The sequence below is a fragment of the Xiphophorus couchianus genome, chromosome 24 (genome assembly GCF_001444195.1).
Source record: "Xiphophorus couchianus chromosome 24, X_couchianus-1.0, whole genome shotgun sequence".
NCBI lineage: Eukaryota > Metazoa > Chordata > Actinopteri > Cyprinodontiformes > Poeciliidae > Xiphophorus > Xiphophorus couchianus.
Window position 1 is genome coordinate 5,020,111 of NC_040251.1, and position 102,724 is coordinate 5,122,834.

The 102,724-nt window shown below is 41.3% G+C and overlaps 9 protein-coding genes, 1 long non-coding RNA gene, 5 other non-coding genes and 1 pseudogene across 16 annotated transcripts; 7 read left to right on the plus strand and 9 right to left on the minus strand.

Annotated features, from left to right (window-relative positions):
• Positions 1 to 568: 568 nt before the first annotated feature.
• On the minus strand, positions 569 to 640 carry trnad-guc (transfer RNA aspartic acid (anticodon GUC)). Its single transcript has one exon. It is a non-coding gene; the product is annotated as a tRNA-Asp (tRNA).
• A 2,214-nt stretch (positions 641 to 2,854) lies between these two features.
• trnad-guc (transfer RNA aspartic acid (anticodon GUC)) lies at positions 2,855 to 2,926 on the minus strand. The gene has a single exon. It is a non-coding gene; the product is annotated as a tRNA-Asp (tRNA).
• A 2,204-nt stretch (positions 2,927 to 5,130) lies between these two features.
• On the minus strand, positions 5,131 to 5,202 carry trnad-guc (transfer RNA aspartic acid (anticodon GUC)). Its single transcript has one exon. It is a non-coding gene; the product is annotated as a tRNA-Asp (tRNA).
• Positions 5,203 to 5,317: 115 nt separating this feature from the next.
• trnad-guc (transfer RNA aspartic acid (anticodon GUC)) lies at positions 5,318 to 5,389 on the minus strand. The gene has a single exon. It is a non-coding gene; the product is annotated as a tRNA-Asp (tRNA).
• A 1,476-nt stretch (positions 5,390 to 6,865) lies between these two features.
• Positions 6,866 to 6,937, minus strand: trnad-guc (transfer RNA aspartic acid (anticodon GUC)). Its single transcript has one exon. It is a non-coding gene; the product is annotated as a tRNA-Asp (tRNA).
• A 1,953-nt stretch (positions 6,938 to 8,890) lies between these two features.
• On the plus strand, positions 8,891 to 22,257 carry LOC114141024 (NLR family CARD domain-containing protein 3-like; annotated as a pseudogene).
• A 1,721-nt stretch (positions 22,258 to 23,978) lies between these two features.
• On the minus strand, positions 23,979 to 25,729 carry LOC114141025 (putative claudin-24). The gene has a single exon (XM_028011431.1). The coding sequence runs from the start codon at positions 25,600 to 25,602 to the stop codon at positions 24,934 to 24,936; it is 669 nt and encodes a 222-aa protein (XP_027867232.1). The 5' UTR covers positions 25,603 to 25,729; the 3' UTR covers positions 23,979 to 24,933.
• Positions 25,730 to 26,074: 345 nt separating this feature from the next.
• hesx1 (HESX homeobox 1) lies at positions 26,075 to 29,718 on the plus strand. Its single transcript, XM_028011301.1, has 4 exons — positions 26,075 to 27,726; positions 28,648 to 28,793; positions 28,880 to 28,981; positions 29,220 to 29,718. The coding sequence occupies exons 1-4, from the start codon at positions 27,570 to 27,572 to the stop codon at positions 29,385 to 29,387; spliced, it is 573 nt and encodes a 190-aa protein (XP_027867102.1). The 5' UTR covers positions 26,075 to 27,569; the 3' UTR covers positions 29,388 to 29,718.
• Positions 29,719 to 30,979: 1,261 nt separating this feature from the next.
• On the minus strand, positions 30,980 to 41,419 carry LOC114141180 (anosmin-1-like). Its single transcript, XM_028011661.1, has 14 exons — positions 41,024 to 41,419; positions 38,856 to 38,903; positions 37,804 to 37,869; positions 37,029 to 37,251; positions 35,914 to 36,098; positions 35,618 to 35,747; positions 35,311 to 35,507; positions 34,832 to 34,975; positions 34,513 to 34,699; positions 34,028 to 34,116; positions 33,563 to 33,734; positions 32,999 to 33,225; positions 32,599 to 32,740; positions 30,980 to 32,412 (listed from the first exon to the last, which is right to left on the minus strand). Exons 1-14 carry the CDS (start codon positions 41,219 to 41,221, stop codon positions 32,378 to 32,380), a joined length of 2,043 nt encoding a protein of 680 aa, XP_027867462.1. The 5' UTR covers positions 41,222 to 41,419; the 3' UTR covers positions 30,980 to 32,377.
• Positions 41,420 to 46,404: 4,985 nt separating this feature from the next.
• Positions 46,405 to 48,422, plus strand: ddrgk1 (DDRGK domain containing 1). The gene is made up of 8 exons (XM_028011388.1): positions 46,405 to 46,614; positions 46,974 to 47,120; positions 47,236 to 47,354; positions 47,437 to 47,538; positions 47,609 to 47,731; positions 47,809 to 47,847; positions 47,913 to 48,018; positions 48,132 to 48,422. The coding sequence occupies exons 1-8, from the start codon at positions 46,527 to 46,529 to the stop codon at positions 48,290 to 48,292; spliced, it is 885 nt and encodes a 294-aa protein (XP_027867189.1). The 5' UTR covers positions 46,405 to 46,526; the 3' UTR covers positions 48,293 to 48,422.
• Positions 48,400 to 56,034, minus strand: cars2 (cysteinyl-tRNA synthetase 2, mitochondrial). The gene is made up of 15 exons (XM_028011386.1): positions 55,617 to 56,034; positions 55,489 to 55,539; positions 55,303 to 55,420; positions 55,158 to 55,229; positions 54,956 to 55,061; positions 54,797 to 54,877; positions 54,261 to 54,390; positions 53,367 to 53,500; positions 52,023 to 52,090; positions 51,394 to 51,460; positions 50,511 to 50,649; positions 50,309 to 50,432; positions 50,131 to 50,229; positions 49,848 to 50,051; positions 48,400 to 48,967 (listed from the first exon to the last, which is right to left on the minus strand). Exons 1-15 carry the CDS (start codon positions 55,799 to 55,801, stop codon positions 48,887 to 48,889), a joined length of 1,659 nt encoding a protein of 552 aa, XP_027867187.1. The 5' UTR covers positions 55,802 to 56,034; the 3' UTR covers positions 48,400 to 48,886.
• Positions 56,035 to 56,918: 884 nt separating this feature from the next.
• atg3 (autophagy related 3) lies at positions 56,919 to 62,397 on the plus strand. Of its 2 annotated transcripts, none has more exons than XM_028010413.1 (12): positions 56,919 to 57,130; positions 57,321 to 57,362; positions 57,444 to 57,493; positions 58,413 to 58,483; positions 58,949 to 59,056; positions 59,220 to 59,275; positions 60,380 to 60,464; positions 60,541 to 60,575; positions 60,651 to 60,803; positions 61,463 to 61,590; positions 61,745 to 61,813; positions 61,959 to 62,397. In XM_028010413.1, exons 1-12 carry the CDS (start codon positions 57,059 to 57,061, stop codon positions 62,038 to 62,040), a joined length of 951 nt encoding a protein of 316 aa, XP_027866214.1. In that variant the 5' UTR covers positions 56,919 to 57,058; the 3' UTR covers positions 62,041 to 62,397. The 2 variants fall into 2 exon arrangements, with proteins under 2 accessions (XP_027866214.1, XP_027866215.1); XM_028010414.1 differs by having other exon boundaries at positions 56,920 to 57,130; positions 59,223 to 59,275.
• A 1,512-nt stretch (positions 62,398 to 63,909) lies between these two features.
• slc19a2 (solute carrier family 19 member 2) lies at positions 63,910 to 73,618 on the plus strand. The gene is made up of 6 exons (XM_028010412.1): positions 63,910 to 64,095; positions 67,572 to 68,102; positions 68,179 to 68,425; positions 69,290 to 69,482; positions 69,764 to 69,905; positions 69,996 to 73,618. The coding sequence occupies exons 1-6, from the start codon at positions 63,973 to 63,975 to the stop codon at positions 70,137 to 70,139; spliced, it is 1,380 nt and encodes a 459-aa protein (XP_027866213.1). The 5' UTR covers positions 63,910 to 63,972; the 3' UTR covers positions 70,140 to 73,618.
• Positions 73,619 to 74,467: 849 nt separating this feature from the next.
• Positions 74,468 to 76,588, minus strand: arl6ip6 (ADP-ribosylation factor-like 6 interacting protein 6). Its single transcript, XM_028010415.1, has 4 exons — positions 76,254 to 76,588; positions 76,114 to 76,167; positions 74,885 to 75,017; positions 74,468 to 74,809 (listed from the first exon to the last, which is right to left on the minus strand). The coding sequence occupies exons 1-4, from the start codon at positions 76,399 to 76,401 to the stop codon at positions 74,716 to 74,718; spliced, it is 429 nt and encodes a 142-aa protein (XP_027866216.1). The 5' UTR covers positions 76,402 to 76,588; the 3' UTR covers positions 74,468 to 74,715.
• Positions 76,589 to 77,823: 1,235 nt separating this feature from the next.
• arhgap1 (Rho GTPase activating protein 1) lies at positions 77,824 to 89,808 on the plus strand. Its single transcript, XM_028010837.1, has 13 exons — positions 77,824 to 77,954; positions 82,623 to 82,793; positions 82,875 to 82,973; positions 83,063 to 83,150; positions 83,519 to 83,650; positions 84,124 to 84,210; positions 84,609 to 84,707; positions 84,799 to 84,906; positions 85,002 to 85,078; positions 85,220 to 85,297; positions 85,761 to 85,889; positions 86,174 to 86,277; positions 86,351 to 89,808. Exons 2-13 carry the CDS (start codon positions 82,670 to 82,672, stop codon positions 86,516 to 86,518), a joined length of 1,293 nt encoding a protein of 430 aa, XP_027866638.1. The 5' UTR covers positions 77,824 to 77,954; positions 82,623 to 82,669; the 3' UTR covers positions 86,519 to 89,808.
• Positions 89,809 to 89,893: 85 nt separating this feature from the next.
• Positions 89,894 to 100,348, plus strand: LOC114140316 (uncharacterized). Its single transcript, XR_003594553.1, has 4 exons — positions 89,894 to 90,082; positions 90,181 to 90,502; positions 100,002 to 100,117; positions 100,232 to 100,348. It is a non-coding gene; the product is annotated as an uncharacterized LOC114140316 (long non-coding RNA).
• Positions 100,349 to 102,724: the final 2,376 nt, after the last annotated feature.

Sequence of the window (102,724 nt, forward strand, 5' to 3'; positions counted from 1 at the left end):
TCGAACCATGGTCTCCCGCGTGACAAGCAGGGATACTTACCATTATACTAACGAGGACTTGTTGTTGCTCTTCCTAAACCTATTTTTGTCTTTTCATCAATTTCCACAGAAGGTACGTTTAAAATGCATTACGATTATGACTGGATTGTGGTAGAAAACATTGGCCAAGATCAAACAACATCCCGGTAGGGGAATCAAACCCCTGTCTCCTGCGTGACAAACGTTGATACTTACCACTATACTAACGAGGACTTGTTGTCTTTTGGCCCCACCTATTTTTGGCTTTTCATCAATTTCCACAACAGCTACATTTAAAACATCATACAATTATTACAGTACCGCAGTGGAAAACGTCATCCGAGAAACAAAGCAAGGTCCCCGTCGGGGAATCGAACCCTGGTCTCCTACGTGACAAGCGGGGATACTTACCACTATACTAACGAGGACTTGTTGTTGCTCTGCCTAAACCTATTTTTGACATTTCATCAATTTCCAGCGAAGTTACTTTTAAACTGTGATAGGATAATGACTGGACTGTGGTAGAAAACATTGGCCAAGATCAAACAACCTCCCCGTCGGGGAATCGAACCCCGGTCTCCCGCGTGACAAGCGGGGATACTTACCACTATACTAACGAGGACTTGTTGTCTTTTGGCCCCACCTATTTTTGGCTTTTCATCAATTTCCACAAAAGCTACATTTAAACCATCATACAGTTATTACAGTACCACAGTGGAAAACATCATCCAAGAAACAAAGCAACCTCCCCGTCAGGAAATCGAACCCTGGTCTCCCGCGTGACAAGCAGGGATACTTCCCACTATACTAACGAGGACTTGTTGACTGTTGGCCCCACCTATTTTTGACATTTTGTCAATTTCACAGAAGTTACGTTTAAATGACTGGACTGTGGTAGAAAACATTGGCCAAGATCAAACAACCTCCCCGTCGGGGAATCGAACCCCTCTCTCCCGCGTGACAAGCGGGGATACTTACCACTATACTAACGAGGACTTGTTGTCTTTTGGCCCCACCTATTTTTGGCTATTCATCAATTTATACAAAGTTTACATTTAAACCATGATATAATTATTACAGTACCACAGTAGAAAACGTCATCCAAGAAACAAAGCAAGCTCCCCGTCGTGGAATCGAACCCCGGTCTCCCGCGTGACAAGCGGGGATACTTACCACTATACTAACGAGGACTTGTTGTTGCTCTGCCTAAAGCTATTTTTGGCTTTTCATCAATTTCCACAGTAGCTACATTTAAAATGTATTACGATTATGACTCGATTGTGGTAGAAAACACTGGCCAAGATCAAACAACCTCCCCGTCAGGGAATCGAACCCTGGTCTCCTGCGTGACAAGCGGGGATACTTACCACTATACTAACGAGGACTTGTTGTTGCTCTGCCTAAACCTATTTTTGACATTTCATCAATTTCCACAGAAGTTACTTTTAAACTGTGAAAGGATAATGACTGGACTGTGGTAGAAAACATTGGCCAAGATCAAACAACCTCCCCATCGGGGAATCAAACCCCGGTCTTCCGCGTGACAAGCGGGGATACTTACCACTATACTAACGAGGACTTGTTGACTGCTGGCCCCACCTATTTTTGACATTTCATCAATTTCCACAGAAGTTACATTTAAATGACTGGACTGTGGTAGAAAACATTGGCCAAGATCAAACAACCTCCCCGTCAGGGAATCGAACCATGGTCTCCCGCGTGACAAGCAGGGATACTTACCATTATACTAACGAGGACTTGTTGTTGCTCTTCCTAAACCTATTTTTGTCTTTTCATCAATTTCCACAGAAGGTACGTTTAAAAGGCATTATGATTATGACTGGATTGTGGTAGAAAACATTGGCCAAGATCAAACAACATCCCGGTAGGGGAATCGAACCCCGCTCTCCCGCGTGACAAGCGGGGATACTTACCACTATACTAACGAGGACTTGTTGTCTTTTGGCCCCACCTATTTTTGGCTATTCATCAATTTATACAAAGTTTACATTTAAAACATCATACAATTATTACAGTACCGCAGTGGAAAACGTCATCCGAGAAACAAAGCAAGCTCCCCGTCGGGGAATCGAACCCTGGTCTCCTACGTGACAAGCGAGGGTACTTACCACTATACTAACGAGGACTTGTTGACTGCTGGCCCCACCTATTTTTGACATTTCGTCAATTTCACAGAAGTTACGTTTAAATGACTGGACTGTGGTAGAAAACATTGGCCAAGATCAAACAACCTCCCCGTCGGGGAATCGAACCCCGCTCTCCCGCGTGACAAGCGGGGATACTTACCACTATACTAACGAGGACTTGTTGTCTTTTGGCCCCACCTATTTTTGGCTATTCATCAATTTATACAAAGTTTACATTTAAACCATGATATAATTATTACAGTACCACAGTGGAAAACGTCATCCAAGAAACAAAGCAAGCTCCCCGTCGTGGAATCGAACCCCGGTCTCCCGCGTGACAAGCGGGGATACTTACCACTATACTAACGAGGACTTGTTGTTGCTCTGCCTAAAGCTATTTTTGGGTTTTCATCAATTTCCACAGAAGTTACCTTTAAACCATGATACAATTATTACAGTACCACAGTGGAAAACATCATCCAAGAAACAAAGCAAGCTCCCCGTCGGGGAATCGAAACCTGGTCTCCCGCGTGACAAGCAAGGGTACTTACCACTATACTAACGAGGACTTTTTGTCTTTTGGCCCCACCTATTTTTGACATTTCATCAATTTCCAGCGAAGTTACTTTTAAACTGTGATAGGATAATGACTGGACTGTGGTAGAAAACATTGGCCAAGATCAAAAAACCTCCCCGTCGGGGAATCGAACCCCGGTCTCCCGCGTGACAAGCGGGGATACTTACCACTATACTAACGAGGACTTGTTGTCTTTTGGCCCCACCTATTTTTGGCTTTTCATCAATTTCCACAAAAGCTACATTTAAACTATCATGCAGTTATTACAGTACCACAGTGGAAAACATCATCCAAGAAACAAAGCAACCTCCCCGTCAGGGAATCGAACCCTGGTCTCCCGCGTGACAAGCGGGGATACTTCCCACTATACTAACGAGGACTTGTTGTTGCTCTGCCTAAACCTATTTTTGGCTTTTCATCAATTCCCACAGTAGCTACATTTAAAATGTATTACGATTACGACTGGATTGTGGTAGAAAACTCTGGCCAAGATCAAACAACCTCCCCGTCAGGGAATCGAACCCTGGTCTCCTGCGTGACAAGCGGGGATACTTACCACTATACTAACGAGGACTTGTTGTTGCTCTGCCTAAACCTATTTTTGACATTTCATCAATTTCCACAGAAGTTACTTTTAAACTGTGATAGGATAATGACTGGACTGTGGTAGAAAACATTGGCCAAGATCAAACAACCTCCCCGTCGGGGAATCGAACCCCGGTCTTCCGCGTGACAAGCGGGGATACTTACCACTATACTAACGAGGACTTGTTGACTGCTGTCCCCACCTATTTTTGACATTTCATCAATTTCCACAGAAGTTACATTTAAATGACTGGACTGTGGTAGAAAACATTGGCCAAGATCAAACAACCTCCCCGTCAGGGAATCGAACCATGGTCTCCCGCGTGACAAGCAGGGATACTTACCATTATACTAACGAGGACTTGTTGTTGCTCTTCCTAAACCTATTTTTGTCTTTTCATCAATTTCCACAGAAGGTACGTTTAAAATGCATTACGATTATGACTGGATTGTGGTAGAAAACATTGGCCAAGATCAAACAACATCCCGGTAGGGGAATCGAACCCCTGTCTCCTGCGTGACAAACGGTGATACTTACCACTATACTAACGAGGACTTGTTGTCTTTTGGCCCCACCTATTTTTGGCTTTTCATCAATTTCCACAACAGCTACATTTAAAACATCATACAATTATTACAGTACCGCAGTGGAAAACGTCATCCGAGAAACAAAGCAAGCTCCCCGTCGGGGAATCGAACCCTGGTCTCCTACGTGACAAGCGAGGGTACTTACCACTATACTAACGAGGACTTGTTGACTGCTGTCCCCACCTATTTTTGACATTTCGTCAATTTCACAGAAGTTACGTTTAAATGACTGGACTGTGGTAGAAAACATTGGCCAAGATCAAACAACCTCCCCGTCGGGGAATCGAACCCCGCTCTCCCGCGTGACAAGCGGGGATACTTACCACTATACTAACGAGGACTTGTTGTCTTTTGGCCCCACCTATTTTTGGCTATTCATCAATTTATACAAAGTTTACATTTAAACCATGATATAATTATTACAGTACCACAGTGGAAAACGTCATCCAAGAAACAAAGCAAGCTCCCCGTCGGGGAATCGAACCCCAGTCTCCCGCGTGACAAGCGGGGATACTTACCACTATACTAATGAGGACTTGTTGTCTTTTGGCCCCACCTATTTTTGGCTTTTCATCAATTTCCACAACAGCTACATTTAAAACATCATACAATTATTACAGTACCGCAGTGGAAAACGTCATCCAAGAAACAAAGCAAGCTCCCCGTCGGGGAAACGAACCCTGGTCTCCTACGTGACAAGCGAGGATACTTACCACTATAATAACGAGGACTTGTTGACTGCTGGCCCCACCTATTTTTGACATTTCATCAATTTCACAGAAGTTACTTTTAAACTGTGATAGGATAATGACTGGACTGTGGTAGAAAACATTAGCCAAGATCAAACAACCTCCCCGTCGGGGAATCGAACCCCGGTCTCCAGCGTGACAAGCGGGGATACTTACCACTATACTAACGAGGACTTGTTGTCTTTTGGCCCCACCTATTTTTGGCTTTTCATCAATTTCCACAAAAGCTACATTTAAACCATCATACAGTTATTACAGTGGAAAACGTCATCCAAGAAACAAAGCAAGCTCCCCGTCGGGGAATCGAACCCTGGTCTCCTACGTGACAAGCGAGGGTACTTACCACTATACTAACGAGGACTTGTTGACTGCTGGCCCCACCTATTTTTGACATTTCGTCAATTTCACAGAAGTTACGTTTAAATGACTGGACTGTGGTAGAAAACATTGGCCAAGATCAAACAACCTCCCCGTCGGGGAATCGAACCCCGGTCTCCCGCGTGACAAGCGGGGATACTTACCACTATACTAACGAGGACTTGTTGTCTTTTGGCCCCACCTATTTTTGGCTTTTCATCAATTTCCACAAAAGCTACATTTAAACCATCATACAGTTATTACAGTGGAAAACGTCATCCAAGAAACAAAGCAAGCTCCCCGTCGGGGAATCGAACCCCGGTCTCCCGCGTGACAAGCGGGGATACTTACCACTATACTAACGAGGACTTGTTGACTGCTGGTTCACCTATTTTTGACATTTCATCAATTTCCACAGAAGTTACGTTAAAACCGTGATAGGATAATGACTGGACTGTGGTAGAAAACATTGGCCAAGATCAAACAACCTCCCCGTCAGGGAATCCAACCCCGGTCTCCCGCGTGACAAGCGGGGATACTTACCACTATACTAACGAGGACTTGTTGTCTTTTGGCCACACCTATTTTTGGCTTTTCATCAATTTCCACAAAAGCTACGTTTAAACCATCATACAGTTATTACAGTACCACAGTGGAAAACGTCATCCAAGAAACAAAGCAAGCTCCCCGTCGGGGAATCGAACCCTGGTCTCCCGCGTGACAAGCGGGGATACTTACCACCATACTAATGAGGACTTGTTGTCTTTTGGCCCCACCTATTTTTGACATTTCATCAATTTCCACAGAAGTAACTTTTAAACTGTGATAGGATAATGACTGGACTGTGGTAGAAAACATTGGCCAAGATCAAACAACCTCCCCGTCGGGGAATCGAACACCGGTCTCCCGCGTGACAAGCGGGGATACTTACCATTATACTAACGAGGACTTGTTGTCTTTTGGCCCCACCTATTTTTGGCTTTTCATCAATTTCCACAAAAGCTACGTTTAAACCATCATACAGTTATTACAGTACCACAGTGGAAAACGTCATCCAAGAAACAAAGCAAGCTCCCCGTCTGGGAATCGAACCCTGGTCTCCCGCGTGACAAGCGGGGATACTTACCACCATACTAACGAGGACTTGTTGTCTTTTGGCCCCACCTATTTTTGACATTTCATCAATTTCCACAGAAGTTACTTTTAAACTGTGATAGGATAATGACTGGACTGTGGTAGAAAACATTGGCCAAGATCAAACAACCTCCCCGTCGGGGAATCGAACACCGGTCTCCCGCGTGACAAGCGGGGATACTTACCACTATATTAACGAGGACTTGTTGTCTTTTGGCCCCACCTATTTTTGACATTTCATCAATTTCCACAGAAGTTACTTTTAAACTGTGATAGGATAATGACTGGACTGTGGTAGAAAACATTGGCCAAGATCAAACAACCTCCCCGTCGGGGAATCGAACACCGGTCTCCCGCGTGACAAGCGGAGATACTTACCACTATACTAACGAGGACTTGTTGTTGCTCTGCCTAAACCTATTTTTGGCTTTTCATCAATTTCCACAGAAGTTACCTTTAAACTGTATTGTGATTATTACTGGATTGTGGTAGAAAACATTGGTCAAGATGAAACAACCTCCCCGTCAGGGAATCAAACCCTGGTCTCCCACGTGACAAGCGGGGATACTTACCACTATACTAACGAGGACTTGTTGACTTTTGGCCCCACCTATTTTTGGCTTTTCATCAATTTCCACAGTAGCTACATTTAAACTGTATTACGATTATGACTGGATTGTGGTAGAAAACATTGGTCAAGATGAAACAACCTCCCCGTCAGGGAATCGAACCCTGGTCTCCCGCGTGACAAGCGGGGATACTTACCACTATACTAACGAGGACTTGTTGACTGCTGGTTCACCTATTTTTGACATTTCATCAATTTCCACAGAAGTTACGTTAAAATCGTGATAGGATAATGACTGGACTGTGGTAGAAAACATTGGCCAAGATCATACAACCTCCCCGTCGGGGAATCCAACCCCGGTCTCCCGCGTGACAAGCGGGGATACTTACCACTATATTAACGAGGACTTGTTGTCTTTTGGCCCCACCTATTTTTGGCTTTTCATCAATTTCCACAAAAGCTACATTTAAACCATCATACAGTTATTACAGTGGAAAACGTCATCCAAGAAACAAAGCAAGCTCCCCATTGGGGAATCGAACCCCGGTCTCCCGCGTGACAAGCGGAGATACTTACCACTATACTAACGAGGACTTGTTGACTGCTGGTTCACCTATTTTTGACATTTCATCAATTTCCACAGAAGTTACCTTTAAACTGTATTGTGATTATTACTGGATTGTGGTAGAAAACATTGGTGAAGATGAAACAACCTCCCCGTCAGGGAATCAAACCCTGGTCTCCCACGTGACAAGCGGGGATACTTACCACTATACTAACGAGGACTTGTTGACTTTTGACCCCACCTATTTTTGGCTTTTCATCAATTTCCACAAAGCTACATTTAAACCATCATACAATTATTACAGTACCGCAGTGGAAATTGTCATCCAAGAAACAAAGCAAGCTCCCCGTCGGGGAATCGAATCGAGCTATCTTCCATGTTCTTTCAGCAAACAGTTATCTCTTAAAAGATTGTCTGTTAGTTTGTAGCTCATGTGACCAAACCAGCTGAGGAGATGAAAAGTTTAAACTTGAGTTAAAATGTTGTTTTAACTTGAGTTGAGTTAAAATTCAAGTTAGAATGTCAAGTTTTAACATTTTAACTCAACAACCTATACCTAACTAGAGGTTGTACACAACCTCAATTTGGGTAAACCCAAGATCACTGGGTCATCTTAAAAGGTAGAGTCTCTCAGAACAGTTCTTAAAGATATCCATCCATCCATCCATTTTCTGTTCACCCTTGTCCCTAATGGGGTCGGGAGGGTTGCTGGTGCCCATCTCCAGCTACGTTCCAGGCGGGAGGCGGGGTACACCCTGGACAGGTCGCCAGTCTGTCACAGGGCAACACAGAGACATACAGGACAAACAACCATTCACACACACAACACACACCCCTAGGGAGAATTTAGATAGACCAATTAACCTAACAGTCATGTTTTTGGACTGTGGGAGGAAGCCGGAGTACCCGGAGAGAACCCACGCATGCACAGGGAGAACATGCAAACTCCATGCAGAAAGACCCCGGCCGGGAATCGAACCCAGGACCTTCTTGCTGCAAGGCAACAGTGCTACCAACTGCGCCACTGTGCAGCCAGTTCTTAAAGATATAGCCAGTGTTTTCAGCAAAGTTGAGCTGACTGTCCAGGAATGACACACGGAATTTAAAATTTGCCACAGTTTCAACAGGTTGGCCATCAAGTGAAACTAGAATCACTTTCAGATCTTGTTTATGCCATTTAATTAGCTTTACTTCCTTAAGAAAATGTAAAGGTATGTTCTTTTGTGAGGGAATTTATCGTTTCCTGTCCCAGTAACGCCAGAATTAAATTAATAATAAATAATAAAGACTTTGTGGTATTCTGATTTAATAATGAAAATAGTTGAGTTGTGTCACCACCCTCACGCCACTAGAGGCAGTAGCAGGGCCGAAAAGATGCGACCAAGATGCAGATTTAGAAGTACACAGAAAGCTACAGAATTTGTTAAAAACTGTGAGCTGCGCTGAAGTAAATAAGAGAGAGAAGTTCAAAAACATACCGAGAGTGAAAATCCTTCCTAAAGGTGAAGATATATGACAGACTTTAAAAGAAAATAAAAACGGGAGACCGCGAATAATATAGGAAATAGCGCCCTCTTCACTTCCGGAGAGCAATTGTCCCATTTCCAAATAAGGTATGAGACTGACAGTGGTCCGTCCCCGCCCCTTTATGTTTGCTACAGCGAGGGATACTTGCATCAATACTTTGCTTGCCAACCCCCATAAAAGACGAAGAAATACCCAGCAGAGTCGAGGTAAGTGTTACCGCTCCGTTGTCCTCCGTGTCTCTAATGACTATCTTAGTTTCTTCTAAAAGGTGACAAACATGGACGACCACCTCGGCCTGAAATGCCCTTCTCTGATAGGGTGGGCTGGGAGTCCCGCTGCCGTGGCCTGTTTTATTTTTAAGGGGCTGATCAGCAAAGTTCTTAATCGTACGTAAAATTAAATGGTTAATCGGAAATTTAAGACTTTATTGTGAAACGTTGCTGCTTATAGAGGGCTGTAAAATGAGGCTGTTTTATTGATCTATCTTTAGTAACGAGAAAAAATATTGAATAAAGTGCCAGAAGCACACGACTTCCTTACTTTACATCTTGTGTGATCAACCATGACTGCTGCAAGTCAGCTGCAAGTGATCTGTTTGTGTGGCGTGTGCAATAACGAACTGTTATAATATAGAATAAGAATTTAATTTAACTTTTAAAGCTCTGCAGGATTTGATTTTACCTCAAGAGGAACAAACAGCTGTAAACAAGTTTACCTGATTATTGAAATAAGAAGAAAGTGCAAGACTTCTCTCAGACATTGGGAGTTAATCAGAAACTGTTGTGGGATGGTCAGAATGAGGCTGGTCATTTCATTACTCTCGTGTTTCTTTATACCTTATTTAAAGGAAGGATATTATTGCAGAAGAAATGGTAAATCTCCACCTTCACTTAGCTTTAACAAAGTTGTTTTGGGACCCCCACTCTTTGCTCTTCTGCTTGAGGTCGGTGAAAATAAAGTTGCAAATTTCATAATTCATAGTTGTTTTGGCTCCACTAAATAGTGTCACTTAATCAAATGATGAACCACATTCTTCTTTATTGAGAGCATTTTAAATCCACTAGGAATTGCAAAGTTGTATGTCGTCATGTATAATGCTCTACAAGTCGTCCTGTGTCTGAGTGACTGCAAATTAGATCCAAAAGCTGAAGTCTGAATCAAACATCTGTTCATATATTATCAACACTGTACTGTATATGGTCCCTGTCAAAGTGAGTGAAGGAGTGAACAATTCAAAGCCGGACGTTGACTGGTATTGGTTTCTCTTACAGACTGACTGACGTCCTGAAGATGGAGGATTGGGATCCAAAGGACAGAGCAGAACCTCCAGGATCCAGCTGTCAGTCTGCGAGGAGTGACCGGTCCAGAGACAGTCCTCCACTATTCAGTAATGAGCCTGTGCCCTCAGGCACAAAGTAAGAAAACCAGTTTCTAACTGATTCCTGTCATTCCACATAGATATATCTAGTATTAACTGGTCTGTTTATCTAGTCAGCATCAACCAGATGACATCTTCAGTGTCATGTTCTCTACTTCCAGCTTGATAAATCCAGCAGTTCAAATGTGAAACTAGATGGAGAGTTAGTGTATCGTGACTCGTCAGAATGGTTCCTTTCATCAGGTTGAACTGGGCTGTAGAAACAGCCGTCACTACAGCTTGTCTTTTTGAATACATTGATGCTGCAGGTTCAGTCACTACAGCGCTTTACCATGTTGCTCTCAAACCAAAACCCATGCAATACCTGCTCAGTCTGCTGCTCAGTGGTGTCTCTTCTTTTACTATCCATGAACTCAGATTTACTTCCAACTTAAAATAGACCTAAATGTCACCTTGCCTCTGATTTTTTGTTTTTTTTTCCCCCTGTGAAGTTGGACATTTTCATCCTTTTCTGATAAACTATTCCTCTGCAAATGATTGAGATTGACTAATTTGGGTCAACTTTGTGGTCATCTGTCTTCTGAACATCAGCTTTACTTTGACGTCTTGCTCTGATGCAAAACTACATTTTAACTCAGATCGGATGTCATCAATGTGACTATAGCTGTGATTCCAATAACCATAAAATTGCACAAACTGAAATTCTGAAAATAAATCAGCCTGACAGGAACAAGATAATTTTGAAAAAAAGAAGTTTCTGCACTAGGACGAGGTGGTTTTTGAGCTGCACTGAAATACGTTTTTCAAAGACTTGTGACATGAACAAGCTTATTCGTTCGTTATTTAATTTTCTTATTTAATGGAAACACAGCACATTCTGGGCTTTTTAGTATTTGTAGTGGATACTACAGAAGTGCTTCGTAGATTATTTCAAAGAAATATGATCTCAGCAGCTGTATTACCTGCGTATCTTCCGCTTCTCTGTCCACCCTCATATTGTGGGTCAAATTGCTGTAAAATCTCAGCCATTAATGCTAAGAATGCCTTTAAATGTTTTAAATAACAGTGCAACACCTGAATAAAATGTTATTTATAGTTTTATTTATAAAATGATTGAGATTGGCTCATTTGGGTCAACTTTGTGGTCATCGGTACCAATTCTAAACTCAAATCTCTTCTGTAAATTCATCAATAAAGAAGACAAACATCAATAATAACAGACTGTTAGAGTAGTTATTGAAATAGTCCAAACTGTTGGATTTTTAATGCGATGAGGTAGAGAAAAGCCGACTTTTAACATAATTTTTTGCTTGTATGCAGACAAACCAGATGGGCTGAATAGAACTTGATGTCGGTAACACAGGAACCCAGAAAGAGGCGAGACGAGCAGAACCAGATCGAAATTAGAACCAAGTCCGTGAAATGAACCAGACCGCTTTTTTAAAAAAAAGCAGACACTGGGCACAATAAAGACGGACTGCAACTGAAGACTCCAACTGCAAATGATATATAAAGACAGTGTAGTTAGTTAAAAACCACAAAATGAAAACAGAACCAAAGTCCAAAAGATCATTATGAAATGAGATTCAGTCGATCCAACTTTAAACAACAAATAAGATGTGAACTTTAAAGAAGTTGTTACTGCTACTAACATGTTCAAATAATCGCTTCATAAAGTGCTTGGATAAATGCAAACTGTGGCTAAGTCCTGTTGATTTGCGTTCCGCCATTAAAGAAGGATCAAGCTTTCGACACTGGAATTAGATTTGAATCAGTCTCTTTAAGCCTTTGATGGGAGCAGTCTTCTGCTCTGATTCAGACAGAGAAAGGATTATTGTCCCAGAAGAGATTTCAGATGGAAAAAGACGCCAAAAAGATCAATCATGACACCAAAGATAATACAATGAAATGCTTTCAAACCAGACATCATCAAAGTTGTGAGGTTCTGCTTTGACCCAGATTCTGGTCCTTTGTTTGTGGTGAACCTTTATGAACATCTTCAGCTTCAGTAGGACAGTTCCACCATGTTGTTGGTGAACTATTTCACAGATGAAAAAATGTCTTCACAGAAGGAGGAAGAGGAGCAGCACTGCTGTGGAGGAGCAGCCGTCCTGCTGTGCTTTGTGTCGAAAGGTTCCGATGGATCCAGTCTCCATCAGCTGCGGACACTGGTTCTGCAGACAGTGCATTGGGCCTGCTCCATCAGGACCCTCCTCCTGCCCCCAGTGTTGGAAACAACCCAAAGTAGGAGCTGGACCCCTGATAGCCAATCAGAGCATCTGTGCACCAGGTGAGACTAAACATCCGTTATCAGAGCTTCCTTCTGTCGTGTCTGTTGAACCAGTCGGGGATATAATCCTGCAGCCATGTCTCAGGAAAACATTATCATGCAGTGCATGGGAGGCACTTCTCCAGGGCATGAACAATAGATGTGTTCATTTCATATGGAAACATTTTACTCAAGAATGCAGGACCGACGTTTGTCAGCTATCCATGTTTTTCATCCTTTCAAACTGCCTCAAACTGGTTCCTGCACCGCACATAGCTCTCCTGACCTCCTCCTAACCCAGTGCATCAAACAGCAGGTTCTGATTATAAAAATTAGTGGACGTTTCATATAATATCTGCAAACATTTATAAAGCAAACATGGTCAATTTAAATTCTAAAACAACTATTACACTCAATATTTTCTGATTAGTTTTCTACTTCTTTGGCTGTAATGAACTAAGAGATTGTTCAGAGGAATATATGACTTACACACTCTTAAGAATGTGATCTACTATAAAAGCTACACTACATGGGCTAATTTTAATCAAATTGTGATCATTATATCTAAATAACATTTTCTACTGCTTAAAGTTGTGTATTGATTAAATCATGAATCTATCCTAAATTGAGGCCTACTCAAAGCAACCATGATCCGTCTAATGTTTTAATATTCTCTACAGTCGAACATCATTAAAGCGAGCATAATTAAACTAATATTTCCAACAAAACCCAGACATTATCATCAATCAATGAAATGCCTCCGAACTGAACTTGAAAAATGGACGTTATGCTGGTGTCACTTGCCTTTCATCAACAACTCATAGGAGGAAGTAAGAGCGTTGTGAAACTGTCGTGGAAAAAAAATACTATTTCCAAGTCAGTCACTCAAATCAGGTTTATTCATATCTTGTGCACAATACAGAGAAGCTTGTAGGACAATCAGTAATGAAGCGGGTCTGGATGAAAAGCTCTGCCAGGCAGAGACAACACATGAGTTTTATACAAAGGGATGGAGGATCCTAAGCATGGGAAACAGACCGGTTCCCATGCAGCTTTGAAAAACAACGTCCAACCTTGAACATGTAACCAAAATAGTTTAACTTGGTGGGAGTATACTGGAACTTAGAATTAACTTATAGCAATACAACTAGCAGGTGTGACCTTACTTTAATTTTTCCACTACAGAAGCATAATCACCTGGCCGGAACACGGTGTGCTAAAACATAGTTTAACGAAGCCTCAAGGTAGGTAATTTTTTGGGGGGAATTTTAATAATCAAGGTACTCAAATTATTCAAGGAATCATTACAGCCCTGGATGGAAGAGATGGTTTCTCTCTCTTCTTTGCTCCTGCTCTGCAACCATGAGCTCCTTTTCAACTTCTCTTACATTTGTGGCTTCAGTTGTGATATTATTGCAGCTTTTGCAATTTTGACCAGCTGCTCCCTGTTGTAAGCCAGTTTGTTGCTGTGGTTATGAATGATAAAAATAAAAAAAAAAAGTTAAGGGATGAATGTTTTAAAAAAGAAAAATCTGAATGAAGTAACATAACTACTCCAACAGTGGCTCAAATCTAGAATACGGCAACAGAAAATGATAACATCCCCTAATGTTCAAAGTGGATTTGTTCCAACTTAATCATACAAAATCATGTTTGTTTTTTTTTTGTCTGCTTTTTTTTTCTTTTTCTTTTTTTTTACATCAGTTGCCTTTTCTTTTTTGTTTCAGCAAATGTTGGTTTGCAGGTTTTAAACAAACATAAGATGAGTCTGAGGAAGAGATGTGAATATGTGACTGACGGAAGTGATGAAATGGGAAGTAAAACCCCCTCAACAGTATCTACATTGAAGTCTATATCACAGAGGGGCAGAGTGAAGAGGTTAATACCCAACATGAGGTGATGCAGCTGGAGGCAGTTTCCAAGAGCCAGAAGCGCCATGATGTTCCAATCAAGTGCCATGACATCTTTAAAGCTTTACCTGGCCAACATGGAGCCATCAGAGTGGTTCTGACCATCGGTGTCGCTGGGGTTGGAAAAACTTTCTCAGTGCAGAAGTTCACTCTGGACTGGGTAGAGGGCTTGGAGAACCAAGATGTCAATATGGTGGTTCTGCTTTCATTCAGGGAGCTGAACCTGATCAAAGATGTGCAGCACAGTCTTCTCACGCTGCTCCACGTTTTCCATCCAAAACTCCAGAAGCTCCCAGCAGAAAAGTTGGCCAGCTGGAAAACTCTCTTCATCTTTGATGGCCTGGACGAAAGCAGACTTTCGCTGGACTTCAACGACAGTCAGTTGGTTTCTGACGTCACACAGAAGTCACCAGTCAATGTTCTGCTGATAAACCTCATCAAGGGAAACCTGCTTCCCTCGGCTCTCATCTGGATAACTTCCAGGCCTGTAGTGGCAAATCACATCCCTCCTTCATGCGTTTCCAGGGTAACAGAAGTACGAGGCTTCACCGATGCCCAGAAGGAGGAGTACTTCAGGAAGAGGTTCAGCGATGAACAGCTGTCCAGCAGAATCATCTCCCATATAAAGACCTCCAAGAGCCTCTACATTATGTGTGTAATCCCAGTGTTCTGCTGGATCACTGCTACGGTTCTGGAGGACATGTTGAGCACAGAACAGAGAGGAGAGCTGCCCAAGACCATGACTGACATGTACTCACACTTCCTGCTGGTCCAGACAAAGAGGAAGAACAAGTACCATGGAGGACATGACCCAAGTCCACATGAGCTGATGGAGGCTGAAAAGGAAGTTCTTTTGAAGCTGGGGAGGCTGGCATTTGAACAGCTAGAGAAAGGAAACATCATGTTCTATGAAGAAGACCTGGAGCAATGTGGTCTGGATGTCACAGAGGCCTTGGTGTACTCAGGAGTTTGTACAGAGATCTTCAAAAAAGAGAGTGTGATCCTCCAGAAATCAGTCTACTGCTTTGTTCATCTGAGCATTCAGGAGTTTCTGGCTGCAGTCTACATGCTCCACTGTTTCACCAGCAGGAACATAGAAGTGATGGAGATATTCCTGGGACAGAAATACAGTGAAACGTCTCTGGATGAGTTCATGAAAAAAGTCGTAATGAAATCCCTCGGCAGTAAAAATGGTCACTTGGACCTGTTTGTCCGCTTCCTTCATGGCCTCTCTGTGGAGTCCAACCAGAGACTCTTAGAAGATCTGCTGGGTCAGACAGAGAGCAGTCCAGAAACCATCCAGATAGTCATCAAGAACCTGAAGGAGATGAACACCGATGATATATCCCCTGACAGAAGCATCAACATCTTCCACTGTCTGATGGAGATGAATGACCTCTCATTTTATCTGGAGATTCAACAGCTCCTGAATTCAGGGAAGGAGCTCTCAGTGGTCCAATGCTCTGCTCTATCCTACATGCTGCAAATGTCAGATGAAGTTCTGGATGAGTTGAACCTAGAAAAGTACAACACATCAGAGAAGGGACGACTGAGACTGGTTCCAGCTGTGAGGAATTGCAGAAAGGCTCGGTGAGTCCAGATGTCTTCATTGTGTGAATGCTGATTCAGCATTGTTGTTCTCCAGTTTTTTCTTCATTCTTCAAGTTGCTTCTGGGCGTTTTTTTTTAACTTTTAGCCACTTTAGTCATGCTTTGGTCCATTTCAGTCATTGAAACATCTGAATGTTATGCTTAGTTAGGACAACACTACTGCAGCTTTTGGTATTTAGAAAGCTTGATCTCTGTTTTCTATGAAAGCTCCAATCAATCATAGACACATTTTGAACATCTCTTCACTCATTGGGGCTCAACTCCATTATTCACCTTTTACATTTTTTTAAATTGTTTTTATGAAATCACTCTGTAGAGGAATTATCAGTCAACATCACACTACATAATCAAACACTGTATTGGGCATGTTGCCTGCAGAAAGAAAGAAGAATATATTATTCTAACTATTTACAGTTAGGCTAATAAAATCAAAGCTTTGCAGCTTATTGAGTGCAGAGTACTTATCCTGATGTCTTAATTTACCACCTGTCTTGATGGCTGAATAGGTTTTCGCCTCTGGTTTTCAAATGTGGATTTTTTTTTGTAATGTGACCAAACACTGCTGAGGAGACTCTTTGAAAACTAGCTCCTATTTTTATCTTGAGCAGTTTCTTCTTCGTGCTATCGTCACTAGTAGCTTCTTTCAATCGGCCCAGTCATTCTCTTCACCGGGTGCTCCAGATATTTTGAGGCTCGGATTGCTGCAGCTCCATCAGATGCCGCAGAGAAAGCTGAAACCGTTCCGTCACAGACTGATAGAAAATCTTCAACATCTGACTGAGGGTCCTGATTGCCTTAGGAAGGAGAGGTTGCTGACTGCTAAGTGTCAGGAGCTTATATGGATGTTGGAGGGGTTAATCCAGATGGAGATGCATTCACCAGATCCTAACATGGACATCTAAATGTATTATTGTTAGTGTGAGATTATTTTAATTTGCAAATAAAAACATTTATTGCACAGATTAATTGTCCCGGTTTCCAGAGTCACCCATTGGCTATTGGAGTCTTGATCCTAAAGATGCTGAAGTTTATGTAGAAAATGGAGGAATAGAAAATATGTTTTGCTCCTTGGTTGGTTTTTGATAATCAACCATCACGCCAACCTGTTGTGACCTTTGGAATATTAGCTTCATTGATTTAATCTGTTCCTCCATCTTTTAAAGTCATCTTAAAGAAGACCGCCTGTGTAGGCAGAGCTCAGCATGAAGAAACTGGGAGTTTCGTAGGAAAGAGGACTTCTGCTAAAACATTCGGTGTTCTGAGAACATGAAGCATAAGCTGTTTTAACCTGAACCAGGATTAGAACCCGAAGCATAACCAGGACTAAAAGCATGACCCAAACCTTCAGTGTTGTTCTTAGAGCATAAAGCCTGAGCTGTGGTTAAATGTTAAATGGATCTTTGTGCAGAATCTGTAGATTCTCTACTGTAGAATCGGGAGCAGAACAATAACTTTAATCATGAATTGCAGAGATACTCAGTGAATTGATGCGAAGATCAAATGTTTATCAGATGTTGTCATCACTGTTATATCTTTGTTAGTCTGATTTAATTAGAAGTAATTTCATTTTTTTTCTCTAATCACAGACTTGTTGCCTGCAGTCTCTCAGAGACGGAGTGCGAAGTTGTGGTCTCGGCTCTGAATTCCAATCCCTCCCACCTGACTGAACTAGAGATACGTGAGATTGACGGACTTTTAGACGCTGGAATGCGGCATCTGTGTGAGATCCTGGAGAGTTCAGTCAGTAAAGTGGAGATTCTTAGGTTTGTTTTCTCTGTTCATTAAAATGATTTAATGATTCTTTAAAGCCTATTTTGATTTTATTTTGTGTTCTTTAAAAGCAACATTTTCTCCCAAATGTCAGAATATAATTTCTGAAGGCTTTTGCACTGTAACTTTTGATTGTCTGTTTAATACTGAGATAATTAAATTATTTTTTTTATTCATTGAACTTGAATCTTTCATAACTAAATTGATAGCAATAAATGGTTTCTTTGTTATAATGTTACCTTATAATGTTTCTGGTGTGTCTTGCATTTCATTTAGCTCTTACAATTTAGCTTGGTGAAAGCCTGAATAAATACTTATATCAGATTACAGTTCGAACTGTAATCAGATTACATAACAGGTCTAATGTAACACTTTGGTTATTAAAGTTAACTTTACTTTCAGCACAAAACCATTTCAGCCCAGACTGAAATATTCAAACACATCATAATAATGTGTTCTTGGTCAAACTCTTATGTTTGAACAGTTTTATTGGACAAAATATTAGATTCCAGTTTATTATTTTTTTTCAAATTTTACATTGAGTCAAATTCATTTTGTACAATTTTATTTGTTTACATTTCAGTTTGAACCTGCACCACGTTTTATTTATTTTTTATTCAGATTGAGCAACTGCAGCTTGACGGAGCTCAGCTGGGCTTCTCTGGCCTCGGCTCTGAAGTCCAACCCCTCCCACCTGACAGAACTGGCTCTGAGCAACAACATCCTGAAAGATGCTGGCGTAAAGGACCTCTGCGATTTTCTGCAGAGCACCTGCTGCAAAGTACAAAAGCTGATGTAAGAAACTATGCTACTATTTCTGATGTGACACTTGTATCGCCTCCCTCTAAAAGGGATAGAGGGAAAATAGACAATTAGGACGCCATCCATAGCCACACTGCTGTGGTAGAACAATTCTGTTAACTAAATGAAAGACTCGTTGCCATAGTGTCTGACAACAACGCCACCGTATGTTTCAGTATTCAACACCAAAAAACACCCAAACATTTCTCACCCAAAGAACAGAACGTTCAGTCCGTTGTTTCCGATTATTACGTAATTGCTGTGGTAGATTAGCTACCGCTGCTATTAGCTAATCTAAATTATCTAGTTTACAGACTTGCTCTACTGATGATCTGTCAGAGTGGTGTGTGTGGGTCCCTTTTTTTACATTTTGAAGTGAACCAAAACACACAACACATCTACATGTTAAGGTTGTCAAAGTCAAGCAAGAATAACTGAACTACTTCCCTCTGCCTCACTATTTTTTTCTTAATTAAAACTTTTTCCTAACCTAGTTGTCATAGTGTTGACACTTAGGAGCAAAGCACTGCATCCCTTTTTCTTTGACATATTATTTGAGATTTAATGTGTTATATTGATGACTTGACATCTAAAATCAATGGTGGTCCTTGCAGCTTTTTGCCCTGCAGAAGGGCGATGGGGGTGGGATCTTGTCGTCACGCTGCTAGGGGTCCAAACTCCAGTTTTTAGTTTATGTTTTCATCTTTAGTCAATTTAATAGGCGAACTCTCACTTTGCCCAGCCATTCATTAGTTTTTGTGTCCATGTGCACAACCAGACATTGCACCTTCGTCATACATACATACACATATGACAGCTATGCTGCCACGATGAGCTCCACCAGACATTTGTTGCGACTTAAAACCTTTATCTTGAAACTTAAAAATAGTAAATGGTGGTTCTTTACAAATGACAACAGACATTACCTTATATTGGTATTTCTCAGAAATGATCAGCTGTACTTTTTCCAAAAGGTCATGGAAGATCTGGGGCTCCAAACAAGCTTTATTTGGCTTCACTTGAGGAACAAATTGTAAGGATTGCAGACTTCTGCTATAGAAGAATGTCAACACCAAATTGTTGAAGGTCCATCTTTCATGATCCCACCAAAACTGTAATGATATTTCTGGTTGGTCAGGCTTTGTGCCACTTTAAATGATGCCTCTGTTGATTTTATTTTATTTTTTATCTTTGTTGAAGTTGCTTCCTGCTGGAAAATTCTGGGAAAGGTCACTGTTACTTTTGTTGAACCGCTGCTCCATGTGCAGACAGCAAGGCTTTTGCCACAGATTACACACACTTGATATTCACATTTGTGGGAAACAGTCAATTTTGCGCTCCACCTTGCGGGGCAAATCAGATATTAATGTTTTATATCGTGCTATTTATTTGTTCATACTTCAACTTTAAACTGCATCCTTTTGGCTGTAGCTCACATGTTTTATTCTTTATTCAGATTGGAGGAGTGTAGTTCGTCAGAGATCAGTTGTGCTTCTCTGGCCTTGGCTTTGAAGGCCAACCCTTTCCATCTGACAGAACTGGACCTGAGTGGAAACGACCTGGAAGTTGCCGGAACGAAGGAGATCTGTAGTTTTCTACGAACCCCTTCCTGCAAAATAAAGAGATTGGGGTACAAGATTAGTTGCTTCATATCTTTTTTGTAAACAGTTTGACATAATTTGGCAGAAAAATTCACCACAGTTTAGAAAAAGTGCTTTTCAGCTCCTGGAGTCTGTCTGACAGGAACAAATATATAAATCGCTGATTGATGCTTCAGCGCTTTTTTAAGAATCTGGAATGATTTCACCGATTAAAGTACTAAAAAACAATGTACAAGATTTAATATAAAACGTGTGCATGTTTCTGCTCTTAACAATAGTTTTACATTACTCGTATCTCTACAAAAATTATGTAAAAGTTCAATATTTCTTGCCAGTCATCTCAGAAAGTGAGCCATTTTAAAGAAATCCATCACACATAGTAAAATACATGTGGAATAATTCTATATATTATAAGTACTTTCACATTCAGAGATAACTGGCAAGAAATATTGCATTGAAAATTAATTTTTTTCTGCATTACACTGCATTTGTCCATATTTCCTCCAAAATTCCTCGTTTTCTTGGAATCTTGAATAACGTAGGCGCAAAGTCGTAGTTTGTATGGATGGAACTGATAGAGAAGAAGTCAGCAGGTCTTTATTGAAGCAGCAGCATGTTGTCAATATTAAGCAGATGTCTTTATCTGGTTCAGTTGTACTGGTTTAATCTGAATCCTGTTGGCTTCAGCTCACACGTTTCATTCTTCATTCAGATTGACCGACTGCAGCTTGACAGAAAGCAGCTGTGCTTGTCTGGCCTCGGCGCTGGAGTCCAACCCCTCCCATCTGACAAAACTGGGACTGAGCAGCAACAAAGACCTGAAAGACGCTGGAGTAAAGGAGATGTGTGGTTTTCTTCAGACCACTGACTGCAAAATACAGAGTCTGAGGTACAAGCTTAGTTCTGTTCATATTTCCTCCAAAATACCTCCTGACCTGTTTGATTTCTGTGAAACTGAAATAATTTAGCAGCAGAAGCTGAGCTTGTGTTGATGGAGCTGACAGAGTTTAAGAGCTGAAGTCAGCTGGTCTTTATTGAAGCGGCTGCATGTTGTCCTTTATATCAGTGAGAGTTCTTTAACTGGTTCTGTTGGACCGTTTTAATATGCATCCCGTTGGCTCCAGCTCACATCTTTTATTCTTTATTTAGCTTGGTGTGGTGCGGTTTGTCAGAGACCAGCGTTGATTATCTGGTCGCAGCTCTGAAGTCCAACCCTTCTCGTCTGATTTACCTGGACCTACGAGGAAACGGCCTGAAGGACTCGGCTATTCAGCAGCTGAAGGCTCTTGTAAGGACGGTGAGGTGAGTAGATTCTGGAAGTGAGTCCAGCTGCTATCAGCAGTGCTGAATTATACCCTGTGAGAAGCAGGGGGAAGTTCCAGTGTTATCAGTAAAGCTGCAGCTTCTCAGTGGGAGGAGAACGGTCTTGGCTAGATTACCAAGTGATCCAGAAGCTTGTTGTGTTTCCTGTGTTTGTGTTGAGGGGGGAAATGACTGTTGATCAGGAAACAAAGCTGCCAGCCGTCCAACATGTCTAGAAACAAACTGTGGGCGCATCAGAGCTGATGTCAGAGGAAGCAGACCTCTAAAAGTGTGTGTAGATGTGTGAGCTTGGGGTTCAGTACGTTCGCTCCGACACTTTAACATGAGAGCTGAAAGCTGCTCTGAACAGAACTGAAATCCTTGCTGCTCTTTTTACAGGATGTGATGCGTTACCGACTCCTGGAAGAGTCGGTAACGCAGCGAGAGAAGCTGGAAACACTCACTGATCTTCACCCTTCTCCTTTCTGCAGGGCGAGATCTTAGAGAAGGAGAGGAGCTGAGCTGTGTCCTGATGATCCTGAGTGGCTGAAGCTGCAGCAGTTTGAGTTTAAAGAAACATTGTCATGATAAAGAACTTTGAGTTGAAAGATTTTGACTTTTTGTCTGATATATATATTTTTCTCTACAGATAAATGAAGATTAAAGCTAACCTCAACTCCATTTTGGCTTCGTGGAGTTTTTTTGATCTGAACTTGAGTCGACCGGAAAGTCAGCCTTGTTCTCACTGATGGTGCTTTCACCCTGTAACAGAAATATGAAGTAAAGCTCAATTCAACATTTTTCAGGCTGCATGTTTGCCTCATTCTGATGCCATCTTAGATGTTTTCTGGAGATGTTTGGGTGGTTCTGGTCTTTCTATCTTCTGCTGCAAACAACTCAATAAGTATGATGGTTTCTACAATTCGAATATGATTTTTTATTAATTTTTTTTTTTGTGATTTCAGCTCAGATGGTTTTATTTCCCTCTATGGAACATGGGAAAATTTGTTTCTTTTGCGTTACCTCACAATATGCTTACTGCAACATTTGCTGAGCTGTTTTGTATACAGTCACAAATATCAATTTCAAATTTCAAATGTATGCACATTTAAATAGCCTCAGTGTTTAGTCTTCACTCCTTGGTACAACTTACTGAAAATCGATTTATTCACTATAAGTTTATGTCTGTTTGTGTAAGGCTGAGACGAAACTGCACATGAAAGCATCCCTTTAAGCCATTCAGAGTACCAACACTAAAGAGACACAATCAAAACTATCAGGTGACTTATTACCTCGCGATAATAACTCAGAAAAAGTCCAAATAGTTTGGATGTATTTTTAATTCTTTCCTGCTTATGGAAAGTTTCTGTTTATTTCATAGGTTTGTGGTTCCTTTCTATCGTAAAGGAAAAAAAACTTCAAATATTTCATAACGAGATATTAACACGTGGAAAACCCTTATGAAGACCTTATATAATATCAGAAAGTACATTGGCTGCCATAAGAAAGGCTTACAGTGTTCAATTATATGCCACATGAACTAATCAGTAAATTATTGCAAGGGGACGCAAAAGAAAACAAAACTCCGCATGTCCCCTAGAAGGCTCTGTAATTTCCTTCTTCCTGATTGTAAGACCTAAAATTTAATCGACACAAAATTTCATCCGCTCCAGTATCTCCTTTGGTGAGCACTGGAAACACTTTCTGAAGCAGCTCTGAGACTGGTAGGTCGTGTTTGGAGGGTTTTCCTCTGTTCTTCCTGCAGAACAGCTCTGGTTCTGTTGGATTTCCAGTTGCTGAAAACGGCTCATCGTGCAGCCTGGTTCTAAGTTTAGAACATAAATCGTCCTGCAGCTTCTCATGAAGTTCACTAAGGATGTTGGCAAAAGAAAAAAAAGATTTTCTACGAACATGTTTGAACACATAAAACAAAGAAATACAGTTCCGTCAGCTCATATTGCATATTCCCCTGATCGAAATCGATATTTGTAAATGTACACGTCACTTTGGATTCCCTTTCTGGAGCCAGGTTCGCCATGTGGAGCAGCTTTCCCAACATTCTGCGTGAAATACATCAAGAACGTCATTAGCACTACTCTGCCGTATTTGGAAGCAAATAATTCTTTCATGATTTTGTGTTTTTCCAAGCGTGGCTATAATTGCATCATCTAAACAAGTTTAAGTGTACTTTTCAATAGAGTCAAAAAAGTCTGATTTGTCTCCAGCTCCTGATTATTTTTGCATCTTGCAGCTTGTTTTACAATCTGATTGCTATCCGCCAGCAGGATTCGCTAATTACTCAGTTCCTGTGTCTTAAGATTTTGTTCAGGGTTGTTTCCTTTTTGAGCTGGAAAAAAAAAACACCAAACAAAATTCTCTGAAATGCATTATTCCTCTTACGCTAATCCGCATATGTCAAACTCAAGGTCCGCAGGTCAATCTGGCCCATCATCTCAATGTCTGTGACCACAGAAATAATACTTCAAGATAATAATTGTTTACTGAAATATGATTTTTGTCAGCGAAATCAAATAAACTTTTATTTGCGAAGTTCCAAAAAAGAAAAAGATAAAGCAACATTGCAGTTTGCAAAGATCTTCAGCTTTGGAGACAAGCCCTGAAACTAAAGTGGAACCATCTGGCAACACTCTCACCTGTGAAGTATGGGTGTGTGTTTTTTTTTAAAATGATTTTTCAGTTTGGAGACATGCGGCAATGGGATTGCAATAACAACCTCTAAAGAATCAGAGTGAAACAGTCTGACTGAAAAAGCACAAAATTTGTTCAAATAAAATTTTCCTGAACTCTTGAAGTTGAAGGTGAGACTGAAAACAGTTCCAGAAACATTTCAGGCCGGTTTGTGATCTTTAATCTAGCGACAGTTAAACATTTAACTTTGACTTCAGTACAGAATATAAATAAACAAACACAAATAAACCTATTATAAGCAAAATTATTAGTTAGGCTGTAAGGTAAGTAAGATTATATGTAACTATGAAGGAACTGGACTCTATTGATGGTGACTTATAGCCCTCTGGTGGTGTAACAATTACATTACACTGTACATACAATAATGGGTTATATGTATATATAGGTGCTAAGTAGTAATGCCTGCTGTTAACCATGCTGATCTATACAGTGATTTTTCACCTTTATGAATTTATTCTTTTCAGTCAAACCTCCCAGCACTGATCAGCAGTCACTAATGTTTTCCAAGATCAAAATGAAGCTGAAAGCTTCCCTGTGTCTTGATTAAATTGACAACCGTGTCTACAGATAGAGATAGAATGCTGGAGGTTGTTAAACGAGAGGAAACAGGGAATAGCAGCTTTTTGTTTCTTTGGCTCCAACAAACTACAGACATCTTGGTACGCACGGAAAGAATCTTGGGGATTTTCCACAAATAACGTTTCAAATCGTCACATCAAGTCAGATTTCCAACAATGTGCAAGCAGACGCTTTCTCCTGATTGGTGCTCTAGATGTACTCAGCACTGATTCTGACCGACCGATGTCTCTGCGACACCGGGACCAGTGGGATGTGGACAGGTAGATTCCAGTTCTGCTCCTGCAGATACAAAGAAGAAATCAGCAGCAGCGTTCCCGCCACCAGGTGCAGAACTCCAGCTGTCCAGCCGCAGAACAGAGAATCGCCGAACTCCCAGCGAGGAACCACATCCGGCACCGACTCGTCAAAGAATCGCACCACAGTCAGGTGAGCTATGTAGGAGACTGGAACCAGGACCAGGATTCCAGCTGCCAGGCTCAACGTCCCACCTGCCGTCTTCAGGACCTTCTTGAAGCGTCGGTCGTCCATCTTGCGACAGCAGCTGTTGATCAGGTTCAGGCCCAGGACGGCCAGCACCGAGCCCATGAGGCCAAAACCCAGAGCAGCACACATCAGAATCCGGGCCAGCTTGATGTCTGGCGGCAGACCCAGCAGGCTGTTGTACGGTCGACATTCCTGCAGGCCCAAGTCCTGGATAGCGCAGGTCTTCCACAGTCCCACCTCCAAACTCTCAGTGGGGAGCAGGTCTGTGGAGAGTGTCAGCCAGAACGGCATCATAGTTGTGCACAGAGAGCAAAGCCAGCCCACTGCTGAGAGCAGAACCCCCAGCAGCTCCACCGTCCCGACACTCCAGTCCATGACGGCCTCAGCTGCCAGGTGTCAGGAAGACATCAGTCCCTCTGGAAAAGGAACGCCGCCGTCCAGAGTGACAGAAAGTGTGAGCTGCTCCCCAAACCAGTCAGAGAGGACACAGTGATTAGTTGAATGCAAACAACAGTGTGGCTGTGAGGTGGCCTGCAGGCAGCAGACCGGATGGTACATCTCTGACTGAAAGGCATTTGAAGTGCCCCCTCCACCCGCTTCAACCCGCTGCAGCGTCACCAGGCACGCCGCTCGTTTTCCACAGTGTCTGTTGGCTCTTTGTTCTCGGAGAAAACAGGAAACAAGGACAGACAACAGGCAGCTTGACGGAGCGCAGACATTCAGGGTCACCAGAGTTTCACTGGTTGCAGGAGTTTCAGCTTCAAATCATTGGAGGGACCTTTGAGAAACAAGATGGCGTCTTTCAGAACAGAATGACTGAACCCCATTGCAGTGTCAGAGAAAGAGTTGCTCTGCAGCAACTCTAACCCTAATTATAGAGTTAACATCAGAAACTGATGGCACAATAGGTCAAACTGGTTCAGGAAGTACCCTGAAGCGGCGATTGCAATGTGACAGAGGGGAACAGAAAGAGCAGAAAGGTCTGGGTTGTCTGTTCTAGCCCTCCAGAACTACTGTCCTGCAACACAACTCAACAAAATGGCAGAATATCCCCACATTTTATTTGTGTTTTAGATGGGGCCCACACAAACGTTTCAGGATGGCAACTCCTATAACTAGAGCATGTATCACAGTGAGAGTATCAAAAATCAGGGTGAAAACAGAAACAAAAACAAAAAGAACCCTGAAATAATCAATGATAATGTTATTACTATTGCTATGTGGCGTCGCATAGTTTGTGGCACTGTTGCGCTGCAGCCAGAAAGTTGTGAGTTTGAATCCCAGTCGGTTAAAAATAAAAGTAGGCCAGGCGGAACACCAGTAAATTGCTGATTGTTAAAGTAGAAACGCAGCGCTCCTTTAGCAGATATGAACTGAAACAAAATATACCATTTTATTTCCAAAAACGACAAAAGGTACAAAATGGGACTAAAATGATCAACACCCGCCATCCATCGTCTGTTACATTCTAAGAGAGTCAACAGACTCAAATGGCGATGAAAGCAAAAATAAGTAGAAATAAGGAGCAACGACATGCCTACTGTTCAACCAATGTACCTAAACAGTGTGTTGATGGCTATAAATCGAAAGTAGGAAAGGAGAAAACGGCATCGTGTGAGGATGTAATGGGAGTACAAATTGACCCAGAGGCCGCCGCCTCCCGCTGAAGGATAAATAAATAAGTGTGCTGTTGGTTAAAAGCCGCTGTAGGCCTTTAGTGGGAGCTAATCCAGTTCTGAAAGGGTTTTTCCTCCCGGCTGCTTCAGACTGCATTCACACTGAACGAGCTTCATCTGCATCACAACACATTCAGATCAGGCTAATAGCATTACCGGGTCTCGCCGGGTTGTTATTCCTGCCACCATCATTGTCATTATTATGAGCTTCAACTTTGCCTCAGTCCTACAACGGCGGCTCAACGCTAAACTCATTTTCTACTTTGGTAATTTAGAAGAAAAGAGATGCACTGTTGCATGGTGACAGTTTTACATAAGCATCTCATATGTGAAACACAGAAGCCCATTAAATCTGACTTGTTCATTTCATTCATATTAATGAAGAAAAGCTGAATGTTGGAGTGAAGATGCCGGCAGCACACGTTGCATCAGCTGAGATTAGCGGATGCATGGAGCATCAGGGAATCTTATTCACATGGAAAAACACTTCTTACTTCTAATTGGAGGCCAGTTTAAATCCTTCCCTCCCTTTAAAACCAGCACTCAGCGTCATCCTATCCTGTCAGTTTTCCATGGACCACCAAGGCAGTGTGAAGGATTTCCACTGACACCGAGATCATTAATGGCACATTTCTGACCTTTCAGGACTATTTGCGTGTCAGTGAAATGAAAGAAATGCCTCGGCTCTCCGTCACAGGCATAATGGAAGGCGCTGTGACTCCCTCGGAGGAAGAACGCCACTCGGCATTTTACATCGATCGGATTCTGGATTCGGATCAGGAAAACCCTGGGAAGAGTCTGAGACTACACCGACCCTGGACAGGTGAGGAGTGCTGTCCTTATGAACTCACCCTCAGGACTAATGCGCTCTGTTTGAAAGTTTGATCAAATTGTACGATCATTTCTTTACTTTTGCCCTAACATTATTATTTCACACGACACACCTTTATGTTGGTTTGTTTGATGAGGCTGGCATAGGCATACTGCATCTTAATCTCTATTTTATTTTGCCAGTTTTTGTAAAAGTCTTTGGTTTACAGATTGATCTGCTAAATAATGAACAACCCTTGTTAAAAGAATTTTTCTCTTTTAAACAAATCCACAAACCAGTTTATTTCATTGCGATTTCTTATGAAAGTGAAATAATATATGTATATATGTGCATTTTTAACTGCTAATTGTTCTTTTCAGTCTGAAAGTCAAATCAAACTATAAATGTTGCTATTTTCAAAAATGTTTCCAATTCATCTGCCATTAATCCATCCATCAACTCGCCTGATTTCTTTTGCGTTACCCAGGTTATAGATCGAAAGCATTGTCACTCTCAAAATAGCCGCCATAAATTCAGAGAGAAATTTGTAACCAAAGAAGATTCTTAATATCTGAATGTGGAAAATGTGGAATTTCATATCGACATCTTCTCTATCAATCGCGTGCAGAAACTCTGTAAAATGTCTGGAAGGCTGTGCTGGAGCTTGGAAGAAGTGTCCTTTAGTGGGATGAGATTGAAATAGAAATAAAACTCTTTATATGGATAAGAACTTACCACCAATCAGGCAACCTTCCCAAAGTGAAACAAGTGTAAGGTGGTGGCAGCATCATGCTGTGAGGGTCCAGGAACAGGCAGGCTGGTCAGAGTTGATGGTCACCTTCATGAGAGCTAAATACAGATTGAGATGAAATGGATTCATGTCCAGTTACTTTTTATTTTTATATCAAATCATTTTTTTCCAAATCTCCTCAGAATTTGAAGCAGAGAGGGGGAACAGAGAGAACGGTTTCTGCTGTGAACAAACCATTTGTCACCGAGCTCCGCCGCAGAACCGAACCGGACCCAAGCTAAGCTGGTACACTGGGCGACGGCCGCGCACAGCCTTCAGCAGCAGCCAGGTTTTCTGTCGTCCATTTCGCCTGGATCTGACCAAGCAGCTTTTTTTTTTTTTTTACAAACTTAGCTTTGATTCTGCTCCTGTCAGGTGAACGCTCTGGAGACGGCGTTCCGAGTCGACTGCTATCCAGGGATCCAGCTGAGGGAGCAGCTGGCGGGGAGGCTGGACCTGGACGAGGACCGAATCCAGGTTCTGGCAGTTTCCTTAAAAATTCCACCAGCTGTTAAAAAGACAGCTGATGTCTTTTTAACAGCTGTCTTTTGTAGATGCACGGAGTTTGCATCTACAAACTCGGATGCACGGAGACTTAGAAATAGCCAAGTAGATGCTTTTAAGCTCACGTTGCTACTTAAAGACATACAAGAGTTAAAAGTGTGAGATAACAAAGGTGAGGCTAAAGACGAGTTACGAGATCATTTCTTATCAGATCTGGTTCCAGAACAGACGAGCCAAACTGAGGCGTTCACTCAGAGAGACCCGACTGCGGCTGGTTCAGACGGCCATGACGGCGCTGAAATCGAGGCCGGAGGTCAGAGGTCGCCAAGAGGAGCCGTCGCGTCACCGTCCTCCTCACTGTGATGCAGAGGATGAGTGATCAAGTTCTCGCTGTCTGCAGGAGGTGTTCATATCTGCATTAATATTCATCAGCGTGATTTGCTGAAAACAGGACGCAAACGGCTGTTTTATCCTCCCGTCGCCACAATTTGCCAGGAATGTTGAGCCGGTCTTATTTAAAAGCAGGAATGACTTGAGCTCATGCAAACCTTAGGATTTTGTGAACCCGTTCTTTCTCGGTTTGATGACTCGGACCTTCTGAGCAGCTGTGTACGCCACTGAATCAGGAATAAAAAAAAAAAAGACTTTGCATGTTCTCTGCGTTTTTAATCACACATTTTCACCGACACCCTCTTCGTTAAAGAATGAGACAACTGCTTAATACATGACATTTTCCGCAGGATTTTAAAAAGTGAGGCATTGTGGAATATTGTTCTCACCGTGAAACAAAAGAGCAGAGTATAAGACATACTGTAGGATCCTCTAAAGCACATGCCAAACTTGAGGCCCGTGGGCCAAATCCAGCCCGCCATACCTTTATATGTGACCCTCTAGATTCTCGATTAAACACTAAGTGTGCTTAATTATGTTAAATCAATGAAATTTGTCCATTTACTACCAAATTATACTAATCAGTCCCTCCAGTTTCTTGAAAATCATTTTGGAAATTCAAAGAAAAAAATAAATACTTTTTTTATTTTTTTATTTTAATCGCTGGACTTTCTTGCACCAATACAAAATTGTCAAAATCCTCCACTTGTGTGGCAACACTAGATGGAACTCAGAAGCATTATGCAACTTCAGCTTTGGACCCAAAGAAATAAGTAGCTCAACAACGACGCCACTCTGGGAATATTCCCCTCTTTTTAAAGGTTCAAATATGCAGGTAGCTATGACATCTGAGATGGGACAGCGATTCACAAAGCAATTTATTAAGTTCTATTTTAACATACTTTTACAAACCCTCTCCCCTGTAAAAAGGAAAGCAGCCAAGAAAGAAAAAAACCACAGGAGCTGAGGTTACCGGCAGAAGGGCGTGTCCGATTGAGAGCTGCAGCTTCCTTTAAGCCACGCCCACTTTGCCCAACCGGAACTTCGCACCTGGAAACTATTTGTGTAGAAACGTGTGTATTTCTGTACCACCACATTCAGTACTAAACAGCTGCTTCAGCCTTAACTGGTGTCAGATTGTGCAGTCCCTGATCTGTACAGCGAGTGATGAAAAGTTGCATTTATCACCCAAGACAAGCGGAAAAATTGCAAATATTTCCAAATTAGTTCCAGGAACTCGAAATCCTGGAGGGACTGCAAAGAAGTTCAATATTATTTAATTTGCAGAAACATTGATATTTTAACAGTTTGTGAACTGGGTTTTATCAATTCATACCGGCCCTTTAAGAGCATTCATGATCTTGATTTGGCCCAAAACGAAAATGAATTTGACCTCCAGATCTATAGAATATAAACGTAAAGGTTCCCTGTGAAGTGTGTAGTGTTGAGTGAAATAAGTTTTGCTGTAAACATTATTCAGAATTTTTTTTCCTTCTCCAACTGAAGAAAAGCAACACATGACTACTGTATTTAAACAGTTTTAATTTATTAATTTATTTTTTTAAACACATATAAAACAGATTCATATCGGCGCATAAAATTGACTTCTGATGGAAAAGCAGCATTTTCACCCAGGCTACATGTTTCCAGGAGTCAGAACGACTTTTATATGTTCAAAAACCTTTGAGATATTTGCAAACAACACGAACAGGCTTTTCATACGGTGTCGGAGCGACGCACGATCTACAGATGGCTTCCTGGATTTTACAACAGGGGGGACATTTGCTCCAAAAACACAATTTATGAAAACGTACCAGCATGCACACACAGACACACACACACACACACACACACACACCGACACGCGCACCGGCAACTGAAGCTAGTTTGAGGTTGGACCTTCTTCATCCACATGTCAGAACCAGAATTTGCTTTAAATTGACATTTTTAGCATCAATCCGTTGCTGCAGGTTTGAAAGCTCCAATCAGCGGCAACACATCCTAATGGTTTTCTGTCTGGTTACTATGGAGACCGCTGAGTCACTGGTTGTATCCAATATTCATACATTCATGTCTAACTAAGAAACACTACAGAACAGTTACGTCAGAAACAAAAATCTGTTTTATCACCAGTCTGGCATAATCACCCAGCTTTGCTGCGTTTTCACACATTTACGGTCATTTCATATTTTGTGTTCGTCTTCCTATTTTATGTATTCATTTCATTTCTTCTGTTGTCAAAATCCTCTTTGCTGTATTTATGCTTTATAAAAAGCAAAGATTGGACATAAATACACACCGTGGCTCCTGGATTATTTATTAAACGTTCGCTCCAAGATCACATTCTGGACACAAATTCAAATATTGTGTAGAAGTTTAATATTTTTGAGCAATGAATCTATGAAAGAAACACAGATTCATTATTCTCGATATATTTTTTTTTTGCAAGTTTTTATTTTGTCTAATTTTGGTGATTATGGCTTACGGGGAGAACAAAAAGGCAAAAAAAAATCAACCAGAACACCTCAGTGGCATCGCAGGCTGATCTGCTCCATGCTTGGCTGAAGTCATGCAGCAATTTGTGCAAAAGAAGATCCCACCAAGTATTGACTGCAATAAATACATAAATAAATAAATAATGAACGCATTTTTCAGAAGTCTGACATTTCTGTTTAAAACTTTGCAGGTTTTGGGTAAGAATACGAAAAAAGGTAACATATTTGATTTTTCAGACTTTGTTCCTTATCTCGTTATGTAAATGTAAGGAACCGGTTGGCTGTGGAGTCCCATAAATATGAAGATGATTTTGAGCTGAAAGGTTAAACCCCGTGAAACTTTGAAATACCGACCACCATGCTCGACAGTTGATTCGGCCGAATCCTGAAATCCTCCTTCTTCACTCAGTCAGGTCTTCGTTGTTGCTACGTTAGGGGGTTGAGGCTGTGCAGGCTGGGACTCGGAGACTAGCAGGGACTTGGACTAGTGCGGCGATCGTTCCCGAGCCGGAATCCTGACTGAGGACATTTTCAGAATGAGAGTTGAAACAGCAACTAAATATAAACAGATCTAATATAAAGTCCACTAAATAAACACTGACAAAAATAAACTGTCATAAGTGGAGAAAGTTTACAATAAAGAAAGGAAGAAGCAGACTGAGGAACGTTTCAAAGTGTGTCCAGACGGTCAGTGTGAGCTCTCACTTTGCTTTGGGATGCTCTGGTGCCCAGGAGTCTGAAAGGTGCGGCTGGTTGCAGGGCCTTCGCCCTCGGCTGAGATGACCCGAACCTCCAGGCGGTACACACTGGCGGGCTGCAAGCCTGATACAATCAGAACGTTACCGTCCTGAAACGGGAAGGCAGGCATCAAAAATGAACAACTGTTAAACGTTTACAAGCAAAAGGATTTATGATGACAACAACAACAAAAAAAGATTAGGGTTTTATGATAAGAAGCGCATCTTCATGAAGCTGGTGGTCTACATTTTGAATTCGGTTCTTTTTGCACTGATACCCTTAATGATAGTTTATGGGCATCCTCTTCACAAATCACATAATAAGTCATTAGAGATCATCTTTGTGCAGCCAAAGTAAGTTTACTGACCGGAGGTAAGATCTGAGACTGAGAGATCAGGCTGTGAGGTAACTTCCTGCTGCTGTGGCGTCTGGGCGAAGCAACCTCCGTCCATGTCGCCTGGTAACCAAGCAGCTGCTGGTTGGAAAGAGTCGTGGCCAAATCCCAGCGGAAGATGGCCGACACGTTGTCACGGTGAGCTCGAAACGACGCCGTCAGGTTAACGACCTTCATGCGGATGAACTCTGGCGGCTCAGCTGGGAGAGCGGATCAAACAGGGAACGTTTGGCGAACATCACACACGGACATTTCTCCGCTCATAAACTCTGACGTGCAGATCCAATATAATCTGCACGTCATATTTGAATCAACACTTTGAATCCACGTGTTGATTCAAAGTCCTGCTGCTGATACGTTGATGCTGATGTGTGAAAAGACGAAGTATTTCCATATTTGTAAACCAAAATCAAAGCATAACTTCACAAGATGCTCAACATTCCTCATTTCATTTTCCATTTTTCGCTTAGGAGTTCAAGCAAATTCTGACTGCATACTGATAAAACACTTTTTGCTGTACTAATAGACACATCATACCCGCCTCTCCAGGACAGTGGGTGAGTTTGGGGCTCTTAGCCTGGATGCCGGAACAGGAAGGAGTTGAGAAACTGGAGCTTTCTGCTGGAGGACGGCTCTTTGAGCTGACTGGCTGCAGAACCACTTTGTACTTGCAGTTGAAGAGCAGACCTTGCAGCCTGACAAAGTTCTTCTAAATCAGAGAGAAGGGATAAAAGTGCAGTTTTCTCTAATGAAATGCTCCTTTCTTTGAGAGGGAAGTTTGCTGGTGAGGGGAAAAGGAAAAACAATTCCTGCTTTTTTATTGGAAATAATCCTGCGCCTTCAAAATGGTAGCGAGGATTGAGTACCTTTCTTAATATCTGGATTGAGTTTGAAATATTCTTTTTTTTCTTATCACAATCCTTGCGTAGAGGTAAATATTTCTCACGGCTCTGGATTTCACGTTTCTGTCGATGGTGGCGGAGTTTCAGATTCGGCGCTCACCCTTGTTCTGGTCTTCTCCGTGGGCTTGGTAAGGTTGTGTGTGCAGCTTTCGGGTCCCCAGTGAAGTTTGTAGAATTCAACCGAAGGATCTGCAAAAGGAAGAAATCACATTAATGGCGTGGTGGAGAAGGAAAAACGCTCAAGGAAAGAGAAATGAAGATATTTTAACTGGAGTGTTGCACAGGCCTCACAGGCCAAACTGGATTACTTCCAAGTTTAAAATAAACGTTTGGAAATAAAAGTATTTTATGAATACTATATGTCAAAACTTAGCTATATTTACATGAAGTGATAAAAAACAATCTGTCCGCTGAACTATTATCAGGTCCCAGGACGAGGTTTTAGAAAATCACGCTCAGTTTCTGGTCAGAGGTCAGACGGACATATTTTAGGCAACGTCTCAAGCACACTGCATCTGGTCCAGCGACTATATAACGTCCAATCATCATAACAAAAGCTGAAGACAATTCTCAGACCACACTGACCTGAACTGGTCTGCCAGCAAACACGAACACGTAGCTGGCCGTCCTGGTAGAACGGAGTCCCGACGTCCAGAACGGCGCCTGTGGGACGTGGTGGCGCAGGACCGAAAGCGTCAACAGCCAACACGAGAAATCCGTTAAAACACGGAAAAACGTGTGCGCAAAGACAAGAGTTTGCTTTGTCACGTGGCTTTCAAATGTTAAAAATAGTTTTTGAGGTGCTGAATGCAGAGTGATAAAAATGTCGCAGACTTTTTTTTTTTTTTTTTTGCCACTTTGGAGCCATTTTAAAATGACACTTAAATCTGTTTTGTCATTTTTTTTTGTCTGGAGACTTACTCTTCTGGGTGATGAAATGGAGGAGAGCTGGAGGACCCTTGAGCTCTGTTTGGCCCCACTGGGACACACCTTGGACCTCCACGCTGTACTTCCTGTCGGACCTCATGCTGCTCAGCTCCACCTGGTTCTTCAGGCACACAGACAAGCAAACTTGTAGAAGCATGTAAGTAATTTGGCTGAAGCAAAACGTGCTTGGAAACAAAATCTGAAATTTTGAGGAATAATCGTTCGTTCCCATAGTTATTAGCCAGTCAGTTTAATAATTTGATATGATTCTTTGACCTTTACATTTATTTTCCATTTCTATGATATATTTTCATTCAGAGAACATAACACTTCGTCCAACATAATTACACATTATAAATAAGTAATAAAATAAGCTAGACACGATTAGAACAAACAATCTATTTGTGTAATATTGTTGCACATTTACAAATCTTTCAATCATTTCACGGCTCTTACCTCTCTGACTGTCTTCCCCCTCTTGGTCATGGACGAGTGTCCAGCTGCTGTCCAGCTCCAGCTGACCTTGTAGTGGTGGACGGGAACATCCAGGTCTGTCGGAACGTCCCAGACGACCCTCGCTCTCACTAGTCTGCCGGGGCCAAAGTTCATGCCGGCAACTCTCAGCTCAGACGGGGCCGGTGGAGCGGAGGGGTCTGAGATTGAACGGGGTTCTTGTTTTCACACAATGCATTGACTTAATGGACCACACCACACACTTCAGCTGGCATGCAAGATGTCAGGAGCAACAGATTTACAGTGTGACCTCTGCTAGAGCGGATGTGTTCGCTTGGAGTGGTGAAACCTCTGGTCCCACGGAGGTTTACAGCCGCCAATCTGAACTGGTACCAACGACCAGGCCGGCTGTCAGACAGACTCGCCCCCAACTCTGTGGTCTGGAGTAGAACGAGACGAGAAACAGCAGAAAATACAATTTAAACTCAAGCTCTTCCTAACAGTTCGAAACAGATCAAAATCCAAAGCCTTAAAATGGAAAGTTGTCGTGGCGCTTGTCCCCACAGATTGTTTGAAACTCATTCCTGTTGGTGTCAGAGAGCCGACCTGAGTCTCTTCCTCCCAGTGGGTGGCGGTGTCCTCACTGGGCCGAACGCCAAAGTTCCACCTCCTCTGCAGAATGTAGACCACTGGCTGAGCAGAGACGTTCAAACGGGACGACCAGCCGACGGTCAGGCGCCCAGAGGGAGATTCCTCAAAGCTCAGGTCCTTCTTTGGTTTCAGAGGAACGCCTGGATGAAACATTTACAGCAAATTGTTAATAAAGACAAAAATGTGGGGGGTTGTCAAACAAATTCGGGGTTTTTTATTAATCTGGAGATGTTAAACATGATTTGTTTTCTAAAGTGATGAACTTTATAGACATCGCCCCATCGCATAAAAATCCACACAACATTTTTTTTTTTCTTTTTATTAATTTCCGACTTGGGTCAAATGTCTGAGTTTCCTTCCACACGCTTCTCACAATAATTTGTATGAACTTTGGCCCGTTCCTCCTGACAGAACAGGTGGACGCAGCAGGTTTGCACCTTTCAGCTCTGACCTCTGATGTTATCTGGGGCTGAGATCAGGACTTTGTTACGGTCACTGAAAAATGTGGACTTTTTTTATTTAAAAAAATGTCAAAATTAACAGCGCCAATGGTCAAATTACTCCTAATTTTACTTCTAACAGTCATGAGACACTGCGGGTTTCTGAAGCCAGGATGTTCCAGGTACTAGTCTGGTGTTTCAACCTTCTTAGATACATGTTTGTAACTAGCTGCCATCTTTGTGTTATAAACTGCTTTGTCGTGTTATTTTCAAGAAAACTGCAGCACTGACTCAAGCCTGATAAGATGTAGATCGATATCAAACCGACAAAGTTTCAGATAATTAAGCCACTTTGTAGCTAATTTGGTATGCAGGGGGGATTTGTCCACTTGGATGACCAGTGTCCAAAATTTAATTTCCTGGCTGATGTTGCTTCAAAGTTTCCACATGATGTCACAAACAAGAAGCAGAGAGGTGTTGTCTTAAAATGCATCCACATTTTAAATCAGCTAAAATATTGTGAATTAACCTATCAGAAGCTTACAAAGTTTTGCCGTTAACATTTCAGGCATATCATTTTGTATTTATTTATTTATTTATTTATTTATTTTTTTTTTTTTTAAAGAGTACCCTTGTATAGGTCTGTGGGAGGCTGGCAGGTGTGTCCACAACCATTGAAGCAGCACTTCTTCTGCAGAGAGCATTCCTTGTCATGGTCACAACTTTCGATGCACGCAGCTGCGAACCCACTGGCTCCCTCTGGTGGCGGACAGCGGCCCTGCTTCGCTGCCAGGACTGAGTGGAGGAAGTGGCAACTGGCCACGCACTCCCACTGCTTCCTCTGAAATAGCTGCTGCATAACTCAAGTTTATTAATTGGTTAAAGTCATTTTTGACAATAACACATTAAAACAAACAACAGAATTCGATATTTTATAATCACTATGAAATTATATGCATGTATCATTTTGCCACAAATACTAAATAATTCGTTAGCTGAATATTTAGCTTCAAACTAAATATTTAACGACTGAGTTAATTACTTTTGCTTGAAGCTAAACGTAATTTTATTTTATTTATTTATTTTTTTTTTTTGTATTTCATAGAATAGTTGCTGCAAAAGAAAAGTCCACATAAAGACTGACAATTTTTCACAAAAATGTCAACACCTCAAAGGAGAAAATGTGCCCATCCCACAGAAGATTATTTATCAAAAATAAAATGGAAGGAAATAAAACCTGCAGCTGGTCCGTCCTCTCTCCGGGTTCTGATGGCGGATTAAACAGAACTCTGGGAAATGTTCAAAGCTTGTTATATTGTTCCTGACCTGTGTTCGTGGTTCAAGCGATTCTCTAACAAACCTATTAGCTCCTCATGGAAAAGATGGATTGTATGAAGCAGCTCACCTCACAAAGTTCTCTACAGTTGCTTCTCTTCTTCACCTTCCAGTCATGCATGCATGGCTCCAGGCACTGTGAACATAACGACAATCCTATTTTTGTGGTAAATACTTTAGTTGCCTCATAGTTCCATCCATTGTATGAGCAATGGATGGAAGGACATCGGTTTGGTTCTCCTAACTGACCGTTAAAGTTACTCTAAATTTCTTAGACTGAGGAAAATAACAAAGCTCTTTTCTCTTGCTGTTTCTGCAGCAGCATGGACACTATGGTGTCATTTCATGGTGTAATGAGAACCAGTGGGAATGAAACATCACAAGGACATGAGAGCGAGTCACTTTAAAGTTGCAGAAGCAATCTGCATATTTTTCAATCTTTTTTTTTTGCTGAACTTTCTTAAAAATACAAATACCACTCTTATGAATCGGGTTATGAGTTTTGATTGGAGGGCCCAGCTCTCAGGGTTGCACTCAGGCATTGCAAAAGTTGCTACATGTTAAGTTTTTACTACGGAACATTTTCCTTCACTTCTATTCTCACCAATGGAAATTGACGTATCAAGTCGGTAATGACACAATATTCTCAGAGTCCATTTTTTAAAACCCTAAAGGGCAAAAATAGAAATATAAAGGAACTAAACTAACGGCAGCCCGGTAGCCGCTTTGCAACCCTGCCATCTCCAATTCCTCCTCACTGATCTCCCTGCAGCATGTCAACTAAATACAGAATGACATTCCCGTTTTTGTTTTCTGCTTCATTTCCTCCTTATATCATCTCACTACGCTGAAATAAGACAAGAGAGAACACTGTGATATGGTAAAGAAATGTGAGGAACGCCCTGAAGATCCCTCTGGTAGCCGAGGCAGCAGAGGTTTTTTTTATGTGTTTTCTGTAGAAAGTAATACGCTGTTAAAGCTATTTTTTTAAAACCTTAATTTATTCTTTACATTCTTTTCTCGCAAGGAAGGTGACTCATTATCAGAACCGGATCCAATTTTTGTAGCGTCTATGACACGAGCTGCAGAAAACATTAAAAATGCAATGTACTTGTTTCCGACCTGTGAGCAGGGTTTGTTACTACGGCACCAACCCAGCGATCCATTACCCTGAGGAGAACAAGATGGAGGACAAAGACAAAAAGTTGGGTCTTTGTGCACATACAGTGAACAGGAAAATGTCATTTCACCTTTTCACAGTCCCAACTCCTGGGAAATGAGAGGAATTACAGTTTATGAATTTAGAATAGCAGTTCACTCTGTTGTCGGGGGGCTATTGTTTCATGTTGTCTAAAAAAAGACTAAACGCTGATGGGTTTTTTTTTCTGTTCTCAAAGAAGTCTGGTGGAAACTGAGGCTAATTGCTGTAAAACAGCAAGTTCAGTTTTTCCACCACGAAGCAGATTTCACTTAGGAAGCAAGATGATAACAGTTGATAAGGTAACGTCTGACAATAACGTGAACATTTCGGCCACTTGAAATGTAAAAAGTACAACATGAAATTTGTAGGGAAGTACAAATGTTTTGGACGTTTTGGCAATTTCTCTGATCAAAATCGATGCAGAATTGCCTGGTCTTCATGTCTGATCATTAACGGTGTGAACTCTGTCTCCTTAATTATGAATTATATGAGCCAGGTTGAGAATCACAGGTGGCCAAAATTCTTTGCTTAGAAAATGCAACGTATTGCATTTGTAAACTCTTAATTAAATGCATGGAGGAAAATTTCATTACTGTGAAATGTGCCCTTGTACGTAGATCATTTAGTATTAGAATTCACTAGGAGATCAGTGGGCCTGTAGCTAACATGTTGGACAGATAAAGTGCTTTGTGGTTGCTATTGGTACACTTCAAACATTGACTCTTAGCTTTCACCTTAATATGCACTTGTACTGTTGCTTTGTATGTAACTTGTATGATTTTATATGATGTTGGAACAGGTCTCTTTTAAATATAGAGATCAGAGTGCAGTGAAATCAGCCTGTCACTGCTTTCAGTGGCATCTTGATTTGTCTACACGCTGCAAAAGAGAGAAAAAAATATGTATATTTTTGCACCTAAACACTCACTGAAAGTAACACCTTAAAGTTGTAAAATTACTGGGTTCCCACAGCACATCCTAAAGTTATGGCCAGATAATCCTTGCAGCTTTTTATGACAGTTTGAATTGGTTGATTTGCAAAAGTCAGCCAATAGGCAGCATTGTGGTTACTTACCTCAACCTCCTGAGCTGCATTTAGCTATATGATCATTGAAAAAAATCCACTAACAGCAGAAATACCTGTGGATACTGAATAAAGAATTGGACGAGGTCTACTTTACTTTGTCTTTTCAGGACAAAGTGTGAAGGATTTCTTTATTTACGGGAAGAACGCTGGATCAGAGCTGTTCTCTTCTATTCTCTCTGCTACCAGCTCCAAACGGTCAAACTGTAACTAAAGCACAACCTATAAAATCTAATCCCTGTGACAGATTCCTTGGTTGTCTTTTATTGCACATTTTATGATTTTAATATGTTGGTCCAGCTCCTTGTTGGTGCTATGTTGGAACAAAGTCAGAGCTCAAATCTGAAGATAAAAAATGTGATAAATTCCCGTCATTTTAAAACTCGAACATTTAGTAAATTAACAAAACGTTAAATGCTATTGGGTTACACGCTGTCAGCACCGGAATGAGAGCGCATAAAACACTGGCAAAGCATATCAATAAGTAAATAGAGCGTAAAGCGACAGAGAGCCGAGTCAAACGATGTCCTGCTGGGCTTCAGGGCCGAAGGGAACCGCTCTCCTTCTCTCACTCTGTCAGGACTAACAGAACCGAGCTTCAGAACCGGATCCTGACCTGCTCCTGACCTGGCAGCTCTGCAGTTGCAGCTATAATATGAAGCAGGAACATGTTGAGATGCAGCAACAGAACCACTGGACGGAACACCGTCCTAAAATTCAGAGGGTTGAACATGTTTGAGATGATTTAGATATTTAGATTTGTGCTGCAAGATTTAGAGCTTAATTTGGATGAAACCATTGCAGTGTCACTTCTTTTATTTATTGGTAGAGTCTGAAAGATTGCAGTAATTTCACTTTAAATATGAGCAATTTATTTTCAATTTCAAATTTTAGTCACTTATTTTTTTTTTTCAAATATCGCCAGAATGACGAGTTTCTATAAAGCCATTAGAATACACACCTCATAATTAAGCTGCTGACTAAAACAAAGTGTCCTGTCCTTACCTGCAGGGGAGTGAGGGGTGCAGCCACGCTGTGCAGGCTCAGGCAGCGGGACACACACCTTGCCCTGAACACACTTTCTGACCCAGAATCCCCTTCATCGGCATCAGCGTACCGTTCTCCAGCACACACACCGCTGCCACAGAGCACAGCGATCCGCAGAACCAAGCGCATCCAGGTGCCTCTGCTCAGCCTCGGCATCTTCCTTCCTGCTCCGAGGAGAAGCGAGCAGATCTGAGCATCAGAAAGCCGAACAGGAAGCTTCCAGCGAAGGGTGGTGCTACAGAGGGGTGGGGGGGGGCACTGTCAGGGTCTGGATGCTGGAGGGCTTTCTGTGATCACAGTGTGGAGAGGTGTGTGCCACACAACGAAAATTGCAACACTGATGAAATGTGTCACTTTTTCCAAACCTGCCTCGTGCATCGGCGACAGAATTCATCACTGTCCGTCTGGTGTATGAGAAATCTGATCGAGTAAAGCGGTGAGCATATCAGTATATTTGCACAATTATTACAGCTATAATGTTAGAAAGGAGAAACAGGAAAAATAGCAAGTTCAGTTTCAGAAACTCTTGCCACATGCATGACTAGTATAAAGGATTGATGCATAGCAAACAACATGATGGATTCGCCTGTCCACTGTTTGCTAAAGGCTCATTCTGGAGCAGTAGCTAAAAGAATTTAGAATATATTTTCTCTAATGTTTACCTGTGTAAACCCAGCAGCCCTCCGTCTAAACGGAGCAGATTACACAGAAACACGAACTTGTGGCCGACCTACCAGCAAACAGCAATCATGGCTCACTTTGGTTTTGTTTTTTTTGGTCCACTTCCATCAAGAACAAATAAATACAAATAAATGATTGCTTTCATTTCAGCAGTAAATAATTATTTAATTAAAACGGAAAAAAGTGGAAGATGTAGAAAAGACTGGAGCTCTGTTTTACAGGGCGGGCCACAAGTTTCCACACGTAGGAGAATGTAAAATGTATATTTATTTTATATTTCAGACCCCTAAAAAGATGCGTTTGACAAAAGAGCAAAGAATTGAAATTATTTTGGATAAAAAACACAATCTCTTAATGCTTTTAATTCATGTTTCTATTTAAACCGCAGCGGTGAAAATACATCTGGGAAGGTTTTGGAACAACATACACGTGGGAAATAATTCTGTCTTGGTTTTACTGGATCTCATTGACAGCCGCTCCTAACATCCTGACTGGCAGATTTTAAAAGTGCGCTGGATTGTTTGATACGGTGCTAAACTGGTTCAGATTTTTTTTGGTGTTGTCTTTCTGTAATTGTACAATTAAAAACGAAGCAAAGAAAAATCACATGTGGCGTGTACCTCGAGGCTCCAGTCTTCTATTCAACATCTGTACGATCCTACTAGTTGCAGTCTGTAAAAAATCCTATAAATCCTATGATTTTGATTGACAAACAATCCAGGGTTTGAAGTCCCAACCTGCAGAAATGCCACATTGGAGGCCGACTGGATGAGAAACAGACATCAGAGACTTGGACTTGCCCGTCAGAGATCAGGACATGCCTTCTAAAAACTTGAGCTGACTCAGACTTGTCTCTCAAAAACTTCCGACTTGACTTGGAATTCACTGTTGGCGATTTTACACTTGAGATGGACTTGCTTGTCAAAAACCTGACACTTGTCTAATCCATGTCAGCAACCACAAGTCAAAGACAGCAGAGCTTAACTAGACTATATATTGTTACTCTTTCCAATTAGTTTCTGTACAAGTTGTAACTCAAGACTATGAGGAACTTAACACTGAAGCCTTTTAACGTCATTGCTTACCTTTTCGCCTTAAGATCAGTAGGACACATTAGTGAGTATTGTGCAGTGTAACATAAATACATGTGTGTGTGATGTGGCTACTCATCTCACATTAATGTTCCTCTATTATCTACAATGACGAGAGTAGCAGCATTAAAAACATGGAGGACAAAGAGAATAAGGACAGCGAACCAAGGAACGTCAATCTGAAAAACTGTCCGTTCCAGATAACAAGTGAAAGCTGGTGGTGAGAGCAAAACACAAGCGAAACTGCATGAAGAAAAACATTCTAGCCACAAAGATTTTGCAGTCGAGGCACTTTTCTTCTGGTGGGTCGAGAAGTCTCGTCTGTGCAGATGCTCAGATTGAAACGTGTTCTTGTCGTCAGTCACAAATGCCTGCTTTTGCTTCCACTCTGTCTGATTATGCAGTCGCGTCAACCACATGCGCCTGCCTCGTGTACGATAGAATGCGATCGGTCAGTAAGTGGAATTACATGGAAGAAGAAGAAGGAAAAAAAACCACAGACTACTTTTGTTCAGAACTGCTGTCTACAGTCACTTGTCCTCGCAGGGTCTCATCCACTGCAACTGAAGAACTAATGCTGGTGAAGGAATCAACTTAACAATGTAAAGATATAAATGAGAAACGAGTGTGATCAAACGCATGTTTATTATTTGTTTGTCTTTGGAAATAAATCAGAGGGGAATCTAGTGCCAACTATCCATACTGATTCGCTGATTTAAAGTTGGCGCCAGTTAGCCGAGCTGCTTGAATGAAATGGAGTGGTTTCTGATTTGAATGCAGCAAGCAATATGAAGCCTGTGTAGAAACCCGGTGGCTTTCAGGTTGCTGTGACGAGGCTCAGTTGCAGAGGTCGGTGCTGCAGCAGGAGGCAAACGCTCCAGGTGTGCTGATGAAGCCCTGGCACACGGCCATGTTCATACACTGGCGAAAGGAGCTGCCTGAAGTCAGAAAGCCAAAGACAAAACACGTCTGAGCAGTAGCAAGTTAGAAATGACAACGTTCTGCATTTTAAGAGACAAAATAAACCAGCTTATGTTCTAATGATCAGAATTAACGTTCAAACTAATTGCGCCGGTCCTCTTGAGTACTCACTGATGGCGCCTGTTAGGATGACAGCGCCACATGCATTCTGGCTTCCTGAGCACGTCTGAGTGCCGGTGGGCTGGCAGAGTGAACTGCTGGACGAGTAACAGTAGTTGCACACCAAGGACTCTCCTGGGGGAATACCAATAAATATGGAAATGAATTAGCAATAAATATCGTCTCAATAATGTCACATTTTTACAAGCTGTCTGTTGTTAGGGAGGTCCGAGAGTTTTCAGGTGATTAAAGCTTCCAGACACGGATTGTGTTTGCGTCCTCACCTTGACAGAGAGTCAGCAGGAAGAAGAAAACACCCACTGCACGCCTCATTTTATCTGTAATAAACAAAATCAGTCAGGTTCCAGAAAACCTATTCTTCCTCACCACATACGAGTACCAGAACCTTTAATTTACCCCCAGCTTTGGGATGTAAAAGTTTGGAAGCAGGGGTGGATTTTTAGGCCACACAGGCCATATGTCAGGTTTCTGTAATTTAATAAACTGAATCGGTGATAAATTATCCAAATTTTGTGTGATATTTCCTTCAATAATTCATGACTGAGCAACAAAAATATAACAAGTAAAGTTGACTGTACTGTAACATATCAATCTGTCGTTGCTATCAAGGAATTTACGTTCATTCATATGGAAAAGCTCTTGACTTTATTCTATTCTATTCAAATCTAAGTCCAAAAAAACACACAAAATATTTCTTTTTGTGTTTTTTGTAATGTGAAAATGTAAACACTTTTGTTTATCACTAAAGACTACTAAATAGAAAAGGGGCAAACAGAAAGGTAGGAAACTTTTTGTCATTTATTAGCTTTTTTTTTTTTAAGTTGAGAATTCTCAGATGTCACAAAACTGGAAAGTGAAATCAAGCAAATGTATGAAATTAGAAAAGAAATTGTGTTTTAATTCTGAAATATGTCAAGTAATTTACAAAACTGAAGCAGTACAGATTCTCTGGCGTAGAACAAATATGTCAACAAATCAACATAGTTTAAACTGACGATGGATAAACATGCTGTTGATTTTTATAAATGGATGGAGATTGTTAAAAAGCAGAAATAGAAAGTTTGAGTCTCTTACCTGTGACTAGGAGTTAGTGATCTCTGTGCTCAGATCCTCAGACTGGAGGTTGCTTTCTTGTCGCCCCCCTTTAAACCAACTCTGCCTGCTGATTGGTGAATTCTGACTGCAACTAAGTGAGTTAGAAAAGAGGAACTAGCAGGCTTATCACAAGTTATGATGGTGTAACATTGGAAAAAATGGAACCTACTAGAATTGCTATAAAAATTCCTGCTTTACGCAAAACCTTTGAGTGTGGAAATGATACTGTTGATGCCTGCAACAATCTGAACTTTATTACAAAGCATAGGAACTGAAAGATTGTTTTATGAGTTTTTATTCACTCACAAATCACTCACTAATCTACCAGCACTTCAATCATAAATTTTCATACTTTTATTGCTCCTAATAAAAAGCTTGTATATTTTCCCAGCACACAGTCCGAGTATCGTCTTTAGAAGAGACGAAACGAGTCGCATCAGAATTTCTTTCCTCATAATGGAATCGGTTTTGTAAAGTCCAGGCTTGCGAGCTTCCCTCTGTTTCCTCTGACCAGAGGGAACAGGAGGTCGTTATGAGCAAACACGGTTTTGACTAAGTCTCCAAAAAAAAAAAAAAACTGCATCTGCAGAGTACGTCTAGCTTTTTGTGTGCAGGGGTCATGACCTCTTCCTCTCTCAGTGACCTTTCAGTTCATATTAGTGTCCTGCACTGTTCTGAATGTTTAGCATGACACTGTTTTGACAGAGAGCTTCAATAAGATATGTCTATGGCGTTAAGGGTGTGTCTATTTATTTATCTGAATGTTTGTGAATTAAACCACCTGATACTTCAGAAGCAATGACATCATCATCATCATCTAGACTTACCTGCGTTGTTGTAAAAGAAAGCACTATTGCACCACTGTTTTTTTAAATATTTATTTGTGTAGACCACTGACATATCTTTCATGCTGAGGAAAACATCTACTGAATTGAAAAATAGCAGCGAGAACTGGTCTGCTTTAAAACAGCAATCGCGCAAGGTTTCAAGAGCAGGGAGGAACCTTAAGAACTGATGTGCAGCAATAATGAGGAGCAAAAGTCAGTATTAATGTGAACTTTCCAAATTACATTCAACGCAAATCCTAACATTTTGTCTACACAGATAACATGTTGAAAGTATGGCTTAAAGCAATAAAAGCTAATATATATATATATATATATATTGCAGTTCTTCTAGTATGTGATACATTCAGTTCCTCAACATCTAAGAGTAACTGATTACATAATCTAATTACACGTTTGGAAAAATTAGTTTTTAGTCCTTCAGTTTCAACTTTTATTTCCTATTACTGTAATGTTGATTTCACCGCAGTGTGCGCTCCACCCCACTGCGCTGATCTGAGGTACCAGCGGGTGGCGGAAACGCTCCACTTCGCCGTTATTCAGTCGCCTAAGACCAAAGAAAAAGTAGCAGTAGTCCCGGTGAAACGTCGTATTTTCGGTAGTAATGAGGTGAAGAGTTATTTATATAAAACCAGTATTTATTAAACTATGGACATAGTGCTGTATATTCTAGCTGCTGCGGTCCTTCTCGTCCTCATTGTGTTCGCGCTGAAGGTGCAGAGGAAAACACAGGACGGTAGGTTAGCTTGAGGCTAATGCTACGTTAGCTTTTAAGATGACTTTTAGACGAGAACTTTTATGATCCAGAGCTCCGTTTGCTGTAAATATAGACACTTATAAAGGCTGCGGGGAGGAAAGCTGCTGGTTTTACTGTTTGCTGTCGGGCTACGTCAGCTTACAGCTTTCGAAACTATGGAGGCCCAAGAGGTCCATATAAACGCAATCTTTGAGATATCTGTTTTGTTTTATATAGCTTTTCTGTGTACATGTGCATGAAAACAGACGCAATTCTTATAATATAAACCTATGTTATCAGTCATTGTTGCCATAATGTGTACAATCTGAGCTGGAACCGGATGTGTTGGTTGTTTTCAGCTGATCAGGAGCAGAGGAGGGATGTTGTCCGAGCAGCAGCGGCGGCCCCATTGCGGGCCCCGGAGGAGCGGGGAGCCGGGATGCCCCGCAGGAGGAGGAACCTGGCCGCTGTAATGGCCAACAGGCGGCCTCAGAGACCAGAGGAGGGTAAACTCCCGCAGCTTTCTGTTTGTTTGGTGCAAACCTCAGCTTAAACTTTGACATGAAACAGACCGTTTGGTGAGTACAATTGAGTGTGTAACAAAGTTCCTGTGGTTTTCAGAAGAGGAGCCTGTGGAAGATGAGGAGGCCGAGCTGCAGGCTGCCCAGCCAGCAGCAAAAATCGGAGCTAAGAAGCAAAAGAAGTTGGAGGAGAAACAGGCCAAGAAAGCCCAAAGAGAGGTGACGAGACATTCTGGATGCTGGACATGCAGATTAAAAGGTGATTTCATCATTTCAGTTTGATTTTTTTTCATTATGTTAGGCAGAGATGGAGGAGCGGGAGGAGAGGAAGAGGATGCAGGAGCTCCGAGAGGAGGAGAAACGTCAGGAGGAGGAGAGGGAACGGAAGCTGGAGCAGAAACAGGTTGGTTCCTCTGCTGCCGAGTCCTGCTGCGTCACGAGGAGCTGAGAGCCTGAGCTGATGTGTTCCGCAGGAGGAGGACGAGCGGCGCGCTAAAGAGGAGCAGGAGCGGCGAGAGGAGGAGGAGTACTTGAAGCTCAAAGCCTCATTCATCGTCGAGGACCAGGGAGAGCAGGAGCAGCTGTCAGAGGACCAGGTCAGATGTCCGCCACATCTCTGTCCTGTTTCCCAAAGCGATGGTTTTAAACCTCTTCCACTTTTTTGTGTTCTCAGTCCCGCAGCCTGCTGCAGGACTTCATAGAATACATCCAGGTGAGCCTGAGCCTCTGCTTATATATTACACTCTGCTACGGCTTCTGAGATAACTGTGTCTGCAGATGTCTAAAGTGGTTCTCCTCGAAGACCTGGCGTCTCATTTCGGGATGAGAACACAGGATGCGATCACCAGGCTGCAGGACCTGTTAGCTGAAGGCAGGCTCACAGGTTAGCGCCCGTTCACGGCTCTGTCCGTTCCTGCTGGATTTCAGTCTGAGGAGTTTCCTCATCCGACCACAGCACATCTCCAACGTCTAAAGTCGCTGTCCGTGTTGCTGCAGGCGTGATCGACGACAGAGGGAAGTTCATCTTCATCACTCCAGAGGAGCTGGACTCGGTGGCTCAGTTCATCAGACAGAGAGGCAGAGTCTCCATCACTGAGCTGGCACAGGCCAGCAACTCCCTCATCAACCTGATGCCCGAGAGCTGCAGCTCCGTCTGACGGGCAGCAGGGGGAGCTCTGCATAACTACCGAGACTGGAGCGTATAACGTCATAAGGGCTGAGGCTACAGCTTCACTCTGATCACACTTTTTACTTTGAAAAGGAATAAAAACAACATGTTTTCTTTTATTTAACATCTGCTGAATTGTGACATGAGATCTCAGAATGTTCTGGAATATAAAATATTTCCCAGAATATGTTTTTTTTTAAATTATTATTATTATTATTCTGGAACCAAGAAATATCCTCCTAAAGCATATTGGTGTCACTGGAAACATTGCATTAAAAAAAAAGAAAATATTCACCTAGTGGCTCAGTTTTTGCTTCCTCTGCTAATAGTTTGTACACCCAATCGTACAGCACTTTATATAATACGGACAGTGATCTATCAGTTCTGAGAACATTAAAATGCGGCTCTAGAAGAAATGGGGCCATATTTATTAACTGCTGAGAATCGGTACAACAGTTAGCAGTTTTACATTTTGTGACCAGTTTGGTCAGAATCCTGAGCCAAGGCTCAAAACCAGTGACGATAAACCTTTTAGTCCATCTGATTACTTCTAGGCAAAAACAGAAGAAAGTTCTGAAATCAGTCATGTTTGCTGGTCCGGTTCGTGGCTTCTCTGTCCACTCTGAGTCGGCTTTATCTCCCAGGTGGACGTTGCTCCTCTGTCCTGGAAACGCAGAGGACACATCAGACCAGCCTCCGGTGAATTTTTCTGTTAAACTCTAAATTATTCACATATATATTTTTTAGAGCGTATAAAGAATATTTGAAATATTTGGCTTGGAATCTGAAATGTCCCAGCTTGTTGCTTCTTGACCTGCTATTGGCTGGTGTTTGCAAAGTAGCCAATCCATGAGCACCATTCATTTTACTTGCTGATGATTGGCTGTACGCCAACAGTGGAGATTAGATAAACTGTAGTTGTAAACGTCAGAGTGAGCACTGCCACCTAAAAAGTTAGCTGCACTAATCCTAAAGCGCTAATCAAACATCAGTTCTGCTAACACGCTACATCAAGCGGAAGTTAATACTAAACCACTAACTAAATTCAAATTATATCTGACTTTAAAAGATAACGACCCTCGAGCACCAAGCTAATTCTTAATAATGTATTTATGTTTAAATCTTGTTTTGTTCTTGTAAGTTTGAAATAAAGTTATTGGGGGGGAAATAAACAAAGCATGGAAAGAAAACGGAACTGCTACGTAAATAATCTTCACTCACTTCAAAACAAGAGCATTAATATAAATGTCTACTTCAAGAAGTCATAATCAACTGAAAGTTTACAAAACAGCCAATTTAATTAGGCTTTTAGAATTCATCCAGTAGAAAGTGTTTATGAGGAGCTAAGTGCACCAAATGTCTTTAAAGTTAGCAAAGGTTGGAGAAATTAGCTTTGCTATTAGCGAATTACCACTGTGTATTAATGCATACACCAAATTACTCATTTGGTGTGTGAATAATTATGATTTTAGAGCAGGTCTCAGGTATTCACAGATTGTAGCTACTGCCAGATTCTGTATACACCAGATTGAGACGAAGCTTACCTTTATCACCACTCCTAACGGGGCCAGGTCCTTCCTGAGGGTGTCGCAGGATTTCAGGAGGGGGATTCTGTCTGGGGACAAGTCAGATTTCTTATCCTGAGAGTCCTGACGGGTCAGAGCGAACGCTCGGACCTCGCTTCTGAAACGAGTCAACTGCTCCACCACAGCCTGCAGATTTCCGCCGCTGCTCATCACGTCGGCCTCCTTCGCACAAAAATGAAATGGGAGAGTAAAGAGGAAATCTGGGGTCAGACCACCAGCTGCTCCACATGCAGGTCCTGACCCGACTGTGCAGCAGGTCGATCCCGAACGCGTCCAGCACATCTCTGACGTAGGTCACCATGGCTCCGAACACCGCTGGGCTCCGAACGCCTCCCTCTGCCTGAACATAAACACACACACACACACTTCTCACCACAAGGCCGCCACCCCAAATAGCCGAATCAGAGACCCTGCGTTACCGTAGAAACGGGCCGCAGCTGGCAATTTCCATGATAAACCAACTTCATCAGTGCACCGACGGCTCTGGGTGTGTCAAAGTCATCGGCTAGCGCTGTCAGGATGTTGGATTTAGCTTCAGTCAGTCTGAGGGAACAATGAAGCGCAGAGAATGAAATGGGAGAAAAACGCAAATTATGGAAGAACCAAACAAGACCTCGATACCTCTGCCAGAGAAGATCCTCCTGCGTAGGCGGACAGTGGAGGTGGCCCTTCATGTAGGCCCGAGCGGCACTAATAAAGGTGCGGATGGTTTCCAGAGAGGTGCGGGCCTCCGACATGCTGCCGTCACTGTAATCTATGGCTGTGGAGACAGCAGGACAACGTCACGCTCTGATCTGTCACTGTCAAAGTTCAGAGAGAAGAATGCTGGGGCACACCTACTGTTAACACCAGATGTTCACATACCTTATAAAACACACAGGAAGGGATTTTAGAGAATTCTCTTTGGTACCTGGACGGCTAAGCCTTAAAGTTAAAAAGATGAGAGTGGCACTCTCATCCAGTCCTGTACTAACATAAAAGGCCAATCATGAGAAGCCATTACTGGAACACAGACATAAAACCCCAGATTAAAGTTTGCAAAGTTTGTCCTTAGGGACAAAGACTTTAAATGTTAGAGACATGCTGAAACATTCGATAGCTAGCGTCAGTATTCCAACTTGCTCTAGCCAAGAAAAAATGGGTCTTCCAAACAGACAATATTCCTCAGCATACCATCAAATAAGTTCCAAAGAGGTTTAAGGACAACAAAGTCAAATTAACAAAAATCTCTCAACATGAATCAGGGATTTAAATGTCGATTATTCTGGAGTGAAATTATTCTGGAATTTAGCACATAGAAATAATTTAGTTAATCCAAACTGACCTAAAACAGGAAACGTTCAGTCTGATTTTACTAGATGTCAGAAAGAGAAACAGAGGGTTTTGTTTTTTATACAGAGGAAGTAGATATGATGTAGTTCCAGTGAAACTTCACCGATTGCATCAGTTCAACTAACAGCAGAAAGAGAGATTCTATAGCAATTTGTTTTCCAGGTTTACCCACCAGATCTATATTTGGTCGACAGACAAAACATCCGAAACTCTTCAGCAGTGTGTGACTGTAGAAAATCCTGACGGAAGAAAAAAATGATTTACTCTAAGCATGAAAAGCACAAGATAATCTGCTGCTGTTTATCGGGTTGTTTTGTTTTGTTTTTCTAATTTAATGACATGTTTCCGGTTGAGGTCAAAATTCCAAATATGAGATCTATCTGGACACTTTCTAGCAAAACAAGCAAGTTTAGAGGTTTTACACAAGCTTCCAACGCATGTAAGTTGCTCTATAGTTTCAGTGAAACTACAGAGCACTGAGGAGTTCACCAGGGCCTTGTTTTTGAACACCTTAACTGCTACTGTGACAGGCCTAGAAGAGGTTATTCAAAGTTACAGAAGCACCTGTAAAATGGTATGCAGCCGCTGATTTGTTACGGGAAGGTTCAACCAATCAGCATAACAATGTGAACATAGACAATGTTTACACAAATTATATGAAAAGCATTTCGCTAACGTGAAACAAGAGTAAAGAACAAAGAAAAAAAACAACTAAGAAATCTCTGTATGGAGTCCACAAAGAAGATGGAGGTTTATGGTTTCCAGCTTAGCTTGAATTGTAATAATCTATAATATCGTTACCTTGATAGTGATATAGTTCTTCAGAGATTTAGACATTTTCTCTGGACTGCCTTTATGGTGTAAATGACCTAAAAGAATAAGAGCAACCAGTCAGTCAGACACGTCTTAAAGAGACAGTGTTACATTCACATCAACCATATTGTTACTGGACGCTGGACACTGGCTGTTGCTGTGGGCAAGTAGGGGAATATTAACATGATTGCGTCAGGTGTAAAAGTAACACAGAATTCAAAGACCTGAAAAGAGTTTTACAAATCGGATTTCAAAAGGAGTTCACCAGGGCTTCATTTTAGGCCCTGTTCCATTTTTTTTTTTTCCCCCAAAAGAAGAAGGTATCTACAGCTGAAGTCCACCCGCATGCAGACAGCGCCATATTTCACACAGTTGGTGTAAAATTTCAATGTAGGCTCCTGCAGCCTACATTGAAATTGATTATTATTAATCTAAATGTTTTCCTAATTAACTTCTGTATTTCAGATAATAATGGTATTATCTGAAATACAGAACTTTTATCAAGAGATTATCGTCCTATAAATATTTAGGTATTTTTTTTGATAATTGCCTTTCAACATGTTTAACTTTTTTTCTTAAAGCAGAAAGTTGAAATAGACTTTCATTGTAAAAATAATGTTTGTTTCCATTTCTGGCTCCATGTTTTAATCTTATGTACATTTCTCATGCAGACAATGTTTGTTGCACATTCCTGATTAGATTTGATGGGTTTTTTTTGGCTCTTTGCAGTTTATGACTAATTTTGTTGTGCACAGCACATCACTCTGTACTTTACATCTGGTTTATTGGACCTCGTTAAGCCATAAAACACTGGTGTATTTTGTGGATGCCACTAAATTTGTCTAAAGATGTGTCGAAAAACATCCAGATGTCAGTATTGTGTACTGATACAAAGTTATAGGAGCTGGGTCAAACATTTTATGATTTGCCCAGTCATCTTTTCCTCAGTATGCTAAACAGTTTGTACATGTGAAGTTTTCCGTGGACATCAGCAAGGCAGAAACAACTCTAAGAAAGAAAGAAAAAAGCGCTCAGATGGAAACAAGAATTTCTGGTCACTCCCAAAAGAATTTGAAACATTTTTATATTCCCTCCCTGCTGCTTTGCTGATGAAACACTTTCACTCCAACTGCTGTGTCGCTTGAGCTTTACACACATGCTACACATGGATAGTTCACACTCAAACACCCAAGAAGTATTGAGATATCTTGATAAAATGTGTCAAAATGTATAATTTCTAAGAGGGACATACGTCCTTAAGTTAAAGAAGAGTCCTCATATTTGCCTCAAGTGACAAAGTCCAAAAGGCTTTAGAAAATGTAAAGGATTCACCTGAATGAAGGAAGTAGTTGGCCCACTGTCCACACTGATGAAAGGCTTCGCTCTGAGCGATCTCGTTCTCATGGTGAGGGAAGGCCAGGTCGATTCCTCCAGAGTGAATATCCAGCTGATTCCCAAACATGTGGCTGAAAGCAGCAGCGCAATGAGATATCTGTTATAAAAATTTGCACCGGTAACTGCTGTCGCCCCGCAATAACATGAAAAATGAACTCAACTCACTTTTCACACTTTAATCCAGTGTGAGGGATTTTTAATTCCGCAGTTTCAAACAGACGAAGTCTCAAGTGTCCAGTTGAAACCAAATATCTACATGCACTGTTTAAAAAGACTTTATTTCTCTCTGTCTGACATGAAATCAGACAAAACATTTCATTGTACGGGTCAATTAGAATTAGATGGATTTTTAGTGAAATCATATGGTAAATGGACTGAACTTATACAGCGCTTTTCCAGTCATTTTGACCACTCAAAGCACTTTACACTAGAGTCACATTCACCCAGTCGCACTCACAAACACACACACATTTATACACCGATACGCAGATCGGTAGGCAATTTGGGGTTAAGTGCCTTGCCCAGAGGCACATCGACATGTGGCAGGAGGAAGCTGGAATCAAACCTACAACCTTATATATGACAGTCAATCAGCTACACACAATTAATTCCTTCAGAAACACTTTGAATAAGGAAAGTATATTCATTAATAAAGGAGATGATGGTTAAAACAAATATCTACATGTACACGGTTATGTACCATAGCTTTTGTCAGATTAAATTTGAAAAATCTTCAATGCAGCAGTGACGAAGTTCATTTGCTGCACTGGTGCTACAGTTTATTGGCAGGTCTGGACAGTAGAAAACAACGTATTCCAACGTAAATCCAACCTGGCAACAGTGGAGCACTCGATATGCCAGCCGGGTCGTCCTCGGCCCCACGGAGATTCCCAGTGTGGCTCCTGAGCTTTAGAGCGCTTCCACAGAGCAAAATCCCTGGAGTCTCGTTTGTTTGAGCTACCTGGAGGAGGAAAAAAAACCATTTATCAGTATGTTATATTATTGGATAACTGAGCGGTTAAATATAATATCTAGAATTAGAAAAAAAATGCACTGCAGGTTTCTTTAAAAAAAAAAAAAGAAACAGCTGGCCACTTGGAATTCAACCCTAAATTACAAAATAATTGCCATTTATGATTTAAAGGATAGAGTTGGAAGCAGAAATTGACTAAATAATACATAACCATTTGGTTTAGCTCAGCCTGTAATACTTCCAGCTGCACAGCAACGACAACCAGAGGAAGTGAATAAACTAATAAATCAGAACTGACCCAAGAGAGCAGCTCCAATATGTTGCCATAAGCAGTTCTCATACGTTGAACTCAAAAAATTTGGAAAAGCATAATATTCATCTTCTCAATGCCTACCAGACTGTCCATGAGGGCTAACAGCGCCAACAAACTTCCCATAGCGGTCACCGATGGACTGCACGTCAAAATATACGTCGCCTGCAACAAAAGAAGCAGACTCAGACACAGGGAAAACGCAAGCGCTATTTTAGAAAAGTAGAAATGATTCATGCTCACCTTCCTTTGTGGCATAAGCGTGCCCATTTCTGATGATCCCTTCAATAAATGCAACGATATGATGCACGTTCTCCGTGACTCTTAGATACACGGCAGGGGGAACCACCTGCAAGACAAGCAGAAGTCAAACTTTATCATCTTTTTTCACAACATAACAATCATCCTCTCTTCTGAGCAGACGCGATTATAGTTTGTAATGTACCTTTAACGACAGCATATCCCTCTTGAATTCCTCCTCATACATTCTGGAAATGACATCTGGAGAAACATTTTCCTGTCACGAGAAGGAAACACTAAACAACCGCCCTGCAGTCTCCCTGCGTTGGACACATGAACGTGATCCAAACCTCCCAACTTCTTCTGATGATCTTGTCGTCGATGTCAGTGATGACCATGGCGTGGATCACGGTGACGCCAAACACCCTGGTCAGGATCCTCTGCAGGATGTCAAACCTGACATAAGAACTGGGAGGAAGCAGAGGGTTCAAGTCCACTCATTCAGTCCTGGAATAGATCAGCGTTGACATGTTTACCATGCATGGCCCAGGTGAGCATGGTCATACACTGTAGGTCCACAGCTGTACCTGTGATATCAAAAACAAGCTTTGTGGCTCATAAAAGCAGGTAAAGTCAGAGTGAGAGTCGTGTGTGTGTTCCCTACCAGGTGGCTGTTCCTTCTCTTGCCAGGATCAGAGCTTCTTTCTGTTTGGTCAAGCTGTTGAAGGTCTTTATTCCCGTGTCAAAGCCTTTAGGTGTGATCCAGGCCTTTCCCGAAACACTGTGTCTGACAGGGACACAGCAGCTGGAGGTGAGGACCCTGCACAGGGCCTTTCCACTCCGGATCATGGTTCAGCTCATTCAGTCACGGTGCCCTCTGAGCAACCGCTGTTAGCTGTTAGCTTCCGTTAGCTTCTGGAGCAGCAGCTACGCCATTCAGCGTCCCAGCTGTAATACTCAACATGCCGCACACCCCATCTCTATATCTGTTATTAGCGTAATAATACTGAAAGTGATTTGAAACTAAATCATGCCAACACATAGGCTTCCAGCTCAGTGACGTCTACGGCTAATTTGAATATTTGAGACGTAATGACGTCGTAATTATTTACTATTTATTATTTCTAATTTTTTCCCCCTTCTTATTTACTCTCTTATTTAATGTGTTCAAAATGAGTGTGTTGTCATAATGAATGTTGAGAAAAAATATTCGTCCCGGAAAGATTGTATGTCAGAACTGCCGCCATGTTGTGAGTTGCATTTTTGTTAAAGAAAGAGCTGAACCAGGTTTATTTGGTTCTGGTTCCGTGTACGCTGCATAGTAAACAACAAATGGAGAGAAAAAATTAAATAAATATGTAATATAATTTCTCGGCACAGTTAAGCCCAGAACTACTCCTGTCACATTTACCTATACATTTATTTTCATTCAGCATTCGGCTGACTTTTTTCCCCCCTGATAACACGACATAAAACTAATAAATGGTTTGAATTGGGAGAAAATTTCCAGTCAACAGAAGCTTTGTGGCGTATTTCTGCAGCCAGACTAACAGGGACTGAAAGGTCATTCAGAGAAGAAGCCATCACGCCAAAATTAATATAAAGTCACATTACAGTATAATCATTACACGTGAATCACATTAGAACAAATGTCGAGCATTAATTGTTTTTTGTTGACTGTTCGGTTCGTTTTTTATTCGCATTTATTGTTGTTTTTTTTTTTGGTCGTATTGATCACCATTACTAGAATATAATAAAAAATTGTCATCAAATTGCGTCAAACTAGACGTTGTTTTGTTTGTTTAATTAAAAAACCAAACTAATAATAATAATAATAATAATAATAATAATAATAATAATAATAATAATAATAATAATAACTTCCAAGCGGTTTCTCAAAGTTTATTTGCCACACACAATGTGGCGGACAGCATCGGTTCTGCCTCTGCCTGTGCATCGCGATAACTTGGACCCGGAAGTGTCAGTCTCGTGTCATGTGATCATTCTTTTTGGCAACCTGCCTGAGTAGCTATGTGAAAATAAGGGTGGACTTTAGAGGAAGGGGTTCCGAACAAGCTCGCATTGCTGCTGAAGCTCTGGTCCAAGATGCAGAACGTCATAAACACGGTGAAGGGAACCGCGCTGGGAGTGGCCGAGTTCCTCACGCCCGTGTTAAAGGTAAACTTCCAGGGAGAAGCTAGCTAAGGTAGTGGCTCACCTAGGAGTAGGGAACCTTAGAAGTAAACAGAGTTGCGTCTGTCGTTGCTTCACTCAGACTCAGTTTCCTCTGACGCTCTAGGGAATCTAAAATATTGTAGTTTTGTGTATTTCTGATTCCTAACACACAGCTATGGGTTGTTCCTCGTAGGAATCTAAATTCAAAGAGACTGGAGTCATCACCCCAGAGGAGGTGAGAGAACACTTTTTCAATCCGAGCATCATAATGAGGACAAACTAACTCTGGACTGTTTGTTTGTGGGTCTTGTTTTAGTTTGTAGCAGCTGGAGATCACCTGGTTCATCACTGTCCCACATGGAAGTGGTGAGTGGCCACATCTGGCTCTTGATTGGTCTTATCAAGCTCCCAGATACAGTGGGGTCAGAGGTTACAGTCAACTGTTTGCAGTGATAAAGTCATGAACTGGACTAGAAATGAGGTTGGGTTTAATCTGTTGTCAGCCAGATAGTGATCCAGAAACCTCAGGTTTAATTCAAAATACTTCCCTCATTATAGATTTCTTTGGTTTTTGCTTCATTTTGGTCACACTGTGATGTTCCAAAATATCAATAAACAGTAGTTTCCAAATAATGATTTAATTTTTTTTTTCCATAAACCAATCTTCCTAGTATCTTATGTTAAAATGTCCATAATAAACAGCCTGTTTAAGATTTGTAATGCATTCACTGTTAATGTTAAAGCGCTGTTTGTCTGCAGGCATTATTATATTTTCTGCCTACTTCGGGTTGTCAGATAGGTTCTGATTTAACATTCAGGCAGTAATAAATCTGGATATTGACACTGAACCAACAGATTTAGTTAAGTACAGTTAATTCACGATTTAATAAGTGATAAAGTTCTAATTTTGCATAAAATTAGAACGGTTTCTGCTGTTAAATACAATTATTTTTGAAAATAGTTGCTAATCTTTGATATTCCAATTAGTTTTATCTGACTTATTTAAGTGTGAGGGGAAAAAAAATCAAAAACAAACCACTGTGGTTGATTAATATCTATGTTTATAAAATCTGATTTGACGAGTAGCCATGCCAACCAGGATGTTGCTCACATCCAGGAGGAGAGGCTGCTGAAATGACAGGAAGTGAAACTGAAGGTTGAGTAAATATCAGGGTCACTGTAAAATGTTGTTTTCTAATAAAGATTTTTGGCCATCTGGATGAACTCTTGTTGCCATGGTTTCCTGATGTAACCTTCCCTTATATGAATGAATGTCTCTGTTTAGGGCCTCTGGGGAAGAAGCAAAGGTGAAGCCATATTTGCCACAGGACAAACAGTTTCTGTTGACCCGGAATGGTAAGTCCAGGTCCAGTTCACACTTTAGTTCTGATCCATTTGTTCTGGAAGCTGCATTCCCATCCGGAGATTAATTTAAATCTTCTTCTTGTCCTTCATTTCTTGTTTCACACTTAATTTATTTGTGGTTACTTGTTGTTTCTTCCTTCCATTATCCCATCCATCCATTGAACCCATACTTTATGTTTTAAAATGAATGTAAAGGACTGAGAACTGTGGAAAAGTGGAATTTTGACATGGAATACCGGACAGGAACATTGCTGTCAGTCCAGCCCTCACTTTCTGCTGACTGTTTAAAGAGATCTTTATTGGTTGTTGTTTAAGTTTTCTGACGATCTTTAGGTTCTCAGAGCTCACTCTTTTTTTTTTCCCTCTTTGCGTTAAACTCCAGATGAATCAGTTTGCTCAGGTTTCTGCTCTTAACATCTGTTTAGTGCTGTTCTTCTTCTTCTCTGCCTCTCCCAGTTCCGTGCTACAAGCGCTGCAAACAGATGGAGTATTCAGATGAGCTGGAAGCCATCATAGAGGAGGATGATGGAGACGGCGGCTGGGTGGACACCTACCACAACTCGGGTAGGAGACGCTCAGTCTTACAGAGCCGGTTCTGATCAGCATGCGGCCGATCGGACCTAATCACCGGGAATCCCAGCCTCCAATTCTGTCTGTGTGGTTTCTTCTCCACACTGACTAATGTACGATGAAGGCTGACATATGTGTGTGGGTGTGTGTGTCCCAGCAGGTGTGTTAGGCGTCACAGATGCAGTACGAGAGATTTCTCTGGACAACAATAAGGTCAGCTACTTTATTCCGTGTTTCTTAGAATGACAGAACCAAGCGTGTTTTTTGAGCTGACTTCAGGATTTCTGCTGTTTCTTTGCACATTTGGTCTCATTATAACCAACTTCTAGCACTCTAAATGTTTTATTAAGGTAGTAGATGCACCATTATCATAATAAAACCCTTTTTCACCTCCTCTGGTTTTGCTTCTCCGCCTCCTTGTCCATTATGATCAGTAGAAGAGATGAGATGGTTTGAACTTCCTGTTTGGTTCTGCTCCTTTTTAACTTCTCTAGAATTTTAGTTCAAGTATTATTTGAACTTTTGGGATGTAAATTAGCAGCTCACTGTTAGGAAAAAAAAAGAAACTAACTTGAAAAATGTGTTGCTATGGTTACCCATCCTAATAAATGTCAGAAAAGAAAAATGTTTAACTGCAAAGCATCCAAAACCAGAAGAAATATTTGTTAAAACACACCACAATAAGAAATGAACAAATCAGAGCTAACATAACAGATTCGTGGTGGAAAGCGACCACTATGCATCACCAGAGTGAAACATGGTGGTGGCAGCATCATGCTGCTGGGATGCTTTTCTTCAGGTGGAGAAAATGGATGGAACTAATTCCTGGGGGAAAAACTGCTAGAGGTTACAGGAGAGTTGAGGCTCGGACATGGTGTTAGCAAGAACATGCTGTGGGATTGTTGGTTACTAAAGGGGGGATATTATAAATGGATGCCACACTTTTCAGAATGTATAAGTTCTAAATAACACTATGGCAACAAGAGTCCATCCAGATGGCCAAGTATCCCAATCATGGGATATTTGGAGTTTGTTTCTGTCACATTTCTGATTTTCATGGGACAAAAATGTAAAAACTTGCTGAGATAAGATTACACAGGCTGTTCTTCAGCTTCCTCTTCTGTCTGAACAGTGGAGCAACATTGCTGGCCAGGATGATCATCTCTACCTGTGATGCAAGGAGCCAATCAGCTTTGTTGCATTCCTTATACTAAACTTTGTTGCTTTGATCTTAAACACTTTGATTTAAGATCAAAGTGTTTTTCTTCGTCCTTCTGGATGGTTAAAGTACGCAGTCAGAACTCTGAATACTTCCAGGACAAGAACATGAACGCCACGTCTGCACTGTGTTGCGATGGCGACGAAGAGGAGGATGAAGACGGAGAAGCAGCGGATATGGAAGGTACCGATGTCTGAGTGTGTTGTCAGATCTCAGTGCCTGCTGCCGCTGTGACGATGCCTTCTTGAACTTTTTCCAGAATACGAGGAGAGCGGGTTGTTGGAAACAGACGAGGTACATTCAGAGGGTTTCCTGGTGTTGGTGGAGGGGAATCCATCTGGCTAATGGCCATCTGTCTCCTGCTTCCAGGCCACGCTGGACACCAGCAAGATGGTGGAAACCAAACCCAAAGTAGAACCCGGCAGTGAGGATGCCATCCTCCAAACCAGAACCTACGACCTCTACATCACCTACGACAAATACTACCAGACGCCTCGACTCTGGCTCTTTGGATATGATGAAGTATGTAGTTGAACGCTCAAGGTGTGCAGAGTTGTGTCTAGATTTGTTTCCAGGCAGGTGTGCAAACTGTAGAAAGGTCACACCGTAAAACTGCTATTTCATGTAAATATTTACCCAACAGAACACATGGATCTTTTTGTATTAGGGCCAGTATAGATTGGAAAATAGAGTAAACATCTGTCAAAAATTCTCTGAAATTTTGAAACTAATCTCTTGAAAGTGTTTGACATTTCAAACGTCAAATTTTCCATTTTTTCTACAAAATGAAACTAAAAATGTTTGTATTTTTGGTGGAAATTTACTACCTCTTTTGTTATTTTTTATGTACAACGCTTTGCAGCTTAGCATGTAAACTATGCTGTTTGCTATAGGGCAAACAAAGGCACAGGCTAATTGTTCTAGTCACGTGATTAGCCTGTTTAGCTTAAGTAGACAACTCTACTTCTGGTGTGGTTATGCTAACTCTATTCAACTCTACAACATAAAGTGAAAATGATTGAGCCTACAAATTGCAAACAACTGTTTAATTGCCCCATTTTCTTCTTTATCATCAAAACGTTTTGTTCAGTACTTTGAGGCTGCTTTTTCTTATCAGACATCAACAAATTAATGTTTGTACGGACAAAATGCAAACTGATGGCAAGCGCTTTGTTTCCCAGGACAGGCAGCCGCTGACTGTGGAGCAGATGTACGAGGACATCAGCCAGGACCATGTGAAGAAGACGGTCACCATTGATAACCACCCCCACCTGCCTCCACCCGCCATGTGCTCTGTTCATCCGTGCAGGTGAGGAATTCACTTGGGACCGGTTCCTACACAGTCTGCACCACAAGAACTCCCAAAATGTTTTCATTTCTCTCCAAGGTTGAGATACTTTTGTTGTGTCGTCGTCTCAGACTCGTCGATAAGAACCTCACTGGTATGACCTCTGTTTTTTCAGACATGCTGAAGTGATGAAAAAGATTATCGAGACGGTGGCTGAAGGAGGTGGAGAGCTGGGCGTGCATATGTATCCTTTAGTCTTACACCATGTGATACCAAGTTGCTTGATCCAAACCAAACTGCTATATATCCGTTTGGTTAGTTCAGTTTGCTGTGTTTCTGTGTTCTTGTCCTTCCATCCTACAACTGTTGTCCTTTACTAAGACTTCCAGGTATCTTCTGATTTTCCTAAAGTTTGTCCAGGCTGTCATTCCCACGATAGAATATGACTACACAAGACACTTTACAATGTAGTTCCAACTGCGTAGAAGTGCTTCAGCTAACAGTATCTCTGGTCTGCTTGGTCTCAACACATCTATACAACCGGTTTATGTTACTTTGATGCTCTGTGGACATAGGTGTATTAAGCCACGTGATGACTCATTTATTGTACAATTTGCTTGCTTTCGGTGAGAACCCGATGTGATGAAAGTCAGCATCTGCACAATCCTGTCCAGATGCTTTTGATGGTTTCCATCAGCTGTTCAACTGTACCGCTCGCATTCTGACAACTTTAAACTAATCATTCCTCACTGCTTTAGATGTACGAGTCAGGTTCTAAAAAATAAATGAAGTCCAGCTGAATAAATCCTTTTGTGGTGTGCTTGTGAATGTTTGAACCGCCTTCAATTCTGGTTTGATATCCACGAATATCTGACAGTCTTTCATGCTGGAGTAATTCCTCATTATTCGCTCTGCGACCAAGTAGAACGTGGCTTAATCTTGGAACACTTTTATTCTGAAGTGCCGCTTTAATCCCTTGAATAAATTAGTTGGACTATTTCCTGACATGAATTGTTTGGATTTCCCCGTTTGTTTGGTTATTTGAGATATCGATCACCTGCCCCCAGATTGTTGGCTATTCACCATAACGAGGGCTGGAACTTTGAGACGTTAGTTTTGAGGAATTAATTACGTTAATTTTAACGTTAAAAATTTTAACGCAATTAATCTACAAAAATTTTAACATACAAAAGTACAGAAGGGAACCTTTTGTCTTTTCGTGTTTCTGGTACGCCGATAAATGTGATGCACAAGCAACATCCACAGCATCAACGTTTTCAGTGATGGCATGGATTTATGGTAATGTTTAGCTGTTTTTTTCCAGTCTTTATAGAAAATTCAAAGAAAATAACATGACAAGGAACACATTAGTAATAAAAAAAAAAGCTTATGATAAACTGAGCAGAAAAAAGAAGAAATAAAAAAGAATACAGTCACAAACTAACTGTGAGGAAAGTAAAACAAAATGTCACAAATGCAAGATAAATTTCAAATCTTAAATTGATATTAACATATTGGTATAAAGATTGGGCTTTTGTGATGTTCCAACGTTCCACACTCTTAAATAAAATCTTTTCACTTGAAAAATGGAGGTGATTTTTACAAAGCAGTATTTGTGAATAAAACTTAGCCAGAGCATTAAATATATCATAATTTAACTCTTCAGCCCCTGTCAGAAGACCAAATTTTCTTATATTTAAACTTAAAGATGGAATAGATATCTTTTGAAAGTCGTTCTAAAAACATTCATGAAGTCGCAATTGGAAAAAAAGGTGTGTTGTCTCAAAATCTCAGCCACAAAACGCACAGGAATCGATATTTATTTTTAATTTCTTTCGCAGAAAATCCTTCTAGGGAAATTAATATCTTTTTTTCGTGTGAGTGGAATAGACAGCCATTTGGTTCTTATTTTCTTTAGATGATTTTTAAACAAATGTTTTCTTCTTGGGGTAGAGGAGAAAGAAACTGATGAGTTTTTGTAACATTATTTTGTCAATATATTGTTTTGATTAATTAATTAAAGGCTCTGTCATTGACTGGATAAATTTTTTTAAATCAAATCCCACCACTAATCATAAAAAGGATTCAGTTGATTTGAGGTGTGATGCTCATATTTGAAGATTTTGCTCTGAACAGACATTATATAAAATCCCAATAAAATATGTGGAAGTTTGCGATTTGTGACCAAATAAAAGATTATATAAAGGAACTGTTTTTCTAAAACGAACCCTTTAAAACGGATCAGTTTATTTTTATTCTAGCTCAGGAAGAGCGACTCCTTTAGCTGCAGTTCCTCTTCAGAACAGCTGGGGGCGGTAATTTACTCGAACCAGATTATTGAGAGAAAAAGCGAGAGAACCCGTAGAAGCAGAAGCGCTGGAGGTCGAAACGAACTGGTCCACGATGTCCGCGGTGTATCCCACTGTCCTGCTGTGTGTGTACGGCTTCTTCTCCAGCCTGCGGCCGTCGGAACCTTTCCTTACCGCTTACCTGATGGGACCGGACAAGAACCTGACGGAGACCCAGGTGAGGTTGCCCTGCTGTGGGTCACAGCTCCTCTTGCATCACTCTCCAGATTGTTTCCGCACGCGTTTGGACCTGACTCGGTCCGGACCTTCTAAATAAAGGAGAATTGGTCCCGCTTGTTCGTGGCTCCTTGCAGCGTCTCTGGGGAATGAAGTTATAGTTGTAAAGGACTTCCTGTTGTGTTTTTAAGAACCCACGTGCTGCGCTGCACCGAATTGACGTTTCCCAGACGAACCCGACCTGCTGGGGGTCTGTGTAAACGCAGAGGTTCTGATCCAGTTCTTAACTTTTTATATTCTCCTTCCAGAGACGCACAGCTCCCTGTAATCCAGAGAGCAGACGGATCAAACCTGAGCTGAATTATTCTCCACTGACAGCAGTTCCTTCATAAAGAGTTGTGTCCCTTTTAATAAATGACTTTATACAATCTGCTGTTATTTTAGATCTGTCATAATTTTGGATTTAACTGCTTTTTTGTTTTGTTTGTTTGTTTTGGGTGTGGATCATGAAAGGGAACCAAGAATTCCGTTTAGCACAGTTTACGCCTTTAATAAATGAAAATATAATGTACAAATATGTGCATGCTGATTCATGTGGTCTTTAGCATCGAGGTCAGTGACCAGTCCATCCAGCTGACCAGATGTGTTACTGGCTTGCAGAGCAGGAATGTATGGCTCTTAGGAAATCACTTTTTCTACATCCACATGTTCATTTCAGTTGTTGAGTTTCATTATGTTGTGTTACTCTGTTCATTGTAAGAGATTTAAACATAATTGTGTATCAGTGTTACAGTCAATTAGACAGTTTAACTTTGATCAGCTCTGACCATCAGGTCAAATTCTAAAACAAGAAGCAAAATTTGGGCTTTATTTTGTTTTTAATTTTCCTGTCCGTTAAATAAATCAAAACAGAAAAAAATCTACTTTTTTCTACCCTCAAAAACACCGGTAACTGGATAAAAAAAAGGAAACATGTGCTTTGATGTTCAAGGTATCCCCCAGAAAACTCACTAAGCCCGGTGGGTTAGTAAGTTAGGGCAGTCATTCATCCAGCTGCCCGTCATGTTTTTGAGTTAATAAATGTTTAAAGTTTACATGAAATTTGAAAATATCACTTGACAATCATGTGTTATTAAAAGATTGGAAGATTAAGACCTGAACACAAACTATAGAGTCTTAAAAAAGGCAAAGATTTTAAAAAGACTTTAAAAGATAAGCAATGGTGGGGGCACAAGGAAAGCCTGGTGGCCCGCCAGGCTTATAATACACGGGGAAAGCCTGATGTTTAAATATATCAAATTGAACTGGTAAAATCTTGTAATTCATTCACTTTCCTTTGGCTTCAGAAACACTTGGAATGAAGTGGATTTTTTTGGCATTCATTTAAATTTTACATTCACTTCATTCACAATAAAACATACGTCCCTAAACTTGCTTGACTCTTTTAAGCCACAGCTAGAACAGGTTGTTGGTTGATCCATTTACACACTAAAAGTGTGTCAGGTTTTAGTTTTGCTGCTTTGCTAAAAATGTTATTTTTGTGCATTGCTAAACGAAAACAGTTTTATTTGCTGTTATAGTTAATAAGCCGTACTTTGGAAGGCGATTGTGTCAAACCAGCAGGTCCGGTGTGAGCCTGTGAGCAGCACTTCTCTGTTGTAGTCGTGCTATTTGCAGCAGGAGGCTCAGACACACTCCATTCAGATTTGGATAATCTCTCCAAAAATGTCAGATTTCTTGTTAATCCTTTAAATAATGACCTTCATCAGGTCGTAATGTGGACCAGCAACAAATCTGTCAGCACGACATTGTTCTACTTTTGATCATGTAGCCGCATCATGCTATGTTTGCATCGGGAATGGAAGAGAAGTAGTAGCTAATAGAAAACAAGGCAGAAGCATATGACTGTTCTATATCTAATGCAGTTGGTACTATAAAAATTGTTACCATTTCCTGTGCTGTGGCGAAACATGGAACAGTTTTTGAGTGTCCTACTAACACAGATGTTGATTGGTTCAGAGCGCTACTTCACATCCTGCTGCTGGTTTTTGATTCGCAAGGTCTGACTTAAACAGCTAAAAACCGAATAAAACTGATATAGATGCTTTAAAACTTTAGACACAGAATTTATTCAGAAGAGGTTTCAGTACTGAACAATAATGCCAAACCGTAGTCTTAAGAAAATGTTTTGGTGTTCCACAAAGTCCAGTATTAGAAACCAAGTTTTTGCTATGCATTTAACTGAAGTTTGGAGTCAGAATAAAATGTATAATTGTTGCTGACTGCAACGTCGAAACTATCTTATCTTATCTTGATGGATTTTTAATTTTTGACAAATTAGCACATCAATTAAACATACTGATCAATCTTTGGAGATTTTGTCTTTGGTCTTTTGGAAGCAGTAAAATGTGAACAGTTTTCATTATAGTCATTTCTTTGTAAATATTGCAAGTTTTGTGTGATTTTTTTTTCAGGAGGCTAATAATTTGACCTTGCTATATTGATTAAACTGGTATAAAAATTAATTTTCATTAACTAAATTAACAGCTTTTTTTTTTTTTTTCTTTAGTTTTGTATGAATTAATTATATCGAAAGCAGAGGCGAAGCCACACTGTGAAAAACAAATTCTAAAATATAAATATGGAGTTGATTTCTAATTTCTATTAGCATCTTTATATTAAAGATTAGTGCAGTTAGCATAAAATAAACTGGCAACCCTCTAAGGTGCAACAATCCACTTAGCATGAAATGCAAATATCCCATAAAGATTAATGATGTGCATGTTTTTAAGTTCTATATTCAATTTAGGATTAAAAATATTTGTACATTTTGTATTGTCACAAATATTATAATGAAACTTGAAGGAATACATTTGGAACCAGAGGTTTACATACACCAATTAAAAAGACACGCTGTTTTTCTCACTCGTTCGCTCATACTCGTCTTTTCACATATGCAAACATTTTCAAAATTGGATCTTTTAACTGAGAAATCTCCTCGTGTGAGGCATAAATCCTCTTCTTACTCCAAGAGCTCATCGATGAGTCACCCAGAGGACATCTAAAGCTCTGCTCACTGCCTCAGTTGAGGTCAAGGGTCATGTTTAAGCAATAAGAAGGAAAGACTGCCTCCCATGAAGGTAAAAATGAGCCTCCATGGGAGCGTTCTAAGGCCAGAACCCCTACTGACCCACAAGAACAGAAAGACCCATCTCACATTTACTAAAAAAACATCTTGATGACCCCTAAGACTTCTGGGAAAAGTCCAGTGAAACTGAAGCTACATTTCCAAGAAATGTAGCTTCAGTTTCATCTGAAGTTTTAGCTTCAGATGTAGCAAGACCAGATGCGTCTTGCTACATCTGCTACTAACCCCCTAATACTGGACTTAGCAGGTTTTCTGGGGGAAACTGTTTTTTTTTCTTTTCTTTTTATAATTCTACTAATGTAAAAAGCTATTTCTTGTGTTTTCTGCAGGTTGTCAATGAAATTTACCCTGTATGGACATATTCCTACCTCGCCCTATTGCTCCCGGTCTTCCTGGCTACAGACTTCCTCTGCTACAAACCGGTGTTGGTACTGCAGGCCTGCAGCCTGGTACTGACCTATGCCATGCTCTGGAAGGCCCAGGGCATGCTGGCCATGCAACTGTTGGAGTTTTTCTTTGGGTTGGCCACAGCGTCAGAGGTGGCCTACTACTCCTACATCTACAGCGTGGTGGAGCCAGAGCTCTACCAGAGGGTGACCGGTTACTGCCGCAGCGCCACTCTGTTCGGCTCGGCCGCCGGGTCGCTCCTCGGTCAGCTCCTGCTGTCGCTGGCCAAAGCGGAGCTGGTGCACCTCGTTATCATTACGCTGGCGTCAGCCGCCGTGGCCTTCGTCGCCCCCTGGTTCCTCCCCATGCCCAAGAGGAGTTTGTTTTTCCACATGAGTCCAGGAGTAGTCGAGGAACCTGCAGCTGGCTGCAGCCCTGATAAGGCAGAGGATTCAGAAAGCAGAGCGCCCATGGTGAGAAATCTGCACGTCCTGATAACTTATTGAAAGTTTGTGTGTCGTGTAAAGAAGGGAACTCTTCCTCTTTCAGATATCCAGGTCATCTGAAGCAGCAGGTGGCAGCAGTGGGCTTGTGCAGGTGTTAAGGATGCTTTGCCATGACTTCTTGCAGTGCTACAGGTGTCGCCCCCTGCTGGCATGGTCGGTGTGGTGGGCCCTGGCCACATGTGGCTACTTCCAGATCATCAACTACGCTCAGGCTCTGTGGGAGACGTTCTATTCATCCCAACACCACGAAATCTACAACGGCTACGTAGAGACGTTGTCCACGCTGCTCGGTACGTCTTCTGCTTTCATTTCTGAATTTCCAGACCGGTGTTTCTCAAATGTCAAGACTTGACAAGTCAAGTTTTATTTTGACGTAAGACAGAAAGTACTATTAGATTTTTTTTTTAACATGCTGGTTATTGAAAGCTGTTTTAAGGACCCCGTAACAACACTTTAATGGTCCCATTTTGGCTTGACAATGGAAGAAATAGACAAGAAGTGATTACTAAACAGTGCAACAATCCCTCAACAAATTGTTAGCAGCTAACTGCTGTTCAACATGGAAGGATTTTGACCAGTCAAGCCACACTTTGATGATTCTTCACTGGACAGACATTCTTTCACAGTTAAGGTTAAACAGTTTAAGATTCTCAAAACTTCCTCTACTTGTAAAGGTACAAATTGGAAACAAGCCTAGCACCTTAGCAAGGCTAACATTAGCTAAATTGCTGTCAATCCTCAAAATGAATGAGCTGCAGAAATGTGAGATGTTATCAGTATTCCAGCTGTGAGCACACTTCCACTAATCTGCTGATGCGCTAATAGAAGAGCTAGCTTTTCATTTAGCGTTTTTGCTAACTTTGAAAATGCTTAGTGCGATTAGTTCCCCTAAAATATTTTTTCTGAATAAATCCTAAAGCACTTCATTTACTTCTAATGAAAACTACCAAAAGTAACCTGGACTGTTTTAATCAGACAGGGTTAACTTGATCCCCTTGACAACCACTTTCTTTTTTTAATCACAGCCGTCTAAAGGGGAGTAAATACTTTTCTACGGCACTGCAACAAAATCACTTTCAGAAAAAAAGTGATTTCTTCATCCCTAGTTATGTCTGTCTTACGTCCAGATGTCTGAGCCGTGTCGTGTCCTGCAGGCGCTCTGGCTGCTCTGCTGGTGGGCTGCCTCCCAGTGGACTGGACCCACTGGGGAGAACTGCTCCTGTGGGTCCTCTCCCTCCTCATGGCCGCCTGCGTTTTCATCATGACCCTGCCGAAGAACATCTGGGTGAGCTACGGCTCCTACGTCATCTTCAGGACCATCTACATGCTTCTCATCACTGTGGCAACGTGAGTCTACCATGGCGTGGAACACCACAGTGTGAGGAGGAAGCGTCAGAATCTGATTTTGAGCGATTCTTTGGTACCTTTAGAAAGAAAAGGGGGAAGGCAGAAAGGAGAAGTGTGTCTCGGTGAATCCAGATTGCAGCAAGTAGTCTGTTGCTCCATCTGAAGCTTCCTGCTGTTTCAACATGAAGCACCTGCAGCTTCTTCTGCAGCGTGTCGATGTAGATGAGGAGGAGTACAGTACAGTACTGTTCTTCGTTTCAGCGTTGCTCCCTGACCTCCAGGTACCAGATAGCGGCCAGCCTCAGCATGCAGAGATACGCTCTGGTGTTTGGAGTCAACACGTTCGGAGCCCTGCTGCTCGGGACTCTGATCACCGTGGTCGTGGTGGACTCAGCCGGACTCGGCCTTGATGTCGTCACTCAGGTAACATGTCGGCTGTTTGGTGATGTGGCGAAAGCTTTGCTGATGCCAGGATTGCGTTTGACGGCCGCCTGTTTGGTCTCGCTCCCTCAGTTTTTCATCTACGGAGGCTACTTCGCAGTCATCTCGGTGGTCTTCCTCCTGGCCGGCCTCTACAGAGTCTTCTCCTCCAGGCGGACCATGCAGGAAGTGAACGGAGAGTCCAGCCCTCCTCCAAACGGTGCCGTGACACAGTGAATGATTCACCTAAATGCTTTGAAAGAACATTGAATCACTTTCTCGGAACAAACTGAATGGTGCACTTTTCATGATGTCCTCATATGCTGAAGTGGGCTGGACCTGAACTTCTTGTTCCACCAAAGTATTAATGATCCAAGTTTTCCTCTGAGCCCAGTAATTTCAAGTCTGAGTGACGCAGACCTGAAATTTAACCACAGAAGTCAGTGGGTTTGTTTTCAATAGAAATAAAAGCAACTATATTAAGATTTTTTTATATATTGGTCAGGTTTTTTGGCCTTAACTGAATGCAATACAGTGGACTCCCACTTATTACTGATTCAGTATTTGCAGATTTTCAGTGGGATGCAACACCAACATTTGGTGTTTAAACTATTAAAATACAGTTAGAGGAGGTTTGATTTTGCACTCTATCTTAATTTCTAAATGTGAGATATTCATCGATGCCTTAATGGAAACAAGGATGGAAAATCAAACCTGTAAACAAACCATTTTTTTAACAATAGTCATTAGAATGCACATTAAAATGTGCTCATCTCTCTTATGATTTTATTTAATTCAATATTATTGCTGAAAGCTTTTTATTACATTCCACTTCCCTTCGTTTTCCACAGCTTTTAGAAACTGTTCCAGCTTTCTGCCTCCTGGGGGCGCTAGAGCCTGGAACTGTTTAAAGTCAGTTAATTTCCTGATCACTCTGGGAGTTTATAAAACTGCTTAACTCAGCCGGGTGACGCATATGGTGGCATAATGAACAGCGACCAATAGTTATTTAGCTTCTGCAGCTCTCAGCAGAGTTTATAGCGACTTTGTGACGTCTACTGTCACAGATGGAGGAATGGATGGGATGGCTAAAACAAGATTCAGATGATGTCTCTAAAACATGCTGGATTTTCACCTAATTATCAGGTGACCAACTCATGTCTGAACAGCTTTTATTAATGAGGGCCTTTTCTTCATGTCTATCCACTCAAATGGTTAAAAACAAAATATTTAATGTTTTTTTTATGATTCATCCTTGTCACATTATCATATTTATAAATAACTCGTATGTTTACGTATTTTTATTATTTTTAACTTTGACCCTATTGATGATGCACAGGTTTGTCATAAACATGGCTAAGGAAGAGAAACATGCCATTTTTAAGGTGGTACTTGGGAGTCAGTTCACTATTTGCGAAATATTTTTATATAACTGTTTACATTTTGTCTCAGCAGGTACAATTTAACAAGGGGCACATATTGGTGATTATGTGGACTATATAATATGGAATATTTCACATTTCCTTGGGAGTTTGGAAAATATCCTTTAGTTACAGAATGACCATCTCAGATGTTGGAATCCCAGACAAGCCCCCCAAAAAATGACCAGCCAAAAAAGATTTTAAAAAAGTGTGTTGCACTGGCATATGGGATAAGTCAAAGCAGTCAGTGTGACTGCAGGCTTATTACTGAGATTATGAGAGTCTAAAAATTGTCACCATTGCTTATTGATCAGGAGCATCTCAGTAGTCTCAGTTCTAAATGGTGAAATTACTTGAATTACAGCATGTTGTAGAAACGCATCATCAGAACCTTATTTTATTCCTATTCATAATGCAGTCGTTGGGAGTAAAGTGTGCATAAAATGCACCGAGTATGTTATAGCTATGGATTAGATTACCATAGATGGTAGATATCAACTGTCCTAGGTTACATTTATTATATAAAAAAATACTGTCTGATCTAATGCTTTGTACTGTTCCAAATTCATGTTTTAGATAAATTAAGTTTAGCACAAATTGACAGGAAAACATTATCTAGTGTTTTTTGGGCTGTAATAGAAACCAAATCAGCTACAGTACCATATTAAGTGTTCTACCGTTTACCAGCCAAAATGACTTCATATGACTGTAAATGTGGTTTTTTTTTCTCTTTCTGTGAATCCGTAGACTGTAATGCACTAATTAACAAAGATGTATGTATGCTTCCATGTTGGAAGTAGAGGTACTGAGAAGCACAATTAATGTTGGCAGGTTTGCACTGAACACTACATTGTGAAACTTGAAATGATCTCCTGCTCCTTTGTCATTTGTTGTTTAAGTACCTTAAAAAATTTAGCTGCTTTTCGTTTTTGTTTAGTTTATGACAAATTGCACTGAAAAGCTGCTTTAAAATACATAAATGAAGATAAATGTACAGTAAGTAGAAGTAATTGTGTTTCTGCTTTGCTTCTTTTGTCACAGGTAAATATTTCAGATAATTAGACAAACATAATCTGAAGAAAAATAATGCCAGCTTTCAAATGAGTCCATTTTAGGGGGGAATTATCCAACCTAACATGTGAAAAGTATTCACCCTCTCACCTTATGTCATAAATACTTTATGAAAACAAAAACACATTTTTGGGAAAGTTTTCTAAGCCATGTCTTATCTCCATAAACAATTCACGTGTGAAGGCCATTAATGCAGCTAAATTCAGATTGACCCAAAATTCCAGCAGTAAAGAGTTGAACAACCAGTCGTCATGATTAGAGGTGATTATTTGTTCTACAGGCTCGGGTTAGTTCATACCATTCTTCTTTTTAATAAATAAAATCCTCATTTAAATTCTGCTTTATCTTTTTATTCAGATTATCTGTGAACCTGAAGATAGTTTAATCTGAAATAGGGGTGTACCGATTGCCGATCACCGATCTTTAAAAAGCCTGCGTAGCATCAAAGCTGTTAAATTGCCAGCAGTGGAGCGATTATCGCTAACAAAGCGCGTGTAGACGTGACCTGGTGGGCGTGTCTGTCTCCTCCCTCATGGGACAGTAGCTGATTTTCAAACCTTTACTTACTTTGTCACGCAAATATCGGCCCAACGCGATCTTAAAATTGAGGAAATCGAGGCCAGTTTTATGGCCAGGCGAATTATCGGTGCACCCCTGATCTGAAACATTCATGTCTGTCAAACAAAAATGGCTCCAGTTTATGAAGAGGCAACATAAAAAAGTTCTTATAGACAAAAACATATAAAAATTTTTGTTTCACCGTTGCCAGGAGTTCGTATGCGATTAAGCAAAACGACCAAATGAATTTTGATATAATCAGAGAATATAATGCATATCCCAGAATTCTTTGCTGTACCAGCTTAATTACGGAGACTGTAGTTTCTGTTGTCTCGTCTGACATATGAATGTACAACTAGACACTACTCCTTTAATCTCTAGTCTCTAGATTTAGAGATGTCTAATTGAGTTGCAGTATTTGCCTTATCATTTATTTCCATGCCTATTTATTTTTCTTCTGTAATCTTTTGATGCTTTGAATTAAATGTTTCAGGCTCTTGCAAACTTGTCGAACAAACTTCACTGTTAACATGAAATTCGCTCTCTATATGCTGTAGGGCAATTATTTTAATATATGCAAAAGACAACCAAATGCTTTTTATACAATGTAAAAATGTCATTTTGTAATATGTCATATATATTGAATAAATTCTTTTTATACATGTGGTTATTGTGTTTCATTTGTTATCTGAACAGATGTGTGTGTGTGTGTGTGTGTGCAATCAGTCTTTTTCCTGATATTTTATGACAAGCTTAACAATAAACACAAAAATGGTTTTCAGGCATTGATTCTCCATCTTTGTTTTGTTCGGTTTACCCTCAATCCAGCCACGTCTGTTAAAACATGCCGCCCCCGGCAAGCATGACTCTGCCACTCCCGTGCCTCAACACTAATGGGACTGGGCAGCGCGACGAAGAGCCTGGTATAAAGAAACTCGAGAACAAATTAAATGACATCTATCCATCTGGAAAAGGTTACAAAATTACTAAAAGAACCATATTCTTGTTTGATTTGAAACAAACTTTGTCAAATTAAAAGAAAACCACAAAGAACCTGCAAGTACATGTGAAATACTTTTTCACAGCAACTTACCAGCTGTTCAATGATGTGTTTATTGAAAGAAAAGAGCAGGAAAAGAAATATTTGACCCTCTGAACCACAAAACTGCCCTAATTCTGATATTCGAATGACTTGATCAGTGAAACTACAAGATTACACAGTAAAAACTAGGAGGAGCTCACACCGATTTCCTTAATTCTGGGTCATCGGCGATTGGCCAATCCTCTTTTGTTCTGTCATGAGAGGACTGACTGACAGGCCAGCCCACCAGTGGTGTGTCAGCCACCCTGCTCTTGATAATGTAACGACTTTGTCAGAAAAACAAAATTGGTATCGGCCAAAAAATCGAAAACTGTAGGTCAACCTTTTTAAGGATTGGTGATCGGTGAGAAAACGAAGCAACGGTTCACCTCAATAAAAAAGAACCAAGGGAAACAAACATAAGACAAACAAAATGACTTGAATGTTTCTTTATACTCATAAAAATAGAGAGAATTGAATGTGAGTACAGCAATAAATGGTAAAAAAAAAAAAAAAAGTACAATATTCCAAATTGCAACTGTAGAATTTCCAGGTTCGCCCATGTTCCCAAGGCTCTAATGCTCGATCCCTTATCTTGTCATACAGAAATATAAATAAAAAGTCCAAAAGTCTCATACAGAGTGAATTGTCTTCAGGTCTCTGTGCAGCTGAGAACGAAGCCTCAGGAGAGGCTCCAGATGAGAGTCAGCGTGGCCAGGATGCCATTCAGAACGGCTAGTCCAGAGGTCACATTGAATCCGTGGCTGGAAGGGTCTCTGCAGCAAACAGACACAATAAATGTCATCCAGTAAGTAAAGCTGAACACATGTGCAGCTTCAACTCTGCAGTACCTGAAATCAAGCAGAGACAGGAGGCTGGGGAAGGCCATGCCAGGCTGGTGCGAGTCCAGCTGAGTGAGAGACCACGAGAAGATACAGGAGATGCATCCGGCAACAGTTGAGATTGTCAGGATGCTCCAGAAACCTGGAACACACACGTGACTGGTCACTGGTTACTGGTTTCTGGTCGCTGGCTTATTCATTTTGACACCATGTTTAGCGACTTTTCAGACAGAAAAATCACCATCGGCAAAAATTGAAATCGACAGGTCAGTGTAATTGGTGTTATGGGGATTTATGAGGATTTCAGTTACTTGTACCAGGGTGTGTTAGGAGGGGAAATCAGAATGTGTGAGCCTCTTGGTACAAGATTATTTGGTGCAAGTGCAAATTATCAGACACATAGATTGATTATAAGGTAGAGATGCACGACATTGGATTTTTGGTCAATATCCGATGTGCCGAAAACTCATTTGGCCGCTAACCGATACCAATACTTTTTTCCTGTACCTTCTTGCTGAAACTATATGGCTTTCTCTACTGTGGAATTAAAATATCGTCTTTGTCAATTTAGCCTGCTACCAAATGCAAAATGCTAAAAAGGTCGCTGAAAATGATGGAACACGTTCAGCTTGTATTATGTTTAATGTCACATTTACATTTGCTCTCTAAGACAATGACAACACTCAAACGGTGCAAATTTCATGCTGCAGGCATCGTTGTCACTGGTTTGTCATATAAAATCAGCGCCTTTTATATCGGTGAGTTATTTTGATGGAATGGCTGATGTCCGACATTAAATTTTACAGCTAATATTGGCCGACACCGATACCATCCCGATAATACCATGCATCCCTAGTAAAAGGAATTTATTTTTCGGTGCATTTTTTGGAGTATCTTAATTTTTCGGTCAATTAAGATACTCTTTCTGAGTATCTTAAGTATTTCTGTATTTCTGAGTATCTTTCTGAGTATCTTAATTGACAATCAAAGACGTTAATATCTATCTGACAGGGCCAGAGAGGTTTATATGTAATTTTGACTTATGTCAAAACATTTTCATTCTGTGAAAATGTTTTGTGTGAAAATGTGCTGTTGGCCTTGTGGAATTTATACAAAATTATAACTATTATATGAGCTTCATGTTTCTATAACAAACTTTAGTTTATATAATTAGAACATAAAGTCTTGATGGCCTTTAATGGGGAAAAATGCGTAGAAAGGAACCCTGGGATACTCACCCAGGATCGTCTCTTCAGTCCCATTCTCGCCTCTCAGCCTCTCCGCCCGCAGGTCTGAAACATTCAGGTCAGAGGTCAGCGTGAGAACGTAACAGCTGGAGACCAAACCCTAACTCAGAGAGCTTTGGAGCCGTGTCTACCTCTCAGGATGGGATAGGTGAGAGCGCAGAAGGCACCCACAGCAAGCATCGCAACAGCCGAGCCCAGAACCGAGAAGGTGGCTTTGAGCCACGGTGCGAGCCCGCTGCTCCGCAGCCTCCCACTCCCACTGAACCCGGGTGTGGACATGACCCTCTCGGCGCCCCGAGAGCTCCGGATGCGGTCTGATCGCTGTGGAGGTCGGGCCGTGCTGAAGGACGCCCCTCCCGGCGTGTCAGAGCGCTTCTGTCGCTGATCCTGAACCGGTTCTCTGAGACCTAACCTTGATCCGCATCACATCCAGGAACTAGCGTACCTGCCTGAGCACTTCCGCCCAACAAGATTGTCCTGTAGGAGTTTCCGTAACCGGCTTTCATGGCTTAAAATATGAAGGTGTTAAACATTACAGCGAGTTGCAAAAGTGTTCTCTACTATATTTAGTCACATTATACGCAGAGAATCTATGATCTATAAGGATTTTAAATTGTAAATCAGCATACAGTAGCGTAACATTATAAAGTTAAAGCAAATGTAACTCTGAAAAGTGTGGCGTGCATTGCTTTCACCCTCTTTATAGCTAAATTAAATTCATATTTGAGGTGTTTGTAAAGTGACCCAGTCAAAGTTTTAGCAATAACAGAGAATAAAATGGGGAGTCACCTTTCATATCATAGCTGTCACATGTTCACTGTGTAATTCTTTCATTTATAAATGTCAACTTTTCAAATATTTATCTAGCAAGCTAAATGTAGCGACAAACAACTAAGTTTAAAAAAAAGTAACATGCTAAACACAAACGTGCTAAGTTTATTTAGTGTTTTAAGCTAATGTATAATCTTCTACCTAAATAGTTTGAAGCTAAGTGGTAGTGAGGTATGTAGTTTCTAAACTAAATATGCATCTTGTTAATGAAATATTTAGTTTGAAACGGTATAAATGAATTACGGTGAAAATACTACTTTTAGATACCCCGATTAATTGTGGTGAATTTTTATTTTAAAGATTTTATTGGCTTTACTTAATAGTGAACTGAAAGGAAAGTGGGTAATGAGAGAAGGCATGTGGCAAAGGTCACCAGGTTGGGAATTGAACCAGCGACAGGACTAAGGCCTCCATTTGTGGGTTGTGTTTAACCCCCCTGCCACCACAGCACCCCATTGTGGTGAATTTTGACTATAGCGTTACAAAAGGCATCCAGATACAACAGATACAATGAGATGATTTGGATCACATATATTTACGTGATAAATGGTCTAACAAAAATCTAAATGAGAATCTGTGGCAAGACTTGAATACTGATATTCAGGAGTGGCTGTGCCTAACATTTATTTGTTAAAAATAGGTAAACTGCTGATTCTTTCGATTATTTATTTTATGAGACAGACCAGCGTGTCTCATAAAATTCTATGAAAATACATTAAGGTTTGTTGTTGGAATATGAATAAATGCTTACATTTCTAAACGGGTGTGAATAAACACTAGAGGGCGCACTTGTCCTTGAATTTGGAAGGGGGCGAGTTCTCTGTTAGTAAGTCATTTTATTTTGACAGGTACAGCTTGACGGAACGACGACTTCCTGCCTGTACTTTGAAACGAACCGGATGAGCGGTTTACGCAGAGTCGTATATGTGACAGGAACGACGACGTCAGGCAGCTCAGACCGTGTCGGCTGAATCCAGAGCGACCGTCCGAGAGATAACGCGGTAAATAATCATAATTTATGTCTTCTTTGACGGTAGAAACCGCTTTATTAAAACCGAATGAAGTTGAATCCGAAATATTTCATCAAGCTTTGCGGCTGCCGCTGCTTCCTGTATCTATGTGCAGGCTGTTTATTTTTTTTCTTCTACATGTTGGTTTGTTGTGATGAGGTTTAGCCACACTGGACGTATTTACACTCATTCTAGTGACTTTAGCCTTGAATTTCGTCCAGTGTGTGAAAACAGGTTTTTTGACACAAAGGTCAATTATCTAATACTGGCTTTGTAGCTTCGTAGCTAATGTGGCTAACTTAGCATTTTTACAGCCCAGCTGCTCTTGATGGCTGATGTGTTGGCGCTGATCTACTCAGTCGTGCTGCAGCTTTATCTGAATGCTTTCTGTACAAAGGAACTTCCGGATGATATTTTAATGTACCCTTTTTGGGTTGGTTTTGGTTACCTATAGATACCTCTAGATCTATAACCACTCAGCAGTGGTCAAAGTAGAGATGGATCAATAACACCCCATAATTGTTTCAAGATTTTGCAACACCACTTGCATTGTGTAAAAGTGAAAGTTTACATTGTCCTAGAACGGTTGACAAAACGCAAAAGTTTTGTTAACAGCAAAATCCACAGTGGAACAATAAAGGTCTCAGTGGAACAGAAGATGCAACAAGAACCACGACTCGACAGCAAAAAATCTCAAACTATCAACAAAAGCTGCAACGCAACAGCAAAAAGCCACAATGGAAGTTATCTTATGCTGACATAACTTCCATTGTGACCTTTGGTTGTTGTGGCTCTTGCATTTTGTTGACCTTCCAGAGGTCTGCTCCCTCAAAGGTTGTCCAGTGTTCTATGATACACTTATATTCTTGACGTAGTGGCTTTCTTCCTCCATCCTCATCACTTGTCATCACCATCTCGTTCCTCTCCTTCCGGTTATTCTTGTACCAGAACTGAGGTTCTTCTTCCATTTCTAGACCAGTTCTTTCTGTCTGGACCCTGCTCTTCTTTTGTGTTGCAGACGACTGATGGCTTGGTCAACCACAGATCGTGCTTTCCTATTCCGGCCTGTCAGAATGTTCATGTTCCTTATAGTCTGGTCAGTGCACTCTATCAAGTCAAGAATTAGATAGTCTTTTCTTGCTTGTAGCCCAAAGTTATGGGTTGACAAAGACTCAATGCTATGTCTGGTACTGGTGGTAAAATAAAGACAGAGGGGGTTCTCAAGACACCCCTCACCAAGGACTTGTACCTGCCTGTCCAAATATACCTTAATATGTATTATTATGCACATTATAAAATGTTTTAGATGCTACTGTCTACAGTCTTCCTCATCTCCATTCTTGGGCCAAAGACAATTAATGGCGCTTCTGGATTGGCTGCTTTGCAGATGCCAGCCGTTCTTGTATCAGGTAGCATTGCGACTAGGTATTTCAGAAAAGGCTCATTTTTTCCCAAATAAGTTTGAGAAAAATTATGTGGAGAAATCAGCGAACAGGTGGGATACACCGCAGTGCAAAACCGCAATGGGAGATGTGGCAGCCATTTGGGTCGAAACAAAAACTGATCTGTGTAATAAAAACCTGTAGAAGTGTTGATAGTCATGAGGAAGTGTGGATTCAGTGGTTGAACAGTTAGTTGGAACCTAGGTTCCCAACAATATAACAGCCGTAGCCCATGTAGATATGAGTTACTCATTACATTTTCTCTGATTGTCAGACAGCAGAGTAGGTTGCCATGGTTTCTGATTAGATCTGGACAGCTTCCCAGTTTCAGTTTCAAGATAAAAATCCTAACATTAATGAACATCTTTAATGTTTTCTTAGGTTACTATTACTTGATTTATTTTTAGCCTCCTCCGATTAGTTTACTACAGAACAGAGGAATAATTAGCAGCTGTGAGGAAGTTGCAAAAATTTCTGCCTAGAATGTTTAACACTTTGCTGTAGAAACGGAACTATGAACTTTCTAAATTCCTCTTAAACATTAGACTGTGTGTTTGTAAGAGCGACTCGACCTTGAGCCACGGATCTGTAGCACAGCTTGCATGACATCCTGTTCTTTTGCCTCACAGGCAAAATACCTCCAAACAACGCTAACGTGACTGTGTGTCATAGAGCCCAGCAGACATAAATGCTGGCTCTAATATAAAAATGACCATTACCATTAAGTACTGCAGTTGTACTGCTTAACAGAACACAATATTTGCATTTAATAATAGTTTTGAAGATATTGACGCGCTTATGGAAACAATTGTGTAAAAAAAAAAAAGGGAAAAATGTCAAAGTACAATTTCCAGTTTATCTAGGGTGTCAGAATTTTTGACTATTCCGAACAATAAAGTTCACCGAGGTGGTTAAAAAGCTCCTCGGTGGCAGGGCCCCGGGGGTGGGTGAGATTCGCCGGGAGTTTCTTAAGGCTCTGGAAGTTGCAGGGTTGTGTTGGCTGAAGCGACTCTGCAACATTGCATGGACATCGGGGGCAGTTCCCCTGGATTGGCAGACTGGGGTGGTGGTCCCCCTGTTCAAAAAGGGGGACCGGATGGTGTGCTCCAATTACAGGGGGGTCTCACTCTTAAGGGTGAGAAGCTCGGTCATCCGGGAGGGACTCAGAGTAGAGCCGCTGCTCCTTCACTTCGAGAGGAGCCAGTTGAGGCTCGGGTATCTGGTCAGGATGCCTCCTGGACAACCAGATTTAACGATGGGTGGAAACAACTCAAATTTTTCTTTGAGCCAGTAACATTCCTCCATCCATCCCAGGGTTTCTAAGGCCTTTTATGATGGCACCAGCTAAAACTCCACCTCTTTTAATAACACTGCAGCCTCCGTGTGTGAAGTTCTGACCAGAAAGAGTAAAGTGTGGAGCAGCCTGATAAGTAACAAAGAGATAAAATGGTTCCGGCCCACCTGAACCAGCTGGACCTCACCTGTTTCACCTCTGAACACAAACTGCACAGCTGAGTCATGTGGGAATGCGCTCGCAGCCCCTGCAGCGACCCGATGTGTGAGCACGCTCGCAACGAAAAGAGGAACCCGCTGCCATCGGCGTCACTCAACCTCCAAGACCTCGTCAGCCTTTACGGTTTCTCCGTTCTTCACTCAGGAGCAGAATGTGTGCAAACAGCTGCATTTCACTGTGTGGGTGAGTGTGTTTAGTCAGCAGCAATCAGCTGACTGGCTGTTGGTTTCTAGCAATGTTTATTTAAAGCAACATGCTGTCAGCCAGCATAACATCAAACAGCAGTGTGTGTGTATGTATGTGTGAGAATAAAGGAAGAACATGTGGGGGTTGGGAGATGAGAGTGCGGCGCGGGGACAGAGCTAATCTGAGGGAAGAAGGCGGGAGATGCTCCCATTATTTGGATGCAGATCCAGCATGCAGCAGTTTCAGGTTCACTGGCGGTAGCTGGAGCAGCTCCAGGCTCTTCTCTGGCTGCATGCTGTGGCCGTCAGAGAGGAGGAAGCACAGCACAGTGCAGTTGTTCAGCCATGTTCCAACGGCTGGATCTGTGTCGATCCTGGCCCAGCAGTCGGAATTCTGCCGTTCCTGGCGTTTCACCGACCACTATCGACACCTGATGGTACTTCCAACCTTGTCTCCATTCGCCACACAAATGCAACACAATAAAGCATTAATGCACACTTTGTCAATAACCAACAAGCTAATTATGATGCGTTACACCCAACTATGAAGTTTACAGTTAATGTATTTTCCATAATGCGACTCAAGGATAGAGAAGAAGCCCCATCACATAGATGACAGATTCTAGGATTGTGGTCATCCTGACCACCATGACACAGCCACCTCTATGCTGCACAGTTGGGTTCAGGTTCTCATTGTTCAGCTTCCACGAAGGTTAAAGGTGTTCATCCTGTTGCTGATTAGACAGAGCTTTCTTCTGAACTGTAGCCAGAAATAGCTGTGGGGTATCAGGCTTTTTAATGTCTTCTTTCCATCTCTATTCAGATTGAACTTGCTTGGACAGCTGAATCTGGACGTATTAGCAGATGTTTCGAACGTCCCCCCCACCTTCAATGTTGAAAAACTTAATCTGGACTAGTAGCATCACCCAGGAGACGGCACGTCTGATGCTTTTGCAGATGGATCTTAAGGTGCCTTTGATGACTTTGCAATCTCTCTGCATCCAGGCCTGAGTGGGTGCCACGCCCATAGACATGGGAGCATCGGAATGTTAGAACATCCTGCTCCGTCGATTCGGATCTGCTGCTCCTTCTTTCCGCGCCATTGTCTGCAGTGTTCAGTTTCTCTCCCAGCATCTGTTCCATATGCTGGGTATTCTGCTTTCTCTTTGATTATGAATAATCCAGCTGTTATGCAACAAAGCCCAGTTTTCGGCAGGATAAACAGCAGGACTTTCAGCGACCGCTTGAGAGAAACTAATATTAATATAATTCTGTCGTTGTTTCCCAGTAACTACAGCAAAGGAACTGAAAATCAAGTAAATTGGCACCTTAGTATTTATGCTGAAAAATGAACTCGGGAAGCGAAGTTTTTTTTCTCAAACTTAGCAAAAGTGCTAAACAAAAACTAATGTTTATTTTGTGTTGTAATCCCATGAATCTGATACTATCATCATCAGCTGAAGGGCATTCAGATCCTTAGCATGTTGCTACGGATCTGAGGCATCTCTGTGTCTTCCAGACTGTGTGAAGGTTTCCCAGACATCGCTGTCCCATCCTGTGTGTGGGATGTCTTCTGAGCTGCTGGTAGATGTGGGTGACGACGCTGCAACTGCACAGTTAGGACAGCTGAAGCTCTCCACCCTAGAGGACCAGCAGTGGCCACCTGATGAGTCCTCACTTAGCAAATCAGGTGAGACAGACGTCCTGGTTTTTCTCCTCTGGTGGTGATTTATCTCTCAGCTGTATTAACGTGTGGCTCCATGTGTGTCAGAGACGGAGAATTCCCAGGGCTTCGACCCCGGCTCTCCCCACCTGCCCTGGGACCATCCGTTCTACGACATAGCCAGGCATCAGATCATTGAGGTTGCAGGTAGGCTCTTTAATATTAAACTTCTGCTTGTTTGTTTCTGCTACAGTAAAGCGTGTGTAATATTGATGCTGTTTGATCTGGGTGTGTAGGCGATGACAACTTTGGCAGGAAGGTGATAGTGTTCAGCGCCTGCAGGTTGCCGCCGCAGCATCAGCTCGACCATCAGAAGCTGCTGATGTAAGTAACCCTGCACATCAACGCCGTTTAATGATGCGTCCATTTTTACTACCAGGTTGAAACTTACCAGAAATGTTTCAGTCTGGAATTTAATTCAAGTGTTTCAAGGTCTGGAAACGTATCTCTATACTTTCCACATCAAATTGTCTAAGAATTGCATCCATCTGTCCATCCATCTATTTCTATATCCAGTGTGGATATCATTGGCTGAGACAGATCTGATTGGTTTGGTTTTTCTGTCCAGTCTTCACTGAATATTACTGGTTTCATTTTACCCTTGAAACTAAGATGGCTGAATCAGATCCCTACTGAATAAAATTCTATTGATTGTCTCCCTGATTGATGCCGAAGTGGTTTCTCACCTCCAGGTACCTTAAAGCCACTCTGGATCAGTACGTAGAGAGCGACTACACACTGATCTACTTCCATCATGGGCTGACCAGTGAAAACAAGCCTTCATTCGGCTGGCTTCGAGAAGCATACAAGGAGTTCGACCGGAAGTAGGTTCACTAGCTTAAAGGAATCCCTGCAGAGGTTCACAGGAAGTTCTTACACACCATCACCAGAAAACATCTAGTCGGGTTCCAACATTCTGGAACAGCCTTCAGTTTGAGTTCAGGGTTTTTCAGGTGTTTATAAGCATGGAGAAAATAAAGAAGATGGAAAAGATTTGTAATTACAAATCTATCTGCCATTACTTGATGGTGAGCTGTCATATTTTATATATTAAAATGAATCTAATGTACTGAGAAGCTCATCTGTAGATCCAGAGCTCCTAAATCTGAACAATAAAACCCCAACAACAAACTGAGACAATCCTTTGGTTGCATCCTGCTAACCCTGGTTCTCTTTTTGACTGTGTGTTTAGAAACAAGTTCCTCAGTAAAAAGTGAGAAAGACTTGGTGACAAATAAAGTCAGGTCCACCTACTGAGACAGAATGCTGAGTTTAAATCTGCTGGTTCTGTTTTCAGGTATAAGAAGAACATCAAGGCTCTGTACATCGTCCATCCCACCATGTTCATCAAGACTCTGCTGATCCTCTTCAAACCAATCATCAGGTTGGATTTGTAGGGAAAGATTTAAAACTGGGACTTAAGAAGAAAAATAGCATGATAACTAAAGTGATGAGAACGTAGAAATTTGTAAAATGATAAATGATATCACCAAGTTGTCATATGGTCAATATTTTAGAGAAAGTTTGTGTACTGCCCTCTGCTGGTGAGAAGCTTTGTTGCTATAATGCACCTTGTTCTAGTGTTTTGAATTCAAAGTATATAAGCCAGTGCTTGGTCTTACTAAAAATTGGGAGGCTAAAAGCGCAATGAATTTTAGCTTAAAGGTTTCCACACTTATCCAGACAGTTTAATGCAGCTTTGCTCTGTATATGAATCACTTTCCATGCGTTGACCAGTGAGTGAATATTTTGTGATGGTGTCTCTCTCTGTCCTGGTTGTAGTTTTAAGTTTGGCAGGAAGATTAACTACGTGAGCTACCTGAGTGAGCTGGAGGACGTGGTCAAGTGTGACCAGCTGGTCATCCCAACCCGTGTCAGAGAGTAAGACCTGACTGGCATTAGAACCCTCTGCAGACATTTGAATCTGGTTCTTCATCCCAAACTGAGCGTGTTTACGTTTGATCTGGATCAGGTATGACAACAAACTGAGAGCATCTCTGAAGCCCAGCTCGCTGCCCTCCATGTCTCCTCCTCATAGCCCCCCACTGCCCGAGCAGCTGTTTGGAGTTTCACTAGTCATGTAAGTTCACAACGCAGAATCTCTGCTTTTTCCGTCTGCAGATGAATGTTTTTTGATTTTGCTCATGGCTGACTTTTTTTTGTTCTGTGTTCTAGGCTGAGACAGAAGGATCCAGATAATCATCTAGTTCCTGTAGTGATGAGAGACACGATTAGCTTCCTGTCAGAACAAGGTAACGCAAGAAATGGAGTGCTGTGTGTCTCATGTGGTGGAACAGACAATGCTGCTGTCTGAACAGGCAGCCGATGGTTGTTGGTCTGTAAAACAGACATTGAAAACCTTTGCTTCCTGTTCTCTGCTCTGTTCCTGTCAGGTTTGGATATTGAGGGGATCTTCAGGCGGTCCGCCAATGTGACTCTGGTGAAGGAGGTCCAACTCAAGTACAACTCTGGTACGAGTGGCAGGTCTTGGTGGCCAACTTTAAGTGAACCACCCCACTCCTCAGCCATGTCTTTTAAAGCTGGAGTGAACTGAGAAATCAGCTGATTTTTAGCTCTGATTAGGGGCCAACTGGTTGGAAACGCATGAATAAATCCACACCTTTTGGGGTTAAGCTATTCCAAAATGGCTGTGTTAAACCCTGATAAAAGATTCTAAAGACAAGTTCAAACATCCAAGAATTTGTTTCTAATATTCAGTTATTTTATAGTTCTTAAACAGAAATCAGAATCGGCTAAAACTGGTATCTGGACATCTGAGCATTACAAAAATCAGAGATCAGAAATTTGCCAGAAAACTTTGATTGAACCAAGATCTACTGACAAACGGTAATCTGCGGCTGTAGTTATAATGTTGTAGATCACTTTTTAATGTTGAGAATTTGTATTGATTGTCGTCTTCTGACTGTGATTTAGGAGCCACAGTGAACTTCAGAGACATGGAGGACGTTCACCTGGCCGCTGTCATACTAAAGACGTTTCTTCGAGAGCTTCCTGAGCCTCTGCTGACCTACCAGCTCTACAATGACATTGTCAATTTCACATGTAAGTTCAAGACTTGTTGTTAGAATGAGGATAAATCAATCTAATCCCTTATTCTCTGGAGGGCGACAGACTAGAAAGGAATCCCAGAAGCTTATTTTCAGTCTAAAATGTTTTCAGGACTTTATTGCTTTTTGTGGAAACGGCTCAAAATCCAGCTTTTCTTACTAATTTTGCTCTTTACTCTTTACTCCCAAAGGGTTGCAGCAACCAGTTGTAATGTTTAAGGAATAGACAGATTTGCTGGATACTTCCAATGAGTTTGATGGTTTCTTTGGTTTGTTCAGCTGTATCCAGTGATAATCAGGCAGAAGTAATGAAAACTTTGGTGGAGTCTCTTCCAGAGGAGAACTACTCCTCACTGCGGTACCTCATCACATTCCTGGCTCGGGTACAACAACACACTCTGAGAACAGTTCCACTTCAGTCCACCAGCTCCCACTAACGAGCGTTTCTTTTTCCAGGTGTCAGCCAACAGTGAAGTGAATAAGATGACCAACAGCAACCTGGCTGTGGTGTTTGGCCCAAACCTGCTGTGGGGGCGGGACAATGCCATGTCGCTCAGTGCTATTGGGCCAATCAACAACTTCACCAGAACCCTGCTGGACCAGCAGCATCTGGTTTTCACCTAATTCCCTCTCCCCCTTCTTCTTCTTCTTGAGGTCTTCCATGCAGCCTGTGTTGCCATGGAGACCTCCCTTCTCTGCAGCATTTAAACATGAGCGCCACCAATTAGGAAGGACCTCCTGTACCAACACCACAAACCGTGGACCAATCGCATGTTGTTTCTTCTCTCCGACTCGTCCACTAGCATTGTCCTGTTGATTACTCCGCCTGTAGGCTGCATTCCTGTGTCCATGTGAGTCAGGCATGAATGAGTGAGACTGCAAAGAATTATCTTGGTAACAAAAATATGGAACAAAAACCATGCATTTATTTGCTCTCTAAGGTAATGTCCCGTTTCTTGCTCCCCTTTCTTGATTGGTGCCAAAAAAAAACTGCCTCACAAGGATGACCAAATGTCCTGTAGGAGAGTGATTTCTTAGCTGAAGTCAGGAGAGACCATCAGAACGGAGGTGGAAGTTTGTGCGTCCGCGACGGACTCAGGTTTACCTAAATAATTGTGAACTTGGTACTGAAATTGTGTCGACAATCTTCGGAGTGCTGTGGTCAAAGGAAGCCGTCGGGTGGCTTCGGTGTCATTTCTTGCAGATACCAAACCCGGCTGCTGGAGTAGAGTGTGGACTAGACCAAAAACATTTAACTAATTCTACCCTTGGATTCCTAGACCTTCTTCCCAGCCTGACATCATGTCGTTTTGTGGCTCGGTGACCGCTTCAGTCAGCAGTATTAGGTGGTGGAGAAACTTCCTGTTTCCTAGTGGGACGCAAATTTATTATCGTCTTCATGTACTAGAGATGTTTTGTTTCCATAGCAATACACCAGTTAGTCCCACGTTACTGTCATATTTCCTTATACAGTTGGCTTAAGTGATCTTTTTTGGTTGGTAATGCTGTCTTGGTTTTTATAGTCTTCCAGCGCCAAGTTGGTAAACTTCAGGTTGTGAGTAGGGAAAGTACAGCTCACCCTCATCGCCCCCTAAAGACCAGACATGATTGGATGGTGTCGACCTTTTTTTTCTTTAGACTTTTATTACTAATAGAAGCACGTTTTTTTTGTTGTTTTTTTTTAGGTACATGACAGTAACTGCTTCTCATTCCAGCTGCCACAGAGGATCACCTTCAGTCCTACTGTAAGCAATACTTTCTACACGTTTTTCTTCATGTAGCATATTCAGCACGTTAATTACATGATGCTGTACGGATGTACGTTGTTAGTGTTTTTATTCCATGTGTTTGGGTTGCCTTATAACTCGTTTCATGCTGTGCCACCAATGGAGTTCATCCAAGTTGTACAATGTTTCTTTTGTTGTTTTTGTTTTTTAACTAAGTGCATACGGTTTTAAATCTCCACATATGCCTTAGTGGATTGTCCTCTTCCTTCAAAACAGCGGCTCCTTGCCTGCAGTTGAGCGTTGAGATCCAGAATCCTGGCTGGTCTTTTTAAAATTATTATTATTTTTTGGCCTACCATGTTTGACCTGATTAAATTTCCACCAAAACACAATTTTCTTCATAACTTTACCATCTAGTTTCAAGCCTATACTGTCTTTCAAGTTGGGTCCAGGGTAGTACCCCCTCTCTCCTTTGGGCTTCTGTTCACCATATCCGTAACTTCAATTTAAATTTTGGTCTTCTGACTATTTGCAGATTAGCTTTTATTAGAGCAAAATCAAGCACTTCCACTCATGGTTTAAATGTTGTGGGACGTATCAGGGCTGTTAAAAGACTTAATATTTCTTAACACTTAAGCGGTGTGAAGCAGAAGCGCCTGCAATACCTGCCAACATGTTGCTCCATTTTTTTATTTTTTTTATTATTATTTATGACCTGAGGCTTTATTGTTTTACATTGTGTTGGACTCTGAAGCTTTTATTATCCGTTTATTATGCAGCTCATCCAAAGTATTCAGTGTCAAAGTGAAATCTTCATACATTCTAACCAACAGTCCGTACAGAACCGATCGCCCGTCATGAATATGTCACCAAAATAATCTGCAACCTTTGAATATTTGTGATGTGACGTTGCTATGTTACCTAAAATGTTTGAAAAACACCAAAAGATGGGAAATGTTCTGCTCGACTGGAGCTAAAAGAAAAAGCAGCAGCCGTTCCACCGGTGCCATGGTGACCGACATGCTCATGTTGTGGAGTGTGTGTGTGTGACTGTGTGTAGAAATCATAAATTCAATGGATTTGTTAGGTGTGTGTAATCAGGTGACCACGTTGTAACTCCAGCATGGTGATTTTTAGATTTGTTCTTATTTGATCTGTGATGTGAAACGTCTTTTAAAAGTGCTGTGTTCCTCAAAAGTCCACACACCCTGGCTAAAGTTTCATTCTTCATCTGTTTTATGTCCTTATTGCCCTTTTGACTGATTTCTAAACAGAAGTAAAGTCTCATGAAAGGTGGAGAAATCATTTATACCGGTCTCTGAATTTCACCAGGGTGTATAGACTTTTGAAAACCACAAAAAATTACTACAAAACAAGAAGAAAACCAAGTCGGAACAAGTTGTTTTATTTTTATTTTTTAATAGAATTTATTAAAATAAATTCTGTTTGTGTGCTTGTGCCTTATTTGTGTTTTGCCAAGTGATTTTCCTCTTTACCCATCTTAAGTGACAGTGCGGCCATAGATTAAAATGACCAGAGCTGCATTCAGCAGAGCCTATGGTTTCCATGGAGATGTGAGCAGCGAAAAGCTCTGGTCTGAACTCGTGTTTGTTGAACACAGCTTGGCTGTAAAAAAAAAAATTAAAAAAGATTTCAGAATGGAGAACTTCCTTTACGTACAGAAACTGCAGCTGCTGAGGGGTACGCACTACGTTTTGATGGAAGCTGTACCATGTAGAGGTTCAAGGCCATCATGTTTACGTTTCTATAATAAGGATTGAAGAGAATTAATTATTCATCAGAAATGTCTGAAAAATAGATGCTGTTCTGTTCAGTGGGGATTTCATGAAGGTAGCTTTTGCGTGCATGGATTCTCCGTACCGCTCTTCCTCCTCGATTCTGTGATCGGTTGCAGACCCATTCATCTCTGGATCTTTGTACTGTAATTGTATTTGACAGTAAACGTCACAGCTGTGGGAGGAGGTGTAGGTTTGAACTTTGACCTCCAGGCGAACTTGTTGATAACTCTGTGATTCTATTTTCTTAACTGTGGTTTTCCATCCTTTTACTTTTGATATATAGCACTGTGGATCTTTACAGTGCTATATACTTATAATATATGATGTATAATATGATGTTGTATGATCCATGTATGTAAACAACCAATAAACGAATGGTGAAAAGAAACTTTGGATTTTGGTTTTGTTCACAAATTTCTTTATTTATTCACACTAAAACATTTACTCATGTAATCTTTATTTCAAAGCAGAAGAATTTAAGTCCTGACCTTCATGCAATAGAAGACCTTTGGAATAAATGAGTGACTCATCCAACATCAGTGTCTGACCTCACAAATGAGCCCATTCGCCTTCCTGAACCTTATGGAACACATTTCCGGAAGAGTTGATGCTTAAAGGTCAACAAAATATTCAACCAAATGTTTTAAGGGTGGGATGTGAGAGTAGGTTTACCTTGGCATTATAGAGAATCTATTTCCAGATGTTTTCTCTTACATTTTAATGTGCAAAAATATGCTTCATTTTTGTTGTCCTCTTACAGATGAGTATTTTCCAGCCCACGCTATATGCTGAATTCATTGGATTCGCCACCAAGGATTCCTGCAGCAGTTAGATTTAACTCTGTACTTTGACTGGACCAATCTGAAACCGTCACTTTGGTTCTTCTATTCACAGGAGAACTTTCGTGTGGACTTTGAAACTTTCTTCTGCTGCACAACCCAGCTGATGGCTGGATGTTTTTCTTCAGGATTTTCTCCCAGAGAGGAGAATTCATGGTTCCGTCAATTACATCCAGACTACCAAACTACCACTCCACCATCGCCGTATATGACCGCAGGGATGATGCTCTTTCTCAGACTCAGGTTAGTTTTACTTCAGGTGTAACACGACCCAATCGCTCCAGTTTTTTCTCATCAATACACAGGATATTTCCTTCAAACATCTTGAGGATCGTCAAGATGTCTTTTGGTAAATATGAGATGGGCCTTTGTGATATTTTGGGTCAGCAGTGGTTCTGGTCCTGGAACTGTCCCACGGACAGGCCGTTTTCCTCCCAGTCTCTCTTGAATCATGACTTCTGACATTATCTGAGGCAGTGAATCCCTGCAGAGCTTTCCATGCTGTTCTGGGTTCAAAGCACAGATTATACCAGTGGTCAGAATTATTTGGCCGGTCAAACTTGCCAAAACCCAACAAAATAACAAAACCTGAAATTAAGAAAACATTTTTGCTAAATGAAATAAATAAAAATGACAATTAGTGGGAGGAAACTACCATTAACTGGACTATCGCACATTTATGAAACTAACTAAAACATACTAAAATTATAGATATCCTTCGTTTTTGTATTTATGAATCTGTTCATTCGTCTTTATAACTTATGTGATATTGATTCCCCCGCACACACACCCACACCCACACACACACCCCTCGCACTCACATGCAGTTTACATCAGATATCGGCAAATTACTGTACTCCTCCTTATGCTAACTAAAAGAAATATTTAACTAATTAAAACTAGCAAACAAACTCAACACTAATTAAAATTAACTGAATTAGACAAACAAAAAGTCACAACGAAATAAAACAATATAATGAAAAATCCCAAACTTTTAGCTCCCAGGAAAGAAGAGGTGCAGTTTTTCAACCACTAGATGGCAGTCTCACGGTACTGCAGTAGCGTGGACAGGGGAGTGCCATCAGAGCTGTAATGCGCTGACTGCATCATCAGTGGTTGTGAAGTGACCTCACTACATTATTATGGCGAAAGGCAGAAAGTCCGGACAGACCAGGAGTTCACTTGGGGAACAATAAGCAAATCCTTAACGGAGGTGAAGACATCAGCAGATTCTGAGTAACTTTTACAGCGACGAGCAATAACTTCTTAAATCAATCCCAGAATCCCTTAAAATCTCCATCCCTGACTTTTCACTGCGTATATTCAAACTATCCTGATGCAGATCAGACGTTGTGTGCGCATCCTGAAACATCATCGCTATACTTAGCGCAGTGAACTCATTCCATGCTCACACAGCAGCTGCTGGAAGAACACCGCAGTCAGCATTTATTTTCCTCCTCTCTCTCTCTCTTTTTTTTTTTTTTTTTGAACTGAGAGAACGTTAGAACAAAAAAGCAAGGTGAGCAGATCGACCCAGGGGGGTTTAATCATTTAATCCCTTCTCCTGCAGAACCGAGCAGAGCTCCGGCGGTTTGTGACGGTACTTTTCCGTCACTGGTGACATCTGGAGGGCACACAGCATCCACTGCAATTTGACTCTCTGCCTCCCTCTCTTTCTCTTTGCGTGTGTGCAGGTACACAGTGTCTGGTACATGGAAATGTTCTGTTGTTACTGAAAACAGGGTTAGTGCTGGTAAAGAGACCTTCAGCACATGAGATCCCTGCTCAATGATAATGTGGAGGAGGGCTTGTGTCTCTGCAGATAATTCATCTTATTCAGAAAACAAATCATTCTCTCATTAATCCATCCAAATTATCCTTTTTTTTTTTTACTTTACACATGCAACTATTTAAGACTGACAGAGCTCTGAAGTCAAAGGTGAGCCCTTGAAGGACGCTGCAGTCCTCTCCTCCAGGTTCAACTCCCAGGTGGGTGCAGAAGGAGGTCGAGGTAGAGGTACTCATTTCCTTTCATAGTATGTTCAGCATCCACCCGGGAAATGAGCCTGACGCAGCCGAGCACAGGTGGAGGTGCAAGCAAGAAGTGAGAGTAAAAGGGAGGGCTGGACAGGAAGTGGCGGAATGTTCTGCAGGGACAAGGTGACTCCGGCGCAGGACGGAGCTGAACAAAGCCTACACTCCCTTTTGCGGAGGGTATGTTTAGAGCAGAACAGCTGATTAGATCAGTTAGCCAATTCCTGGGAACATATTTCACTGAAACAATCAGAGAAGCCAAACAAACCTCCGTCTGCGTGGCATTCTGCTAGCCACCATCTTGACGTCCTGAAGAGAAGACTCAGTCATCCGTAGCAGGCATGAGTGTCTCCTTGACTTTCCTTTCTCAGATCTCTATCGAGCCATTAATCTGCAGCTCGGAGGCCGTGTTTTCAGAAGCATTAGAGATAAGGCGCTTTATGGAACATATTAATATTCCTTTCTGGTCTGAAAGAGACTGGGAGGTTACAACCTGAGCACAATAAAGAACAAAACATGCACGAGCCTGAAAGGCTTTATAGGACTGTGTGTTTGGTGCTTGCCTTGTGGTTTGCCTGTTTCAATTCCTCTGACAAGGTGAGGTAGCTTTTGTCCAGGTGAAAAGATGACTCTTCCCGTCAGCATGACCTTCACAGTATTTCTTAAGGAGGAGTAGTTTGTCTGGCCTCCATATTTGTGTACAGTGAGGAGAAGGATCGGACTTGGCAGGATGTAGTGTTACGACTACGACGTGAATCGTAGAAGGGTATGATTCTTAACTACAAGGTAGTTGATCATGAATAAGGTTTCTTAGTAATTAGTGACACTTCTGATAAGATCACCACACCTCTCTATCTTTGCCTAGCCGGTATGGGTGGTCTCGAGGTAGGGGCCCTTGATAGCTAAATGGACCACAGTTATGGAGGCACCGGTGGGTTAGGATATAAAAAAGGAAAACAAAAAAAGTCACAAAGTTGTGGGTTCTCTATCTTTCTCCACGAATATACTGTTGTTGCGCAAACCCCCCCCCCCCCCCCCCCCTCCTTTCTGTCTCTACTCTCTCACTCTCGTACTTCCTCTTCTGAGAGGGGAGATGTGCTACCAGCTCTCCTTCTAACGGGTTAATTGAGTTTTCTAAATCTGCTGGGATTTACCCTGTCCAGAACTGAAGTAAACTCTGTTTAAGCTGGTTTCGAGAAACGATTCGCCTGATTTTTGACGGCCTACATCCAGGTGTCCCACCCTTCTTCCCCCTGTGAATTAGCCAGACTGAGCAGCCTGCAGCCAACTAGTTTCACAGAGCACACCTGTTAACGGTCGCTCGTTCTCTATTTTGCAACTTGCATTTGTTATTGAACCAGGTAGGTTTTAGTGACTCGGTCGAGTCCCAAGGATGAGGTTTTAAATATGGGCTACCAGCAACCTAAAAACATTTTCCACCTCTTCCTCTCCAGAATCAAACATCACAGCTATTTTACAACCATCAAAGAACTTTAAGGTGACTCATTAACTGAATGTCCACAACATCTTTAGATTTTCTTTATGCTAAATATTTTATTAGTAAGGCATTTTTGCAAGGGTCAGTACAGCTTAATTCAGTAGCAGAAATAATCAAATAAGTAAAATCAATCATCTAGTCTATCTTTCCCTACTGCTGACACTGAGAACTAAAAAAGGGAACCTTTGAGAGAGACGGACGGAGTTTGGTGTTTCGAACCCCAGACCTGGCTTGATGATGAAGAAGGTGCTGCAGCAGGAGGAAGATGTTGATCGGCGAAGGCAGGGATCTCTGTAGGTCTGATGAGCTTCTTCTCCGCATGGATGGTGAGGTCACACAGGACTTGGTGCTGGCAGGAAAAAAGGCACCAGTTCTTCTTCTTTGTCTTTGTCTTTGGGGTCTGAACCCAGCCGATGAGAGAAGTGCGATTCGAAGCCACAGATTGTGGGCCAGACGGGTTGGTCTCCATGAGCGGGACAGTCTTCGTCTCTGTGGCCCCGGCTCTTCTTCAGCTGCAGAGTTCTTTGTCCATCTTGATCTTGGCTCGAAGCTGCCCGGAGGATCCAACAAAAGGTTCCTCTTTTGCACCCACCTTTTATAGGGTTTATCCACCCTTTTGGTGCGTTAGCATTGGCTAGCACTGTTGCTGTGCTTGTTTAATTGGCTGTCTGCTTAGACAGATGATCTCATATCCATCACTGTCTTACAGACATTATGTCCTGATGTCTGTGCTAATGTCTCAGGGTTGCTCAACCTCCTGTGTCCCTTGCCTTTCACCTTTCACCTACCATCTACCTCCAACATATCAGTGATGTTTAATTGCAGTTACACCTTTCTACACCATTTCAAGTTTAATGTCAAAATCACATTTATATCACATTTATTTTCTTTAGCTTCTCTGATTTAGCATTCATTTATAATTTTATAACCATAACTTATTAATTATACGTATTATAATCTTAATGTGAGTTATTACAGATGTTTTCTAAAATGAAACCAAGAATAATCCATGATTCTAATTATTTGATACCAAAGTTACAGTTACTTGTTTTTCTTGTAAGTGTTCCCACAAATGTACGTGTAAGTATTATTACAAGTAAATCAATATTAATATAAGTATTTTACTTTGAATCTTATCAAATTACTCAAAATGTTTAGATTTCATTCTTTAAACTTTCATGCTTTAAAATAGTCTCAGCTATTTTTATAAATCTACAGGCTGGAAACTTACTTCCTCTTTTTCCAGGAAACCTGCTTTTCCTGTTTAATGACTCTCTCTGACTGACTATGATTTCTTATGATTAGATAGAAAAAAGTAGAATTAAAGCAAAGTTTGCATGAGACAAAAACAACACACACAACCAGATTTATTTTATTGACACTTAAGTCTACTGTTGGGCCTTGATGTCACTTGAGTGATTCATTTTAAAGATAACTTTATTTATTATTACTGTTAAACTAAAATCTCCAGCATGGGGAAGTGGGATGAGCTCGGATTTTCTTGACAATACGCTAATGTGCCTTTTGGCAGGGCACCTTACCCCACAGTGCTAAGTACTCTGTATTTCTGTTGAATGGCGCTTGAGTGTAAGATTGCAACCTAACGTCCAAATAACACATTTTATGCTTCAGAAAGCAGAAACGGGATCAAGAGACACAAAAACTAGGGTGGACATTTTATTGAAAACCATATTAAATGTCAAACAGCTGATTAAAAAGTTTGACACCATCGTCTTTAGAAGACTAGTGCAAGTACATTAAGTATTAAAAAAAGAATTCAGAGGGTGATTACAGTGGACCTCCGGTATTTGAGGGAGTTAACCAACCACCAATAGCTAAAATCTGCAAATATTTGATACTCTCCCTCCTCTTCATGCTAATTACTGCCTATTTTAATTGTTCAAACACCAAATATACTTTAATATGCATTACATGAAAACCATATGGGCACTTCTAAGCTAGGATTCACTGTCTTGTGTACCTCCGCTCTTCTGGATACAGCCAATCAGCGGCAAGGAAAATGAATGGCAGTCCTGGGTTGGCTGCTTTCCAAATGCCGGCAACTGGGATTGGGCCAAGGTATTTCAGCTTCCCAAGCTGCATTTTCTTTGGAATATTTTGGATATGTTCCACCAAAAATATCCACGAATAGGCAAATGTTCAATTAGTAATTTGAAGAATTGGAATATAGCTGGGGGTTGCACCGCACCTCAAAAAGCATTCCCATTTTGAAAACATTCAATTGGTTGTGAAACAGAAGCAGATTTAGCAAAAGGCTGTAAAATGGCCAAAACAAAACCCACTAGTATGTAGAGGATGTGAAAAAGAAAGAGGTCAACATGAAATTAGCAACCTTGCTTCAGTCTGGAACAGCCTATACCTCTATAGGAAATATGTGAAAGTTCAGGAAAGCAGCTTTGGACTTCAGACAGGGAACACCCTCAAACAGAACCCTGGGGTTAATTCTAACTCTGCTTTTGGTGCTTTTTAAACTCAAAATTAATCACAAAAATCCCCGGAAGCGAGAACTGATAAAGATTTAGGATAAAGTGCTTTAGGTGATTGGTATGATCAGAAAAATAAGCCTATCTTACAGAGTGGCTGTCCTCAGGTGTTGCTTTCACCTTGTTCTTAGAGGACGTCTTGGCTCGACACAGACTCACAGTGTTTCCATTGTGTCTCAGCCTGGGATCAGTTCTCGTTCTGCCTTTCAGCAGGCAGTAATACCAGACCACACAGCTCCTGTACCAGACCTGGTCTGCCTCGCGGCTCTGGCATCACACCGCACTAGCTGCAAGACACAGAGTCCCAGCACACTCCCAACAACGGGAGAAAGTCAAGGTTAGGACAGCGGCCGTCTCAACCAGAAGCTGTAAACTGGTGATTCTTTTTCATTGGGTTCTGCCCATAGCAATGCATAGGGAGGGCAGTGACTGACTTACGGTTCCTGAATGGGAAGGAGTTGTTCAGACTGCTTTTTGCAGAAAAAGTGACTGCTTCAAACAGATAGAGTTCTGTCTCTCCCTGACATGACAGCCGGCTGACAGTTGTCAGAGAGCAAAGCTTCTCTTTAGAACTACAAAGACTGAAGGTTAGAACTACAACATGGCGGAACTCTCAGGGGAGGACCGAGCTGACCTTTAGAACTACTTGTGTTTTGGACATTATAGAACTGATTTAACCCAATCACTGTTACACATGGGAGGCGGTGCAATAATATTAGCCTGCATTATCTTTTTCTCTCAGGTTAGCATTAGCCTTTTACCTAAAATAAGCTATTAGCTATTGTTCTTACTTATTAGCCATGTTTAGTATATTGACATGTTTAGTATTGGTGACCATGCTAACTAGCCTGAGCAGCAACCCATGGAGGGTGATTTACAGCACTAAGACCCGCCTCCTGGCTCTGATTTGTTGTTTCTAGTTATGACTGGAGGAAGGCAGAGGAGTTTGATTTTCTTTCTTGATTATCAGTCTCTTGCCAAGCTGTCACCACATGGTGACAGCTTCAACAAATATGTAAATATATATATATATATATATATATATATATATATATATATAAAAGTTACATACTGTGGCTTTAAATTCTCTATCAAATTTAAAATTCATATTGTTACATACAAAACTCTGAATGACCAAACTTTTCTTTGGCTTATAGAATTCATAACTGGATTTTTTTTTTTTTTATTGAATGCTGCCCCGGGCCTGTGCTTCATTTTTCAGAAGTTATGAATTCACAGATATTCAGACAAATGATCTGATCATAGTACTTTAAAGTTATCAATACATTCATCTTTTGCCGATCATGGGGCATCATTGCTGTGGAATATGGACTCAGTGAAAAGCAGTTCTTTAGTGTAAAATGTTAATTGCGTGACTGTCTGTCTGTTGCTGAGCAACAGACATGTTGATGTTTGTGCCACTATCACAATTATCTGACTTCCTGTATGATTTCCACATATGTTCATTGGAAACATATGTGGTCAACTTTGCACTATGGTGAGCAGTAGCTACCTTTGAGCAACGTGTGGATTATTTTGTGTCCAGAGCAAAACTTTTCAAGAGTTGCCCGTATAGAACCAGAACACTGGCCAGTCGGATTTTCTCATGTTGCGGTCCGGATCTCTGAGACACAACGGCACAAGGAAAAACAATGAAAGTTTAATAGGGAGAGTGTATATTACACTGGGACACGAGCCATTAACAATAAACACTCTGCTTGCCCTCAGTCCTGTTTAATATGCCAGAACGTTAGCATGGCATCAGAGTTTTAAACTACCTGAGCATCATAAACTCACTTTATGCTTTTCTATCGTTTAATTGGTGAGAATTCCTACATTCCAGTCACCCTGCTTCTATAAGCATAATGGAAGTACAGCAGCGGAGTACAAGTGAAATGTTAGCCACCATATCTAGTTGCCACCTTTACTGCATCATGACCTCATGTTTGCCCAGAAGGGCTGGATATCAGCGTTCCACCAGGAGAAATATCCACATGGCTGCAATCTGTAAAACACGTCAAAGTGTTTACGAACGCAAACAACTGCAGTTCATAACTTTCACCTCTAAATTGCTCGTGGAAAGTTGAGTGGAAGGAAAAGGTGTGATAGAAAACCCTCCACAAGCAACATTCTTTAACACTGTAACAGCAGTCTAGGCTGATAACCTTCATTTCACGTAACATTAATGCTGTGATTCAGGTTTTAATAGATGTTTTTAATTGGTCTACTGTAATATTGTACTTTTCTGATTAGCTAAACGTTAGCTAAATGCTAAATTTTGCCAGTAAGTTGTTTGATGAACATAAAAGTTAGACATTTTTCTGCTCTGGACTGTTTTAATGAGAGCAGCGATCCGCTTGCGAAACTGTTTGTTTTTAGAATAACTTTTGTTTTGTTTCACGTCAGACTTAACCATCTTGATTTAGCAAAAACCACACACAGTGGAAACATTTATACTAACTAATGTATGGTGGCGAGAAGCTACTGATGTGGGTTTGTTTTGCAGCTGAAGGACATACAGAACCCTGCACTGTTCCAAAATAGCAACAACTTTGTACTCACTAAGACATTGGTTAGGATTTAGAACACTGGCATGAACTGTGCAAATAAATGCAGATACTTTTTTTTGTCTTCACAACACATTAACTTAAGATTTTTCAGAAACAATATTTTACATTTTCATTATGATTCTTGTCAAGAATCATGATATTGTGAACGTTTATGCGATTCTATTTTCTGTCCTTCTATGGGCCAGAGATGCTGGTTGCAGTAGAAATAGTGATATTTCACATGATGCTATCAAAGCCTTTTTAAAAGAGATTTTAATAAGTAAAGTTGAAATATTTTAGCGGGTTTATGTCCTGAGTTACAGATTAAGGCGATCACAACTGCCCTGCATTATTGATAACTCATCAATAAGCTTAAACAGTGGTGAAATTATTTAAAAATTGTAAGGATTTGAGTTTTTTTGTGTTTTTCTCTTCCCCTTAGGAAGACAGGACAACACAAAGTGTTGAGGACTAATTGGTGTCTGCCTCATCACTTCGCAATGCAACTCATGACAAAAATCTGAAATGATTACAAACTTCCACTGTATTAGAAAGAGTTTTATTTCATAAATGATGTATTTAGCTAGCTCTTGCTATCCTGATCAAAGTTCTTCTGCTTTCATTTTGGGAATCAGGATTGATGCAGTTCATTTAAAATCAACTCAACCTCAATATTTCATAATCCTGAGTGGCAGTGCTTGACTTTCAAACTATAGCCACCATGACACAATCTAATATTAATGTGGTGTTGATCTGGCTCCCTGTTTTTAATCCATTTCTGGACGCCCCTACAGAGGGAGGAGATCTGTGTCCCCGTACCGCAGCTGTAAAGTTTGTGCATCCTCCGACATTGTGGACAGGAAGTTTGCTTATGTCAGATGAAAACACAACATCTGTGATTATGGGCAGATACTGGTTCCTGTGTCTGCTGAACCAAAAAACCCGTTTGGTCTTTTCCCCAAACCAGAGAGCTCTCCAGGTCAGCCAGGTTAGCCAAATGTCGAAGGTTGCATGGAAACATGAAGAAAAAACGTTTATAAAATTCCAAGTTAAGACATCAAGTGACTGAAGTGAGAGAATGTAGACCAGTGAGTTGAGTGATAGTGGAACAGCTGAAACCAGTACTGACACCAATCTGAACCTGTTTGCCTCCACAGAGCCAGTGGATTTCCACAAATCCAGCCGGATGTTTATATCTGTGCGTTGGCGGCTGGTAGCTGTCAGTTTTCGATGTTGTCACGTGTCCAGACCGCAGGTGATGTCACCAGCTCAGGTAAACAGAACACCTCAATGCAGATGTCACCCCTCGCCGCTCTCACCGCCACGTTCACAACTCCAGAAAAACGTTTGTCAGCTGATTTTTGTCATTCATGTCTCTGGGCTGCAGGAGAGAACCGGAGCCGCCGGAACCGACCCTTCACCGGAACATCGAGAGCGAGGGCCTGCACGTTCACAGGAACGTTCACGAAGAGGCTTGAAACAGAGCAAACATGTCACAACCAGAGTAGAAAATCTAAATATGTTTCTCATTCCAATACTACCTTATTGTTATCAAATCAAAAAACAACACTAGGTAAAGCAGCTTGACTTAGAAAACCTACGATATAAAAAAGTTTAGTTAGAAGACTTCGTGAAGAACACTTGCAGAGAGATATCCTATAGGAAAAACACGATTTTCATCTGAGTGTTTAATCTGTAAACAGCTGCATAGGACATATTCAGGTTCGTCAGTGAATAGTCAAGGTCAGACGCTCTGAATGTCTCCAGCTACTTTTAGCAACACAATCACTCTGACTTTTGGGAAAATGATCTTCCTACAAACTCTGGACTTAGCATTTCATTTTACAATTTCCTTTAAAATGTGCTGACCTGAGTCCTGGGCATCCCGCTGCTAATAGGATGGAGTCCTAACCCTAAACAGACGGTCACTTCACTAAAACCGCAACACAGAAACAGGGAGTGATTACAGTGACAATAAAACTATTAAACACTAACACACACTCCACCTTTTAGAAATTTCTTGTAAAAACAAAAAAAATGCTAAAAACCAAGAATTATTGCCTTTTACTTCGCAGTTATGCACTACTTAATGTTGGTTTCACATTGAGTCGTAATCAAGTATATAGTAGTATTTAACTTTAAGGCCTGTTAAGGTGAATTTGTAGTTGACTCTTGTCAGTGAAGGATTGTTGATATGTAAGCAGCACAGACCCACAACATCCTGACTAATATCTGAAAATGGTTTCTTACACAGAGAGCTTCTGTGGAGGAGTTTTAGGACACATATGAAATGTAACAAAGACGTCTTCATGATTTATCCCTGCCCAAAGGTAATGTACGCGGCTGTATTAATAAGAGACGTAACCAATCAGACGAAACTTTTCCTGTTTTAGATCAGTCAGACTTCCTCCATTGTTTCTGATTGCTAATTGGCAGAATAAGAACAGAAGTTTCCAACCCATTCCCTCTGTGTTTGCTTTAATTGCTGTTGTTGATTGTCCCATTTGTTCTGGCAGAACTGCTGGAACTTTTTGTTTTCTTGTTTCTAGGCCTCCTTGCTCTCACACACACCTTTTTTTTTTTATGCACCAATCACTGATTTTCACAGATCAGACCTTTATGATGGCCACTCCAAAACACTGACTTTGTTGTCCTTAAGATACTTTGTAACTTATTTGGTGATACAGTGAGGGACAATCAATTTTGGAAGATCTTTTAAAGACCGAGGGAGGGTTGACTAACATTAAACTGAAACAACTCAAGACTAAAAAATATTGCTAATGCACCGTTTTCATCAACTTAAATCTGAATTATTTTCACCTTTGCCTTTCATAACCAGTTTTGAGCTGTTTCCTGGGAAAAAAAAAAAAAAAAAGTAACCAAGTTCAGGTAGGATGTTTGTTATGTTATGCATAAACTATCTTCCTTGGGGCGACATCTCCACATGGAACTGGGGGTAAGGCCCAAAACAGGATGAGTCCCTTTCACCTTGATTCTCCCCCCGCTCCTCACATCATTCCACACCACAAGTGTTTATAGTGTATACAAACTGACAATAGTTGGCGGTTGTAACAGGGCGTAGTGCCTGTCAGACACCGGGCTGTATCATTATAAGGACATCACCAGCCTGGGTTGGCAGTCGGTTCCGTCACGTGACAGCTTCTTATCAAACACGGGAGACGAGGATTGGAGCAGCGCGAATTATGGTCCAGTTTGGATCTGCACGGTTCCCAGGAATTATCTGACCTTTTCTTCTGTCAACAACAACAAATGGTGGAAAGTACAGCTAAAACGCTAGCTCATTTTAGACATGTTTATCTTCGTAGTAGTAGGATCAGTTCCAAAGTAATTAATAAAAAGTTGATTCTGGAAAGGCAAAAGTAATTTTCCATATGTTACACCTGGGAGTCACGCGGACAGGACCCAGAAAGATATCATATTCACAGTCAACTAATTGCTTAGTACACGGTTCAATCCAATCCAATCGGAGAGCAACATTTAGGAGGAAGAACGGTACTTTACTGGAGGAGACCTCCTGCAGAGCCAGACTCAGAATGTAACCACCTCAACATGTTTGGGGAGTGAAAGTATGCCAGAGAGAAGAAAACAGATCGGAGAACTTCAGGCCAAAGGATCCCTGCTGTGGGAAAGAAGAAAGACTAAACACAGAGATAATGACAGTAATAACGGCCTGTTATAGAAAGGAGAGTGAGGAAGCATCTCCATCCCATCATGGGACGTCCACCAAGCACAATTTAATAAGATGTTTACATATACTATGGAAGCCAGAACTTCACATACAGTTAGACTGTCGTTTAAATGACTTGGGACAGAGTTGTGGATCTTCACCCGTCTGGTTCATCCTTGGGTCTAACTTCAA

Bases quoted from the DNA above. Each gene is read 5' to 3' on its own strand.
- LOC114141180 (XM_028011661.1), bottom strand. From the start codon at position 41,221: ATGCCGAGGCTGAGCAGAGGCACCTGGATGCGCTTGGTTCTGCGGATC. The intron at 34,700-34,831 runs AAAAAATGACAA...AACATTTGAAAG, and splicing joins AGAGTAAGTCTCCAGACAAA to CCACGTGACAAAGCAAACTC. The intron at 32,413-32,598 runs GTGAGAGCTCAC...AAATGTCCTCAG, and splicing joins CCAGAGCATCCCAAAGCAAA to TCAGGATTCCGGCTCGGGAA.
- hesx1 (XM_028011301.1), top strand. From the start codon at position 27,570: ATGAAAGAAATGCCTCGGCTCTCCGTCACAGGCATAATGGAAGGCGCT. The intron at 27,727-28,647 runs GTGAGGAGTGCT...AAATCTCCTCAG, and splicing joins ACTACACCGACCCTGGACAG to AATTTGAAGCAGAGAGGGGG. The intron at 28,794-28,879 runs GTTTTCTGTCGT...TGCTCCTGTCAG, and splicing joins CAGCCTTCAGCAGCAGCCAG to GTGAACGCTCTGGAGACGGC.
- slc19a2 (XM_028010412.1), top strand. From the start codon at position 63,973: ATGTCCGCGGTGTATCCCACTGTCCTGCTGTGTGTGTACGGCTTCTTC. The intron at 68,426-69,289 runs GTACGTCTTCTG...CGTGTCCTGCAG, and splicing joins GACGTTGTCCACGCTGCTCG to GCGCTCTGGCTGCTCTGCTG. The intron at 69,906-69,995 runs GTAACATGTCGG...TCGCTCCCTCAG, and splicing joins GCCTTGATGTCGTCACTCAG to TTTTTCATCTACGGAGGCTA.
- arl6ip6 (XM_028010415.1), bottom strand. From the start codon at position 76,401: ATGTCCACACCCGGGTTCAGTGGGAGTGGGAGGCTGCGGAGCAGCGGG. The intron at 76,168-76,253 runs GTAGACACGGCT...TGAATGTTTCAG, and splicing joins CACCTATCCCATCCTGAGAG to ACCTGCGGGCGGAGAGGCTG. The intron at 75,018-76,113 runs GTGAGTATCCCA...TGTGTGTTCCAG, and splicing joins GACTGAAGAGACGATCCTGG to GTTTCTGGAGCATCCTGACA.
- atg3 (XM_028010413.1), top strand. From the start codon at position 57,059: ATGCAGAACGTCATAAACACGGTGAAGGGAACCGCGCTGGGAGTGGCC. The intron at 57,131-57,320 runs GTAAACTTCCAG...TGTTCCTCGTAG, and splicing joins TCCTCACGCCCGTGTTAAAG to GAATCTAAATTCAAAGAGAC. The intron at 61,814-61,958 runs GTATCCTTTAGT...TAAGACTTCCAG, and splicing joins GGAGAGCTGGGCGTGCATAT to GTATCTTCTGATTTTCCTAA.
- arhgap1 (XM_028010837.1), top strand. From the start codon at position 82,670: ATGTCTTCTGAGCTGCTGGTAGATGTGGGTGACGACGCTGCAACTGCA. The intron at 85,890-86,173 runs GTAAGTTCAAGA...TGGTTTGTTCAG, and splicing joins TGACATTGTCAATTTCACAT to CTGTATCCAGTGATAATCAG. The intron at 86,278-86,350 runs GTACAACAACAC...TTCTTTTTCCAG, and splicing joins TCATCACATTCCTGGCTCGG to GTGTCAGCCAACAGTGAAGT.
- LOC114141025 (XM_028011431.1), bottom strand. From the start codon at position 25,602: ATGGACTGGAGTGTCGGGACGGTGGAGCTGCTGGGGGTTCTGCTCTCA.
- ddrgk1 (XM_028011388.1), top strand. From the start codon at position 46,527: ATGGACATAGTGCTGTATATTCTAGCTGCTGCGGTCCTTCTCGTCCTC. The intron at 47,355-47,436 runs GTGACGAGACAT...TCATTATGTTAG, and splicing joins CCAAGAAAGCCCAAAGAGAG to GCAGAGATGGAGGAGCGGGA. The intron at 47,539-47,608 runs GTTGGTTCCTCT...TGTGTTCCGCAG, and splicing joins GGAAGCTGGAGCAGAAACAG to GAGGAGGACGAGCGGCGCGC.
- cars2 (XM_028011386.1), bottom strand. From the start codon at position 55,801: ATGATCCGGAGTGGAAAGGCCCTGTGCAGGGTCCTCACCTCCAGCTGC. The intron at 54,878-54,955 runs GTGAGCATGAAT...CTTTTGTTGCAG, and splicing joins CGCTTATGCCACAAAGGAAG to GCGACGTATATTTTGACGTG. The intron at 48,968-49,847 runs GTAAGCTTCGTC...CTGCGTTTCCAG, and splicing joins CGTTAGGAGTGGTGATAAAG to GACAGAGGAGCAACGTCCAC.